Genomic DNA, 144,179 nt, shown 5'->3' on the forward strand with positions numbered 1-144,179 from the left:
CTAGAGGGATTCTCATTGGAAGAAGAGGTTAGATGGGCGGTGCCCGCGGTTGAAGCTCCCCCACCGAGGGCATGGACCCCACTCGCATTACAAGTCACAGCCCTCACCCTAAGGTTCGGACTTAGAGCCTGTAACGGGCGAATGAGATCCGACATACCCAGCAGAACCACCTACAATAGGGTGGGAAGAGAGTCTCGCTTGGATTATGTCATGGCCCAAGTAGAGAAGTGGTCAACCATTCGAGACTTTAGGGTAATGGAAAGGGTAGACAGTGATCATAATGCACTAGAGCTCGACCTAGCCCACCCTGACCCTCAGACTCCAATGATCGCTCTGGAGGGGAGCAAACCGGCGCTTCTCCTGGAAAACAGCAGGAGAAGAATCAGGTGGGAGCATTTGGCTGCAAGTGAGAAGAAACTTCCCATGCTTTATGAGGGAATGATTCCAATATTGGAAATTGTGGGGAGTTTGGAGGCGGAGGTGAATAATAAAGATGCCCAGGTTAAAATAGGTAAGGCTCACGAGAACCTCATAAAAGCAGCGGGCCCTATCCTCTTTAGTAATACACGGAAACCAACTAGGGGGCATCACTGTAAGTTCTCATGGTATAACCAAGCATGCAGAAGGGCAAAAGGGGAACTTGTCAGATCCATCAAGGAGGGTCTAGGGGGGGATATTTTAAGAGAAAGAAGACGGGCGTATAAGAAACTTGCTGCCCATGCCAAAGCTGAATGGGAGGAAAATAAGTGGGAAGAACTCACTAAGGCCCTAGCAACGAAAGATCAGCGGCTGTTCTGGAGGATAGTGAGTGGGGGGTCGGGAAATCTCCAAAGGGCAATCGAGCCAAACATTGCTCCAGAGGTCTGGCAGGCACATTTCCAGTCCTTATACAGCTCTGAACCAGGAGAACTAATCTCTGACACCGGGGCTGGTTGGCCAGACTATGAAGGGGATTTAATAACACTGGGCGAGGTTAAGGCTGCTATAGCCGGACTCTCCTCGGGAAAGGCGCCAGGACTGGATGGCCTGCCCGGAGACCTGTTTAAACAGGAACCTATTGTCTGGGCCCCCTATCTTGCTGCTCTTTTTAATGGAGTGCTCAGTGGCATGGAAATCCCTAGTACTTGGCTGGGGGCGGAGGTGGTGCCCATCTTTAAAAAGGGCTCGCCTCTCCTCCCAGCCAATTACAGACCCATTAGTTTAACTGATGTTGCGCAGAAACTGTTTGGCAGGGTTCTGCTGAACCGGCTTCAGGACTGGGCAGAGGAGGTGGGTGCCCTCAGTCCCTACCAGGCAGGATTTAGGAAGGGGGTTTCTACAGTGGACCAGGTTTTTAGACTAAACATTATCTACTGGAGGACAGCAATACTTGAGGGCGGGAGTCTCTATACCATCTTTGTGGACCTACGGGCCGCATTCGATCTGGTCCCCAGGGGGAAACTCTGGAGCGTCCTGGCAGAGATGGGCGTTCCTCCGGACATCCTATTAATCCTGCAGAGGCTGCATTACAACAATTATGCCCGAGTGAGGTGTGGAAGGTCCGGGGAGCTCACTGAAAGGTTCCCCGTTGACCGGGGGGTAAGGCAGGGTTGTGTGTTAGCTCCGACCCTGTTCTGCCTCTTCGTCAACGGGGTAATCGCCCACTTGAATGCCACTGACTATACCGACGCTCCCAAATTGAATGGCAACTGGGTGCCTGCAATAATGTTTGCAGATGACACCCTGCTGCTATCTAAAACCCCTATGGGGATACAGAGGATCCTCGACTCATTTGTGACCTTCTGCACCGACAGGGGGTTGGAAATTAACGCGACTAAAACAAAGTTCATGGTTTTGAACCCGAGCCAAAAACTGCGGCCGAACCCGATTCTAGGAGCAGTACGGCTCGAGAGAGTATCCACCTTTGAATATCTTGGTGTGACTCTTAACAAAACCATGTCCTGGGGATCCCATCAGAGTAGGGCGAACCTTAAATTGACACAAACTACCGGGGGTATTGCCCGGATGATGATTGGCTCTTCATACCGCCCGCTGGGGTCACTTATCCAGATATATAAGGCCCAGGCCAGGGGAGCGACATTGTACGGGGCTGAACTTTGGGGACACAAATCATGCCGCAGTCTGTCACTAACAGAGAACAATTTTATTAGGCAGATAGCCGCACTCCCGCCCAGTACCCCGCTCCTTCCCCTAAGGCTTGATCTAGGTCTACGACCAATAGCCGAAGAAATAGGACTGAGACCCATAGCCTTCTGGCGTAGGCTGTGGAGTAGTAACAATCTTGCTGCATACAGGGCGGAGTTGCTGGAATTATTGACCCATCCAAAAGCGCTCCGCATCCCGTGGATAAAATACATCCAAAACACTTGCATGGAACTAGGGCTATCCGATTTATGGTATGATCCACCCAGCGCCGTAACAAATATCTCCAAAAGATTTCTGGCTAATGCATACTTTGAACAAAAACGAGCGAGGGCCCTAGACAGCCAGGCCGAAGGGTCATTATCGTCGGCATTTGTACAAAGCAAGGACCTATATAGGTTTGAGGGGGTCCTGGATGCCATTTCCCCAGTGCTGGCCAGAAAGCTCTTCCTTCAATGGAGATACGGCACGCTGCCATTTCGATCATTTACTAGTTCCTGGTCATCCCCCCCTCCACCAAGCAGTGTCCGGCCTGTGATGCCACGGAGGAAAATGATCTACATGTGGCTTTTTTTTGCCCAGCCTATAAGGCTGCAAGGAAATATTGGCTGTTGCCGCTGATAAGAAATATGGGTTGCAGGGAATATGCGCCAATGTACAGGATTTTAAAATCTGATGTCTCAGGTCCTACTGTGTTTGCTTTGGCTAAATACCTTACTAATGTCTGGTACACTCGTAATCGCATTTTAAAGACCCTGGTTTCCCCCTAAATTTTAAGACTCAGAGCTTTTAACGCATTTTAGTATATTATTCTAATGTTTTATATTGTAATGTACTGATTCTTAATTTGTATATGTGTATTGTGTATCTTTTATGGCAAAATGGCCGAAATAAAGATTGGAAAGTGATACTGTACCACAAGTTTCTGTTTCGCAATCTTTATATTCAATAAACTTTTCTTTAAACTAAAGAGATAAACGTTGCTAATAGCACGTTATCTCTAAATATCGCTACTTGTTGGTAATATGCCCCAAAGTTCTTATTGTTGTTACATCAGCTCTGTTGGAAACTTCTTGGTCAGTGGTCCAGGACTATTATCAGTTTTTACACCAACGTTTCTGATTTGATTTGATTTAAATTTGTAAAGCTCTACGTATACTCTAAGGTGACTTGGCGCTGATGTCTGCACTTCCAGCTATTGCAAAATATCAAGATCAATATAGGAGTTGTTAGACCAGTAACGCAAAATGTCTCAAGTTTTAGGGTTATAAGCATTGCATTTTTTTTGTCAAATTCTTAAAATTACTTGATTAGTCTCTAAAAAAACATTTGCAATCAGTGGCCTGCGAGTGGAACTACAAGCAGAAAATGGTCCTCTATATTAAGAAAGAGAATTTCGAGACCACATCTTGAACCTTGGCTGATTCCAGGTTAATGGAATTTAATTCAGATCTTCAATAAGTTGCTTCGCATAGTATATGAAAGGAGTCAGGATACCCTGCTGGCTCTATCTGTTTCTAAGGAGCTACTCACCAACAAAGTGCTTGCCTGCCTCAGTATTGTAGAACTGGGTCAATCAATCAGGTTATTTGTAAAGCGTGACTACTCACCCGTAAGGGTCTGAATGTGCTGGGGGGTGGGGGCAGCTGGTCCGCCGGAGATGCAGTGATTCAGTTGATGAGCCAGACTACCTCCAATCAGGGATCAGCTTGCTAGCCCTGGAGAATATTTGGGAGTCAGGACTCCCATTCAAGAACGTAAAAGACCTGGTGAATAAGTCAACAAAGCTTGTCTCCACCGCAAATGATAAAGAATGTCTAAATAAGAGGGCCCATAACTGGTTCGTGATACAAAGCTATCCGAAATGCTCACCACAACCGTACTTCGGTACCAGCTTTTCCGGGCCATTAAAGGAAGGCTTCTTGGCACTGAGGATGGGGATCCTTCCTGTCAAACCACATTTGCCCCCCTGGAAACGTATATTCACATCTATACAATGTAGACTATGCGGCGAAACTAAAGAAAATATGCTGCATCTCCTATGCATATGTAAGTTCCTAGACCGGGAGAGGAGAGAACTGTTAAAACCGCATATAAATGAAATGCATATCCGGACGTGCAGACAGGCAGTGAAGGCGTGCTTCAGCGGGGCCAACGTTAAACTAACCTGCAGCTTCGTCCGCTACATGAAAACTGCCCAAATAAAGCTTCTCGCCGCAGCCTGAGCACAGTTGCGTGCACCTAGGCTCTTTTATCCGCCAACTCTCTTTGACTCCCACTACGCTCCGACCCTGAGGCAGTCGTCCACGACCACACAATAGACTATTAGATCTACGGACACTGGCGTCACCCCCAGACGGGGACTCACCCTTATTTCTTCCTTAAATTTTATACCTCCATCGCTAACAAACTGTATGTAATTTTAACCAGAAAATTGGTCGATTTTAATGCATATCCATCACGTTGTTTTTTAAGACAATATGAAATGATGTCACATATATGTATCAATTTATAAATTTTATATTGATGTGTGTACTGCTAAGATTTTAATTAATCAAGTAATAAACTTACTTACTTACTAGTTGATGAGCCAGTTCTTAAGGTCCTTCCTGAATTGAGGAAGTGACGGTGATTGCCTGAGGTGGAGAGCCAGGATGTTCCCGGTCTTTGCTGCGAGGTAGGAGAAGGATCTTCCTCCAGCCATGGTATTGCAGATACATGGGATGGTAGTCAGGGCAAGTTGGACGGAGCGGAGGTCTCTGGTGGGTGCGTGGAATGTGAGGCAGTGGTTAAGGTACCCAAGTCCTGCGTTGTGTAGTGCTTTGTAGGCGTGCATGAGGAGCTTGAAGGTGATTTTTTTTGTTGACTGGGAGCCAGTGGAGGTCTCTCATTTGGCTGGTGATGTGACTGCGGAGGGATAGGTTGAATATGAGTCTGGCGGAGGGGTTCTGAATGTTCTGCAGTTTCTTGAGGAGATTCTGTGTATTGCGGCATGGCGTGCATTGCCATAGCTGATTCTGCTGCTGAGAAGTACATGGGTGATCATCTTTCTGGACTCAGTGGGGATCCACTTTAAGATCTTTTGGAGCAGGCGTAGCATGAGGAACCAGGTTGATGAGACAGTGTTGATATAGTGGTTCATGGTGAGTGAGGAGTCCAGGATGATACATAGGTTTTGTGCGTGGTCTGTGGGGGAGGTTCCAAGTGCTGCTGTCCACCAGGAGTCATCCCAGAAAGAAGGGGTGGAGCCCATGATAAGGGCTTTGGCCTTCTCTGAGCTGAGTTTGAGGCACCTGTTCTTCATCCAGGTAGCGACAGCCTTTATCCCCTTGCGGAAGTTGGACAATGGCAGCGAGTTAGCCAATGAAATGTTGAAGAGAGTGAGGCTCAGGGAGGAGCCCTTAGGCACACCGCAGGTGATCTCTGTGGGTTCGGAGAGGAACGGTGATAGTCTGACTCTCTGTGTTCTGCAGGTGAGGTAAGAGTGTCTCCATTCCAGGCCTTTGTCGCGGATGCCAGCATCGTGGAGTCTTGCACCTTGGGTGCAGTGAGAGACGGTATTGAAGGCAGCCGAGAGGTCCAGGAAGGCGAGGGCTGAAGCTTCACCTCGGGCAAGGAGGGTGCAGACGTCGTCTGTGGTGGCAAGTAGGACGGTCTCAGTGCTATGGTTGCTTTGGAAGCCAGATTGGGAGAAGTCCAGGGTTTGATTTGATTCGATGAACTCAGAGAGTTGGGTGTTGATGGCCTTCTCGATGACCTTGGTTGTGAAGGGGAGAAGAGAGATCGGTCTGAAGTTCTTGAGGTCCATCGGGTCGGCAGAGGGTTTCTTCAGCAAGGGGTTGATCTCTGCATATTTCCAGTCTTCTGGGAAGGTGGAGGAGGGGATTGAGTACTTGATGGTGCAGCAGGGTTTGGGGGTAATGGTGGTACCGGCCCTGTTAAAGATGTGGTGCGGGCAGGGGTGCGAGGGGGCTCCGGAGTGGATGTTCTTCATGATCTTGAGGGGAGTCCATCTGAATATGGTCTGCTGGGGTCCGGTGTCGTTGGATGAGGTGGTTGCGGGTGAGGTGGGATGGTCCGGGGTATAAAGGCTGTTGAAGCTGTCATATATCTCCTTAATGTTATATAGAATTTTATAACGCGCTCAATTACTACTGGAGTATCCTGGCGCGTGGGGGCGATGCAGCAAAGCAGAGGCTACAGGAAAAGAGGCAAAGAATTAAGATGACATTTTAAACAGGTGGGTCTTAAGCGCTTTTTTAAAAAGCAGATAGTTCTGATTCGCGCGAAGGGCCAAAGGTAGAGAGTTCCAGGCCACAGCTGCTTTAACAGCAATGGATTGTCCGCCAAAACGAGAGCGTTTGAACCGTGGAACCGTCAGCCGGTATTGGGTGGCAGAGCGCAGGGGACGACTGGGAAGATAGAAAGAGAAGCGTTTCCTTAGATAGAGAGGGCCCTGATCATAGATGGCTCTGTGGGCGAAAGTGAGGGTCTTAAAGATAATCCGCTGCGACACCGGAAGCCAGTGCAGACTACACAAATGCTGTGGTGGAAGTAGGTGCCTAGGTTGTTGCAGAGGATTTGGGAGGGAGGGACATCTGCTGTCTCTGTGTTGGGTCTAGCAAATGCTTTGAGTACGGCAAAGAGTTCCGTTGAGTGCGATGGTGATGATCCTTTCTTATAGGGCTGCTTTCTTTGATGTTCTGATGAGGTGGTGGTGTGCGGTGACAGCGGCTTTGATGGCTGAGTGGTCTTCTGGGGTTTTGCTGCTGCTCCATTTCTTCTTGAGCCGTCTACAGGTACGTCTGGATTCATGAAGAGAGGGAGAGAACCAGCTGGCTTTCTTGGGGTGCTGCTTTCCTGAGGCTTTCTTCACAGGAGCCAGGGTGTCAGTGCAGTTGAAGATCCATTGGCGGAGTCTGTATGAAGAGATTTTGGCATTTGTGGATGTTGGGTGGGGGCTTTGTTGAGGCAGGTGTTAAGCTATTCTTCTGTGACCTTTTTCCAACATCTGCGAGGCTATCAGTGGGCGTGGTGGTGTATTATGGGTTTGGTGAAGGAGAAGTGGACGCAGTGGTGGTTGGTCCACAGGAGCTCAATGGTGTAGCTGAAGGTGATGTTGTTACTGGTGGAGAAGATGGAGCAGAGCATGTGTCTGGCTGAGTGGGTTGGGGAGGTGACCCGTTAATTGAGTCCGATGGTGGTGAGGTACTCCTGCAAAGACAAGGTGTTTTTGTCATTGGAGTTGTCCAGGTGGTTGTTGAGGTTGCCATGGAGGATGTAGTCTGTGGAGGCGAGAACATGGGGTTTGATGAAGTCGATGATGGAATCACTAAAGGGTGGGCAGGGTCCAGGGAGCCTGTAGATGAGGGTGCCTAAGATGGTGGTGTTCGGGTTGGTCTGGACCTGGAAGCGGAGGTGCTACATGTTGGTCGAGTGGTGTCCGCATGAGTGGTGAGGCGGAGGGTCCTTTTGTGTACGATGGCGATGCCTCCCCCTGTTTTGTTGATGCAGTCTTTGTGGATGATCTTGTAGCAGTCCGAGATGGCCATGGCAATGTCTGCAGCTGAAGTGGAGTTCATCCAGGTTTCGGTGAGGAAAACAATGTTGGGGTCGACTGCATCGAGCAGGTCTCAGATCTCTATGGCGTGTTTGTGGAGTGAGCGTGTGTTGAGCAGGATGCAGTTGAGGTGGATGGGTTTGATATCTTGCCGTTTGAGGTGAGTGGGGCTGTTGTACAGAGGCAGTCGAAGGGGAAGCTGCAGTTCTGACAGGAAAACAGGCCCTGGGTGTCTTTCAGCAATGCCTGGCAGCAGGCGATGTGGCATCTGGTGTTGAGGGTGTGGAGGGTGCTGGTGTCATAGCTGTGGATGGTCCAAGAACCAGGGTCCGTGTCGCTGGGTGGAGTCCAGGGGTGGACGGGGCACAGACAGGCTCGCCTTTGGTGGGTCCGCTGGCCATGCAGCGGCTGCCATAGGTAGTGTGAGGGGGAGGGCTGGACAGCTTGGAGGCGGGAAAGCAGGAAGCAGGAATTGGTGCTGGAGGGGGGCAGAGCCGCGGACGGCAAGCAAGGGCACTGTGAAAAAAGGGGCAAAAAAGAGGCAAGAGATGCAACAGAAGCAGAAAAAGTGAAAACGTGAAAAGTAAAAGAGAACCGGAAAAGAGAACGAAAAAGCAATCAGAAGGCAGAGAGACAGGGGGCAGAGCAGTGGCAGAGCAGAGAAGCTCCCCACTGGATCACCAGGGATGAGGCTTAGGTAGGTGCCTGCGGATGGAGGAGGGCCTTGAACTCTGACGAGCAAGGGTCAGGGGCGGCAGCTACCTCAGCGGAGGCAACCAAGTGATGACATGGAGTGCCACCTTTATTAAAAAAATACTATCCACGTACTCCAGTGAGGGAAGAGTGATGGGCAGTGGAAACAACTGGGAAAGCCCTGACAAGCCCAAGTCAGCCTTGCTATATTCAGCTGAGACCAACTCAAAAAATAGAAGGTGGTTAATGAGGCCCGAGTTCTTCCTCCACACACCCTCTTCAGAAAGAGTTACTAGTGCCACGGCCTCATACCGAAACTACCTTAGACCCCCACTGTCCAAGGTGCTAACTGCCCTGGTCTGAGAGGACACACTTTGTTTAGTTGTCGCACCAAAAGGTATTTTCCATTACATGATAACATCTGTTGACAACAGTGACTTGTGTTTCCCAGTTAATGCTTTCCATGTTAGCTAGTTTGGATGTTTGATTTGTGTCTAAAATAGAGATGAGTGTGGTGCATCTGCACGTCATGTCACACTAAAACTAATGTGTAAGGCTGCTTTAAGCGAGGCTGGAAATACTATGATGTTGGTAGCTCACAGGTTCATGGGAAGAGCAGATAAGCCATGCCAGGTTCTGTGAATAGATTGGTGTTTTGTGGTTTACTATGAGAGTTGATGCATTCCTGCAAGCAAAGGATCTAAGGGGCACATGCATCAAGGTATTCTTTTGCGAGTCCTTAATTGCGATTATTAAGGAATAGCAATTAAGGACTCGCAAAAGCCTATGCATGTAGGAATCGCTATAAAAATAGCGATTCCTAAACATTCCTTAATTGCGACTAGCAAATTGCAACTCGCAATTAAGGAATGGCTTCCCATTCATTCCTATGGGCCAATTGGCCTATAGGAATAAATGGCAAATTGCATGCGCAATTTGCAAGGACCAATTGGTACTCGCAACTTTTGCATGCAATTTCAAGGGTGCATGGGTGTCAAAAGAACACCCTGTGCACCCCTGAAACTGTGGTGTGCACCCATGTTGCGCACACACATGTCCCACGGGCATATGTGTTTAACCTGAAACATTGAAAAATGCACTTTAGTGCATTTTTCAAAGTTTTTGCAAATTACCGACCAGTTTAATTGCTCCGTAATTTGCGGCCCCAAATAGCGAAATCACTATTTCAAAGGGCTTCTTGCATTGCATTTAAGGTATCGCAAATTGACATTGTGATTACCTAAATTACATGAGCCCAACACTTTCATGCATCGCAAAATGGCCTTTTGCGATCGCAAACGGACGATTTTTGCGATTCGCACCGTTTGCGCTTGCAAAAACCTTTAATGCATGTGCCCCTAACTCTTATCTCCTCAGCTAATGTATATATGTATATGCACGTATGTGTGTGTGTGTGAGTGAAATTTCCTATTTTTTTAACCATATTTTATTGGCATTTAATCCATGTTACTACAAACAGTGCTCCATTCTGAATAATTCCTTAACATAAATGACGGATGATCTGTTAATCCTCTCAAGAGCAGAACAAGTCCCCCCTCCCCCTGGGTTGCAATTGAACAATTTATACGCGAGGGCAGCTTGCAGGTAGCTGCTTGTGTATGTGGGTCTCATCGGTCGTGTGGTGTCAGGGTTTGATTGTTTTAGAATTGGTGTCCCCCCAGTCCATTATCTAGGGCCGTGTCTGCCGTTCCAGGAGGCTACTAGTTCGTCTACTAAGGTTTCCCATTCTTTGGCCCTTACCATCTTGCCAATTCCCCGGCTGGCTTCTCTAAACAGTAGCCTGCTTTCAGCACCTCTCTAGTTCCCTTCTTCAGGTGGCGATCTCTGGACCTCTCGGGGGCTTCCAGTTTCTGGCTATCTCCCTCTTGGCTAGGACATAAGCAAGGTCCTGAAACGTCCCTGTCACTTTGTTCTTGGCTGTATGTGGAAACCACTCCAAGAGGAAGTGCTCTGGTGCTTGTGGCAGCTCTTTATCAATCAAGTCGCCTATAATCTGCCGCATGTCCCCCAGAAGGTCTGTAACAGGCCGCTGATTCCGCACCAAAGTATCTCCTAATGAGGCTCGCGTTAGATATGCTCTATGCAGTACATAGTAGTTAATTAATCTAAAACGTGCGTTCCTGGACGCCTTTGGTGTGTGTTCTAGAATTTTCTCCCAGTCCCTCTCTGGTATCTGTTTACCAAGGTCTTCTTCCCAGTGTAGTTTCAGTCCCTGTATTGGATGCTGTGCATCTTTCTGTATGGCCTTATATAGGCAGGATGAAGTTTTAATTCTTCTCGCTGAGAGCGCTACATACCTCCAATGTACCCATATCTTGCGTGTCAAGGCCCTATGCTTCAGGAAGTGACCCCCAGGGATGTCATATGCAGCCTGGAGGTCCTCGAAGTGTAAGAGTGCGGAGTCTCTGTATAGGTCTCCCATTTCTCTCAGTACTACTTCTACCCAGTCTTCTAGCCCTGCCCAGTGTTCCCCCTGTGGGAGATATCGCAACATTGTCAGTGGTATGTCAGGGGAATAGGGAGTCGCAGCGCCCACCTTCCTTAGGTATCTGGACCAACAGCGCACAATCACCTTGGTAGCAATAGTGTCCTCTGTCGTAGTGCAGCACACTCGTAAAAGGATTTTTGCTAGGTTGGCAGTATCCGATGCATCTGGACAGCGTTCCCTGTCTGGATTACGGTCTGCAGCCAGCCATTGGATCAGCCAGTATAGCTGTGCAGCTAAATAATAGCTCTCAAGGTTAGGCACCTCCAGCTCGCCCTCTGCCGTAGGGCGTTGCAGTGATGACAATGCTACTCTCCGTCTGCCTCTACCCCAAATAAAGGACGTGACCATCGAGTCCAATTTTTTCAACATCGCCCGTGGGATCCACACTGGCAGTGTCCTGAAATAATACAATAGGCGTGGCAACGTTAAGGACTGCCACTTTTCCAGCTACGTGAAGCTGGAGCGTGCTCTAGAAGTCCATTGCTGCTTTTGCCGCCCTCACCGCCTTGCCCACATTGCCTATTTTGACGGCTTATCATTGAACCCATTTTTTTGTTAACTCTACTGTAACATTATTTGCCATCAACCACTTACCACATCATACACACTAAGGCAGATGAATAAAAAACGCATTTCAATACTAGACGCCCGTCATTTTACTGAGTGATGATAAATTAACGACAGTAACATTGTACTTTCCCGCCACCACACTTCCTATATGCCTGCACTTCAAAAGGCCCCTATGGGTTTTTTTTTCTAGAGGTACATGAAAACGATGTATTCCAGTCAGTCATTGCATATGCACAAAATTGCCATATTGACATCAAATTACATATCGTGATTGGTAGACAGGATCAGCTGGTATAAATGCCTGCAGATGGCGCTTTGTACCTTGAAACAACTAAAAGTACTTTGCTTCTTGCATAGTCCTTAACTGAGCGTAGAAGGATGCCTTTGGTAAGAATGCAAACACACACATTTATGAATATTCACAGACTTTACCAATGGTTTTTCACAACAAATGTGCACACCTATTCTTTGTGCCAATGAAGGGTAGAGTTGCCGAATGTGAATCTCTAAAAGTGAAAACTATACTCAAATATTAAAAGGAATCCCACAGTCACTAGTTTTGTGATTTTGAGATAGACTGGTGAATCAGGCCCTCTGATGCCAGAAGTGCAATGAATATGAACATCTGAAAATCATTGACTGGCTTTTCGTGCAGGTTTATCCATTAATCAGTGATTGGTTTGAAAGGCTCAGTTCCTTCCGAGATCTCTCAGCTGACCAGAAACAGAGCTGCCTTTGTATGAACTGAAGCTCTTTCCATCGCTGAGTGATCACAAGATTATTTATTAATCTCCCCTCTAACATTAACTTCTCCTGAATAAAGAACACTCCTCATATTATTGCCAACGGTCGATGCTCACACACACACACACACACACACACACACACACAAAGCCTCACACAACTCCACGTGCCCGGAAAACTAGTGCAGTACTTTGAACGAGAAGTGTGGCTTGTTTTGACAGGGGTAACTCGAGTTCTTCTCAGGGTTCTCCAATGTCAGTCCCGGGGGTCCAAATCCATGCCAGGGGGCAGATTTATGAGGCCCTTGCGCCACGTTTACGCCGCTGTTGCGTCACGCAAGGCGGCGTAAACGTGGCGCATCCCTACAACCGATTTACAACGTGACGCATCTAGGCAGATGCGTCACGTTGTAAAGCCCTGCGCCGCTTGTGGGCGTTCCGGCGCAGGGTGGGCGTTCCGGGGCAGGTGCGCCTCGCAAAAGTGGCTGAGTGAAATCTATAAGATTTCACTCAGTCACTTTCAGGCCAATGCTGCGTCAAAACCCTGCGCCCGCTTGAAGCAGGCGTAGGTCTTGACGCAGCATTGCAAAGATGGGGCACCCCCGAGCCTTGCTGGAGCTGCGTCGCGCTTGCGACGCAACTCCAGCAATGCGCCACCTTAACGGCACAGATGCGTCACGCATCTGTGCCGTTTTTGCCCCATGGTGCGCCGCATTGTAAATGCGGCGCACCATGGGTGGCGGAGCAGCGGCGCAAGATAACTGGCGCATCCCTGGGGATACGCCCGTTATCATAAATCTGCCCCCTGATGTTTAGCATATTCACATTTGGATAATTCAAGTCATCTTAATATTCCTGCATGGATCTGGTCCTCCTGGACCGACATTGGAGAACCCTGTTCTAGTGCCAACTTCAAACTACACCAGGGAGAGCAAAGAGAGAAAGGAAGCAGGTGTAGGTTGAGAAGAGCAAGCACTAAAACACCAGCCGATCTGATTTTTTTTTTTATAATGAACAGTTTTTAGGTGTGAGTATTAAGGTGTATTGTGCGCATCGTTTTGGAACACAGAGGGATGATAGTGTGATAAAGTGATTAGGTTGGCCTTTACTTTTTTTTGTGTAGTCTACTAGAGAGCACACGTGTCTGGTTGCAAAAGACCTATTGTGGGCTTACCATAAATGTACAGGAGCTGTATTGCCACTATCATTTGCTTGTGTTTCATTCAATGGCGTTCTTTGTACCAATTTGCCCTTCTCGCGTTTGCCCTTCAGTGGAGTTTAATCTTTTTACCACCGTTCTGATAGGCTGGCTTCTATCCTGCTGCTTCTCACTTTCAGAGAGCTACTTTTTAGGTCTAGCTTGATAGCACAGCTCTCTCCAGACCGTATATGGTCAACATAAAAAAGAGAATCTACGAGCACTACAGAGAGGAGCGTTGGTTCTGCCCACATTTTGGTAGGCTGGGGTACATCTTTTGATTGGGCGGAAATTGTGTGCTTCCACAGAAAAAGTGCTTTCCCTTCACACAGCTGTGATTATTTTGTGTGTTTATCCAGCTGCATGAGTCAGCAACGTGGCTAAATAGAGATGGCTCACTAACATAAGCATAAAGTCTCAAGTTTACACAGGGGTGGAGCTTGAACTTTCAGAGGCATGCACATGGCACTGTTAAAGTGTCTTTGATAAGCAGATATTTTATGATGTTTGTTTTTTCTCTGGAAGAAACACATATCCCCTACATGTTCCATTATTAATGTTAGACTTCAGTGATCAGTTGCATGCATGCATTTGTAGGTCTGCCTTTATAGCACATCTGTCACCTGACCCTATGTGATCAACAAAAAAGAGATTTCAGAGTACTACTGACAGAGCTTCAGCTCCATCAGCCTGTTGCTTTCCCTTAGTAGAGGATTTGATTGGGCTGAAGTGTGTGTGCTTCTACCGAAAAAAGTATGCGTGCTTTTTAGCTTGTGGCAAAGCATATACTCAATAGAGTGGGACTGAGTTGGTTACGGTGGCAATCCAATGATCATAGCTATTGGTCTGATCTTTTTATTACGGACTATTATGAAAAAGGCAGTTAACCTGATGTATTTATTGTGAAAAGCATATGTTGAAATCAGTAGGCATTTAAGGCTAGATTGCTATTGCTCTCTGATAAAGCCTACAGATATGTATTTTCTTGCATGGATTTTCACATATTACCATATCAGGTAAGGGTTTTAGTGTTGGTTACCCATCTGACAAACTGTGGATATAAAAGATTTCCACTGTGAGAATCCTTGCTAAGCCCTTTTAGGAGAAATACTATTTTGCTTTGTCAACTGTGATTTTGTACACATTTGTAATTTACATTGTTAGCAAATTTGTTAGCAAAATGTATAAAGCGCATGGCTACCCCAGCACCGGGGCGTCCAAGCGCTGGCAGATCGAGCGGCAAAGGTAAAGTGGAAGCTAGGAATGTGAGAAGTTAGCCTGGCAGATGATGTCCACTATTCTAGCGGGCACCTTGCACCAGTCTTAACGACCCTTATTGATGGTGGTTGTAAAGTCAACCTTATAGACAAGCTATCCTAGTGGTAGCATGGACCAGCAGTCTTAGGCTAAAACTTCAGAGAGCATGTGAAGCCGGCTGTTTTACTATATATAATCCCTTGAATACCAAATGAAAGGACACCACACAAGGTAAATATCAAATATATATGTATTTATTACTAACACAACCCCTCTGCACTCTTTATGAGGTCAGAGTTTGAGATACGTTACAAGTTACTCATTAAGCATACTATAAGTTGCACAAATACAATTCTCCCTAGGAGCCTCACGAACCATATACTAAGTAAGTGGTATAAGGACCACTTCAGGAATGGTGAATAGACCTAGGGCCTAGGGAATCGCTGGGGCTACACTACAGAACCAGAGGTTAGGAAGTAGGAGACCCACGGGAGACGCTGGCAGTGTGGGAACGCAGTCGCGAGATACCATAGCGTTATAATGGGAACATAAAAGTTACAAAGTAGTTGATTAAGGACACTTCTGGATGGACTACGGTAAACCCCTTTTAAACTAGGACACTTCGAGAGTCAATACCCAGGGGAGCACCGGAGTACTCAAGTTACCTCACCCAGGGAAGCCGGGTGCATAGGTGTCTTTTCGTGTCGGGTTTTGTCGCTGTTTCCTATGGAGAGCTGCAAAGAAGTGCAGCAGGCGACCAGGAGAAAAGTATCCGGGTGGATCCAAGGGTGGATCAAATATGGGAAGAACCTGAAAGCAGAGGGGACAGAGTCTGGGTCACTAGCCAGTGACCAGGAAGGAACCAGGAAGGAACCAGGCGATGTTGAGATGCAATCAGGTGAAGAGATGAAGCTTGTCTCTGCAGCCACGAGGACCAGGAGGCGTCGACAATGACCAGGAGCTGGATTCGAGCTGACCTACAAAGGATCTAGTTGACTTCGGTGTCGGTATCCGGATTGGACCCAACAAGCCTTGGCAAACACAATCCATGCAGGAAGGGAAGATGGGCTTCAGTTCAGACCAGCAAGTTCTGGGGAGCTTCTCCTCTGCAGGAAAGCTGGAGTAAGCCTGTAGCAATTAGGCCAGTGGTGTAGATTCAAAGAAAAGTCTTCAGGGGGCTAACTAGCCAATGGGCTAGCAACCGGGAAGACTTGTCAAGCTGAAATGCAAGAGCAGGCCCCACAAGGCACTCGTGGAGTGTGGAGGGCTGAGCTTCAGTGCAAATGGTACTCTGGTCTGGGGCTTCTCAAACCCCAAAGCACAACTTCAAGGGTGCCTTGGTCGTTGCACTGTTAGCAAAGTGCAGGTAGCCCAGGGTGTCCGGTCCCACGTCTCTCGTGTCCGCCACGGGTCTCAGCTTTGCTGTGGATGTGGATCGGAGTCGGAAAAGTCTGGAAGTCCAGTTCTTGAGTCACTGAGTCTTCGGGTTCCGGCAGGAGCATCAACAAAACAAACCGGCAAGTTACTGGTGGTGCCTTTTTGCACAGGGTGGTCACTCCTTGACCACAAGGGAGATGTCTTCAGTCTTCTAGATGGTATAGAACGTCGAAGGTCCAAGAGTTCCATTTCAGAGTTTCAGTCCAGGATAATCTAATGTCTCTAGACACAGCTCCTATCTTTATACTAATCTCAGGGGCTGGATTACCTGCTAGGTCCCTCCTATGGGTGGACCCTGAGAAGGGGGTGGTTACACCCCTTTCTCTTTGTCCAGTTTCGCACCAGAGCGGGGCTGGAGTGCCCCAGCAACTGGTTTGAACTGGGCTATGCATGGAGCACCTTGTTTGCCCCAGGCAGTGTCTGGAAAAGCATCTTTCCATTCAACCCACCCTGCCCCAATACACTACAGGCTGTCTTGGGAGGTTCCAGCACCTCCCTCAACAGGAAACCTATTGTCCAGGCCTCCCTTGCCGGAGTTGCATCCACCTGCAGGAGGTCAGACTCGTGTCTGTGGCAGCAGCATCCATTTTGTGATGCTGAGGCTCTGTTTAACCTTAATCGGGTAAAGCAGTAACTACATGTCTTCTCCCTCTAGAAGGGTGGAATGCTACCCCCACCGCCAGAACTGGGGGGGGGGGGCAATGTGGGGGGGTAGTATTCCAAAGTTTTTGACACCTTACACAACATGTTTTGGTAAAGCCAAACGAAAGTTAGCATTAAACGCGAGGATTATAATGCACTTAAGAGTATATGGTATGGCAATATCATAGAACAGCTATAAGGACATGGTTCCGAAAGCTGCAGAAGGGCTCAGCTCATGCTGGAGCACCCTCTTACATAAAACCAAGCACTCTGCCTCCATGATTGTTAAGGCCCGCCATATGATTGACTTATAGGTGCATATGTGTCTATATATAAGATAGATATAGATATACTATATCTAAGTAAGGGGTGATTACACCACCTTACCCAAGCTGAGTGATCAGCCTGTGGTGTCAGTTTGGATGGCCAGCCAGGGGTGGCATAGTACATGCTGCAGCCCCTGGTAGGCCTTGGATGCACCTATGCCCTGGGTACCTATGGTACACTATACAGGGGCTTACAAAGGTGACCCAATACCCAATCAGGTATGTACCTAAAGTACATGGTATCAATTTAGAGAGAGAACAGCTGGGCTATGGGTCTGATTAGCAGGCCCACAGCCACACTAAAGTCGAAAAACCAGAGAATCACAGCAACAAGTGGGGGTGACCATAGGAAGCAGACCCTACTCTCCTACACAACCACCCCCCAAACGTAGGGACATTAAACTAACCTTGACCAGTTGAGTCTTCATGTTCTAAGTGGGAATATCTGCATTTGCATGGTCAGTCCCAGGTCTATGGTCCACTGTAAACTCCATCCCCTGTAGGGAAATGGACCACCTAAGCAGTTTGGGATTTTCACCCTTCATCTGATTTAGCCCAGGCCCAAGAAAGCTCTGACCTGTGTCTGGGTGGTTGGAGGAGCCCAGTCCTTTATGGTCTGGATCTTTCTCTCCAGTGGTTGAACCTGACCCCACCTACAAGGTGACCCAGGTACACAACATTACTCTGCCCTATCTGGCACTTGGTAGCCTTGATAGTTAGGTCTGCCTTCTGCAGGTGGATCAGGTGATCTTCCTAAGTGGAGCTAAAGACAGTAATATCATCAAGATAAACTGCACAGTAGTCATCCAGACCTGAGAGGACTTGGTTCCCAACCTTTGGAATGTGGCAGGTGCATTCTTCAGACCAAAGGGCATTACCACAAATTGATAATGTCCTCCTGGGGTTGAAAATGCTGTTTTGGCTTTTGCATCATCAGCTAGTCTGATCTGCCAGTAGCCAGCTGTCAAGTCAAATGTGCTCAAAAACTTGGCAGAAGCCAATCTGTCAATGAGCTCATCTGCCCTAGGTATTGGGTGGGCATCTGTCCTAGTGACAGCACTGAGACCTCTGTAGTCCACACAAAACCTCATCTCTCTCTTACCATCTTGGGTGTGAGGTTTAGGCACTAGGACTACAGGACTGGCCCAAGGGCTCTCTGAGGGCTCAATAACTCCCAACTCCAACATATTTTGGACCTTTGTCCTGATACAGTCCCTGACATGATCAGGTTGCCTGTAGATGTTACTCTTCACAGGCAGACTGTCACCAGTGTCCACCTCATGGGTGCACCAGCTTGTCTGACTTGGAGTCAGTGAAAACATATGTCTGTAGGACTGGAGAACGTGTCTGCAGTCCCTCTGTTGCTGATCAGTGAGGATGCCTGCCAAGACTACACAATCAACTGACCCATTGTCAGGGTTCTGAGAAAGCAGGTCTGGGAGAGGGTCACTCTCCTCCTCCTGTCCCTCATCTGTAGCCATGAGCAAGCCCATGTCTGCCCTGTCAACATATGGTTTCAATCAGTTGACAAGTAGCACCCTGTGGGGGCTCCTGGGAGTTCCAAGATCAACCAAATAGGTTACCTCTCCCTTCTGTTCAACAACAGTTTGGGGTCCAGACCATTTGTCTTGGAGTGCTGCTGGTGCCACTGGGTCCAACACCCACACTTTGTGTCCTGGCTGGTAAACAGTCAGCACATCCTTTTGGTCATGCCAGGCTTTTTGGAGTTCCTGGCTAGCCTCAAGGTTTGTGGATGCCTTTTTCATGTACTCGGCCATCCTGGAGCGGAGACCAAGTACATAGTCCACAATGTCTTGCTTAGGCTTTTTGAGAGGTAACTCCCATCCTTCCTTCACCAGACAAAGGGGTTCTCTTACAGGATGCCCAAACAGAAGTTCAAAAGGGCTGTAACCAACCCCCTTCTGTGGGACCGCTCAGTAAGCAAACAAAAGGCAGGGCAGAAGGATGTTCCATCTTCGCCTAAGCTTTTCAGGTAAACCCTTGATCATGCCCTTTAAGGTCTTGTTGAATCTCTCCACCAGACCATTGCATTGTGGATAATAGGGTGTGGTGAACTTATAGTTCACTCCACACTCCTTCCACATAGCAGTCAAATATCCAGACATAAAGTTTGCACCTCTGTCTGAGACAACCTCCTTCTGAAAGCCCACTCTTGAGAAAACTCCCAGGAGGGCTCTTGCCACAATAGGTGCTGTTGTGGTCCTTATGGGAATAGCTTCTGGGTATCTGGTGGCATGATCCACTACCACCAGAATAAACCTGTGTCCAGATGCTGTTTGGGGATCCATTGGACCAACAATGTCAATCCCAACTCTTTCAAAGGGAACCCCCACCACAGGTAGTGGTATTAGGGGGGGGCCTTTGTGGTGCCACCTGTTTTGCCACTGGCTTGGCAGGTGACACAGGAGCGACAAAACTCCTTGGTATCTTCTGACATGTGGGGCCAGTGAAAGTGAGGGACAAGCCTGTCCCAAGTCTTGTTCTGGCCAAGATGTCCTGCTAAGGGAATATCATGGGATAAGGTAAGAAGGAAGCCCCTGAATGCCAAAGGTATGACCAACCTCCTGGAAGCACCAGGCTTGGGGTCTTTAGCCTCTGAATAAAGGAGCCCTTCATCCCAATACACTCTATGGATACCTGTAGCATTCCCAGCAGCCTCAGCAGCAGCTTTCTGTCTGAGGGGTTCAGGAGAGGGGCAGTCCAACTGTGCCTGCCTCAGATCTGCCCTTGAAGGTTCCCCTGTCCCAAGAAACTCAACCTGATCAGGCCCAAGCTCTTCTAGGACAGTTCCTTCTTGGGTCTCACAGTCAGCTTCCTTGGAAGACTGATCCCCATCCAGAGGCAAAGGGGAAGGCACTGCCTTAACCCTACTGCGCTTTCTCTTGGTAGGCAACTGGTCCATAGTTTCAGGATCCAGTGCCTGTTCAGTTTTGCACTTTTTAGCCTGTCACCTAGTCACAGCAAGGACATGTGCTGATATACCTAACATCTCTGCATGAGTCCTATACTCCACTTCAGACCAGACTGAAGGTTCCAGATCATTGCCAAGCAGACATTCTACAGGGAGGTCTGAACTAACAACAACCATTTTGAGGCCAGTTACCCCTCCCCAGGAGAAATTAACAATTGCCATACTATGGGTGTTAGTGACATTGCTTGCATTGGTCACTAGGTAATTCTCACCTAGTATAAACTGTCCAGGGTCCACAAAGTTAGGTGTCACCATGGTGACACTGGCACATGTGTCCCTGTAGGCCCGAGCCACTTTATTCTTAATTAAAGGAGTCTGTCTGTACTTGCCCAATTTACTGGGGCTCACAGTAGAGGACATAGCCATGTCCACATCACAGACAAGAACAGCTTGAGTTGGTATTCTGACTAGGCCAGAATACATCTCAGCTCCCAGGGTTAACCCTACTACACCCTTCTGTTGAGAACCACCAATATTAGCTGAAATTGGGGAACAGTTGCCCTAGGGGCAATGGTGGCTGGAGCTGCCTCCTTCTTGGTGCAATCACTGGTCCAGTGAGTATTACTTTTACAAAAATTACACCATGGTTTCTTTGGACCTTCTTTCTTTTTGGATTTCTTGGAACCCCCTCATTAGAAGCTTTTTGGGGACCTGGTGAAGACTTCTGGTCTTTTGCTTTCTCCCCACCCTTTTGGTCTTGCTTCTTCTGATCACCACCTTGGTTCTGTACCTTCTGCTTCACCCTGGTTCTGACCCATTTGTCTTCATTCTTTCCTAATTCTTGGGGAGAGGTCAGATCAGAGTCACTCAGGTGTTGATACAACAACTGGTTCTGACAATTATTAAGAATTTGTTCTCTCAAAATCAAATTATACAATCCTGTATAGTCTTTGACCTTACTGCCAGCCTTTCAGAGCCTTAGTGGCACAATCTACAAAGTCAGTCCAGTCCTGAGTCTGTGTCTTCTGGGTGTCTCTGAACAGCAACCTATACTGCTCAGTGGTTAAGCCAAACCCATCTATCAGAACACTCTTCAGGACAGTGTAGTTGTTAGCATCCTCTTCACTAACTGTGAGGAACTTGTCTCTACCTTTTTCTAAAAAGGAGAGCCATAAGATTGCTGCCCACTGACTTTGGGGTACCTACTGTACTTTGCAAGCCCTCTCCAAAGCAGTTATCCACTTGTGGATGTCATCACCATTTTGGTAGGGAGGGACAATCTTATTTAGGTTTCTATTGTCATATGACCTTTCCCTATCTCTAGGGATGTTGCTGCCACCAGTGGGTGCTAACCCACTCAATTTTCTCTCTTTCTCAAGAGCCAGGGTCTCTTTCTCAAGGGCAACTTCTTGCGTCCTAATTCTAAGCTTGGTTTCTCTCATCCTTGCCTTATGTTCTCTTCTCTCAGGGGAATTCATTCTCCTGAGAGTTGAGGCATCTGACCCTATTAAGTCACCAGACTGGTTGAAGTCACTGGAAAGTGATCTCCCCCTTCTGTGCTCAGTGTTAAGCCTACTTGGGGGTCTGGTTTGGATTCTCTCCCCTCCAGTCCCATGTAGCTTGACCTGGTTCAGTTCTCCAACTCGGACCTGATCATCATCCTCTTCATCATCAGCACCTCCTTGATTGTCATCATGGGAGTCTTCTGTTGAGGGATGGCCCCGCCTCCACTACCTGTCTGATCTGGGGTTGCTGCCTTTTCTGCATCATACTGCACTAACAGATCTATTTGGTGTCTCAAGGTTGCACTCTGTCCTTGTCTCAGTCTCCTGAGTGAACATAAACTTCTAAGTTCATTAAAAGTAAATGTATCATAGTTAGAAGGTGCCCTGGGAGGGTCAACTTCTGTGGGGAGAGACACGCTAGGCTCTCCTCTTAAGGACATTTTCTAGTGAGTTGTGGTGTGTGCACCTACCTACACTAAGTGTTATCTACTAGAACCTCTCGTGGAGTTGTAGTCAGGGTGTGCTAAGCCCTTTGCTCTACAACTACTAAGTTCAGTAGAACTTAAGTATGATAAGAACTTGATTTATATGTACCTTCAGGTACCTTAATGTGATCTTTCAAATGATATCTTAAGATTATATGGTAAAACAACAGCAAGCTCTTATCCCATTCGCTGCACACCAATGTGAGAAGTTAGCCTGGCATATGATGTCCATTATTCTAGTGGGCACCTTGCACCAGTCTAAACAACCCTTATTGATCGTGGCTGTAAAGTCAACCTTATAGACAAGCTATCCTAGTGGTAGCATGGACCAGCAGTCTTAGGCTAAAAATTCAGAGAGCATGTGAAGCCGGCTGTTTTACCATATATAATCCTTTGAATACCAAATGAAAGGACACCACACAAGGTATTTATAAAAAATATATGTATTTATTACTAACACAACCCCTCTGCACTCTTTATGAGGTCAGAGTTCGAGATACGTTACAAGTTACTCATTAAGCATACTATAAGTTGCACAAATACAATTCTGCCCTAGGGGCCTCACGAACCATATACTAAGTAAGTGGTATAAGGACCACTTCAGGAATGGTGAATAGGCGTAGGGCCTAGTGAATCGCTGGGGCTACACTACAGAACCAAAGGTTAGGAAGTAGGAGACCCACGGGAGACGCTGGCAGTGTGGGAACACAGTCGCGAGTTACCATAGAGTTATAATGGGAATGTATAAGTTACAAAGTAGTTGATTAAGGACACTTCCGGATGGACTACGGTAAAACACTTTAACCTAGGACACTTCGAGAGTCAACACCCACGGGAGCACCGGAGTACTCGAGTTACCTTACCCAGGGAAGCCGGGTGCATAGGTGTCTTTTCGTGTCGGATTTCGTTGCTGTTTCCTATGGAGAGTTGCAAAGAAGTGCTGCAGGCGACCAGGAGAAATGTGTCCGGGTGGATCGAAGATGAGAAGAACCTGAAAGCAGAGGGGGCAGAGTCTGGGTCACTAGCCAGTGACCAGGAAGGAACCAGGAAGGTACCAGGCGATGTTGAGATGCAATCAGGTGAAGAGGTGAAGCTTGTCTCTGCAGCCACGAAGACCAGGAGGCATCGACGACAACCAGGAGCTGGATTCGAGCTGTCCCACAAAGGATCTATTTGACTGTGATATCGGTATCTGGATTAGACCCAACAAGCCTTGGCAAACACAATCCACGCAGGAAGGGAAGATGGGCTTCAGTTCAGACCAGGAAGGTCTAGAGAGCTTCTCCTCTGCAAGAAAGCTGGAGTAAGCCTGGAGCAATCAGGCCAGTGGTGTAGATTCAAAGAAAAGTCTTCAGGGGGCTAACTAGCCAATGGGCTAGCAACCGGGAAGACTTGTCAAGCTGAAATGCAAGAGCAGGCCCCACAAGGCACTCGTGGAGTGTGGAGGGCTGAGCTTCAGTGCAAATGGTACTCTGGTCTGGGGCTTCTCAAACCCCAAAGCACAACTTCAAGGGTGCCTTGGTCGTTGCACTGTTAGCAAAGTGCAGGCAGCCACGAAGACCAGGAGGCATCGACGACAACCAGGAGCTGGATTCGAGCTGTCCCACAAAGGATCTATTTGACTGTGGTATCGGTATCTGGATTAGACCCAACAAGCCTTGGCAAACACAATCCACGCAGGAAGGGAAGATGGGCTTCAGTTCATACCAGGAAGGTCTAGAGAGCTTCTCCTCTGCAAGAAAGCTGGAGCAAGCCTTGAGCAACCAGGCCAGCAGTGTAGTTTCAAAGAATAGTCTTCAGGGGGCTAACTAGCCAATGGGCTAGCAACCGGGAAGACACGTCAAGCTGAAATGCAAGAGCAGGCCCCACACGGCACTCATGGAGTGTGGAGGGCTGCGCTTCAGTGCAAATGGCGCTCGGATCTGGGGCTTCTCAAACCCCATTGCACAACTTTGAGGATACCTCGGTCGTTGCACTGTTAGCAAAGTGCAGGTAGTCCAGGGTGTCCGGTCCCACGTCTCTCGTGTCTGCCACGGGTCTCAGCTTTGCTGTGGATGTGGATCGGAGTCGGAGAAGTCCGGAAGTCCAGTTCCTGAGTCACTGAGTCTTTGAGTTCCGGCAGGAGCGTCGACAAAGCAAACTGGCAAGTTACTGGTGGTGCCTGTTTGCACAGGGTGGTCACTCCTTAACCACAAGGGAGATGTCTTCAGTCTTCTAGTTGGTATAGAACGTGGAAGGTCCAAGAGTTCCATTTCAGAGTTTCAGTCCAGGATAATCTAATGTCTCTAGACACAGCTCCTATCTTTATACTAATCTTAGGGGCTGGATTACCTGCTAGGTCCCTCCTATGGGTGGACCCTGAGAAGGGGGTGATTACACCCCTTTCTCTTTTTCCAGTTTCGCGCCAGAGCAGGGCTGGAGTGCCCCAGCAACTGGTTTGAACTGGGCTAAGCATGGAGCACCTTGTGTGCCCCAGGCCGTGTCTGGAAAAGCATCTTTCCATTCAACCCACCCTGCCCCAATACACTACAGGCTGTCTGCGGAGGTGCTAGCACCTCCCTCGACAGGAAACCTATTGTCCAGGCCTCCCTTGCCGGAGTTTTGTCCAGCTGCAGAAGGTCAGACTCATGTCTGTGGCAGCAGCATCCATTTTGTGATGCTGAGGCTCTGTTTAACTTTAACCGGGTAAAGCAGTAACTACATGTCTTCTCCCTCTAGAAGGGTGGAATGCTACCCCCGCCGCCAGAACTGGCGGGGGGGGGGTAGTATTCCAAAGTGTTTGACACCTTACATGACATGTTTTGATAACGCCAAACCAAATTTAGCATTAACCGCGAGGATTATAATGCACTTAAGAGTATATGGTATGGCTATATCATAGAACAGCAATAAGGATATCGTTCCGACAGCTGCAGAAGGGCTCAGCTCAGGCTACGAAAAAATCACCACTGGGTATGGGCTCCCAACAGTAAGGCCAAGCACTGACTAATGCTAAACAAAAATAATGCCAATACTGTTCTCCTTATTATTGTTCCTTTTTGTCAATACATACGAATCAAACAATATGAAAAAACACAACTTCTTGTCAGAATTAATCTTTTTTGTTTTATTCTTTTACTTGAGATTCATTATCTTGGTTAGATTTCACCAAATTTAAATTTCAAGAACATCTATACTAAAAATACAAAACATTGTTCACACATTTTTTCATAAAACATTCCCCTCTACACATTCATATTCATTCCATACTCACAGTAACTTCATCCCTCAAGCATTCTATCTCTCACATACACAACCAACACATACTATTTACACTCAGATTACAATATTCACAAAAATGCCATAGACCGTTAATTTGTTAAATTTCTAAAAGTTAGAGCATTCTTTTTAAACAAAGTTTTGATAATCTTATGGCTCAACAGATAAGGTCTACGCGTTTCGAACTCGCAATCGGTTTTGGAGTTCTCATCAGGACCAAAGCTGTGAAAGAAGGAAAAGGAAAAAACCTTTCTTTCGTACTCATTATTCTCTCTCAACAGTGAAGACCCAACTCTACCACTTAACGCTTCTCTTTTCTTACCTCTATTGAAAGAAACTTGTATGTGGGCATTATATAACACAACGCTGAACAATCTATTAAGGAAATAACAAGAAATACCAAAAGTCACCTCAGTGAAATCTCTCTACTGCACAGTCCCACTCACAGATTTTATATACAAATTTACCTGCTTTTTGCAGTCAGCAAACACACACTTTTCATACATGTGCCGTGCCCTACAGGAAAAAAGGGGAAAACGTTGTTTAGCGCTGGGCTAGAATTCGGTGGATTTAATCTTTAAAAAAACGGTACTTGAAAAACGGTACTCGAAAACAACACAGAGGCTTACTTTGTTTGTTAGACCGGCACCGTGTGGAGGGGTGATAGATGCTTCACATGCTGCCTGTGGTGAAAGAAACTCGATATTAGTGAAGGCCCTTAAACACCTCTTCTTTAAATATCTGTAACGGGTCATTTTGAAAGCATTATCTCACCTTGTAGAGGCGCTCGCCGTGTTGAAAATTGGTCCAGCCTGTCGATTTTTCGGATAGATCATCATTAAGTAGCGGACAAATCTTATGCAACGCGCGCCGCTTCCTGGTCGGCAAAGGATCATGAGAGATGTAGTTATAAGCTGCATCAAGACTTCTTCAATTCAGACTGCCGCCATATTTTAATGTCTAAGTTGCTAATTTCTTTGGAGGGCGGATAGATGTTCATGTTTCGGATATGGTTTTGAAGAAAGCAATTTCAATTTATATTTGAAAGGCTAATTCTGAAGATCCTTATCCGGCCGCGGTCCACTATTGTGGAACGAGTGATGCTTCTCAGTCGGCAGGGGATCATGGGAGAGTGGTTTATTAGGGCTTCTGCAGCCGCCATCTTTAAACGTATTACTTCATGACATGCCCGAGTGTGCGGTACCTATTTTTGTGTGGGAGGGCATGTTGAAAAAACACTCCTATCGTCTTTTTGTCCCAATTGACACTGTATGAGGTCTAAGTTGATTGTATTAGGGAGATTGATGGTCATATAGACCCTTATATAGTATTTTTTCAATTTTCACAACATGGGATATCAGTTGACTGTGTTAGGGCAAATGATGGTCATTTCTACCCCAGGGCGGGGTCTACCACCAGTGTGTTGTGAGTTATTGACCTAGCCAAATTAGTTTAGTTTGTAGATTTCTGTTAGCTCATTTAGACCGTGCACCACTGAATTAAATTTAACAATCAGCATCGCTTCTCTTCTTGATAGCTTCGCCTCCAGATCTCCACCTCTTATATCTTGTTCCACTTTTGAAATCACCGTCCACTTCAAGTCAGTTTCTAAATGATTGTTCAAGCGCCAATGGTTGACCAAAGGGGCTGTTTGCACATTTTTTTTAATTCTTGACTTGTGTTGTGAGATTCTTGTTCTCACCTCTTGGTTTGTCTTGCCAATGTATAGCATATTGCACGGGCATTTTATTCTGTACACTACAAAGCGGGACTTGCAATTAGTAAACACCTCATGTTTCCACACGATGTTGTTATGTCTTAAGACAGTGCCTTCTTCTGTAGTTGCGCAGAAAATACAAGTACCACATCGATGGTGCCCTTGTATCGGTGGTAGACCAATCAGCGTCCTTATTGTGGTCTGTTCTTTTTGAGGAAGGGCCGCCGAACCAACTGGTTAGCTATGCTGCGGTCTTTGCTAAATGCAAACAATGGCACATTGTTCAAGGATTCATTAAGGTTTTTTACCAGATGCCAATTGCTGTTGATGACTTTTTTTAGCATATTGGAATTTGGACAATATGTTGATACAAATACGATTCTGTCCAATTCTTTTTTAGTTCCCTTTTGAAGGAGACACTCCCATGGTGTCCACCACGCTCTTTTCATTGATCTCTTCAGTAATTTTTTGGGGTACCCACTTTGTAGTAAATTCTCGGTCAATTTTGTTGCATGACTCAGATATTCTTCTTTATATTGGCAATTTCGACGAATTTGAAGATATTGTCCGTAAGGTCGCAGTCTGAAAGAAAATCTACCTTACGGACAATATCTTCGAATTCGTCGCTGCCGACTGAGAAGCGTCACTCGTTCCACAATAGTGGACCGCGACTGAATAAGTATCTTCAGAATTAGCCTTTCAAATTGAAATTGAAATTGCTTTCTTCAAAACCTTATCCGAAACATATGAACATCTATCCGCCCTCCAAAGAAATTAGCAACTTAGACTTTAAAGATGGCAGCAGTCTGAATTGAAGAAGTCTCGATGCAGCTTATAACTACATCTCCTATGATCCTTTGCCGACCAGGAAGCGGCGCGCGTTACATAAGATTTGTTCGCTTCTTAATGAGGATCTATTCGAAAAATCGACAGGCTGGACCAATTTTGAACACGGCGGGCGCCTCCACAAGGTGCGATAATGCTTTCAAAACAACCCGTTACAGATATTTAAAGAAGAGGTGTTTTAGGGACTTCACTAATATCGAGTTCCTTTCACCCAGGCAGCCTGTGAAGCATCTATCAACCCTCCACACGGTGCCGGTCTAACAAACAAAGTAAGCCTCTGTGTTGATTTCGAGTACCGTTTTTCGAGTATCATTTTTTTAAAGATTAAATCCACCGAATTCTAGCCCAGCGCTAAACAACGTCTTCCCCTTTTTTCCTGTAGGGCTAGACACATGTATGAAAAGTGTGTGTTTGCTGACTGCAAAAAGCAAATAAGTTTGTATATAAAATCTGTGAGTGGGACTGCGCAGTAGAGAGATTTCATTGAGGTGACTTTTGGCATTTCTTGTTATTTCCTTGTTATTTCCTTAATAGATTGTTCAGCGTCGTGGTATATAATGCCCACATACAAGTTTCTTTCAATAGAGGTAAGAAAAGAGTAGCGTTAAGTGGTAGAGTTAGGTCTTCACTGTTGAGAGAGAATAATGAGTACTAAAGAAAGGCTTTTTCCTTTTCCTTCTTTCACAGCTTTGGTCCTGATGAGAACTCCAAAACCGATTGTGAGTTCAAAACGCGTAGACCTTATCTGTTGAGCCATAAGATTATCAAAACTTTGTTTAAAAAGAATGCTCTAACTTTTAGAAATTTAACAAATTAACGGTCTATGGCATTTTTGTGAATATTGTAATCTAAGAGTAAATAGTATGTGTTGGTTGTGTATGTGAGAGATAGAATGCTTGAGGGATGAAGTTACTGTGAGTATGGAATGAATATCAATGTGTAGAGGGGAATGTTTTATGAAAAAATGTGTGAACAATGTTTTGTATTTTTTGTATAGATGTTCTTGAAATGTAAATTTGGTGAAATCTAACCAAAATAATGAATCTGAAGTAAAAGAATAAAACAAAAAAGATTAATTCTGACAAAAAGTTGTGTTTCTACATATTGTTCAATTCCTATGTATTGACAAAAAGGAACAATAATAAGGAGAACAGTATTGGCATTATTTTTGTTTGGCCACAGCTCATGCTACAGCACCCTCTCACATAAAATCAAGCACTCTGCCTCCAGGATTGTTGAGGCCGGCCATAGGAGTGACTTATAGGTGCATATGTGTCTATATATAAGATAGATATAGATATACTATATCTAAGTAAGGGGCAATTACACCACCTTACCCAAGCTGAGTGATCAGCCTGTGGTGTCAGTTTGGATGGCCAGCCAGGGGTGGCATAAAACATGCTGCAGTCCCTGGTAGGCCTTGGATGCACCTATGCCCCGGGTACCTATGGTACACTATGCAGGGGCTCACAAAGGTGACCCAATACCCAATCAGGTATGTACCTAAAGTACATGGTATCAATTTAGAGAGAGAACAGCTGGGCTGTGGGTCTGATTAGCAGCGCCACAGACACACTAAAGTTGAAAAACCAGAGAATCACAGCAAAAAGTGGGGGTGACCCTAGGAAGCAGACCCTACTCTCCTACAAGGAAGACAGACAACCCAGAGAGACCAGTACAGGCGTGGCGGGGCAAGAAAACGCTCCAGCTAGATGGAAGCGAACAGCCAGGTTTTAATCTGTGTTCTGCAGGCCAGGTGGTCATGGGTGCATAGGGCCGCGATTGGGATAGAGTTCCAAAGGAGAGGGGCTAGAGACCTAAAAGAGCTTCCTCCCGCTCTGCTCCTGCGCACCCTGGGAGTGCAGTCCAGGTGAAGATCAGCGGAGCGCGGAGCCCGTGTGGGTACATACAATGAGCATAGGCCCTGCAGAATCTGGGGGCCTTGGCTAAACAAGATCTTGTGAAGGATGCAGAGAGTTTTAAAAAGGATTCTGCGTTCAATCGGGAGCCAGTGTAAGCGTCGCAGGAGATGGGAAGTGTGACAATATTTAGGGAGGGCAAACAGAGTACAGGCAGCAGCGTTCTGGGCCCGTTGTAATCTGTTTGTGACCATTTTAGAGGTACCCAGTAGAAGTCCATTACAGTAGTCCAGACGAGACAAGACTACTGATTGAATGATCATCTGACGGATAGGGGCAGCAAAGCATCCTAGAATGGGCTTCAACCCACGTAGGTGGCCAAAGCAGGTGCCTGACACTTTTTTGGCATGCAGTTCAAAGGACAGGGAATTATCCATTAGGACCCCTACATTTTTTACTGGGTTCTTTGGTTTGGGGAGAGGGCCCAACTCAGCGGGCCACCATTGGTGGTCCCAATTGTGCGAGTCTCTCCCAAACAAGAGCACCTCCGTTTTAGAAGAATTAAATTGGAGGTAATTGTCCGCCAGCCAATCTGAGATTGTCAGGATGTCTTCCTGGAACCTAAGTTTGTTTACGCCGGGGTCTTTGGAGAAAGTAAACAGCAACTGCGTGTCGTCAGCGTAGGATAGCATCTTAATCCCCCGGGCCTTGGCCAGAAGGGCCAGAGGGTGGATGTACACGTTAAAGAGTGTGGGGCTCAGCGCAGAGCCCTGTGGGACACCGCAGTTGAGAGGATGGATATTGGACTGATGAGGGGAGACATGTATCTGGAAGGAACGTTCACATAAAAAAGATGCAACTTGTAATTTAATAACTGTATGTCTGATGGTTGTCTTGTGGGAACGTTATGCTTTACAGTGTGTATAAGTTTTTTATAGTGACAACCTATAGACCCAATTGGTGTGCAACAAAAGTTATGCCTGATGCCATAGGTCTGGTCTGTTTGTTATGAAAAGTTATGATAAAGGCATTAGACTTGGCGTATTTATTATGAAAATCAAAAGTTAAAGCCAATAGGCCTCTAACAGTGAACTGTTTTCATAGGATGTATGACATTACAACGCGTGCTTTTACCACGCATGCCTTTACAATGCTGTTTTTACAACGCATGCCTTTACAACGCATAGTGCTTTGGGCCGCTGGATAGTGAATAGTTTAATTTACTATTCCAACTCCAGTCCCCGTGGATAGTAGGGAAGGTGTTGGATAGTAAATTAAACCTATTCCCTATCCTAGAGCGCCCCCAGCGCAATGCGTTGTAATGGTTTGCGTTGTAAAAGTTGCATCGTAAAGGCACTGCGTGGTAAAAGTTGCGTTATAAAGGATGTTTCCTGTTTTCATACTATGGTACAAGGTGGTGACAGGTATTTGGTTACGAGTACTCTCACTGATTACCATGTTAGGCAAGGGTTTTGGTGTGGACCCTGAGAGTTGAAGATTTTCACTGTGATGATTCTTGATAGGGGATATTGAGAGGGGTTGTATATTGTTTTGCCAACAGTAACTTTGTACATATTTGTCATTTTATAACTGCATGCATGATGGTTGTCATCTTATGTACACTTCAGTAGGCCTGTGATGGATATGTTGTCAAGCCAGTGATAAATGATATATGCCTTGTTGGTTCACTTGGAGAAGCTTTGTCAGATTCCTTATGAGTGACCTGTTTACAATTAAAGTTATGACACAGCAAGTAGGCCTGACTTATTGTGAAAAGCATTTATTAAAGGTAATAGATTTTTAAGATTTTTAAGCGTGGTTTGTTATTAAATTGTGCTTCAATTTATAAGCAGGTATTTGTAGGGGTGAACGAAATTTGCGAAATTTGCTTTCATGTATTTAGGAGAAATTTCAGACAACTGAAAAGAAATGCAAATCCACAAAGTAGCACTATGTATCAGTGCAAAATATGTTCTTGCCTCAATTTTTGGGCAAGGATGCCTTTCGCTAAGAAAATAATTGCACACAAATCACAAGTCCCATGAACAACATCTGCTTTTATCTGGCTGTTGCAGTTGTTCCTGTGTTATAATTTTGCTATGAAGGGCAGTGTCATTAATCAAAGTGGCGTAATGGCATAATTGCGGGAATTTCATGTAAGAAGTGTTATGCTAAATCAGCGAAAATATGCTAATTATATTGGTGTAACTTACATTTTGCATGCGCTTAGTACTTTGCTACAAGGAACTTCACAGTTAACCACAGTATACAAGGGTTTTGGTGACCTATGCGAACAAATGCCTACCATCCTACCAGTTGGCTGTTGGTAGGGGACAGGTAGGATCCAAGTGGGCATTTCTCCTTGACCAATGTGTGACTATAGGAGAGGATCCACCTCAACAGACAATGAGGCAAAACACCACCAGAAAATAAGTATCTAATCCAGATGCTTAACCTCAGAGAGGTTGGTCCTCTCTATTTTTGCTAACGACCCCCTTACTCTCACTTCCAGTTAGGGTTAGGGAGGTAGTTAATAACTCTGTTGAATGCCCAAGACCTGTTAGGCTTTTAGGAAAGGGCAGAAACATGTCGGTTGAAGCCAGGGAAATGCAAAAATCACAGTGTCTACCTCCATACCCCGCTATTACTCAGAGGTATTTTTTAATCATACCCAGGGTACCACGTAAATAAAAGGATAGTTTTGTGGAATACCCTGAGGTATTTTTAGTTAGTAACTGGACCCATTTTATCCAGAAAAAAGATAAGAATATATAAGAACTCCCTCGGGATAGCCCAACGTAAGGTTGAGTCCGCCCTGGTGGTTTCACCTTAACAGGGTGGGACAAGGTGGCCTATGATGAAGCATGTCATATTACGTGAGTGAGCTCACCTCGTCCAATTCTTGGAATTGCCATCTTCAGTAGGAGATATTAAAGCATAACTTCCTTTCCAAAAAAAGATAACAACTGAATCACCTGACCCGTATATCCCTACCATAGGTCGAAACGCCATTGAAACTATGTAACAAACAAAGGAATTGTGGAAATTGCTGTAAGGGACAATCCTATTAGCTACAAGTGGTTGTTTGTTACCTATGTATCAGTAATGTTTTACTTTCTCATTATTGTATTGGTTCTTGTTATGGCTGTAAGACTGGGGGCACACTTCACTGTATCTTTGTTTCTGTGTCCATAAGTATACATTGACTATATGTTTGAGGATAAAAACTGGTTTGCCTGGACATGAATACTGTGGTCTGTTGTGATTTACCTGATATGTGTAACTTAATGCTTGAGATTATTTAACATCTCAAATTTCCAATATTTATTTGAATGCTATTAACGAGAACCACTATTGCTAATAGTTTGTGTTGAACCCAGGTTCCCATGGGTGTAAGGGTTGTTCTTGTAGCCTGATAAAACAGTGAGATAAAAGGCCTCTACGGGCCTTATGTTGATGCATTTGAGGATGAAGATTGCTCACATCAAAGAAGAAAATGGCTCTTCTTAGGAATACACTAGGCAGAGAAGGTCTAAGACAATTTAAATTGTTACTTGCTTTGCAGAATGCTTCCAGCTTAAATTCCTTTGACTATGCCATGAAACAAGTATAACTTAGATATGACAAGAAATTAATAGAGTGATGGAATGCTATAAGTTTTATCAATGGAAACTGGAAATTGGGGCAAATATCGAGGACTATGTAGCGGTATCAAGGACATTAGGAGCAAACTGTCCTTTTGCAGCTATAAACTATGACTAGGTTTTAAGGGATCAAGTTCTGATGAGAACAAATAATAGGAACATCCGAGAGAGGTTATGGGTCACTCCAACTTTGGCTCTTGAGGCAGCTGTTGACAAGTGACGGCTGGTCAAATTATAAAGTGATAGGGTGAAATTACCTAATTGATTTTGAATGTGTGCTGTTAATGTTCCATACCCGCTTTTAGGGGATGGGGACAGTTGCTACTATATAAACATGAATAAACAAGCCCCCCCATCTCTAAACACTAACCTGTATGAAGGGGGTGAAGAGGCTGCAGTACAGCGCTGCCAGGAAGGTTTGCAGTGATATTGCACAAGCACTACTGAGAAATAGCCTACAGTGCCTGCTGCTATTGCTTCTTGCCACCAGCTGCACCCTGTGTCAGAACTGAAATAGGTAGGGTCATTAAAGCTGGTTAACTCTCGTTCACGCAGCATGACGCTATCAGCTTTGTGTGAAGAGCTAGTATACAGCAGTAGGCCTTGCAGCCAGGACCGGGAGCTCACTCTATGAGAAAGTGACTCTCTTAAGTGCACTTCATGTGGAAGGCACTCACAGAAGAAGTGAGTACTGCTAATTCTTTCTTTTGTCGAGCATCTACATACTGCCGATTGGATGTTAGGAAGGGGTACTGGTGAGTCAATCTCCTTCCTTGACTCCTTCCCACCCCCTCACAAAGCCCAACCAACAGTGAAGAGAAAGCAAAAGGACGTTGTAGCCCACGACTTTCCTCCAAGCCTGCCCCACCCATTACTCCCTTGACTATGCTTGTCTGCCCTGCCCCCAACCATTGAAACCAATGGCACGGAGTTGGCCACGCCCAGGGCCACAAACAAATCACCCTATTGCTGATCAAACCACTGGCACTAACAAGGGGCCACACCTCTTCAATGACACAAGCACTCTCACTTGTGACTCAGGGGCGAGTGAGAATCTCACTCGGCACATGCCCTGTAACGAAAAAAAACAATCATCTCAAGCCTGATGGAGCAGCCAGTCCTTTCACTGGGCTGCTTGTGTGTTTTATTCTTCTCCTCTCATCTTCTGTGTGGCAGGCCAATTCACCCACATGCACCAACTACCCCTGCTGTTGACCTAGCAAAATGAATTGAACACTCTGAAAAAAATATGGTAAAATAAGAGGTGCTTGTTCCTATGAAGTGAGTATTATTGGAAGGAAACATTATTCTGAGAAAAGTACTGTTGTGTTTTGTTTGTGTTACACAGTGTATTCTTATATGCCATATAGTTTTAATCATTTACCATATGTTTTGGTTATATAGGTTGTGCACTTTTTATAAAGTGGAAAGGTTTTTGGTGCTGGCTCTTCTGGGTGCATGTTGTTAGGCTCGGGATGAATGGAATGTTCAGAGGAAGAATGTGAGAAGTGGTTGAGTAAATAAAGGGTGGTTGAAAGACATTGGAAAGTAAAGTGCAGGAAGTGGGGCTCGACGAGCAGACAGGCTTATCTCAGAGGCAGTGTGTAAAGCATTTGCGAACACATACAGTAACCCAGTGACAACACAGATGGACACCACACCAGTTGTATATTGAAAATAAGTATTCTTTATATAGATTAAACACAAGACCACAAACGACAAAAATCCACAATACTGTACTTAAAATGATAGAATTAGCTTAGTTCCCTTTAGATGTTAAAATGCGACACTTTGAGTTCAATGTACCTTAGGATGCGTAACACTATACAACGAAAGTGTTGCAGAGATGGTGATGTGTAGGTTCCTTACACGCAGGAACGGTGATGCGTCGGTTTCTTACTGCTCCTCCGTGGCGGTGCGACCTACAATGCCGTGATGCGATGAAGCTACGGTGCAATGCAAACAAAGATGGCGTCTTCTTCTTGGTGCGACACGATATGTGCACGCCAAACGGCCGTGCGGCAACTCACGATTCTTCTGCTCCGGTGATGCGAGGCGCTTCGGCAATGCGATGCGACAGCTGCAGGGGCGACACCCTTCTTCAGTGATGCGACGACAGCAGCTGCGGCGGCGACACGCTTCTCTGGTGATGCGAGACGCTTCGACGATGCGATGTGACAGCTACCGCGGCGACACCCTTCTTCAGTGATGCAACAACATCGGCTGCGGCGGCAACACGCTTCTCCGGTGATGCGATGACTGCAGCTGTGGCGGTGACACGCTTCTTCCTCGTGAGTCGTGCTTCCAGCTCCTTGCGACACGCACTCCCTCAGAAAAGCCCAACACAACTGCAGGCACTTCCAAAGAACTCTTGGGGAGCTTGTTGGTGAAATCTGTTGTCGCTGAGAATTCAGCAGGAGGCAAGCTCTTTCTCAAGCCTTTGGAGATCCTTCACAAGTTGATGAAAGTAGACACAAAGTTCCACTCTCCTCTCTTTGGAAGTTAGGCAACCACTGCAGGCCAATCCCCCAGGCAGCACTTCAGCTTAGGGATAGCCTCTCCTCAGTCTCTAGGGTCTGACAGCTAAACGAAACCAGCTAATTATGGAATCACTAAACCATACATCAATTTACCATAGGGAGCACTTGCACTGTGACACTGAATAGCAGTGGAACAGTGCCTCCGCCTGGACCGTGGGAACTTCGGAGGCCGGTTTCCTGCGCACCCCTGCCTCTTCTCTTTAAGGCAAGCACCTGGGCCTCCCTCTCAGGCTCCAGATGCTCTTGACCACCCTTACTGGCTGCCATGGACCCTGTGGTGACACACGCCCAGTCAGGCAGACCCAACATCTCCAAATGAGCACTTCGCTCCACCTTTGCCCAAGGTGAGCTCTCCAAATCATTCCCTAACACACAGTCAACAGGGATGGCTGGCCTCACAACTACTTGAAGAGTACCAGTGACCCCCCACCCCTTCTCAAAGGGATCCTGAGCCACCTTGCAGTGGCTCTCTGTGTTGTCAGCAGCAAACACTGGGTAAAATGAATTGGGGACAATTGATACAGATTGATAATCAGGGTATATCAATATTGTTGCCACAAAAAGTGTTGTTGGATTCTTCCTTTTAGAGCGGGCCTCTAACATAACTTGAGCTGGTGCCGAGTGAGGTGAGGCTTACCCCTTGCGAAGCAATGGTAAGCCTTTGTTAATACAAACTCTCAATATAAGTTATATTGAGGTATAATGACATTAGAAAGCAATGGTATACATAGAGATGTTATGTTTATTTATTATTTTTCCTAGATGCAGTCCAGTCATCATGCTTACATCAAGGGTTAGAATCCGAATACAACAGCAGTAATACTATATGTATGACTTCTTTTTGCTCTTTGTGATTGCAGTGACAAAGGTTATTATAGGTCCTGACGAAAGCTAGGGAGAATAATCCTAGTGGCTGAAACATGTCGACCGCTGGAACAGTGATTAATTCCTAACTGTTTCGTATCTTTTTCTCACTTTCACACTGATTTTAAATAGGAAAACACATGAGAGATTGCTAGCACTAGCATCAGTAAGGGTAGGATACTATCTCAGGGGTTTATCCTTTTTAATCACTTTCTTTCATAGTTTTGTTTGCACTGCACTTTAGAGATTATCTCAAATCACCCACCCTCTAAATACAATCCCATCTGATTTTTTCATTTTGTAAGAATCTCACAGAAGGATACAACTCTTTCTTCCTGTTCGCTCTGATAATTAAGAGAGGTAGAAGAGGGTTGTTTGGGACCCCAGATGATGACACTGTGCACATGATTGTGTATTGATGGGATACCAGTTATCCTGAGGTGATTCTGAGTATTATTTCTCTGTTTGCTTTCTTTGTTCTACCGCCCACTCAACATCACAGTGAGTTGTGAGTGCCTCTATATTTGTCTCTAGAGGTATACAGTCATCTTTGGCAGTCAGGCAACCACTGCAGGCCAATCCCCCAAACAGCACTCAGCTTAGCGATAGTCTCCTCCTCAGTTTCTCTGGTTCCTCCCCTCAGCATAGGTTTCTTCTTGTTTCCCAAAAGTGATATGAAGTTCTGGGGTCTGGGTCCCTATATTTATACTAGCAAATCCTTTGTCTCTGGAGGCAGAGAGTGTCTGTGCCTAGTCCAAACCAGTTCTGTGCAGTCCTGGAGCACTTTGTTGACAAGACTCATTCTTTCCTTTGACAGGGTGGGCCAGGGACATCAGACGCACCACAGGAGGTGGAGCCAGCATTGTGGGAGGCAAGTACAGCCCTATTCAGGTCCCAGGTGCAACTCCCCCCACCCATCTGCATGCAGATCTCTCTATTCAGCCCTGTGCTGACTCTCCCTGCCTCCTGGAATCCCCCAGCTCCTGCCACTCAAACTCCAGACAAGGAATACACAACCTAGCAGAGGCAGGCTTGGATCGTTAGACAAGAAAATACCTACTGTCTAAAAGTGGTATTTTCAAACACAGAATGTTAAAACCACCTCCAGTAAAAGATGCATTTTATCATTCTGAGTTCAGGCATACTAAACTCGAGTTTCTATCTAGTTTCCCGAGTCAGTTAGGAATATAAGATGTAATAATCAAACTGCCCATTCTGGCCTATGGGGAACAGGTAGCCTTGCAATAGTGAAAAACGAAAATGGCTGTAATTCACTATTAGGACGTTGCCACACACATCAGGGCATGTCCTACCTTTTACCTACAATGCACCCTGCCCTTGGGCCTACCATGAGGTTCATTAATATGCAGAAAAGGGAAGGTTTAGGGACTGGCAAGTGGGTGCACTTGCCCAGTCAGTATGGCAGTACCAGACTGCACACAGGCTCTGCAATGGCAGACCTGAGACACACTTTTACAGGTTGCTTCTGTGGGTGGCAAAACCAGTGCTGCAAGCCCACCAGCAGCATTTGATTTACAAGCCCTGGGCACACTCAGTGCACTGTACTAGGGTCTGACAAGTAAACCAAACCAGTCAATCATGGAGTCTCTAATCCATACATCAATTTACCATAGGGAGCACTTGCACTGTGGCACTGTGCCCAAAGCATCTATAACCAGCAAAAACACATGAGGCGACAGCAAAAAATAAAAGGGAGACCCACACCAAGGTGCCAGGACAAAGAGCTACCTTTAGGTTTGAATATAACATTTATCGAAATAACTCCCACATTTTCTTCACTTTATCATCCTTATCTCCCTCAGTCCAAGCACAAGTTTAAACGTGCCTATTTACTGTGAAGAATGTCGGGGGTGGGATGCACACCATGATATTCCAGCTTCAAATTTGGGCATGACACTGAGCCTAGCTGCACGCTAAACGGGATTACAGATGGATTAAATGGTGAAAAGCTGGAATATCATGGTGTGCATCCCACCCCCGACATTTCTCTATTGAACTTAGCCCAACACTGGGATAGCACCCGTTTGTGTACATGGATTAAAAAGGAAAATAAGAGCAGAGCAAGAGTCCACACGATGACTTCAACATCTAAATTCATGAAAGAGACAGTGTTTTAAAGCTGAAATCGGGTTCACTGTTTGTATGAATAAAAGCAGAGCAGAGACATTGCAAACCAGTCACGGGGGTATACAACCATAATAGAAGCTGTCCGTAGACGATGAGTCTTTACACACACAGATATTTTCAGTAGTGCATGATGGGAATGCGAGTTCCGGTTAGTAGGTCGGAACGTCATTAGTGCAATAGGAGGCAGGTGAGGGTTGAATTGGGAGGAGCAAGAGAGAGAATGTCTGGTTAAATGTACGGAAGGGAGAGGGATTCTCATACACTTTTTTGGATACACCGAGGACGTTTCAAAATTAGCAGCGGGATGTTGCAGGTAGGAAACAGTGCTAAAACAAAGGAGGAAAAGAGTTTAGTCTAACGTTCGGTATGAAGGATAATAGATTAGAGGGAATGACAGGTATTAACTGAGGCACAATGTGGGAACTTGCTCGGTATAAATCAGGAAACGCAAACAGGAAGTGTTAATTAAAGTAACTGTGAGTTAAGGGCAAGGATTTATTAGTGGGCAACGTGCAAGTGCTAACGCGGGATTACTGGTTATTAGTTACTTTACCAGCTCCCAAACCAAGTCGACTGGATCGTTGGTACCTGTCATTGAGTAAAAGGCAATCTAACAATAGGTCAATCAATTAAGAACTTACACCACTCTAAATGACCACTGACCAAATTTAAGTTTCAAAGATTTAATATAAAGTCAAAGATAACTGAAGATACAAACTTCTCAAAATGAGATTCAAAAGATAAATTGGTATCACTATGAACATGAACTTTTGAATAGTCTGAGTCTGAAAAACAGAATAATGAGTACAAATTCAAATAACATGAGCGTTGCCAAAATGGATACAAGTTGCAACCTCAAAGTCATTACAGAAAAGAAAATTCAGGTTAGTCTGTCCCTACACTATACTAAGTGACATCTCTACTTAACAAGATCTTTACCCCTCTAGGTGTCAGCCGTGGTGACTTCCTAAGAAGATCACGCACTTCTCTTTGTCTATTCTCTGATAATGGGTCTCTCCTGATCAGCCTATCTGCCTACCCATCCGCTTCCTTAGGCTCCCAAAATCATCTGCTCTACTCTCCTCCCGGGTCGCTTTCCCTAATACCAAATCACATTTCCAATAGAAACGCCCCTTGGGACGCCCCTCACGTGGTACATCTTTGCGCGGTAAACTCCATGATGGTACTCTTCAAGACCCTCGTTATAGTTGACCTTGGTTCCCAGGCTTCTTCTCCAGTGCGCCGATACCCCCTGAAATTCCTGGAAACTCCTACAGGCCTGCGCCAAGCGCCACTGAACAAAGCCCCTTTCATTCTAGCTGATTAGGACCCTCGCACCTGCATACAGTCCGTCCTGCAGTGGGCCTCAAATTCCAGACTCCACCATATCTATAGGTCGTAAAGCACACGCGAAGCTCTGTGCTGGACACCTCTCGACTTCTCCTCTAACGAGCACATGGCACATCAAAGGAGATGACATTATCAGTACAGGCCTCCTTGATTTACATGAAGCGAGTCCCTGCACTCTAAAACATTAACTTGATTTAAACAACATTCTTAACTAGCATACGTTTCTAAAACAACACATCTATAAAGCATATATTTCAAACTTAGTTCGATAATACATTTTTGGAAGAACCATGTTAACCCCATCTCACATTATTTTAGCAGCACGTTTAGATTTGCTGTGAATTGCCCTAAGGCCTACACAATATACTGGTTTTCAGAGTTCTATTCAACTCTAACATGATTCCTTTAACATGAGAACATGAGGTTTTCATATTCATTCCAACACTTCTACATTAATCTCACACAGTTATGATTATTGTTACTCTACTTAAACATTCTATACACTTCACTACTGAATATAAGACACTCTGTGTATTTCACTTCTAAATATAAAACACTCGTGTGCAAAAGCATGTTTAAACTAACTACGTGCTTGTAAATATGGTGCACTTATACATTTTTCAGACTTGTGCTCTCTCAATCCCCCCTTTGATGACCTTCAGGGGTCATCACCATCAAGACACCATCACAAAATGTAGAACCCTTCAAAGTGAAGTCGTGGCAGTGCCACCTCTTTTCATTGTCTCTAATGCCTTTAGACTCCTGTATTGAGTGTCCTGCATCGCTGTCAACTTTTCCTCCTGTTTCCTCATAGATCTCTGCAACCTATTTGCTCTATACCACTGATACAAACGCACCAATCCCCACAAAGTGATTACGCAAATCACAATTATGATGATGGGTTTCAGTATGTACCAAACGATACCCTTTCCTAAGTTGGCAAACCAACCTCCAACTTTACCCATTCCATGACCTACTTTTTCCCACACGTTTATCTTTGTCAGATCCTCAATTTCGTAGTGTATGGCAGTGATGTTTCGTATATACTTCTCTAGAGGTTTTGAATTGTCTGGAATGTAAGTGCAACATTCCTGAACCTTCAAAGCCTTACAGACTCCTCCCTCTTTAGCTAACAGAACATCCAAAGCAAGTCGGTTCTGAAGAACCATTGCCCTAATCGATTGCATCTCACCTTCCACCAGCATCAATGATCTAGCTGTACTGGCGGAAAGCCTATCTACGACTGTAGCTAACCTCCTAATCTTAATGTCATTCAGTATCACTCCTAGGATAGGGAATGCAGCACCGAATACATCCCCAATTACTTCTGCTGCACCCAGCCCTCTCTTCCCTCTAGTTGGTATTCCTTTCTTCGTCGTTTCTAAATTCTCAACATGATATATTTTAGGGAAGACAATAGCCAGATAGCATGATCAGTACCAATTATCTGGTAGCTTTACATAGGCATTTCTTCCACATACAAAATATACATTTGGAATTTCTTGCATCTCTTTCAGGAAATCCTTGGAGTAGTACTCCAATTGGAAAGCATGTTCACAACTGACTTGACCTACATACAGATTCTCATAATAGGAGTAACTCCTGTGGATGCACAGTTTCCCCCATTTCTCCTTGTCTAAAGCAATTGGACCAAAGCTACCCTTTCTTTGATGTATCCTTTCCTCCTTGGTCCAATCTGTTTCCCATTGTCCGGAAGCCTTTAGAATCTTCTGCCTCCTGTATCTAGTATCTACCTGCCCTATAAACTTTTTCTCAATTTCTGACACTTGACAAGTCAGATTATTTCTTCGAGCATGTGAAGTATCTAACGTTTTCCATGGAATGAACCATTTGTGTAATCTGTCTTCGCTTTTGTAATAGTCCCACTTGTTCAAATGCTTGTAATTTGGGACCTCTGGCAATGTCGAGTCGAAATTCGAGAAATAATACTCAAATCCTTCTCGTCCATAAAATATGCTCAACAACAAACTGCACGTGATTCCATATGTCAATGGAAGATGATGGTATCTGATACCCTCATCCACAGAAGCTGGTAACTGCATACAAACGTAGCAATTCTTCGCCTCCATGACATCGATGTACTCATAAAGCAATTTAGCATAAGCATTTGACCTGAAATTTCCCTTTTGACTCATCTGTGTGTAACCTTTTTATTTCTGCATCTAACAACGCTTTGTCTTTATCATTGATGTTTCCCTTATCATTAACAGTAGTAGTTCTCGGTGTTGACACTCCCTTGACTTCTTTGACTGCTGTTACTTCTCTCTCGTGTCCCACTATGTATGAGACAGTAACCACTAAAACTATCAGGGAAATCACCACTCCCAACAGTGTGCCAACTATACATTTTGCCCTGCGGTTCGGGTTGCCAGCCTCCATGTTCTCAAACAGTGTAGCTCTTGACGTTCCTTCAGCATTCGCTTCTTCTTCTCTCTGAACAAAGTCTTTCTTTTACATAATGTCTCTCTTTGGAACACTTGGAAGCCGACAATTTACTCCGCAAAACAGTTTAAAGTCCTGTAGAAAACAGACAACCCTAGCCCTTCTCCATCCGCTAAAAGGAAACCCCTACCATTTTTCTTCTTCCACTCGGCGCTAGGTTATCTTGCAGTAATTTTCAAAGTCCTTTCAAAAAGTCTTTTTGCAACAAAGTGTTAGTCCAAAACAATGAGCATTCCAAGAACTTCCACTACTCGCTCAAGCATTTCTAACCGAAGGAGAGTTCCCTCCAACACTGGATATCGTGAACAGCAAACTGGAAATTCAACTGTTTCTAAAATCAATTTTCTTATTCCGCTTAGGAGAGGAGGATAGACGATGTTGAGTGTCAGCAACCTTTCAGTCTCCGCCCCCGGTAGCAGGAACAGTATTTGTACAGTGATGATTGGGTCAGTTCTGATCAGGTTCACTTCCCTGACCCTCCCGGTTCTGTGCCCCACCGACATCTGCAACGAGGTAGGTCCAATCAGGAGTAGAGTATCTTCTACTAGGCACTCGCACCCTCCTTGATCTTCTAGGGCCCTCCTCGGTTCCCTCCTGGGTATCTTCTTCCTGATCCGAGTCTTCGGATATAGGAACAAGTGTTTCTTCCTGGGCCGACCTCAAACTTAGCCTCCTGTCTCTTCCCGGCCAAGTGGCAGCCTCACACCTTGTTCTCCTATATCTCATCCTCACACTCGGTTCTTGATCACTCTGGTACTGATCTGTGTCTGTTTCGTATTCACTGCTGCTCTCTCCTTCAGTTGCGTCTTCAGTCTCACTGCCGCCCTGCCTTCGCTCTTCTTCTGAATCCGATGCGTTCCCAACTTCTTCCGACACCCCCTCAGCTGCTTCGATCCCTTCTTGCGACTCTTCTTCCACTTCTGGGCTTTCGTCTGGGATAGGAGCTGTTTCTTCTAGAGGTGCTGGAACTCTTCGAGTATGGGATGCATGGATCCAATTTGGCAGCCCTCCGTACTTCACCGCGGTGTTCGTGATCAGGATTACCTGAAAGGGCCCACGCCAGCGAACATCTAGGCAGTTCTTTCGGACGTGCTTTTTGACCAACACCCAGTCCCCTGGGTTCAGGTCATGACACAGGTTCCTCGATGCTGGAACTTCAGCCGCATGCACCTGAAGGGACACAGAATGGATGGCGTCAGACAATCCTTTACAATAATCCAAGATCAGATCATCTGTAATATTCAATAGGGCAGCAGTTGGAACTGTGGGAAGTCTCATGGCCCTCCCCATCAGAATCTCGTGTGGAGAGAGACCTGTCCTCCTGTCAGGGGTACTGCGCATGCTCATGAGCACTAAAGGAAGAGCATCTGGCCAACTCAAAGATGTGGATGCCACTACTTTAGCCAATCTATTCTTCAGAGTGCCGTTCACTTGTTCCACAATTCCTGAAGCTTCTGGTCGATAACTACAATGCAGTTTTTGATCGATATTCAGTGTGGAGCACAACATCTTCACTATTTCGCTGTTAAAATGTTTTCCTCTGTCCGATTCCAGAGAGGCAGGCACCCCGAAGCGCGGTATCAACTCCCTGAGCAACAATTTTGCCACTGTGAGTGTATCGCACCTACGTGTAGGGTACGCTTCAACCCATCTGGAAAATACGCATACAATCACCAACACATACCGAAGGCGATTAACTCTTAGCATTTCGATGAAATCTAGTTGCATTCTATTGAAAGGCCCCCCCGACCTCCCAATGTGACTCAGGGTGACTGGTGTTCGTTTGCCTACGTTCAGTTGTTGGCAGGTAACACATCGCTTACATACTGATTCTGCTGCTATTCTAAATTTAGGGCAATACCAAGTTTGCCTAAACACTCTCATCATAGCATCCCTTCCTAGATGTACTGGACCATGTATTTCTCTCGCCATGGGATTAGCTAATTCTTCAGGTAACACAGCCCTCCCATCTGCTGAAACCCAAAAATCCATTTCACTTCGCACGCAACCTGCTATTTCCCATGCCTTTTTCTCTGTTTCAGGTGCGTTCTCCTGCATCATTCTTAAATCCTCCCAAGTGTCTACAGTTTCTAACATCATACTTAATTCAGTCTTTTCTTCAGCACCATCTATTTCCACTTTTGAGAAAGAATAATTTTGTTCTGCACAATAACGTGCGACTTCATCAGCGTATCTGTTGCCTTGTGACACAAAATCTGTATTCTTAGTATGAGCTACACACTTTACTATTGCAATGTCAACTGGACCTTGTAATGCTTCTAACAACAGTCGCACAAATTCTCCATTTCGAATGGGCGAACCAGAGGAGGTCATGTAGCCTCTCTGAGACCACAACTGCCCGAAATCATGAACCACACCGAAACCATATTGGCTGTCAGTGTATATGGTGACTCTCTTTCCGTTTCCTGCTATGCAGGCACGAGTTAGGGCAATAATTTCTGCTACCTGTGCGGAATGTACTCCTTCCAGGCAAGCGGCTTCCACAACTCCAGTAATGGTACAAACAGCATAAGCTGCTCTCAACCGACCAGTATCGTCTCTTAAACATGAGCCATCAACAAAATTAATTTCATAGGGGTCAGACAACGGCTCATCCACAATATCTGGTCTGGGTTTCGTGCATAGTTCAGTCACATCAAGGCAATCGTGGTCTTCACATCCTTCGCCTTCTATTACAGTAGGTAATGGCATTAAAGTAGCAGGATTCAAGACAGAGCATCTCCTGAGGGTCACGTTCTCCGCGGCAAGAATAACTTGCTCGTAGCGCGTGAGCCTACTATTGGTCAGATGCTGCGTCTTCGTCCTGGTCATTAGCAATTCAACTGAATGTGGTACATACACCACCACTGGATGTCCCATCACAATACTCTCGCTCCTTTCAATGCTGACACCCGTTGCAGCAACGGATTTGAGACATCCGGGCAACGCTGCGGCTACTGGATCTAATGTAGCCGAAAAATATGCAACTGGTCTACGGGCATTTCCGTGGGTCTGTGCCAAGACTGACAAAGCACATCCCTCTCTCTCACAACAATAGAGTGAAAATGATTTCTCGTAATCAGGCATTCCCAGAGCCGGAGCACGACACAAATCGTCTCTCAGCTGCAAGAACGCCACCAAGCATTCTTCGTCCCATGGTACCGGATCACTCACCTCCTTGTGCGTCAGTTTCTGTAAGGGCTTTGCTTTCAGTGAAAAGTTAACTATCCACTGTCGGCAGTAACCCACCATTCCTAGGAACATTCTAACTTCTCTCTGTGTTGTAGGCGCATTCATCTTCATTATCGCCTCAATCCTCTCTGGGGACACCTTACGTTTTCCTTTCTCTAACCGGTGCCCTAGATACTGTACTTCTGTCAGACAATACTGCAACTTGCTCGGAGATACCTTATGTCCATTTTCGGCTAAATGGTTCAGTAAGGCAATTGAGTCTATTTTACAGGCTTCCTCTGTCTCTGACGCAACAAGTAGGTCATCTATGTACTGGACCAGAACCGAGTTCTGGGGCAGTACTAGATTTTCGAGATTCTTCTTCAACAACTGGTTGAAGATGGATGGGCTGTCTGTGAATCCTTGTGGGATTCGACACCATGTTAAAACGCGATCTTCCATTTTAAAAGCAAAAAGATATCTGCTCTCTTCATCCAATGGGATGGAAAAGAAAGCCTGGCAAAGATCTATCACTGTGAACCATTCTGCTTGACATGGTATTTGAAACAGTATCACTGAAGGATTCGGTACCACGGGACAACATGAAACGACTATGTTGTTAATTTTTCGTAAATCCTGCACTATCCTGAATTTCCCGCTAGGTTTCTGCAAACCCATAATCGGGGAGTTACAAGGACTACCCACAATTTCTTTCAGTATTCCCTGTTGTATCATTGACTCGATCACAGGTTTTATCCCTGCAATCGTTTCCTGGGACAATTTGTATTGAGGCGTTCTTGGAAACTCAGCATTTGGTTTTATTAGTATTTTTACCGGTTCTACCCCTTTAATCAATCCTATTTCTTCTCCTGTGAAATCCCATACCTCTGACGCCACTGCATCTCGTAAGTCTTGGGGCAGATCTTCTACTGTCAGAGTAGGATATAGTTCTACACAGGATTTTGAATTGGCCACCTTAAAGGTAGCATCATCGTCGGTAGTCTGTACCTCCACTCCTTGCGGGGTGCAGTATATGGTGCAGTTCAATTTGCACAACAAATCCCTTCCTAACAGACATACCGGACTCGAGTCACAAACCACAAACTGATGTTCGTTCATATGGTTTCCTATCTTCACAGACACTGGTTCCGTCAATGGACTACTCAGCCTTTTATTTGCGACTCCTACCACCTGAATTGTTTCCCCTGACATCGGCAAGTCTGGAACCACCGCCGACCTCAGAGTTGATCGGGTAGCCCCAGTATCCACCAAGAACGTTGTGGGACACCCTGCCACTTCTGCCTCAACAAATGGCCCTCTTTGATCCACCTCTAGGACTGCCCCGAGGGTACAGTCCTCTTCACTGCTCACACGTTGTCCTGTCAATGGATCAATGTAATAACACTTTTCTTCCTCGATGAATAGAGGCATTTGCTTAAAGACCTTTCCCCCTGTCGCTACCTTCGGTGGCTGTGGGAACTGGGCCCGTGGAGCCGAAGTCCCCCCTTTGGCCACCTTGCTTCCTGGAACTGTCACCTTTGGAGTTGGGACTTCTTGAACCTGCTCTTCTACTTCTAGCTCTCCATTTTAAGGGTTAAACGGGACACACGCGTCGCCAATGCCCCACCTGGTGACACTGATGGCACTTTGTCGTTTTCTTTAAAGTGGCAAAGTCTATCCTAGGTTTCTGCCCTTCTTCATTATCTTTGTTCTGACTGTTTGGCTTTCGTCCCATCCCCTGCTTCTGCTGGCCACCCTTCCCAGCGGACTGCATTTGCACCACCATCAATTTCTCCTTTAGATTCTTGGCTTTAGAATCTATCTCGTCACTACAGTATCTTGCATAACGTGAAATCTCATCTAGTGGTTTGTTCTGCCAACAGATTAAATGTTGCTGTATCATCAAACAAATATCAGGTCTCAACCCCAAGACAAACTTTGACACAAACTGCCCTATATCTTTGGGATCCATTACATCTAGTCCACTGTATTGCTTGAATGTTTTCAATAATCTTTCATAAAACTCGTGAACTGTCTCCTTGGGTTCCTGCCTCGTTCAGTCTATTTTCACCCAATCTATATCCTGTGGTGGTACCTTATCTTTCAACCAAGCTATTACCCTTTCATACTTTCGCATGACAATCTCGGACGGTCCATTAGTCCGAGCATCCCTCACTGGTTCAGTATTTGGCCATTCAACACTAGTCTTGCACGGGGTCCACAAATCAGATGGGACCACGATGTCAAACAACGTGTTCAAATCAATCCACAATACTTTCGAGATCTTGACAAACCTTTCTACCTGCTTATACCACTCAACTGGATTGTCCCTTAACTTCGGAAATGAGTTGGTAAATGCAGCTAAGTCTCCTCTACTCCAGGGCACATGTACATAATTTCCGTTTGATATTTCTCGCAAAGGGAATGCCTCCATATGCATTGCCCTTCCCTCTGGGGTCATCACATTTGTACTTCGTCTAACCGTGCCCTTTTTCGACCACCTTTCTTCCCATTTGTCCAATTCTCTCCACACTCTTATCCCTGATACCAGCTCTCTTATGTGTGTTTTTAATCCAGTAGTTCTCTTCTCATCTAGATCTTGGTCTGCGTACTGCAATCTGTGGTTACTCTGCAATGCCCTTGTCCTAGATAAATCCACGGCATACCTGTCTGCCAAATCAGTCAGTTTCTCATGAAACGCTCTAGCTTTCCTAGTAATATCCTTTGCCATGAACAATAACTCATCCTGTTCATACAATTCTATCCTTTCCAAAGGCAATGTTCCATCAATTATCTCATCAACATCTGATTTTAAACTAGTGACATCAAGTCTCTTTGCCTTAATTTCAGCTTTCAAGACACTAAATTTAGTTCCTCCATCCGCATCTCTCCCATCCCAGCTCCGAGATCTACGTTTAGGTACTGGTGAGTTATAGGGAGTCCTCCCCTGTTCCCATCTCTCTAGGTCCCATGCCTTTCCATCTTCTCGAGGTGGGTGGTGAAACACTCCTTCACGCCTCATGGCCCCTCTCTCCCCATCCTGGCTAGTTTCACGGGATGCATGGTAAGATATTCCATTACTCCCTCTTTCTTCACTACTTCCCTGTGATTCCTGATTATTCGAGGCGTGGCGGGACCTATCACTGTTCTCCTTTCTCCAATGTTGAACGTCTTCTCTGAGTACATGATGAAGGCACCTAAACCTATTCTGAAAAGCCTGTACCATTTGGTCTCCACCTTTCTCCCAGAGACGGGACATCTCTTCACACTCTACACTCCTACTATTTTGTTCCTGCTGCTCCCTCTCATCCGTAGGACGTGTAACTCCTCTATTCTCTTGACTTTGGCCTTCCCGCCCCTGGCTGCTTTCGCTGGCCCCACAATGAGATACAGTCCCGTTACCTCTGGTTTCCCACTCTGGTTCTGTTCTTGTCCTGTTGCTCGGGGATACTGCGGACCCGTCCCACTCCCTCAAATCAGCTCTTAATTCTGAATAGGGCCTTGGCCGCGGTCCCCTTAGGTCCATCGGTCCTCTCTGACCTCCCTGTCCTGTGTTGGGACCTACAGATGTATCTAATGGGGTGTTCCACGTTACCGAACCTGGCAATTGCTTCCATGCATTTGTCACATTATTCCTCCTTTCCATCTCAATCCTTTCTCTATCCAATTGCCTCTGTTCTTCCTCTCTATCTCTCTCTGGGTTATAGATCGATACTATAGGTCCTATGGTAACAGGCACTTGAAGAGCGTCTGGCAATCCAAAGGACTCAACCCTTTCGGTGGCTGGCGGTTTCTGCACCACAAACCTTCCCACTACACTCTGTACTGTGCTAGGTTGAGGTGTCTCCCCACCTTTAGTAGGTGTCCATTCCGATATAGGGAGTGGTGTATACCCCTCTATGGCATTCCCATCTTCCCTTGCGAGCCCCCTATCTTCTATCACCCCCACTCTCGGAGGTGGTCTATCCATTAACAATCTGTTTATCAGATTGTCTTCCGACTCGCTTTCCTCGTCTTCCTCCATGAGGTTTCCTCCTCCTGCCACCTCCCTCATCGGATACATTTTTTCCACCTCAATAGCCTGTACCCTCCACCGCTTTGCTTCCTCATCCCATTTAGAATCTCGCACTGCTCTTACCGATCGCGTCAGTCTTTGTTGACGCCTGTTCAAATTTCTGTCGTGTGCAGCCCTAATCCATGCATTAAGGGCCTCAAACTGTGTTGGTCTGGGCGAGGGTTTCAGTGAGGACATGGTTGCTTTTAGCCGATGTAACACCTCTAACTTAAACGTCCCGTACTTCGGGAACTGCATTTCTTCATTCCCTTCCGTAAGCTTATTCCAAGCCCCAATCCATAATATGGTATGCAACCCCACATTCGTTGCCATATAATGAGCTGGTGTACCCTCCGGCGGAGCCTCTTCCCCATAATAATGTTCACTTCGTTTTCATTTAAAAATCCCCTTTAAACACTTAAAACACTTCATGATTTCGCTCTTTCTCCTCGTTCGTTTACTTCCTGATGATATTCCACCAATCTCAGCCCCGTTCTCACTAACTGGCCTATCCGTACGCGACTTTCCTCCTACGTCACTCTAGCCGCCCAACCAGAGCGCGGCTCTAGCCGACGTCACACCAACCGCTCAATCACAGCGCGGCTCTAGCCGACGTCACCCGTCCCCCTTCGCAGCAGTTCCCCTCCTTTCTCAGCTCGTCTCCTCGGTCATGCACGCGTCCCATTCATACTCTGAAAAAAATGATTACTTCCGTCCAAGCGATCACCTTTCTTGACTGTACGCCCACAGTCTTTCTGTAGTTGTCACCTTAACTTGGCGAAATGTCTTTCCGTTTACTTCCAGACAATCGCCTTCTCCGATAGGTTACTCACACGCAGTAACTTTCGACCAGCGTCCGTTACTCATACACTCACTCTTACACTCCCCCTATCTTGGATCCACGGCGGTCAATGGTACCTCGTGACCTCCGTACTATGGTCGACAACTACCCTGGATGTTCGATACACCCAAAACCACTTAAGCTCTGGCCTGAACTTAAGATTTCACCAGTTCACCCGTTTACCAGGTAACCAGTTTACCAGGTTGCGCGCGCTCACAACCTTCTCTCATTCACACTACAGGCATTCAACTCCGCAAGACATTACAATACAAATACAACACAAAACACCGCAATCTGTTCACGCATGACCCTTTTTATACTCACTCTCCTCCGATACTGCTGCTTTTCTCGCACCGTCTGCACCTTTCGGCACACGATTCTTCCGCTGCTCGTCTCTCGACGTCTAGGGGCCTTGGGGTAAACTAACCTCTCTAGATTACCTTCCTCAAGAAGATAACCATCCTCACTCTGCTACCAACTGCTAACGCGGGATTACTGGTTATTAGTTACTTTACCAGCTCCCAAACCAAGTCGACTGGATCGTTGGTACCTGTCATTGAGTAAAAGGCAATCTAACAATAGGTCAATCAATTAAGAACTTACACCACTCTAAATGACCACTGACCAAATTTAAGTTTCAAAGATTTAATATAAAGTCAAAGATAACTGAAGATACAAACTTCTCAAAATGAGATTCAAAAGATAAATTGGTATCACTATGAACATGAACTTTTGAATAGTCTGAGTCTGAAAAACAGAATAATGAGTACAAATTCAAATAACATGAGCGTTGCCAAAATGGATACAAGTTGCAACCTCAAAGTCATTACAGAAAAGAAAATTCAGGTTAGTCTGTCCCTACACTATACTAAGTGACATCTCTACTTAACAAGATCTTTACCCCTCTAGGTGTCAGCCGTGGTGACTTCCTAAGAAGATCACGCACTTCTCTTTGTCTATTCTCTGATAATGGGTCTCTCCTGATCAGCCTATCTGCCTACCCATCCGCTTCCTTAGGCTCCCAAAATCATCTGCTCTACTCTCCTCCCGGGTCGCTTTCCCTAATACCAAATCACATTTCCAATAGAAACGCCCCTTGGGACGCCCCTCACGTGGTACATCTTTGCGCGGTAAACTCCATGATGGTACTCTTCAAGACCCTCGTTATAGTTGACCTTGGTTCCCAGGCTTCTTCTCCAGTGCGCCGATACCCCCTGAAATTCCTGGAAACTCCTACAGGCCTGCGCCAAGCGCCACTGAACAAAGCCCCTTTCATTCTAGCTGATTAGGACCCTCGCACCTGCATACAGTCCGTCCTGCAGTGGGCCTCAAATTCCAGACTCCACCATATCTATAGGTCGTAAAGCACACGCGAAGCTCTGTGCTGGACACCTCTCGACTTCTCCTCTAACGAGCACATGGCACATCAAAGGAGATGACATTATCAGTACAGGCCTCCTTGATTTACATGAAGCGAGTCCCTGCACTCTAAAACATTAACTTGATTTAAACAACATTCTTAACTAGCATACGTTTCTAAAACAACACATCTATAAAGCATATATTTCAAACTTAGTTCGATAATACATTTTTGGAAGAACCATGTTAACCCCATCTCACATTATTTTAGCAGCACGTTTAGATTTGCTGTGAATTGCCCTAAGGCCTACACAATATACTGGTTTTCAGAGTTCTATTCAACTCTAACATGATTCCTTTAACATGAGAACATGAGGTTTTCATATTCATTCCAACACTTCTACATTAATCTCACACAGTTATGATTATTGTTACTCTACTTAAACATTCTATACACTTCACTACTGAATATAAGACACTCTGTGTATTTCACTTCTAAATATAAAACACTCGTGTGCAAAAGCATGTTTAAACTAACTACGTGCTTGTAAATATGGTGCACTTATACATTTTTCAGACTTGTGCTCTCTCACAAGTGAAAAAATGTTTAAATACATAACTTTGGTCTACATTGTAAACATTTATGTGTACTGATTGTGGTTTTTGTGATTTTTCTAGTGACCCCTGACGAAGGGCTAATTGAGCCCGAAATGCATTGGGCAGTAACATGAATAAAAGCTGCGTTTTATGAATAGCGCTTTGGTCGTGTTCTTAATTGAGGTCTGGACGGGCACTTTGGGAACATAAGAAACTTGGAAAAAGGCGCGCATGCTCACGTGTGGACTAACATTGTAGATTGAGCAAAAAGAAATACATTTTAAAGGTCAAACATGAATAAGATAACAACTGAGCAAGGAAATGAACACGCCTGCCAAGGCAAATTGTTGCTGTGCACAGGTTTGGGGAGAAAGGTCTCCCCTTGCATCGGAGTTTTTATTTACTGTGAAGGCCTTCTTGATGTCTCAGTTTCTCACACATAATCACAAAAAATAGTAAATATTTTCCCTCGCTCCATTATCTATCCTCTTGCTCCTCTAATTTCCTTTCCTCTTTCCCATCTGCCTTTTTCTACCACAGCTCAAACCTTGGTTTTCTGTTTGACTATTCACTCATAGTTCTTCACCAAATCTCTTGCATCTCTAAAATCTGTGATTTTCATGTAAGCAGGTTTTGGAAAAAATGCTCAATTTCCTTTCTCTATTCTTGCTCTCCTTTCTTTAGTTGGTATTCCTAAATATATCACTGTTTATGTCACGATTATTCAGAGTTCTTGTGTTCATCTCTTAAGGCCTGATATAGATTTGCAGACCACTACTCCGTCACAAATGTGATGGATATCCCATCTCCCTTATTACAAGTGCATTAGGACTTGAAAGAAGGTGGTCGAGGTATTCGTAATATTTGTAACATAGTACTAGTCGGCCAAACTCTAAATTGGCCCTTGGTCTCTACCCCTTAGCATACATAGCTCACATTGCATTACTCAACTTTTGTGGCTACCTTTGTTTCTTTAATTTAGGTTTGCTTTTCTCTTTCTTGTTTTCAAATGTGTTTACAATTTGGCCAGTGGCGGCTCCTCAAAGGAGTGTTGCGGGCGGTGGGTGAGACGGGGCGGGCAGGGTGGAGGTAGTAAACTACGGTATACGGCCGAATGGAGATAAGTAAATAAATAAATAAATAAATAAAACGAATTATATTGTGCGCATTTCAACGCCAAATGGCGATGCATTTGGCTCCATCTTAGCTAGGTTCCTTCGTTTGTTTATATATTTACTCAAACTCTCCACTTAGTCACTCTCATACATGTTCATGAACCTCCTTGTGCTTTTTCTCACTTTAGCTTGTGTGTTTTCCTAGCACTTAAACTATTGGGTGAGCTTCCTGTTCACATAAGGATGAGACCAACGCTATCTGTGTATTTTCAAAGTTGCTGAAAGCCCATTTTTCTACCAACCATTGATTTTTGTGATTGATAACAGTTGTATTATCAGTGTTCCTTAAATAGTTGTACTGTTTTACCAAACATTTTGATGAATAGAGCTCTAATAAATCCAGTAAGTTCAAATACCTTTCCAGTTATGGGGACCTACAGTTCCTGGGCCCTGCACTGCATTCACTGATTCTCACCTGCACCAACAACTCTGATTAAGCGTTAGTTTCTGATTTGCCTTTAAATGTTTGCATGTCTAGAACTGTGAGTTATAGAGATAAGGTTCAAATAGTTCCAGATTCATGGTGGCAGCCATGGCACAACCCACAAGACACACTTCAATGATTTCTTGTGAATGGAAAAAAACTATGTCTCACTTCTTTACAGCAGGAAGGGTCATACATGCTCACACAATGTCAGGAGGGTCAAGCGGTAGTGCAGGATCATCAGTAAGCACCAGTCGGTTAACCGTCATTGTGCATCATCAGTCTTCAGGTGATGTAGATGATGTCAGAGCTGGTGTGGACAGGTGATCTGAAGATCATCATGGTCAAAGTCATCTTCTACACAGGTATCAGTCTTTGTCCTTCAGGACACAGCAGCTTCTTTCTTCTCTTTGGGCATATGATGGAAAATGTGTACCGCTTTGGCCGCCATAAGTGTGGCAGGGTATGCTCAGACGTGAGTCCCTTGCTCACTTTGCCACTGGATTCAAGCAAGCCGGGCTGAAGACGGCTGTAATGCCAGAAACCGGTCCTCGGAAGCTTGTTTCCGGTCCAGGGAAGGCATGGCTTGGCAGTTCGGGCTGGACTGTTCCCATGAGGCACAGAGTCAGACTGATTTGCATATAGCCATGTCTGAACTGGGATGGCAGAGTGGGCTAAAGAACGGTGATGGATCAAACCCAGATCTTTTGACTGGGTGTGAGTGTTTGATTGGCTCAGATGCTCCGTCCATCACCACCCCCTTTTGTACCGGAAAATGTGATAAGGCACTTCAACGAGGCATGGATCCACACAGATTCAAATTTACCAAACGGGTGGGTTACAAAAATGTCTTTTCTGACTCACACTAAGACAGGATGTGATCGAGGAAAAACAACTGGATTCTTGTGGGTATTCTACAAAAGCCCAGATGAAGGAATGGATTTTTCAATCATGCATAATTAATATAAGTCTGTGGCCACTCCTGTGAGGCCACCTCACACAATCATGCATTACACACAAGCAGAATTAATTGGATTTTGAGGGCTGACTCGACATCAGCATAATGTCCTTTTCCAGATCCCAAACCAATCTCCCACCTGTGGAAAAGGAGGAAACTACCTATTTTACTCTACTGTACTTTTTAGTGGGATCTGCCTGAAGATTTATCAAGGAGTAGGAGATCACAAATCCCTAAAGCAGGTTCTCTTAATGTACTTCTTACATTTTACATTCTCAACGTACCTCACCAACAGGTCACTATATCCTACTCTAGTATAGAACATAATTTAAAAATAGAATCTGCAAACCTGTCCTGAGTTCTATAGACTTCACCTCATGAATTATGCCAGGTGAGGGAACCAACAGCTCACTGTGCTGTGTCTGAGTCTTCAAAAAGTACATAAACATGCACAGGGACCTCTCTGCTTCCCAGAACTATGGGGTACCTTGGAAAACTGTTCACTGGGAAACGGATAACCCCTTCTTAGGAGAATAACTGCCGACCCCAGAGAACTCAAGAACTGCTGTCCCATCTCTCTGCTCCTCTTTCCCACCAGTGTCCTCGAAAAGGACATCAACCGCCAACTAACAGAACACCTGGAGAACAAGAATCTTCTGGACACCGCCCAATCCAGACCCCGCACCAACCACAGCACCGAAACCACCCTGATCGCTGCTACCAATGATGTCAGAACCCTCCATGACCTGGGAGAAACAGCAGCCCTGATCCTCCTCGACCTCTCAGCAGCTTTCGGCACCATATCTCACCACACACTTATGAAGAGACTTCACCATATTGGAATCCAAAGAGACGCCTTCAAATGGATCGCCTCCTTCCTCACCAGAAGAAGGTAGAGAATATGCCTACCAGCTTTCACCTCAGTACCTAAGAACATAATCGGAGGCATCCCTCAAGGCTCAGCCTTACACTGTTCAACACCTACATGACCCCCTTAGCCACCAAGGTCAGAACCCATGGACTAAACATCAGATTCTACACCGACGAAACCCAGCTCATCCTTTCGCTATAAGAAAACCCCTCCACCACAGTGGCCAACTTCAGCAGGTACACAACGAGCGTCGCCGACTGGATGAAAGACAACTGCCTAAAACTAAATTCTGACAAAACGTGCTTCAGGTACCACACCTCCCTGTGGTGCGGCGAGTGGTGGCCTTCTGAACTAGGACCCTCACCCACTCCGATGGACCATGCCTGCAACATTGACATTATGCTGGACTGCAAGCTCATCATGAAAAACCATCTCCGCCTGCTTCCTCACCCTTCGCATGCTTCGAAAGATATTCAAATGGCTCCCTGTCAACACCAGACGAACCGTCACTCAAGCCCTAGTCACCAGCAGCTGGGTTATGGCAACGCACTCTATGTAGTGATTGCCTCCAACTCCTGAAGAGGTTGCAAACCATAGAGAATTCAGCGACCAGACTCATCCTCGACCTAAAGAAACTCTACTGGCTCCCTATTCAGAAGAAATGTCAAATCAAGATGCTGATCCACACCTACAAAGCCCTACACAACCAAGGACCAGCATACATTAACCACCGCCTTAACTACCACCAACCCTCCAGACACCTGCACTACACCACCCTCTCCCTCGCTCATACTCCCCCATCCGCCGAAGCAAAAGTGGAGGACTCTCCTTCTCACTCTCATTCTCCTACCACGGTGTGAATTCATGCAACGACCTCCACCTTCACCTTCGGACCTCATCCTTTCTGTTGGAATTCAGAAAGGGACTCAAGATCTGACCGTTCAACTGAATCCTCCCAAACCAGCAGGTTCACAGTGCCCTGGATACCCGCTGGAGTGATTTTAGCTGCACTCTATAAGTCCTATTTGATTCATTGATTGAAGTTGTCTGCAACTAGGTCAGTGGCTATGGACAATTATTTTAGGAATTTGCATATGGCATGAACTCTCATCATCAACAAATTTGTTCAGAGAGTTCCATAAAACATTTTCAAATGATATTAAAACGCATTACATAGAAAACATTACATAGAAATATGTTGTCAAGCTACTATAGATATTTCGTAACAAAGAGGAGTACACTCATAGACATTTTCACAGGCATTTTCAAAAAGGCACCTCACATTTTATAGTCTATACCATGAGTTTGCACAGCCTTTGTGTTTTCATTCATTATAAAAACATACATCGTTTCTTTAATTAAAAAAATCTTGTTGTGCCTGTCTAATTAATATTAAGTTGGTCATTTTATATAAAATAAAAGTCTGTGGGAATAGGTTCTCGATAAAATGCATGTACTTCATTTATTACATGCTATCTATTTTAATAACAGTCCTAAAGAGTGTCATTCTAGACATATCGTTTACTATATTTTCGTTGAGTGTCAATGTTTTCCGAGACGTTTTAGAGACACCCGCGCTGATCTTTAGTTTTTCATAGTTTATGTTTTAAATGACCCAGATTCTGTAGAATATTTATCGAGTTAGGAGATTTATGGTGCGTTGGAAAATTAGACATTCTTTTTCTATAAAGGTTTTCATACTCTTAAATGGGATATAGACTGCGCAAAAGTTATTTTAAAAAACAGTATAAATCATTGCGTATAAGAGTTAGAATGGTATGAATAAATAAAAGCGGAACTTAAAAAAATCTTCGTCAGGACATAAAGGAAATCGTCAAACGTCTCGGCAAACAACATTAATCATGCAGCTCAGCCACCAAGGGAAGGGCTGGACACAAGGCGCCAGGCCTTCTTTGAACAGCTGCGAGACCGGTGCTAGCACAGAGAGGCAGACTCGTGCAACAATAGGCAGCCAGGAAACACCTTCAAAGCAGACAGGGAGGGTTGTAGCGGAACCGTTGACATGCAGGAAAAAGTGTGGCCCGTTTCCGAAGCAACGGGGTGATCTGATCTTCGTCAGTGTGAACATTTGCATAACCACAGATCAATCACTGACAGAAGATCTACTTATGAAAATTGAACTAAGAGAAGAAACAGAACCAAGTTATGTGGCGGTAAAATTACATTAATTTAAAGGGGAAGTGAAGTTAGCCTCGGTTACTAGTAAGCTTTCTAGTACTAATGTTTTTAGGGACGTCAGACTCCTGTATTTTATTCATCAGTACATCTTATAGGGGGCCTCATTTATGAAAAGTGTCACATCACTGCGTGTAAACAGCGATGCAACACTTTTCAGTGCGCCCTCCTTGCAACATCATGGATGCGCTGGTGCTCCATGTCGCAAGAATGTACAGGTACTTCAGGAATGGCGTATATGTAGGTGCAAAAGTGATGCATTGCTGCTGTGAGGCAGGCGTAAAGATTTGTGTTGCAGTGAGATCTCAGAGATTTCACTGCAACACTTTTACGAGCCTTTTTTAGGGGGGGAACACCCACCATACATACATTATACAAAGTGACGCAAAGTGATGAATGCCGGAACTTGATTGTCGCAAGGGCAGAAACATGTTGACCACTAGATAGGGTATATATCTATAACCCTATTTTTCACTTGCTTTTTAATTACTACCACATAGGAAGGAAGAATAAAGTTGTTGCCCCTATGTAGGTCGTTTTTAATTCACCTTTTAGTTTATTTTTTGCACTCTGCCCCTCCTTGCCATTTCGAGTTGGTAGATCCAACACATGCTCTGCACTCCTGCTCGTTCCTTCTTGGGTAAGTCATAGCCAACACGGGGTAGCTTGCGTTCCCCTTGTGTTGGAGGAACCCAATGAGGAAGCATATCACCCTCGGGTGAGTGAGGGTTTTCGTCCACAACTTTGTTGTGCCCTACTCTTTTTCGTCTTTCTTTCACATATTTTTCTCTCTCCTAATAGTGCTACCCTATATATTGTGTGAGTTGTATGATCATGGAAGGAATATAGGATAGAATCTCTACATTGTAGAATAGTCTTCCTACAAACCCCCTTGTGTGAGATACATGGAAGAATGACAGCCAGGAAGTGACTGTCCTTGAACTTCCACCCATCGCTTTTGGGCCACTACAGCAGGGTAAGCTGTAAGGCATCCCAAAACAATCCCTTCGAGGCATCCTTCACTAGCTTGGTAGTCTGCAGTGGTTGTATCCATGAAGAATGTCATTGCATTATGTTTGATACTCCCTTCATATTATTGTGTCAGATTAGTTTGTTTCAGCTGATAAGGAGGCATTAAAGCAAACCACCACACAGATGGGATACAAAACCCATACTACTCTACTCATCCACTTGTAGCAGGTGTCACATCCTATTACCTCTCCTCATCCACTCACACACAAGCCTTTCAGTTTCACCTGCTCCACTGAAAGCTGATGTGAAGTTCACCATGTTGCCAGGGCAACCTTGACTATCGCTCTAGTTGCAGGTTTATGTAGGTGCAGAGGCACCTGCATGATGTCAGGTTAGCCCATTAACTGCTGACAGACTTGTAGACTTGAGGGCTTTTACTGAGCTATAAAAGTACTTTAGTTTTAGCTTGTGGTATGTGCTACAAGGGCAATTGAAAACTCAGGAGCTGCTAGAGGTAGGATCAATATGATCATGGTAATCACGATCCATCAACAGTTGTGGCATCGAAGACAGCTGCAATAATCCATAATGTTGCAGCGAAAGAAGCCTAGTTCCTGGAGAACCTCAGTCAGAATGAGACTTCCTAGAGAAGCCTAAGGAATGGAGCCACATACTTCATTGCAGGGGAAAGTAATAGACCTCAGAGGAAAGACTAAAGGATTCAAAGAGCAGCCTGCAGTAGAGTGAATAACTGTCCTGAGTCTATGAGAACAGACATAGTTCAGAGAGGAGGCTGCATGCTTAGGAGTATATACTACAGGACAGTCAGGAACAGAGTCTGTGAAAACAGAAATACTTCAAAAAGGAGGCTGCAGGCTCCAGAACGTGAGCAGTTGGCACCCTTGAGTGAACCAGGCAGCTGCCCACCTTTGCTACCACACTTCAGCCACCGGCGTCACGTACACCAGAATCATGTGTCAAGCATTATGATGTATCTTTGTGTGTTTTTATGAAGTGGACACGTTACTTATTACAATAACACGGCAGGGTGCAGCAACCTATTGAATAAAATGGGAATCTACTAGTATTTGTCTTTATGGTGCGTACTTAGGAAAACAGGACTCTGAGTTGCTTCATTTGGTTACTGACTGTGTACTTGATTATGATGGACTGCAGAACTTGTTAGTGGGAACACAATCTCTTGTGGCAACATAATTAGCCTTGAAGATGTTTCAATGTTTTATTGATACATGCTGTACCCCTTGATGTTATATCTCAAAACAGGTCCACTGGTTGGATGAATCGGGAATGGTGTTGACCTCGATTTAATAGGGCAATGTGTCGCAGAGGCAAGGTACAAATCAGCATTTCAAAATACAGTCAAATAAGAAAAGAATTGGCTCAATAAGAGAGTTCTAGGACAGTATTAGAAAACGTATGAAGGTTTACTACAAGAATTCCAAGGTGGAATTCAGAAATAGTAAAATTCAGGTGCAGCAAATCTCATTTAAATGTGTAAAGTCATTGCATGAAAGCTGTAAGTAACATGACAATACAGAATAATAGGCAAAATAAAAAATAGACAAAGGGCCTGATTGCAAGTTTGGTGGATGAGATACTTCATCACAAACGTGATGGATATCCCGTCCACCACATTACAAGTTCTATAGGATATAATGGAATTGTAATTTTGTGGATCACATTTGTAACAGAGTAACCCTGTCCTGTCCGCTTAACTTGTAAACAGGAAATAAGTCTCACATATGCAGCAAACTTAGCAAGAAATCGGACAGTATCCCTAGTAACAAAGTTGTCTGGCTCACCCCCAAAATCGAGGGTGTAAGGAAATGCATATTTTTGTATTGCCACCTGTTGGAAATGGCCCTTTCTGCTGGGTTATCCCCAAACATTTAACTTCTTCCTCCTATTTTTTCCTGACTTGTTTTTGTTGGTTTTAGGACTCTGGGGACTTTACCACTGCTGATCAGTGCTGAAGTCTGTGTGCTCCCTGTTATCAATTGTTATTATGGATTGGTGTTTCCATGATTGGCATATTTGATTTACAAGTAAGACCCTAGTAAAGTGCACTGAGTGTAACGGGGCCTGTAGATCGAATGATACGAGTGGGCCTACAGCACTGATTGTGCCACCCACACAAGTAGCCTTTAAAAGGTAGCTCTGGCCTGCCACTGCAGTGTCTGCGTGCAGTTTGTAACTACCATGTCGACCTGGCAAGTACACCCACTTGCCAGGCTCTAATCTTCCCTTTTCTTACACATAAGTCACTGGTAAGGTAGGCCCAAGGTACCCCTGTGGGCAGGGTGCTGTGTATGTTAAAGGTAGGACATATACTGGTGTGTGTGACATGTCCTGGTGGTGAATTACAGTGTATTTCGTTTTTTACCACTGCAAGGCTATCTGCCTATAGGAAAGAATGGGAGTTTTCCTTATAACCTCTTATAACTATAACTTTCCATTGGGACAAGATAAAAAGATAGAGTTTAGTATGCCTGAACTCAGAATATAAAGATGCATCTTTTAGTAAAGATGGTTTTTATATTGTGAGTTTGAAAATACCACTTTCAGAAAGTGGATATTTTCTTGCTTATGCATCCTCTGTGCCTCTGCTGGTTTGTGCATTGACTGTCTGGCTTTGGAGTGACAGGGGCGGATGGGGATGTGCATTTTCTCAGACGGCCACTGGGGATGGTGGGTTGATGTGTGTCCTGCCTTTCCTGAATGAGTCAGGTCAGGGCTGAATAGACATGGGCTGCATTCTGAGTAGTGGGAGGAGTTTTCACTAGCACCTGAACAATCCTGGTCTGCATTCAGAGTGGTCGGAGGAGATTTCCCTTGCACCTGAATAGGCCCTGTCTGCCTAGGACAATGCTGTCTCCACCTCCTGCCAGGAAGCTGCACCAGAGAGGACAGAACTGGTTTGGACTGAGCAATGACTGAGAGAACAAAGGGATTTTGAGTATAAATATTGGGACCCAGACCCCAGAACTTTTGAACTCACTAGAATCAAGGATCCGGCAAAGAAGAAGAGCTGGAAGAGCTGCCAGGAGGAGTACTGCCGTGTTGCTGTGTTTTGCTTTGTTGGGTTAGCCTGCAGTTGCTGGACTGAACTTTCTTTACTTGTGCTGAGTATCTCCATGGGATTGAAGAAGAGCTTGCCTCCTCTTCTGAAGTCTCAGGTGCTGCAAAGACTTCACCAACTTCTTCACCGCTTCTGGGATCGCTGTTCCAGTTGCCACATGGAAGGGAAAAGGAGCCAACTCCATCGCTGGGTCTGTATCCTGATGGCACCAGAGAGAGCACCGTCCGCATCTCGCACCGCAACCCTGGTCTCACCGACGATGATGAGCAATGACGCAGCTTGCACCGTCACTGCTGCTGACTTCGACACCCGTGACCGCTTCGTGGCTTGGGGCATGACTCGTAAGTTTCACGACGCTCCGCCTTGTACCTAACAGCAGTCTGGGCCAACAGATGCAGCTCCTGCTAACCGACTTTGTAGTTTGCACCGCAACCTGCCAGCACTGCATCAAGCGGTATACACCCGTTACAACGGATCTTTTACTCCGCAGACCCATTACAACGCGACCATTACTCCGCATACCATTACAACGCATTGCGCTGGGGGGCGCTCTAGGATAGGGGATAAGTATAATTTACTATCCAACACCTTCCCTAGGGTCCACGGGGACTGGAGTTAGAATAGTAAATTATACTTACCACTATCCAGCACCCCAAGGCGCTATGCGTTGTAACGGTATGCGGAGTAAAAGTCGCGTTGTAATGGTCTGCGGAGTAAAAGTATGCGTTATAACGTCATACATCCCATCAAGCACCCCCTTGCCCTGCACCGTAAGCCTTGGTCTCACCGACGTAGTCTGGACAATCCTCACCAAGCGGCTGCCTGCAACGTATCCATTTTGCAACACAACCGCTAGGTTTGCCATGACTGTCTTACACCAACGTGCCCGCCGCAACGAGAAAGGTACTGTTCATAAGTGTGTCCATTTCTTCACTGGCCTGTGCCGACACGGTCGGCTGGAAATGTTAGACTCTGTTGTTTTCAGCATCGCGGTAGCCAAAGACGAAGCTACCGACTCATAAGAGATATTTATGCAATTATGAGGATATTTTGCAAAGTATATATTTTTAAGTACTGTACGTTGGATACTTATTGTTTTGGTGATGTTTTGGATATATAAAAATATTGGATTTTTTCTAATCTGGTGTGGTGTCCTTATGTAGTGTTTTAATTGTATTACTGTTGGTCATGTGCAAATGCTCTACCTCTCAGATAAGCCTGATTGATCATTCCAAGCGACCACGGGGGTGAGCAGGGGTTATTTTAGGAGTGTAATTCCCTTACTCTGACTAGGAAAATGGGTCTTTACTTGGACTAAGGTGCAAAACATTGCCAACTAGAGATGACCTTTTCTAACATCACCCTCAATTTTTTGGCATGATGCTGCTGGTTTTGGTTTTTCGACTTTGAAAGTGCACTGAGGCCTACTAACCAGACCTCAGTGGCAGTGCCCTGACTAAAAGGTGTATGTTGAACTAGCTTATACTCAATTGGCCTAAACTAACTTACTTGTAACTCCCTAGCACAGGCACCCAGGGTACCCAGGACATTTAAGTTAGAGCCCACCCTCCGGGGATTGCAGCACTGGTTGTGCCATCATGGGGTGACACAAGTAAAACATGTCTCCCAGTCTTTCACTGCAGACTGGGAGCGCAGTTTTGAAACTGTTAGCCCAACTTCGCCGTGTAAAGCCATGACTAAGGCCAAACATCCTGTTTTAATATGTATAAGTCACCCCTATGGCAGGCCTAACCAACCCTGGGGCAAGGTGCATTTTACATGTTACGGTAGTAAAAACGCTGTCATTTTACTGTTGTATTAGCGAGTACAGGGTTACACACTAATCTCCCAACTGTGTTAACTCCTGAATGGTGCAACCAAAGGTGGTGCTTCCAGGTATCATACAACTCATTACATTGAGCCCGACTTGATGCCCAAGTCGAAATTAATGTAACTCGTTGCAGTGTGCAACTTTTACAATGCTGCCACTTTGTTGCCGTAAATACCCAGTTCCCATCCACGGATGCACACTAGGTCTATCTTGAGACAGCTTTCTGCCCTCATGGGGAGATGTGCAAATGACTCCAAAGAAAGAAGACAATAGCAGCCTTCATGGGATAGAGGTGTTACCTCTCCCTAGCAGGAAGCCACAGGAGTGTTGACTACGCCTGTGAGGAACTTGTGGAATTTCTCTCTGTGGAATTCCAAGGAGTTACATAAAATCTCAGTGAAATTCTGCACATTGTGCTCCTATTTTTGTATTTGTGGCACAAGAGTGCGTAGCCGTAAGAGTTGCTTTGGCTGCCTCCTTGAGTAGAAAATATACTCGGGAAGCAGCCCTCTGACCGCGACCACATGCATTAGAAAATCTTGTAGTAAGTCCTCCTAATAACCAGAAATTGTGCTATGGGAAGCCAAATCTTGATTGCATTCGCCAACTCGCAGTCTGGAGCCTTGCAATATTCCCATTGTGATTGTGTTGTTCGAATGAGAAAAAAATCCTGCCACATAGAGATTAGCAAAAGTTGATGGGAACTCTGCGATTCAAGAGTAACGCGGAGTCGTCAAATTTCTCCAATTCTGCTCACCAAATTGCATTCCACCCAGGCCTAATGCTGCCCTAAAAGGTGAGCTTCAAAGTAAAAAACACCTTTGAAAAGCAAATCTGGAACACTTGGGAGAGGGTTTAGGTAAACAGGCTGGCACTTGGACAGGAGAGGGGAAACCAGTTGCCATACCAGATTCCAGGGGCATGTAGCTCCCTTGTTAGCTGCAACTCTGCATTGGGCTAGGGAGCTCTGGACGCCAAGAGAGGGGTTATGCCATGTTGGAAGTGAACAGAATGGTGCATCCTTGGATAGCCAGATACCACACTTTGCATGAAGTGATGACCAGAAGAGAGGAAGCCTGGTAGCCCAGTGGTCACCAACCACATCCTACCCTGAGGATATTTCTGGGGAGAAAAAGGGGACCCAGCACCCAGAACTCTAATCTCAATGGACTTGAGAAAAGGACTGAAGAAGGACTGTCGTACTGCACAGAGAAACAGGCAAAGAGAGGCTGCACTGGCATGGACTGCACCTGCTGAACCTGGTGGTTAGCAAAGGCGAAGGGACTGTGCCTCCTGTGTCCTGCTTGTGGAGAAGTTGTCTTCAGCTCCCCCCGCTGAAGCAAGAGACTTAAAGGGGCGTTTGGCTGACTTCCTGTTCGCAGCACAGGGCCACAACAGCTGAAGAAGCCTGCTGGGTCAAGTTGATAGCCCAGATATTCGTACTGCTGTCACTCACTGTTGTTCAGCACCAGAGACCAGAAGCCAATCCTTAAAAGTTGCACATGAGTCCACTGAGTTGTGGGAGTGCAGTTTGGTCACCCAGAAGAAGAGTTATTGTCCAGGAAAGGATTTGGCTGTAACCGTGAAACCAGGCAACTGATAGCCCAGTGGCAACTAACCTCCTACCAGGATCGAGAGGACTTCGAGTGACATCAATCCCTGTGGCAAGAACCACCTCACCAAGTTCATGAACCAAAATGTTGTAGCAGAAAGACCCCTGAAGGACTAATTCCATAGGAACCTATAGCAAAGGGATAAAAGTGCCTTTACTGGGTGACTCATAGCCAGGCTGAATAGAACTGGCTGCTTTTAGAGTAATGGGAGAAATTGTTGCTTGCACCTGAATGGACTGTGGCTGCCTCTCACAAAGCTGTCTCTCCTTTCTGGAGTGAACCTGGCCTGAGCCAGGCGGTACTGGTTTATGTATGTCAGAGGAACTTTGTTTGTGCCAACTTCAAAGGGAAATGTGGTATAAATATTGGGGCCCTGACCACAGGACTTTAGAAGTTTTTGGGATTAAGGTAGCTGCCAAAAAAAGAGCTGGAGAAGCTGTGATGAGAGGCTCCCATTTTGCTGTGTTGGCCTGCAGTGGCTGCTTCTGTCTTGGGAAGTGAAAGGATTGGACTGAACTTTCTGCAACTTCTTTTTCTGAGTATCTCCAGGGGCTTGAGGTAGAGCTTGCCGATCAAGAAGTCTCAGGTACAGCAAAGACTTCACCTTCCTCTGGGTACCTTCATCTGGAACTGTGTGTTTCAGCTGCCACAGAGGGAATAAGCAACCCGATGCCATCAACGATGCCGCTGCCTGCTCTGTGAGCTGAAGGCACTGCCGAACTTCGAACGGCAACAGTGGTCCCACCGACTACGCCATCCAATGCCGCCACCTAGCCGCTGCTTGCACCTGGACCTGTGGGAACTGCACTCTGCACCACCTTGCTTCATGCAGCCACCCTGGTCTCACCGACAACGACGCTACAAGCTGACTTCGATGCCGCTGCCTGTGCTGTGGTTTTGGGCGCCACTTGTAAGTTGCCCGAACCAACTATCTGTCCCACACTGCAGCACTGCCTGCTCCAGCACCCTCGACTCCATATCGCCAACCGACGCCACTGCTTGCATCGCGACCAGTGGGCCCCGCACACTACATTGCCCTTCTCGCACCGCAGCTTCGGGTCCATCGATGACCCCGCTTCAATAACAACAGCACCATTGCTTGCACCGTGACTTGCCAGCACGGCAACGAGCACCGCTCCACTTCACACTGCAGCCTCAACGCCTGCTGATGCTCGCGGCTTCAACCTCAGGGAGTTCGACCTGCGCGCATGTTACTTCAAGGACCCGACGACTCCTGCACTTATCTCAGGAACCAACGCCTGCTGATGCCAGCTCGTCAGAACTCATTACGAGGTCCAGACGCCCTGCATGTATTTCTAAAGGTACTGTTTTGTGGGTCTTCCCGACACCATAGCCAGCCTGAACCATTGGATTTGTTTGGTTCCGACTCCATGATAGCCCCAGACGGAGCTATCAACTTCAGGTAACTAGTCTATTTTTGCATTATTCACATCTTGATAACTGCATGTTGTATTTTTATCGTTTTGTCTTGTCTTACACAGATAAATATTGGCTATTTTCTAAAACTGGTGTGGTGTCCTTTTGTAGTGTTTCCACTGTATTATGTGTGTTTTGTGCAAATGCTTTACACTTTGCCTTTGAAATAATCCTGACTGCTTGTGCCAAGCTACCAAGTGTAATGATGTATAAATGACATAATAATGTGAGATGTAAAAGAATGTCAAAGATAAATAATGTTCAGGGAAACTAGATTTCATCCAATGCCTTTGGAAGTTACAAAAATACATGGCACAGCAATGACTGCAGAAAATTATAGTAGAACAATCACAAGAAACAAGTCTTTCTTTAGAAAAGTTGCAACAAGCAATGAACAGAGAAACATACAACCAAATGATCAACAAGATGAGTGGATACAAAGGAGATCAGAAAAGAATTTCAAAAAGACCTGAGAGACTAATTGAACAATGTTTATTTATTTATTTAATTTATTTTTCTTATTTTAGGGTGGAGGGGGGACAATATAATCTATACTACTATTATAAAGAGAGAGCCCAAACCTTTGAGGTGGGTAATCTCAGTAACCACAGCACCAATCACAACACCCAATACAGCATTGGAAAGGGCAGTTGCAGCAGAAAGACATAGGCTATGCAGACGCCCACCATATACATTTAAAAGGTAAAAGAACCGTGCCAGCAAAGTAGTCCCTTGTGGGCGTGTCTGCGTTGTGCTGTGGGCGTGTGCTGGGGGCGTGACAAGAAAATGAAAATTGGAATGTTTGTTCTATGCTGTCACTGACGCCATATCTGTGAACTGTTAACTTTACCTCACAAGTTTATCAATGCATTGGTGTACTTGCTGAAACAATAAAAATATATATTTTTTTAAAACGCTGGGGACATGTGCTATGTGGGTTGCGCATACAAAATAATCATATTGTGTGCTGTGGGCGTGTGCTGGGGGCGTGACAAACGCTGGGGGCGTGTGCAATGTTCCGCCCTTCATGCCATGTGGGTCGTCGTGTGCTGTGGGCGTGTGCTGGGGGCGTGACAAACGCTGTGGCCGGCGTGTTTGCTCCGGCGCGCTGTCACCCCCCGCTTTGCCTGTCACCCCCCGCTTTACAATGCAGCAGGCGTCTTAGAATGCACACGCCCACACACAACAACGCTGAAGGGCACGCACACCTCATGACGTGCACAAACGCTAATCCCACTGAGATGAGATTAGCGTTCGTGCACGTCGTGAGGTGTGCGTGCCCTTCAGCGTTGTTGTGTGTGGGCGTGTGCATTCTAAGACGCCTGCTGCATTGTAAAGCGGGGGGTAGCGTTTGCCGTCCTTCGGGTAAATCTTTTTTATACCCGGACAACGTCGGGACGGGCAGCTTGTGATGTATAAATTAGATCATAATGTGAGATGTAAAAGAATGTCAAAGAAAAAGAATGTTCAGGGAACATTCATTGGATGTACCAGGACAGATGTGGAAGCTGATTTACAAGCTCCAGTAAAAGGATATTAATTAATTACATTTATTGTGTCCTATGGATTTATTTACACCAAGGGGATGAGCAGGGGTTATTTTAGAAGTGTGACTCTCTTACCCTGACTAGGAAGAAATGTCCCTACTTGGACAGGGTAACAACCGGCCAACTAGAGTCCACCATTTATAACAAATGTCAAATGAATTGTAATGTAATAGTATTTTTTTCAATATTGACACGTCATATAATGCAGAGAAGATTACATCTATTTGCACCTTATAAGATTGCACCCATGTTATTGAGCAAAAATGTGAAACCATGTGATGCCCACACAATGCATTCTGGGTACACTATTTTGTAATGTATGTTGTAAAAACAATATGGCACTAGATTGTGACCAACGTTGCGGCTGGCAATCGAAAAGCATACATTGTCCTTGTGCCTTAAAATAAACTGATCATCACCTGAAAACGCAGCTGGAGTGCTGCTTTCATGTTCGTATTGGAAGATGAGACGTATGCATATGGTAGCACGACTGGACAGTGTTGTCATAGATGATGTAATTTTGGATGTCATCAGTGATGATATCAATGCTGTTATAAGCATGTCATGATTGATGTAATATGTATGGACATAGGCAATGTATCGTTAGGGCGCAAGATGCTAGTTACTTCAAAGGGCGTGTTATAGTTACTTCAGTTGACTATAACTGGTCAATTGCAGTGTTTGTTTGAAGTTTAAAATGCTATATTGTAATTGACACTTTCCTTTAAAAATAAAGTCACTTTAACCTTTGTTTATTTCAATGAATTTCTAGTTTTGTTTTTTAGCGTACTTATGTTGTCACTTTAACCTCTGCTTTTTTCAGTGAATTCCAATGTTTTTTTAAAATGTAAAATCACCACGCTATATACAAGCATTTACAATGCAATGGTCTTGCCTTTGCAAAAGTTAGAGCTATTGGCAGTGTAAATGACAAAATTTGTATCTATGTGTTGGTTTTGAAAACAGATAAATAAATGGCAATGTCATTTACAATGCCAATAGCTTAATCTCTTGCAAATGCGAGACCTATTGCATTTGCACCCACACACACAGAGAGCCACACACACACAGAGCCACACACACACAGAGCCACACACACACAGAGCCCACACACACACACACACACACACACAGAGCCACACACACACAGAGAGCCACACACACACAGAGCCACACAGACACACACAGAGCCCCACACACACACAGAGCCACACACACACACACACACAGCCACACACACAGAGCCACACACACACAGAGCCACACACACACAGAGCAACTCACACACAGAGACCCACACCCACACACAGAGACACACCCACATACAGAGCCACACACACACACAGAGCCACACCCACACACAGAGCCACACACACACACAGAGCCACACACACAGAGCCACACACAACCACACTGAGTAGTCAAAACCTGTTCACAGATACATACTGTGGTACTGTAAACCGGGAGCAAAAGGGTTTATGCTTCAGGGAAATGGAGGCCTAATTGCCCAGTGAACAAAAAACATCAGAAGGTGCTGTCCTTGACCCCAAACAGTACATCGTCGATATGAGATGGTAAGAATTCCATACCTCTAACATCCATGTTCACCTTGACCACAGATGTCCAGCATTATTCCAATCTATGCCATATTTTCAGGATAAACGCAATGAAAATGAACTCTATTATAACTAAATGTTGATACATTCATCATAAGGATATCCTGAAATTCTTGCACGAACAGTACACTTTTACGCCTACGTTAGACATTCCTTGCTCAGGCTATGCCCATGGGACGTAATGTGGCTTTCCTCCTCTGAACTTGAACCCTTTCTAACTCAACATGTTACAACTCCACCATAGGAGGGTTATGTGCAGAAGGCGACCCCCTTCACTTATAACAAATTCCCCTTCTGAACCTCACCTTTCCTCTGTCTATAACTTGTTCTCTCATTATGAATGTCTCTTCAGTTCCACCCAGAAAGCAGAACGAACAGGGACCTTATATGGGTAAGCCTAGGATGCCCATCAGATATTCAGCCATCTACAGTGGAGTCCTAGCTGCTTGACAATTAATGTATTGTTTTGCTCAGTGTGAACCTGAACAATCGGGATATTAGAGCTTTATGTCAAGCATCAAATGCATATACAAATAGAGAGATCGATAATAGAGTTCATAACAGAATAGTGTATAATTCATAGAAACATCAAAGCTTTACAATAGCCAAAGAACATGCATGGAGCAAGATTTCGTGAGGAGAGGTATAATAGGGGCCAAATGGTAAGTCAACTTTCACATGCACAATGTCAAAGGCTTTTTTGCATTCACTGATTGGTTGAACACACATTCGGTGACTAAGCAAATCCTTGCACATATATTCAGACACCTCTACAGTTATAATTGCAAAAAGAACAATTGATGGACAGAATGCTGAACACTGTCAAACATTCACCCAGTACAGAGATCTGGGTCTAAATTCGTCGTTTATTTGCTCCTCATGCCATTACAGTTTAAACCCAGCCATATGCAAATCAGTCTTGACCCCGCTTTCCATGGGAATAGTCCAGTCCAAATTGTCATCACTTGGCGTTCTACGAACATAACACAGGTTAACAGCATCCTACAGCAATACCCAGGAAGACCATTTGATACACAAACTTCCATAGTCAATCCCAGGCTACTCTACAGACAATCATTGGTTCTATAGTGAAACCCAAGCTGCCCACCAGACAGTGTTCTCTGTAACATCAAAACCAGGCTGTGAGACAGTCAGCACTCTCCAGCAAAGCACTCTCCGTGTAGCAAACAGCACGATGTTTTATCCACAGCGAAGCACCGCAGCACAGGCATCTAGAGCAAAATAAAGGCTGCCTTTGCAACATTCAGGCGTTACACAAGCAACTTCAACGAAACAAGGCTGTCTGTCACAGGCTCAGTGCTCCACACAGTAAACAGATGCTCGAGCATGTTTATAAAAACACAGACTGGTTATCGCTCTTCCACCTACAACGCAGGACTGGCGGGCACTGAGCTAGACAATAAACTGTGCACTGCAAAGGATGAAGTCAGAGATACATTGTACATTCACGAAAAGAGACAACGTGTGATGTTAAGTGTAGCACTGGAGATGCTGGTGTTAGCGGCAGGCTTTGTGCAGAGAGGCCTGCTTCCACCCGGCTCACTGGTTTTGACAGCAGAGGAGGCACCGGCTCTTCCGGGTACAGGAGCCGGGCCTCACAGCCGGGGGCAGAGACAGGGCTGGCCCTGGATGGGTGTGACTGGTCTTAGGTGACTGTTCTTAGGAGTGCCCGCAGTGCAGGGGGCAGCCTCGGGGGTCGGGGCGAAAGTGACAGCCTACAAAGGGCCTGCGGTACACCGGGCCTCTGACAGCACTGGGCGGCGCTGCGCTCTCACTGGGGCGGAGTGGGGTCGCTGTTGCTGTGTGTCTCTGCTTCCTTGGTGGTGTCTGGGCTACAGCTGTCATCGCCCCGGGTGTCCCTGCCACTCCGCCCCGCAACCGTGCTATCAGGTCTACTCTCGGCTACCTGTCTCGGCTCCTCCACGTCCCCTCTCCTTTCCATGATGGCGGCGCTTCCCCCCTGCACAGGCTGGCGCGCTTGCGCCCGGCACTCCTTGACAGGGTGGCGGTTGGCTGCAAGCCGTCGCTGGCCCTGCGGTTCAGTAGCTCCTGGCGTCCCCAGACGTCTTGAGATGCGCCGACCGTTTAGCGATCACTCGCCTGTTTCTCTGCCCTTTGGTGTCACGCGAGGAGGGCTAAACAGGAAAGAGAGTGATTGAAACCGGGACGTTGGGTGTTTTAAAAGCCTCGCACACCTTAAAGGCTGTCACAACAAGCGTTCGCCATGTCTGTAAGCCCCGTCCTTTTCAGACTGGGGGCGTGTTTTTCTTTCTCCCCTCTTCTCCATTGGCTGGAATGTAAACAACGGGCATGTTTTTGACTGTTGTTTACCATTCCAGTCAATGGAGAAGAGTGTATAAAGAAACTGAAAAACACACCCCCAATCCGAAAAAGACGGGGCATAGAGCGAGAGAATGACGTCACTGAGACCTCTTCTCCAATGGCTGGCCGCCGTTTAGGAGGCCAGCCAATGGAGAAGAGGGGCAGGGCTTAACCTCGCTACTCAGAGTCATTAAATCTCGCCAGCGAGACTGCGCATGTGCGCAGCCTACGCTAGCCGAGACCTAAAAAGGCAGGCCTACTGACTTTGTTAAGGGTTGAGTACATCAACATACAAGACAAGCCAATTGGCTTTGTCAAAGAGTCAGGACATCAATGCAATATATGTCAATTCTTTTTTTTTTTATTAAGGAAGCGTTTGTTATCAAAACAACATTAAACATGTGTTGGATTCTTTGTTTAACACCCTCAAGCCATATAACATAGCCATAAGACAAAGCACAATGGATTCCTGCGTTCCCATGCTAAAGAGCAAAAACTCCAGCTCTGGGAATGTTTAAAGATGTTATCAACTTTTCCTGGGATCATGCTATGAAGGCCCCAGGAGACATAGGGTTAATTGTTTAACACTCCATGCAGCCCTCCACAGCAGTTAAATAACATGCTGGTTGTGCCCCTGCCAGATTGGGGCATCACCACGAATGGCAATATATGTTAATAAACCCCTAAGACCATATGAAACACTCCTTGTCAGAAGCAGTGAATAATAAATGAGCGGCTCTGGCTGCTCTTCCTTCTTGTGTTCTTTTTTTATGGTTTTTTGTGTGTGTGTCCCACACAGGACACCCACAACTCCTTTTTTTTGGGAGGGCGGCCACAGGGGGAGAAACAGGTCCATGCAGCCCGCCAACTTCCCAACCAGCACCCATGCCAGGTTTAGCTGGAGTTGGCATTTTTTAATCTTCTTTGGGTGCCGCATTCCATCTCGGGGGACTCACAACATTTAACTTGCTAGGAGCTGCAGAGAAAGGTACATGGCCCAGTATCCCTGCCCGCTCCCCAGCCAACACTTATTCCAGGTGCAGTGGAGCCAGCTTGAGGAGAGAGAGAGAGTAATTTTGTGTTCTCTGCCTGCAAGAGTACAGGCAGGGAGATTTTAGTGCTCCCTGCCCATGAACTCACAGGAAGGGAACGACAGTGTCCCCGGAGATGTGATCCCTATACAATGTTATGCTACGGACCCAGATAATGGGGTGATTGGGGCCAATTATTGGCTCTATGGGGAACCATACCCCCTCCCCCAAAATATATGATGGTGGGGCCCCAGGGGATGGGGCCCTAGGGCCTAATGGCAGCTGAGGGTGTGAGGGTCACCATGTCCTCCTCCCCAAATGTATGTGTTGCTGGACCCTGGAGGTTGGGGTTCCCAGGGGCCATTAGATGGCTTTGGTAAGATAAATAAATATATAAATACAGAGATCCTGGGGATGAGGTCCCTAGGGTCGTTAAATGGCTCAGGCAGAGAGCATTACGCCCATCCCCTTTTATTTACAGCGCATAAACCGCCTGGGCCCAAGCCTATCCGGGTTACATAAACATAAAAAAGGAAGGAGACACCTTTATTTTCTTTTTGAAATGGTATAACAGATCCACGGATCCTCCGCATATCCGTGGTACTGTTTGAATAAAATATGTTTTTGGCCCAGGGCTTTCTGACAAGTTTGGTATAGGCCCTTCTTGCCATTTTAGCTATAACTGTGTCTACTTTTCCTATGAAAAATACATGGGGTAAATGTCAAACAGGCAGAACGGGTTATGTTGTGTGCTTTAGAAACCATTACTGGTGAATTTCAGTAGTTTAAGTGTTCCGCCACACCATAATTTTGTTTTTTCTGTATTTCTTTCAGTGAATGTCACTGTTTTTCTATGGTGTATTTTTCAACCCCACTATGCAAGGCAAAAGGCCATTCACAACAGGTCAGGCCCTGTGCCTAACCTGTGGCTGTAGGCCAACTTCTGCTGCACATGACCTTTCGCTGTACGCAGAGAGTGCTGGCTGCAGAGTGCTGGCTGCAGCACTTGGCTGCAACCTCCATTGTGCATGGCCTTTTGCGATACACGTGTGAGTTAGCTGCAAAACCTGGCTTTTGGCCAGGCCCTGCAACCCTCCTGCCAGTGACTGCCAACACGGATATGCACGGCCTTTGGTTCTGCGCAAGGTAGTCCGGCCAATGGGAATGACTGTTCTATAGGCCAGAACTTTCTTTTAAAACATTTTTTCAGGTTCACGGATCCTAAGTAGGATTCAGAAATGTAAGGCAAGCTTTACACCTGTAGCTTTCCACAGAATTACAAGTCCAATTTTAAACTTGTGAATCACCAACACCTAAAATGGTGGCCAAGGACTGTGGTACCAATGCTGACATTGTAGATGTCAGGAATTCATGAGTCAGAAAATAGAAGCGCAAATCACATAACTTTTTGAGCATTTTCTTTAATGTTAAACTAAAGGGAGCTATTGGGGGCCCCCTCAGTGTGCCCTATGGGTCAGGGTGTGCCTACCCTGCCCCTTATAAGCCTTTTTTGCAACCTGCAGGACTCTGCTCAAGTCCTGTAATGGCTGCCACTAGAGAAATGTTGTTCCTGTGGAAGTCAATTCAATCTCGTGGAATCGCAATTCCCAATTTGGAATCCCAGATCCAAAAAGAAAGATGGGAGGAGAGGTTACCTCGTCCAATGAGATGCTTTTTCTTTTAAATAACTAAATTTGCGAATAGTGAATCCCCAATCTCAGAAAAAAACCAAAAGTTTTAATCCTTTAAAGATTGCTTTTTTAAACGTTCCAATCTCAAAAACTATGGAATGGATTTTCACTAAACCAATAAATACGTGCTTTCTGGGTGAAGTTTTACTTTCTTGCCAATGCTCTATTACTTACCGGTAATCTTCATTACTCCGGGTCTCATTGTCCTCGTCCCTTTCATTACAAAGTGGAGATGACCATCTCCCGACAGAAAAAAACAAGAGGAATGCTGGGACACTAATACTGCCCCTCCCACTGGGAGTACGTAAGCAGTACTTACCCAGCAGCCCTCCTGTACTAACAAGCCCAGACAGGAAGGCCGGCCGTCCAGGAGGGAGGAAGGGGCGTATGAATGGGACGAGGACAACGGGACCCGGAGTAATGAAGATTACCGGTAAGTAATAGAGCATTACCCCCAAGTCCCTTATGTCCTCGTCCCATTCATTACATAGTGGAGAATACCAAAGCAGAAAACGGCCTTCCGCACGCACAAGCACACCCAGGAAACCACAACAAAAGCAGCAACCAAAGGGAGCACCGAGAAGGAGGAAAGGAAGACCGCAGGAAACAACCGTCCCGCAACCCAGAACAGGACAGCAGGGATAAGGACCGGAGACAAAGAAAAGGCCAGGGCTCCAAAAGAAAAGGAGGCCGCCAACCCGAGAAACCGGCAACCAGGACCGGGACCAGGAAACAAAGGACCCACCAAAACCACCCACCAGAGAAGGCCTCCAAGGCCAGAACCAGCAGGAAGGCACACAGGACTCGGTAGACCCACAAGGAAACCGAGACATCCTGGAAGAAAGCCAAAGAAGAAACGGCCAACAGAGAGCAGGCACACCAAAAAGAAAGGAGAAAGCACAGGCCCGAAAACCAAAGGACTCGGCCCCAAGAGACCAGAGGCGGAAACCCGACCGAGGAGGACCAGAAAGCAACAAGAATCCAGGAGCCGAACAGGAGCAAGAACCCGCCCCAAAAGGCAGGGAGGGGGAATAACCACAAAACCCCAGAAACCAGCCGAAAGCCCACCAAGAAAGGAGAGGCGAACAATACAGGAAACCAACCAAAGAAAACCCAACAAGGGCGGGGACAGAGACATCGACCACAACCCCAGAAAACCCCAACCCAAAAGGGAGGGAACACAAGGCAGGAGGGGAGTACAGAGCAACCGGGAAACCCCAGCATCCGCCCAACGAGGCATAGAGGGCAGCACAAAAAGAAGGTGCCCACACGGCACAGGACTGACCAGGAACCCCACACCCAGGCCTGGCAAGCAGCAAGGGCAGGAGCAGCGGAAAAGAAAGTCCCAGGGAGCACAGCACCCAGACCACAACCACAAGGCCCGAACCCAGCAACACCAGAGAAGAGCCAAACAAACAGCAAAAAAACAGGGTAACAAACGCAAACAGAACCAGGAAGCCAGGACCAGAGCCAACCAACCCGACCACGCAGGAGGAACAGCAGGACCAAGCAAACCCCAGAAGGAGTCCACACAGCGCCCAGACCAAAACAAAAGGGCAGGAGGAAACAGGAACCATCAGCACAAAACCGCCGGACCACACAGAAGGCTAAAGCGGAAGCAGGATGAAGCAGAAAAAGCAGAGGACCAAGCAGCAGGAAAACCACAGACAACCCGCAGCCAGGAGGGAGGGACCCGCAGAGGCAAGAGCACCACAGAACCGCACCCCAACCAGAGAGTGAGGGGGGCGGGGCACCCAAACAGACCCACGCCGGGAACAAAGCCCGGGGAAGCAAGGGGGGATGAAGCGAGCCAGGACCCCAATACCAGGAAAGAACCAGGAAACGTCCGGCAACTCCCAGAGCAGGCCGAAAAGGACAGCACAGCCTGAAAACCCAGGAGGCACGGCCCGAGGCCACACAGAACCAGCTAGAAGCCGGCAGAACCGGAGCCACAGAACCCCACACAGGCCCACAACACTGGGGAAACAAGCCCGGGAAGAGAACCAACAGCAGGAGAAGGCCCAGAAGGAACCACCAGGACGCAAAGAGAGACCAGCAAGGAAGCAGAGCCCAAAAAGGAGCCCAACACGCAGGAGCATCAAGCCCCTGCCGAAACCTCAGCCAGGTACCCACCAAAGGAACCAGACGAGACCAGAACAACCCAAGGAGCAAACACCCCTGATTGCAGACGGACCAAGAAGCCAACAGCACCAAGCAGCCCCAGGAGGCCAGGCAGGCACCAACCAGGCCCCACCAAGCACAACCACCGAGCAGACAGCGGAGCACGGGGAAAGCACACCAATCCGGAGAACAGGAGGTACGACAGGTCACGGCAGTATCAAGGAGGCCCCAGTCAGGAACAAACCAGGCAGGCACCACGGCAGAAACAGGAGAGTCGGCCAGGAAAGTCCAGAAGTAAGCCAAAGGCAAGCACAGGGAGAGCCAGTGCAGAAGCATCCAGGCCAAGCACACAGAAGGCCCCGAGACAACACCAGAAGCCCCAGGACCGAGCAAAGGGAAGCCCACAGTACCAGGAAGACCCAGACGGGCGCCCAACCAAGCACCTACCAGGCCCGACCCAGCAAAACCGCAGAGAACAGACGAGAACAGGTGCAGGCAGGGAGGAACAGAACAGAACAGCCGCACCCAAGGCAGCACAAGCCACCCAAGCGCAGGTCAGAGGGAACAGAGCACCCCAGAGAGCCCCCGGCACGACACCGGCAAGCATCCAAGGAGAGGAACCAGGTGCAGCCCAAGGGACCGGAGGAACAGGGCCAGGAACCAGGAGCCCCAAACTCCTACCAACCCCACAGAAGCCAGGAAGCGGAGGCAAAAGAACCAGGACACACAACCGGAGGAAGGCCACAACAGCCAGCCCGCAGCGGAGTCAAGGCCACCCACTGAGAAGCGAGAAGCGACCCAGACAGAAGAGCAGCAGAGGGCAAGGCGCAAGCAAGCAGGCAGGGAGATCCCAACAACACAGAGAAAATCCCAGGAGCAAGCAAAAAAGGCAGAGCCAATGAAAAAAAGGAACCAGCCCCCACAGAGGCGACAGGAACCCATGCCAACCCCGGAAAGGAAAACCCCCAAGCTCGAGCGGCCAAGAGCAGGGGCACCACCCGAAGAAGGAAACCAAAGGGAGAAGCCCTGCGACACGCCCGCCCCGAGAGAACAGACAAGAGCTGGGGCGGGCAGGCGGCAAGGCTGCAGGCCAGGAACAGAAACGTGACCACGCAGACCAAAAAGAGGAGCACAGGAACCACAGCGCCCGACCGACCAGCACCCACCAGACACCCACGCATTGAGGTGGGGGGAGCATCAGAGAACACCAGCGCGCTTGAATAACAACAAGCACACCGAAGCACCCGCCACTGAGCACACACAGGAAGCAAGCAGAACGGGCACCAGTGGCAGCAGCAGGACAACCTAAAAAAGAAGAGGGGATGAAGCACAGCACCCAATGCATGCACCCCAAGTAGGAGGCCCTGGCACAACCCTCGGCACCCCCAGGAGACCCCGACGCCAGTACACGGCACAACCAGAAGGACAGCCAGCCACCACTTCCAGGACCAGCCCACGAGACACCTAGAAGAAGAAAGGGGGCGAAACAGCCAGAGCGGGGGCCAACAGCACAACAAGGCCCCCCCAGCACAGGGAAAAAAAATCACAGTCCCAGAGAAGGGAGCAAGTGACGCCACAGCCACGTTCGAGCAGCCAAAGAGATCCCAGGACTCCGCCATGCCAGCGAGGGACAGACATCACATCCGATAAGACTTGCAAAGGAACACGGCACCCCAGCGCCCAAGACCATTAGTCATAACTCCAACCAGCAGCACGCCAAAAAAGAAAGGCATCCCAGGGACGCCAACCCCCCGAAACCCAACCAGCCGAGTGCGGAAATGCCAGGGCCAAAGGACGAGACTCACAGGCACCCCTGAAGAAAGTACCGGGCGGGCTCCAGCCACATGAGAGCCCAGCATAACCAACTCCGAAACCCCCACCTACACAGCAACCATGCCCAGGAAGGAGCAGGGGGCCTGCCCGGAGGGCGGAGGGTCCACAGGAAAGGAAGTGCATACAGAGGACCCAAGAAAACATGCACAGTCCATGATCCTGAAGCCCGGTACCCAAAATGGCAGCCCCAGCGAGAACAGGACACCCCATACACAGAGCCAAGCAACCAAAGCCCCGGGCGTGCCACAAACAGAGGGGCAAAACCTGTGTCCAAAGACGGGACAGAGAACACCCAGCAAAAGCTGCTGCTGCTGCCGCCAATGGGCAGCGCCGGCCCCGATTCCGAGGCAGACCGGGAGCAGGGCGGGGGCTGCAGAGGCACAGAGCCGGGCCGGAGACTGGAATGTAAATTGCTCCGTGTCAACCCGGGGACTCAAACCCCAGTAGTGTATTTACATTCATGGCGCAGTAGCATGCAGCGCAATTCCATCACATATAACAAGCAAATGCAAGCACTGTTTGAAGTATCAGTGCGCCACACAAAACCCCAGGCGCATCACGGGAAGACACAGCAATCATAAGCCAGGCACGGGGAGAACAAGTGATCTCAGAAACACATTACGTCCAGCGCCATCGCCAAGACTCGAACACTGCACCCCAAATCGAAGTCAGCAGACGCATGCCAGAAGGAAAGAAAAACCCCGCAAGCGGGACTCACCCAGAGTGGGTGCCAACTCCAGGAACAAGGACCCCACTCCACCTTCTCCTCTGCCAGGAACAGCAGGAGCCCATCCATCAAGGCACGTCTCCCCAGCCAACCTAAGGAAGACGAGCCTGTGACCCGGAAGCAACTTCCCGAGAACTCCAGCCCCAGCCGCAAAGGACCGGTAGGTGCACGGAGTGCACAGCAGAACACCGGCCCCAAGAGAGACTGACTTCCAGCAAGCCCGGCAGGCCAGGAGGCAGACCAGGGAACCCCGCGCCCGCACAGCCAGGCAGTCGGGTGGGGGGAAGAAGAGAAGCAATGCCACTCCAGCCCAGCAGGAGCAGCACCAGCACACCATCCAATCTGTCGACAGGAGGGCTGCTGGGTAAGTACTGCTTATGTACTCCCGGGGGGAGGGGCAGTATTAGTGTCCCAGCATTCCTCTTGTTTTTTTCTGTCGGCAGATGGTCATCTCCACTTTGTAATGAATGGGACGAGGACATAAGGGACCTGGGGGTAATTTTGATATGAGTTTGTTCCATCGTTCGGGCTGTAGGCATATGCAAAATTTCCTATCGAAGCTAAAATGGAAAAATACTTTTATCACCCTCCATTAACTTTTTCCTCAGAACAAAAATAGGCAATCTAGACCTTAGTCGACCTTCCAAAAAGATTTGACAAAGTTCAAGCAAATCCATGCAAGAGGTCAAAAGTAATAGGTAAATTAATAAAAGCATTTTATATGAAATATGTGTCTGAACCATAACAACACATTAGCACCAACACTGTCTAATGTATGTATGTATTTATGTATGTTGACTTCCGCCTGTTGGAAGGAGGAGTCTCCACTTCACCGGTAATATATTAATGAGTAAGGATTAGTGCTGCTTCACAGAAACACAGTCAACATGTTTCAACTGTAAAATAATTTAGCTGGAAGGCCAGACCTTAGTACTACTTCCTTAAAAACTGCTCTACATAATCAAAAAACAAGCCCATTTTCTGTTTCATTTCAAAAGAACTATAGCGTTCAAAGTGAGTTTGTTTGTCCCAGGAGCCCCTTTTAAACTTTCATTTTGAGGTGTACCCATCCCAAGGACATGTTGTACAAAGACTCAAGTAGCAATCTTTATTTCAAATGCCCTATTTTCTTTTTATCGGCATTTGATATAATATCAGTTAGACAAAAACAATTGCGGCATTGCACATGTCACCATTTTGAAAATAACTTAGTACACCAATAAGAGACACATTCAAGTCTATTTGTATATATACATTCTTTCTAACACCCATTGATCTACAGCAAACACAATGCATGGGGTAAAAGCAGCGCTCATTGTCTGTTGTGCCACCATTGGGAATTGTGTCAATGCAATGCGTTATCTAGTCTTTATGTATTTTTGATTTTAAGATAATCTAACCTAGTTTGGGAAGGAGCTTCTGAGGGGATGCCTCCTATATAATACATAACAAAGTCACCTGTCAACTAACCTGTGCAGGGTGGTCTAAGGAATTCAATAATCTAGGAATGGTCTGGGTAAACTCGGTGTACGGGGCGGGCGAGGGTCCAGGGTCCCTCTCCATCAAGCCATTGGCCAAGCGATGTCCCATCTTGATCATGTTTGAGCGTGGGTGGGCTAGAGGGGCGGATGCTACTGTCACCCCACGCAGATGTAGAGGCACGCCAAGTGACTTCTGCAGTATCTTCCCTGCTCTCAGGCTTCTCAGCAGGGGTCATCCCTCACACTAGTCTCCCCGGATGCAGGTGTGTGCTCCCCATCTGACTGGGTTCCAACCTGACTACCCTCAACGACACTATGATCATGATCCGGGTGTTCCCAGGCATCCAGGACTTCCTTCCACTGTTCCACGATGGAGCGCTGTCTGAGCCCCTCAATTCCTCTCTAGCTAGGACTAGTCCCTCCGCCCCAACCCAGTGAGTCAAATCTTGCATCCAGATCCCCGCCATGGGGCCACCAACGGACTTCAAGGCCATTGCTGTCCTCCTCCTGGCCAGGACCAACATGAGATCAATAAACCTGTTTCCAACCTTCCGTTTGGGCGGTCAATCAATCAATCAATCAAACACATTTGTATAGTGCACTACTCACCCGCTAGGGTCTCAAGGCGCTGGGAGGAGGGGGAGTCGCTACTGCTCGAACAGCCAGGTCTTGAGTTGTTTCCTGAAGGAGAGATGGTCCAGGGTCAGCCGTAGGTGGGTGGGGAGGGAGTTCCATGTCTTGGCCGCCAGGTAGAAGAAGGATCTTCCTCCGGCAGTGGTTTTTCGAATTCGTGTGACGGTGGCGAGGGGGCGAGGCTGGCGGATTGGAGCTGGCGGGTGGGTGTGTAGAATGTGAGGCGGCTGTTAAGGTATTTGGGGCCCATGTCGTGGAGAGCCTTGTGTGCGTGGGTGAGGAGTCTGAACGTGATCCTCTTGCTGACGGGGAGCCAGTGCAGGTCTTTCAGATGGGCAGAGATGTGGCTGTGACGGGGGATGTCCAGGATGAGTTGTGCAGAAGCGTTCTGTATGCACTGGAGTCTTTTCTGGAGTTTGGCTGTGCTTCCAGCAGAGAGGGTGTTCCCGTAGTCCAGTCGGCTGGTGACGAGGGCCTGGGTGACCGTCTTCCTGGTTTCGGTGGGGATCCACCGGAAGATCTTTCGGAGCATGCGCAGGGTGTTGAAACAGGATGACGAGACGGCGTTGACTTGCTTGGTCATCGTGAGGGAGTAGTCCAGGATGAAGCCCAGGTTGCAGGCATGGTCCATTGGCTTGGGGGCGGTGCCCAGGGCAGGGGGCCACCAGGAGTCCTTCCAGGCAGACGGGGATGGTCCCAGGATGAGGAATTCCGTCTTGTCTGAGTTCAGTTTCAGACGGCTGAGCCTCATCCATTCCGCAACATCTTTCATTCCTTCCTGGAGCTGGCTCTGGCGGTGGCAGGGTCGTTGGTGAGGGAGAGGATCAGCTGGGTGTCGTCAGCGTAGGAGATGATGTTTAGGTTGTGTTGGCGTGCGATGGCTGCAAGGGGGCTCATGTAGACGTTGAAGAGGGTGGGGCTGAGCGAGGATCCTTGCGGAACGCCGCAGATGACTTTGGTGGCCGTGGATCGGAACGGGATGAGGCGGACTCTCTGGGTTCTTCCGGCGAGGAACGGGATGATGCACTCCAAGGTCGTTCCTTGGGTTCCGGTGTTGCTAAGGGTCAGATTTTCAATTACCGGCGCATCCCTGCAAAGTAGCAGGGATGCGCCAGTAATTGTGCGCCACGCCACCACCACCCATGGTGCGCCGTATTTACAATGCGGCGCACCATGGGCCCAAAACGTCACCGAAGCATTACGCATCTGTGCCATAAAGGCGGCGCATTGCTGGAGTTGCGTTGCAACGATGGCGCAGCTCCAGCAATGCTCTGGGGTGCCCTATCTCCCCAATGCTGCGTCAAGCCGTACGTCTGCTTCAAGCAGGCGCAGGGTTTGAGTCACGCATCATTGTCCTAAAAGTGACTGATTGAAATCTTGTAGATTTCCCTCAGCCACTTTTAGGATGCGTTCCTGCGCAGGAACGCCCTCCCTTGCGCCGGAACGCCCCCTGATGGCGCAGGGCTTTACAACGTGATGCATCTCCTATATGCGTCACGTTGTTAATATACACCGCACCATGGCGCCTCTTTTGTTCTGCCGCTGCGTCACAAAAGTCACGCAACAATGGAGCAAAAGAGCCGCAAGGGGCTTGTAAATCTGCCCCTACAGACTCAAGTCCAGTCCTTCCTTTGTACACCAGGCAATAAGAAGAAATAGTGGTGGTGGATTGATAGTTTGAGTACTTTAATGACTGGTTAATGTAGTAGGAAACGTTTTAGTGTTGTCGCTGATCTGCAATCACAATGGAGTTTGTCTGTCACTTCGCGTGCTGAGGACTGCTGCCTGCCAGTCCTAGGCGAACCTTTTTAGTAGTTTGTTTAGTGAGTTACATAACTTTCCAAGTTGACGGTCCGCAAATCAAGCAATACTAATATCGTAGTAGACCACATGAGATAGGTCAATATATCCCGTGGAATAGTTGTCTATTTGCTATTTCGCCAAAATATTTTGTTATTGTTCTTTTGAAATGTTTGATTTGGTTGACAACAATCATCCATGTTTTCGGGTCTTTCTTTCTTTCATGTTGTACATCAGCTCCCCCCAGGGGCAAGAGGACAGAGAAGGAGGGGTTATCGGCTGCTGCTGCTGTTCAAGACCAGGATCGGTCAGGCGAGGGCTCCTTTGCTGGCCCCGGTAAGTTTTAATTTTAATATAGAGTACCTATTTTTTCCTATCGTTCCTCATTCGATATTTTCTAAATCGTCTTTGATCTTCTTGTAGACTGTATCTAAATTCTTATCCTGCCTCTACTATGACTCCCTGTGGTATTACTAGATTATTCTTATTAGTCTTTCTGTGTAGCTAACTAAGATTGCACATTTGGCAAAAGGTGTTAAACGAAACTCCCATTCTAGTCAGCAATAGCTCTATGCACTGAGTGCAGTCCTCTGGGATTGTTCATAATGTCTTTTCAAGTCTTCTAAATGTTTATACTTTGACAATTACCAACAATAAAAAGGTGAATGACCACCAAGAAAGAATGAGATACTACTTTACTTTTGGTTTGGATAGGAGGACAATCCATACTACTACTGTTGCAGGGACAAATCTGCACAAACAGAACTATGGACACTAAATAGTGCATTGTTTATCAATTATAATAGGCGCAGGTAGACTTTCCACATACCTCAGTGATATCAGACTTTGAAGAACCCCCAATCTCCTTACTGACTAGATAGTGTGGCAAAGTCATTTAGCTCCCAAAGTCATCGATGATTGATCCCCAATGATGATTATCCAACGCAGGACAAGAGTACGGAGTCAGAGTCCAGAAGTGTCAGAGGCACGGACTCATGCTTGCAAATTGCAAAACCTTTTGCTCATTCACTCTTGACCAAAAACCACAGAGTCTATTTAAGTTTTAAAGCTTTATTAAAAGTAAAAATATTTATTAAAATCAAGCTTGTCATAAAACATAAACGGTTGATTAAAAATGGAAAAGTGCTTAGTGATTTATTTCACACATTTATTGTGGGCGAGCCGAGCCCTCACCTAGGTTTGAACTTTAATTTTTCTTTTTGGTGCTGAATCGTTGGTCACTCCGTCCTAGTGATGATGATTTGTTCTTAGAAGTGAAGCTTCTGTCTGTTATGAGAAAAATGGTGCGTGTTAAAAAGCAAGCATTCATCAGTTGTGCCAAAAAGTGCAGCAAGACAACACCCTTCCCTGGAAAAAGGGACATTTTTACTTTAGAGTAGACAGTCACAAATTATTAGATTGGTTTCTGTATTCACATTTCTTCATTCCTAGGCAAAATACTAGTGAGTGGTGTATGTCTATGACATCTAACATTCTTAAATGTACTTTGAAGGTGGAACATCTGGTGCTGGGCCCAGCGTGGAGGTGGAGGAGGACACTTCTGGGGAGGAGGCGGTGCAAGTGCCGGACGAAACTGCTGTGCGGGTTGCCACGGTAGTAGCGGGCAGTGGTAAGCTCTTATATTCCTTACTTATTGAGATTGCAGACTGCATAGTGTGCTCTCTGCACGGGTGTAGTATATATGTTCTACAGTTAAGTTACTATACTGTTAAGCAGACTTTCAAATTTAGAACAAAGTTTTTATCAACCAGGTAGTAGCCTCCTCTAAATTTACTTCAACTCAGCGGTGATTTTTTTTTCGAGAATCCAAATCAGATCTGAGATGAACTTGATGGATGGGATGAACGAAAAGCGAAAGAAGGGTGTAAGTAAGTGTGGAAGGACGAGCAAGTTAAAAGTAATGATGACTGACAAAGAAGAATGATACATGTTTGATTGGTGCCCGAGGTGGCTGGGAAGGAATATGATGCATGGCTGGGTGAAGGATGAAGCAAGGATGGGTGGAAGGAGAACAGCCTGGGTGGGTGAAACAGAAACTGTATGTGTGCGCAATATATGCTTTGGTTGAAATTCAAATGCAAGTCAAGCACGGATGTATGGCTTGCGGTTTCCCAAATAAAATGAAAAGGTTGTTTTCCGTGAAAAAACGTAAGGTTTGTCCAGATGAGAGACATGAAGAAGAATGGTTGACATATAGTTTGAATGGATGGATGCCTGGATCATGGTACTATCTGACTCTTAGATAGCATATGTGTATCTAGAGAGAGTAAACGGTCACTAGATGAACTAAGTGTTACTTTGAAGAGCATGTAACACCGCACCCGCACGTCTGTCCCAGTATAGGAAAGGCAAGGAAAAGAAGTTGTAATTTTGTCCGAATACTACCATGAATAGTAGCAGTAGTTTGTATTGCAAGCACAGCATATCCGGTTATTATGATGGCCACTCACTACCTCTGTTAATAAGTTTAGTAGAACTCGGTCATTCATATGTGGATGTATCACTGTTGACTCAATAAAAAGCAAAGCACCTAAAGTCATCCCATATGTAAGCAAATACATACCATGTGCAGTGATAGATAATCAGATTATTTATCTTCTTCATTTTCCTTTTCTAGTATTCATTGGCACTGTAGGGTGAAAGTTAAATTAATTAAGCAGTAGCCCTTGTAACAGAGTATTCTCAGTGCCACCCGTAATAGAAAAGTAAGAGCATCACCACCTGCATGTACTGGACTGGTACAGTAACGCAAGTCTGTCTCACTCATCATGGCGGGTGTCTGTTTTTCTCGGGTGCAAGTTGCGCTGGCATTATGCCGGCTTGCAGAAGTTAACGTACCAATTTTGCTAAACAAGAGAGAAGAAGAAGAATAAGACTGGTGTACTGTCATAGTCGACTCTAATGGAGTGAGTCCATAGTGCTCGTAGAATTGATTCCTTAAACTCCCACTAATGTTAGAGCAAGGATGAAGAAGTGGGAGGTTAGATAGATACTGGCCACAATAGTTATGTACTGCGCTTGCAAGTTGCTAGTTCTACTGTGACACAACTTTCTGCTGAATCATTTTGTATTAATCTTAAAGAGCATTGGTTACAGACTATGTCTTTCTTTCTTCATATAGATGCTCCTTCCAAACCAACACGGAAGGAGCTGGCTAAAAGGGCCCGGCAACGGGGGCTGGAGGCCACTGTCGCCGAATATCGGCGGCTGGTGGCCCAGGAGGAGGGGGACACGCAGAGTATGTCGACAACATCCACGGCGATACCTGCATCCTCCTCCGCGCTCCCTGGGTCAGCCAGTCAGCGCAGCAGGTCTCCAGCGGTACGGAGCCGGGGTACCGCAGCCACCCGCCACCGCCGAGCAGCAAAGAAATCAGCTGCCCCCCCAAAGCAGGTGCAAGGCACGCGTGCACCGCCTTTCACTTAGGGTGTCCTACCTCGAGCAGGAGCTCCTCAACACCAAAACCCTGCTCGAGACCCTCCACAAGGAGCATGCCGACCTGGCCCGAAAAGTCAACAGCAGCCAGCAGTAGGAGGAGACTGTCCCTTGCCCCGTTTTTAAAGACTTCTGGGGGGTGGGAATTGGGAGTTGGGTTTTCTACTTTTTTGGACTTAGTTTTCACGGACATTCGTTGGGGTTCGGGAGGGGGGTGGGTTGGGTCTTGCGGGAGATTATTTATGTTAGGGATATATAAATATACTTTAAACTTTTTCTTAGCATACGTGTTTTTTACTGCTTTTGAGGCTGGTGGGTGGGGGTTTAACAGTAAGTTTGTTTTCCTGAAACTTAAGTGGCATCTTGATTCAAGTTGTGTAAGTACTAGTAATTGCCCAAATGTTTTCAAAACTAAGTGCCTGTCACAGAGTAAGTGAATTCAAAGTCCTAGGACCGTCAGTCTCTCGTCTCTCCTAATACTCCATTATACTACCTCCTCCCAGACGCTTATCTTACCTGTAATTTGTGTTTGGAAATAGGGCTAGGCACAGGGCTGGCTGCACAGGAAATGGCGATTAAGGTTGGCAATCCTGGGCGGATGAAATGTCATCATTGTGGTGGTACTTCTGGTGTTACACAGTGGTAGTTGCAGCATCTGAAAAAAAAGAAAATGAAACCTTGTTTGTCCTTACCGCACCATTAGAACGGTACGATAGAGAATATAGCAGGTGACAGTACACTAGAACAGTGCCACAATGTAGCCTAACAAATGGTAAAGTATTGAAAGTATAACTAGTACTTGCGTTGAATTTCTTTGACATTGGCTACTACTACAAGAAATAGTACTGAAGGTGAAGGATACAGCAGCGTAATAATTTGCCACGTCTAGGAGGAGGATGTTCTTGATGACCAATCAAGTTGATGGCGCACATGAAAATCTGCTTTCATTTGCCAATAGTGACTCAGTGTCAAACTGAGTAAGAATATATCCTCGGATTCCTTCACCAGCCTGTTGCTATGACCTTATCCTCCCCAGCAAGTGTGTGGAATTATTGCTGTCATTTAGTCACACATCAATCAAAACCACACAGCCCGGGGGAAGAGGGTTAGGGTTTTGAAAATGGATGGGAATGGGGGTTTTTGGGAAAGTTTTGTTGAGAGAAGAAAAAAAAAGCACAGCATGGACAAACAATAATTGAAGATAAACAAATCTTTGGGTACAAAGCTATCCATAAATCTTTTAAGTGACATAAAGGAAGTGCATGCACTACTGCATGCATGGTTACTGAAAAGTAAGTAGTACTTTCGACAACCGTGAATGAAAGAATGCGACAGTACAGGGCTGCAGTAATAATTATGCGTTTTCACTTGCCTATCTCTGCACTCAGAGAAACACTTCTTACATTAAATTAGGTTTAAAAAATAGCAGAAGTAAAACCTATAGAATGGCTGTAGGGATGAATTTAGAAGCAGAGATCAAAGAAATGCAGAGTCACACTCATAGAAGTTCACAGCAATAACATTACTTAAAAGATAATTAGAAAAGAACGGATACTGTATCTGTATGTTGTTGTAGTTGTCCTGTTGAATTTGGTAAGTTGCATGCATCCAACCATTCCTCTTATTAGCGGGACTCCTCCATTCCATCTGACGCTCCGTCCATCAATGTTGGTGACCAGAAGACACCCTGTCCACTGCCTGCCTGGCGGATGCTGAATTGCGGCTCGCTAATGTGAAGCCTGACTTCATCCTTTTTTCCCATTGCACAGGCTGAAACCCGGCCTGTAATTATTGATGGAAAAACAGGAAGTGATATTAGAACACCACTGACAAATAAATATAAGGTATGTACGCTGTGTAGTGCAAAAAGTCACACTTTGAGTTTCCTAATAGACAGTACAATATTTTTGAAAGTGCGTACTCTGTCTGAGTCTCCTTTTGAAGGATAAATAAGTATGGGCAAATTAATTTAGCGGATCTTTTCCCTCAAGCTAGGTGTACTGTAAACTGTGTTTTAGAACAAAACTAGACCTTCCCAGCAGTGCTCCCAGACCCTTACTAAGCCCAGTCGCAAAAATGTAGAAGACCCCAATCAGATCTCAAAAATGTGCGATACTGCTACCTGTCAGAGGCCTAGTAGAAAATGGTGACCAAACGTACTTTGAAAGTAAAGTAGGCCCAAATCCCCCCTTACCCACCATGGATTGTATTCAAACCACTTGCAAGCAAGCCAAAGTATCCATACCCAGCATTGCTCCAAGACTCGCAAACCCCCCCACAAACACCAGGAACCCCCACAAACAGCCCCCCCAAAAACGGTAGAGTCAGCGAAATCTCAGAAAATGCTAAAACTTTTCCCCCAGGGATTGTCTCCAAAACACTCTCTTTCGGGTATTAGACCTTCCCAGCAATGGCCCCAGAACTGTCAACCCGGGCGAAAACAAGTTTAACACCCCCAACAAGCCAAAAGGCAAAACCCGGGAAAAGCCACACTTAGAAAACTTTCAGCCTACCTGGATTCAGGCCAAATGCGCTCTGCAGCTAGGACCTAACTCCCCTTTTCCACCATGGATTTCCTGTAAAACAAATGCAATCAACATTAGAATGTGCCAGCAGTGTCACAGACCCCAAAACCCACCCCCAACAACCTAAAAGCCCCCCAAACAGCACCCCAAAGACAGGAAAGTGATCAAAAGCGCAAAACCTTTTTCTGCTCCGATTTTCTCCAAACCACTTTTAGCCGGTATTACACCTTCCAAGCCAGGCCCCCAGACCCGTGAACCCAGGCAAAAACAAGTTTCACCCCCCCAAAAAGCCGAAAAGCAAAATCGGGAAAAGCCACACTTAGGAAACTGTGGGCCTACCTGGAATGCAGTCCAAATGAGCTCTGCAGCTACGCCCTAACTCCCCTTTTCCACCATGGATTTCCTGTAAAACAAATGCTATCAACATTAAAATGTGCCAGCAGTGCTCACAGACCCCAAAACCCACCCCCAACAACCTAAAAGCCCCCCAAACAGCACCAAAAAAGACAGGCAAGTGATCAAAAGCGCAAAAACTTTTTCTGCTCCGATTTTCTCCAAACCACTTTTAGCCGGTGTTACACCTTCCAAGCAAGGCCCCCAGACCCGTGAACCCGGGCAAAAACAAGTTTCACCCCCCCCCCAAAAAAAGCCAAAAAGCAAATACGGCAAAAGCCACACTTAGGAAACTGTGGGCCTACCTGGAAGGCAGTCCAAATGAGCTCTGCAGCTAGAACCTAACTCCCCTTTTCCACCATGGATTTCCTGTAAAACAAATGCAATCAACATTAGAATGTGCCAGCAGTGCTCACAGACCCCAAAACCCACCCCAACAACCTAAAAGCCCCCCAAACAGCACCCCAAAGACAGGCAAGTGATCAAAAGCGCAAAAACTTTTTCTGCTCCGATTTTCTCCAAACCACTTTTAGCCGGTATTAGACCTTCACAGCAATGCCCCAGACCCGTCAACTCACCCGCAAAGAAGTAGAACACCCCCACAAGTGCAGAGTCTTTCTTCATTGGGCGTAATCCAGCCATCTGCTTTGAGGGAAATAGGAGTCTGGAGGAGGAGGATAGAGGAGCATGTTCCTGTGAACTTGTGAACCTGAGGAATGCAGACTGCGGCACCTTCAAATCAATAAGCAAATAAGTGAAGACAGTTCTGCTGATGGGCTTGTTTTTGTGATTAGGTGATTAAAGTTTTTTTATATAGATTTTGCAAAACAAAGAAAGACAGACACACAGGAATAAAAGTGAATAAGGACGAAAAAGAAAGTTAGTGATTCATTGACTCATTTTCAGGGCTCGGTGTCAGGGAAGAAGAGCTCGTCCTCAAACTCTGCTAATTCAGACGGGAGTAGGTCCGTTAACAGGGAAGAACTTCCCTCATCTAAGTTGGTATCCTCCTCGTCTTCTTCCTGCGTGCATTCTCGTATTTTGTAATCTGGTGGTATGAAGTGCTGATTCATCTTGATCATTGTTAACCTCTCCACATTTTTGGGCGAGAGGCGGGTCCTTTTGGAAGTTACAATGCCACCAGCAGCACTGAAAACACGTTCAGAAGACACGCTTGCGAGTGGGCAAGACAAGTAATTTATAGCCAGGTTGGTGATCTCTGGCCACACATCTGTTTTCCCATGCCAATACGCCAATGGGTCATGAGAAAGATGGACCTCTGTTGAGTCATTCAGATAGGCCTGCACCATCGACTCAAGGTTCTCCAGGGTTCCTACACTTTGCTTACTTTTTTCTGGGACCATTTTAGAAGCAAACCCAAGCTCAGTTAGCCAATCCTCTTCTTCACACAATATTACTGTTGTGTCTGGTGCAGATGATACGGTTGCTGGTGTCGTTAATGGCTGAGAGGAAAAATCACTCACTTCTGCCACAGCCACAGATGCAGAAGTGGATTTTTTTGACTGCGGATGGCCTGCTGATGTACTGCCTTTTCCTTCAATTTCCTGCCATTCTCTTTCAAACCGAGTGGCTGACACAGCTAGACAATGTTTGTACTTTGTAACATCTGCGTCATCAAAAGGAAAGAATACTCTGCCTGCCACTGCCTTTTTGTACCGTGGATCCAGAATAGTAGCAGAAATGTAATGCTGTTCTGTCTGGATCTTTTCAAGACGTTCATCGCGAAGTAGGCGCTGTAATAACTTCCCCGCCAACTCAAGTGCTTCTTCCTTTCCATCTTTTTCAAACCTAGAAGACACCGCCTTCAATTGGTGCTCTAGCATGCGCAACAATGGGATAGCTTTTCCCAAATTACAGTCCTCCCTGCTGACTGCACGCGTGAAGACCTCAAAAGGACGAAGCATGTCTGTCAGGCTTTTAACTAGCTCCCATTGCTCCACCTGTATCCTCATGTCTATCATAGGTGTACCCAGTTTAAAGAAATACTGATCGACTACCGCATACTGCTCATACAGATGCTCAAGCATGTAGAAGGTTGAGTTCCAACGTGTTGCCACCTCCTGGATGAGTGCTTTCACTGGCACTTTACGTTCATGTTGCAGGAACCTCAGCTGCTTCCGGGCCTTAAAAGAATGGTCGAAATGTGTACACATTCTTTGGCAGGTGGTCAGTAACTCGGAGACTGGACTTTCTTCACTCAAGAATTTTTTAACAACCAGGTTTATACAGTGCGCCCAACACGGCACTCTGAAATAGTTACCCTTATTCATGGCCTTAACTACATTGGCGCCATTATCCGTGGAAACATAACCAATCATGCGTTTTCTTGGGGACAGCCATTCAAAGACCTTTGTATTAAACTCATGCAAAATGTTTTCTCCTGTATGAGTTTTCTCCATGGCAAACATGGCTATTGTTGCATGTTTCCGAGCAGCTTTATAAACGTTGTCCGTGTCAACACCTGCGTTTAGCTTTGCTTTAACCCCTGAAAAAGAGACCCAGTGTGCAGTGATGCACATGTAATCAGTGGCTGCGCAACTGGTCCACATGTCTGTTGTCAGATGTATAGTGTGAACAGCACTCTTCTGCAAAGCTGCCCCAATCACCTCCAGCACATCTTCATGTAGTGCTGGAACCGCAACTCTGGCAAAATAGAACCGGCTAGGAACCTTCCATTTAGGGCAGAGCTTTGCCACCATTTCAAGAAAACCCACCCCTTCCACAAAAGAAAAAGGGAGAAGGTCCAGCGCTAGCATTTTAGCCAGCTTAGTGTTATACAGACGCGCCGTTGGGTGGTTGCGTTCAAATGGCGCATCTGAAAACAACATGCTTCTAATGGTGGGCTGGACCATTTTACGGGATGATGATGACTTCTTCGACCTAGTTACGCTCAGTGATGATCAACTTTTTCGCATTGGTGTCTCACTCTCTCCCACACACTTATTTTGGCTCATATATCTTCCAGGGGGTGTGCTGCTGACAGGGGTACTGGGTATAACTTAAGAAATGTTTGACGCTTCTTCCTCCTCGTCATCAGCAGATGAAACATCAACGGATACAATTTGTTGACTTGCAATTTGGCTGCCTTGATCTCCCTTAGGTGCGCATGCCATTTGACAGTGTGCTGTCTCTCAAGATGACCTCTCTGGCCTCCGGTACCATAGTTGGTACCAAGCTTACCACGACTAACTCGAACCTTACAAATGGTACAAATGGCTATGTTTTCCCTTGTTGGGCTAACACTAAAGAAGTCCCAAACTGCGGACTTCAAATGTCTGTGGGGGGCAGAGGAGGCGATACTGGGAATGATGCTAATGCCAGATGAAGTGGAGGATGTGTGTTGCCGAAATTTAGTACGTTGTGCACTTACAGCACCACTAATTGAGGAAATGGAGGTCGAGGTGGATAGAGGTCCCTTCTGGCGAGAAAATATGGAAGCTGTTGGTGGTGGTGTACTAGTTAACTGCATTGGTGGTGGTCCCATTGACACGTCGCCAGCATCACGCTCAGCAGCATTTCGGGATAGGGTAAAAATGTCTGTTTGCTGCATGCCCGCTGAGGCTGGAGTGACATCTATGATGACTGCGTCGTTGTCGTGAGAGACTTCATCAGCACATTCAGTAGGACTATACGCCACTTCTTGTTCAGCGTCATCATCACACTCCATAACTCTGAGACTTTCGGGGACCTTCCTTTTACGCTTAGCTACCTTTGTCAGATCATGGTGTGCCTCACTCTCAGACAGCACTGGTGGTTCCCAATTTTCATCCATATCATCAGAAGGAAGGGGTCTTGAAGAAGATGTAGACACCATCCTTGATCTTTTCCTTGCTGGGGATCTAGTAGACAATGAATCATCAGGAGGAGTGGCTTCCTCATATGATACCTCGGCTTGAATGTCGATTTCCTGATGTGCCCCTACTTCGGGAGGAACAACTATTGTGGGCACTTGTGCCGCTCCATGCACCTCTGCTTGCGCCTCTCCTTGCGCCGCCTCTCCTTCCACATGTACTTGGGCTTGTACTTGCACATGTGGTTGTTGTTGCGTCTGTGGTTGTTGAACACTCGTCAGATGAGTTACAACAACCTGTGTTGATTGAGGGATGCTGCTACTTTCTTGCGATGAGCCAACATCACTGTTCGATGGTGATTGACCAACTATACTGGCTGCCTCTGCAGCACTCAAGGGCTTGGACCTAAGTTGGCGTGGTGGTGGCGGCACTGAGCCCAATGGAGCGGAGGTGCTGCTCCCAGCTTGGTCCCCAGCAGACCCCGCTGCTGCTGCAGGCGTACTTTTTTTTTTCCCAAAAAATGCGGCGGTCGGCACACCAGTCTCCTTGGTAAGTGGCGCAACTTGCTTCTTCTGCTCCTTACTGGCAACTTTCTTGCTAGAGGAGCTACGGGCAACTTTTTTTGGGGCCATCTTCTTCAGATGTCAGAACAGCAGGCCGCAGTTGCACAAGTTGCAGAGTTGTCTGTGGCCACACGTGACGTTGTGCTGCACACACCGCAGCAGGACTTCTTCCTGGCACTGATGAGGAACGATGAGGCTGATGATTCGTCTTTCTGCACCTAAGAGCAAACGAAGCCAGAGGAACATCAGTTAAATAAATGTTGCATATGTAGCGCTTCAATTAATAGTTTGCAAGTAAGCATTTTTATTATACCCACCCCCCAAAATGGAAAGACCAATAAAATGCACCACTGACAGAGTACCCCTGGGCATAATGGATGAAAGCATGGCAGACTGGGTGCAGGCCTATGGCACAACAAAGCATACTGCCTGGCTTCAAAATGGCCCAAAGACCCCCACCCACATGGCCAGGCCCTGCCTGTACCAGTCCTCAAAATAGCCCCCACCCACATGGCCATGCCTCATCAACACCCCAAAAAATCGAAAAACACACAAAAATCACCACAATCCAATGCCAACCATGCCCTCCATGATGTTTACATTAAAGAGACCCCACAGAAAGACTAGGCCCATGCACCACTGGGTACCCCTGGGCATAATGGATGAAAGCAAGGCACATTGGATGCAGGCCTATGGCACAAAGCACACTGCCTGGATTCAAAATGGCCCCTTGACCCCCACCACATGGCCAGGCCCTGCCTGTACCAGTCCTCAAAATGGCCCCCACCCACATGGCCATGCCCCATCAACACCACAAAAAATCGAAAAACACACAAAAATCACCACAATCCAATGCCATCCATGCCCTCCATGATGTTTACATTAAAGAGACCCCACAGAAAGACTCAGTCCATGCACCACTGAGTACCCCTGGGCAAAAGGCCCAACAACAGCCAAAAAATCGAAAAACACATAAAAATCACCACAATCCAATGCCATCCATGCCCTCAATCATGTTGAAATTCAAGACACCCCACAGAAAGACTCGGTCCATGCACCACCGAGTACCCCTGGGCATAATGGATGAAAGCATGCAGACTGGGTGCAGGCCTATGGCACAACAAAGCACACTGCCTGGCTTCAAAATGGCCCCTAGACCCCCACCCACATGGCCAGGCCCTGCCTGTACAAGTCCTCAAAATGGTCCCCGCCCACATGGCCATGCCCCATCAACACCCCAAAAAATCGAAAAACACACAAAAATCACCACAATCCAATGCCATCCATGCTCTCCATGATGTTTACATTAAAGAGACCCCACAGAAAGACTCAGTCCATGTACCACTGAGTACCCCTCAGCAAAAGGCCCCATCAACACCCCAAAAAATAAAAAAACACACAAAAATCACCACAATCCAATGCCATCCATGCCCTCCATGATGTTTACATTAAAGAGACCCCACAGAAAGACTCAGTCCATGCACCACTGAGTACCCCTGGGCAAAAGGCCCCAACAACAGCCCAAAAATCGAAAAACACACAAAAATCACCACAATCCAATGCCATCCATGCCCTCAATGATGTTTACATTCAAGAGACCCCACAGAAAGACTAGGCCCATGCACCACTGAGTACCCCTGGGCAAAAGGCCCGAACAACAGCCCAAAAATCGAAAAACACACAAAAATCACCACAATCCAATGCCATCCATGCCCTCAATGATGTTTACATTCAAGACACCCCACAGAAAGACTAGGCCCATGCACCACTGAGTAACCCTGGGCATAATGGATGAAAGCAAGGCACATTGGATGCAGGTCTATGGCACAAAGCACACTGCCTGGATTCAAAATGGCCCCTTGACCCCCACCACATGGCCAGGCCCTGCCTGTACCAGTCCTCAAAATGGCCCCCCACCCACATGGCCATGCCCCATCAACACCACAAAAAAACGAAAAACACACAAAAATCACCACAATCCAATGCCATCCATGCCCTCCATGATGTTTACATTCAAGACACCCCACAGAAAGACTAGGCCCATGCACCATTGAGTGAGTACCACTAGGCAAAAGGCCCCAAAAACAGCCAAAAAATCGAAAAACACATAAAAATCACCACAATCCAATGCCATCCATGCCCTCCATGATGTTTACATTAAAGAGACCCCACAGAAAGACTAGGCCCATGCACCACTGGGTACCCCTGGGCATAATGGATGAAAGCATGCAGACTGGGTGCAGGCCTATGGCACAACAAAGCACACTGTCTGGCTTCAAAATGGCCCCTAGACCCCCACCACATGGCCAGGCCCTGCCTGTACCAGTCCTCAAAATGGCCACCACCCACATGGCCATGCCCCATCAAAACCACAAGAAATCGAAAAACACACAAAAATCACCACAATCCAATGCCATCCATGCCCTCCATGATGTTTACATTAAAGAGGCCCCACAGAAAGACTCAGTCCATGCACCACTGAGTACCCCTGGGCAAAAGGCCCAACAACAGCCAAAAAAATCGAAAAACACACAAAAAGCACTGGGAGGAACCTGCTGGACAGGAACAGGAAGTTGGAGACTGTGGGGCACTTTCTTCCTCCCACCCCCCCCCAAAATGGACTCCTTGCAAAAAAAAGTGCAGGCAAATGTCAACCTGAGGAGTTATTCTGATAAAAATCATCATTTTCAAGGTTTATGCTGCCTGCTGGTGGATTTCTTGTGCGAAATTGCAAATTTTGCAATCTCGCAATTGCGAGATTGTTGGTGCCCGCCGCATCTACGTGTTCGCAAGTGTTTACTCCCGCGATGCGTGATCACGGGCCTTTATGACGTACTCGCGTTGACAAACCCTCGATGTGCAAGGTGGCATGCCGCGATGACGTAATGGCGGTTGACAAACTCCCGCCGGATCCCGCAGCAAGATCCAAAAAGGCGCAGCACACGCAAACATGGAGAAAAACAACTCTTCAAACGCTGAATGACGGTAAGTGAACGCCGCGCGCCGCAAAATTGTATAATATAGTATTTGTCAAGCGCAACCAAGCAAAAAAATCTGCTTCGCGTGAATTTGCGAATTTTCTGCAAATTCGCGAGAATTCGCGGATTGCAAATTTGCCGAAAATCCGCGAATTCCGCAAGCGGAACAGATTTTACGCCCACGCTTACAATTTAGCCAACAATAAGGCGGAGTGCACCCCCGCCTCCACAAAGCCTGTTTCCTCCAACCTCAAACCATGCAGCCACTGTGCAACCCACTGTATCTGGGAGGCCAGAAAGTATAACTTGAAGTTTTGCATTCCCAGGCTGCCCTCCATCATGGGGTGTTGCAGTGTTTCTAAGGACACCCTCCGCCGTCCCTTAACGCATATGAGATCCCGTAGCAAATATTCTAATTGACAAAACTAGCCGGCAGGTACTGTAGTCGGGAGATTAATAAAAAAAAATACAGTAGATCCTGCAGCATAACCATTTTAAACAAGGAAATTCAGCGCATAATCGGCAGCCGTAAAGAACACCAGAAAGGGACTCAGGAACTAAGAGATCTGAGGGTCCTCCCGAGGTTACCTTCCTGCAGATCCTAGAGGGTGTGAAAAATATGTATCCCCAAGTATCTAAAGGTGGACTGTGCTAAGTTAAGATCGGCAGGAAGGACTGAGGGGGCGAAGAAGTGTCGGGTATACAAGGAATAAGTAGGTCTTATTTCTATTAACGGTCAAATCTCCAAAGAGGTCCAGGACCATAGCGGAAACCCACCACAGCGTCTGTCAAATAAATCAGGAGGTCATCGGCGTATAGGGAGATAATATGTTCATGCCCTCCCACAATCAGTCCCATACCCTCACCTCCCTGTCTAAACAACCCAGCCAGAGGCTTGATTGCTAAAGCAAAAAAGAGCTGTGATAAAGGACAGCCCTGAAGGGTGCCACGCAAAATACCATATAGTGAAGACACCATTTTATCAGTCTTCAAGCGCACTTTAGGGCTCTCATAAAGCAGTTTCACCCACTTCACCCAACCACCTCCAAGACCCATGGTTTCCATGACCTCATACAGGTAGTCCCACCGTATTGTGTCGAAAGCCTTCTCCGGATCTATCTATAAAATGGCCACCAGCGGAAGAACCCGCACCCACAGGTGGAACTCTACAAAGTATAATCTGCGCAGATTAAATGAGATGTTCTGGGATGGGATAAACCCCTTCTGATCAGTATGAATTAGGGTAGGCATGTGCAGAAGCAAGCAAAGTGCAATGATCTTACTAATCAGTTTAAAATCCATGTTGATTATGGAGAGTGGGTGGAGGTGCACAGCATGAGCCCCTCGAGCGCTTGTCTTGGGTAACAGGATTACGACAGCATCTCGCAAAGACTCAGGAAGGCCCCCAAGTATCGAAGACTCGCATGCAGAGTCTCCAACTGGGTGGGGGCAACTTCGAGGCATACACAGATTAGAATTCTGCAGGGAGGCTGCCTGGGTCTGGAGTTTTACCCGTGGCCATACTTTTAATAGCCGCACGAATCTCCTGTACCATCACCGGTCCTCAAAGGAACCTCCCTTACCTGACGATCCAGCACCGTAAGCTGTAGTGTACTCAAAAAACTCAAAAAATTCCCTCTGATTTCAAATGCTCTCTTTATATACGTTTTACAAACCTTGGTCTAGAAACAGAAACCCATTACCTGGTCTGAAGGAGGATTTATTTTTACCTACAGACGTTCTGTTGTAGTGTAGTTCCTATTATCCCAAAAGGCTCTGCGCATTGGAATAATACCTCCAATAGTATAGACCTAGACCAGACGTTAACTAGGTCTTCTACTGTCGATATTAGACTTAAAGTTTTGGGTTTGCCAGCTAGCTCAGAGTTCACTAGAAACTTTCTCGAATAGGCAAGGAGGAGTTGAACCTCCCTGGATAGACAAGAAGGGATTTAGTTTCTGACAACCATAGAACATGACAACTTTGCTCTCCCCTAATCAAGAGTGTATCTCTAGAGTCATGTGAAAACAAAAGACAACTTATTTTACTCAGTCGGTACGTGCATTCTTAGTTTCACCAGATTGTAGAGAAAAGGAAGAGACGGGCGTGTTCAATAAAAGATGTTATTTATTGATCAGTCTCTTTTCTCGTACAAGAGAAATGGATCGATATTATCGCAATACTTATGGTTAAGTAAAGTGCATACAATAAAAGCAGAATTATAAAATAATACTGTAAAAACATTGATATGGTTTCTAAGCCATACGTTATTTAAAATGGACAGAATAGATACATACATATAAACATTTGACTAATCGTACTCAACTGGTGCTTCTAACTACGCCTACCCCAGTGTACCTGACCTAAGCCTAATACGTGGGCGGGGATAGAAAGTAGCAGTTTAAGTTAAGTTTGTTTTGCCAAGTGACTGACTCAGGAATTCTCTGCAAGGGGTTATTCAGTTCCGTACCTTGAATCTAGGATGATTGAGGGATGGTATCTCTCATCTTTGGTCTCGATATTCCAGGCTGCCTGCAAGGGCTGCTCGGAAGCGCCGGAGCTGGATTTCTCGGCAGGAGAAAGGCAGCGTCTCGTTCTCAGTGCGTCAGGAAGGCGGGGCAGCGTCAGTGGGCTTCGCTCTCTGCTGAGCTTCGGCAAGTCTCGCTGCTCCGATCTCGTCACCACCGCGTGTGTTTGCTTAAGGCAATATCGGTAATATTTATACCTGTAAGGTGCCGAGATTGACGTAAGGATGGACATAGATACGTCAATAAGGATGTCATACGAGCTGGTCGTTAGCACATTCTTTTACTGAAGTTCTTTGAGAAATCAAAACAATGGCCGCAGGGATTTTCCCAGGTTGTCATAGGTTTGATTTGTTTTGAGAACTCCGTATGCCTTATCAGGGGCTGGAGGAATATTGCTTGCCTAATTAGATGGCAAGCGTTATCAGATAACGCGCTCCTGTGCCGTGGTCTGGCGTAATCAGATAACGGTTTCTGCATCATGGGATGGCTGCTAGTTAATTTGTTAACCAGAATAGGGTCAGGAATAGGGGGATCGATACAGAACCTATAGGAATACATCACACCCACTCCACGCTAACTATGGCCATATTTATGAATCTAGGCATAGTAAAACATACTGTAGAGTATCGTGTATACCTTACCACCCCAAAATACACATAATGCATTTTGAAATTATGTAACATACGGGAAAAAAATAGTCATATGTACTATATGCACTCAAGCAGTAGAATAATGCTAAAATAATCACGCATATGTATACATTATTAGTAATTGAATATTAGAATTACACATGAAATGGCTCTTAATACAGAAGAAAAGTTCGAGACCACTTCATCACAGCTCAAAAATATTTATGAATATACCAGCGGGCAGCTAATGTCTATGAAGTTTCTAAAAATAGAAATTAGTTCTCTAAGAATAGTTCTTACTTTAAGCAGAAGAAAAGTGTCCTGTAAAAATTCAAAAAAAAATGTTGGGGCTGCTAAAAAAATTGCTGTCCGTGGACTGGAGGAAAAGTTGATCTTGCTACTTTATTATTAAAGTTGAAGGCCAAATTCAAGGTGTCGGGAACGCCGTGTGCTAGCTTGTTCAAGAGTCATTTTTTCTGCTCTGGTGAGAACATCATATCATTGAGACTGCTGAAAAAGCTGTCAACAGCTTCCTGTGAGAGTTCCACTAACTCGGAAAAGGATGTAACCATGCATTCATGTGCATGATTGTCTCCATTGACGTTTTGAGTAGTATTGCTGACAGAAGGTTGTACCTGATCGATGCTGCTTTCATCTTGATCTTCACTACCCCTTAATCGTAGTGGTGAAGTTTCCACGAATGCCGTCATCAGGATTGGCAGCCGTTGAGGGCAGCACAATGCATGAGCCTTTACCGGACCCAACAATGTTTCTGCATCCATTGGCGCATCCGATTGTAGCATCAGACAGGTGTCCAACACGCATTCTTCTCCGCACAGCATGCACCTTAGTACAGGTAAAACACATCTTTGCCATATCGGCCGAAATGAAAGAAACCAAGTCATGTTCAGGTCTCTAAGCCGGGTTAGTCCCAGGATTTTTGATATCCGGTCCCGGTATCCAATGGCTCGGATTGTTTCTTCCCTTATCGCGGGTGTTTTGTCTGTGACATGGTTTGCCATAACGAAATATAAGGACTAAGAATAGGATTCCTGCAATTAGTCCCAAAATGAGGGGAACTCCTCCAAAAATCGAATGGACGAAGTCTGGAAAAATACCCAGTATGGCTTTGTTTTTTTTTTTGTTTTTTTATTTATTGAAAGTTCGTAGCAGCATAGTGTACATTAAAACAGCAATATGTAATAAATGAGTATACATATAGATAAATACATAAATACACATAGTACATACAGTAGAAACAACCAATAGCAGGAGGCAGTATTTACAAGCAGAGACAATTAAAAGAAGAGAAGGGCGGGGTTGAATGAGCCATTAGGATCATAGTCAGAGCCAACCCGCGGTATAAACTATAGGGTGCCACACCTGGACTTCCTCCACCTAGCCACTGGTGCCCATATCCGTAGGCCCATTTCTCTGGATTTAATTCCTTTGAGGGCATACAGTTCTGACTCAATATTGTGAATCCCTAACAGCCTACAGATCCACATTTGAAAGGTTGGGGGTTCAACATCCTTCCAAGCTGCAGCAACTAATATCCTGAAAACGGCTGTCGATATAAAAACCAGCGCCTCTGTCTCTATACTCAGGCCCAACTTTGCGTCACAACCAAGTATTAAAAGAGATGGAGATAGGTCTATTCTGACAGCTAGCAGCCCCTCTAAAAACTTTTCAATTTCCTTTTTAATGGGTACCAGCTTTCCACAATTACAAAACATATGCAATACATCCGCTGGCCCATTACCACACCTGGGACAGTTATGATCTGATCTCTTACCCCATTCAAACAGTTTAGCAGGTGTGTAATATAAGTTAAAAAGGGTCTTAAAATGCTGTGCTCTTAGATTTGATGATCGCAGAAACCTCTTATCCATTGCAAGTATGGCTTTGAATGGTGTTAATGCCATCGAAAATACTGTCTTAAATACATTTGAGACTCCACTGGTATCAGAAATATTTAAGATTTCATTCAGGATTTCTGCGAAATGTATGGGGGAATTAGTTGATAATAATGAGTGAATCTCTGCAGTCGTTCTTGCGACTAGGAGATCATACGTTTCTTTTGATGACGTGAGCCTGGTCGGCGTCTGAAGAAGCACTGTTTTCATTCTGCTTAAAGTATCAACTCGAATAGAAGTAATTTTCAAGTTAGGCCATGCCCTTGCCTCCCTGTCTGGAAAGGAGCTGGGGAACAATAAGCGTCCACAGCACATGACCTTCGCAGTCGTACTAACGAGATAAGGAACCCCGGGCAGTAGACTACAACATCTGCGATCCACAATTATAATGTAACTCCCGTTATAGAGTCTTTTAAAGAATGGTTCTGTCTCTGTTGCAGGTGTGCCTAGCTGGTGACATGAAAGGTTATTTGAATTCCCTTCACAGGCTCCATGCAAACTAATTCCATTACACAGAAGTGTACGGCTTAGTGACCTCGCACAATTATTGCCACTAAGAAACACTTTCTGTCCTTTATTACTGACACATGCATGTGAATAGGGCAAGTTCCATGTTGTCTTAATGTACCCTTTACCCAATTTTTCGTACATGCCAGCCTGTATATATTTTTGGCAGTATTGAAACCTGAAAGTAGATATCGGAATATTAATTATCCCATGTATTATCCATTCAATGACAGGTCGTTCTGACATTGTCAATGGTAATCTCTCGAGTTTCTCAATGCTCAGGATTGTATAATCAGCACCCTTTTGTGCCATACTGATTTGTTTATCAGTAAGGTTAAAGATATTGAATAGTGACGTTGTGTTGATTAAACGCCAAGGCACATAGCCTGAACGCAGATTTTGTAACGTCCAGCCAAGCTGTGCAATAGAACGCAATTGAGACTGACCGTGTTGTAACAACAGTAAGTCTTGCGATATTATGTCGATTGCTGATGACACAATGCTGTCCAATGAAAAGATTCTGGAGGACAGAGTTATTAACCCATTGTCCACTACAGAAAGCGATTTTTCCAAATTAATACGGTCAATTTCTGTATACTTTCTGCTGTCTCAAATTGAGTTATCTTCCAGGCCTCGTTGTAAGCTGCATATATAGAGGCTGCTATGAAGCGTTTTTGACGCTGTTTGCGCGGTCCCATAATGAAATCACGCAAGTCAGCACCATCAGTAAGTAAAGTTAGGTGTTGCTTAATTTCTGTCAGTGTGGAAGTTTGTAGCCATTGAAGGCAGAGTTTGCCCACACTGTAGGTGGTGATTATCCCTGGGTGTTGTCTTTGGGAATATCTAGGGTCTGGCCTGGTCAATGTGAACCCCTGTGTTTTGTTCAGGAATCTGTCTTGACAGTTATTAGTATCTGTGGGCCAGATCAACCATTGTTTCCAATCAGGATTTGTTCTGTTTTGGTTTAATACAAAGTTTACGTCTATCTCTTCATCTGCAGAGTTATTGCTGTTCATTGTTGGTTTTGGAATAGACGGTTTATTTAAGTCTTTGATTTTGGCTAATCCAAGACAGGTAGTTTGTTGAATAGTTTCATTCAAGAATATAATTTGTTCTGGGATCATGCAGGCTCTAAACAATGATTCTATACCTTGTACTTGCCATTCTTTTGTACCCCAAACACTTTTTACTTCAACATTTTTGTCCCAATAATCAAAACAAAATGTATTCATTTGTTCAAAAAATGAGTCCGAATATATCAATTTCGTGTTTGTAAGCATGGTTTTTGTTCCTGTCTTATTTGACAATTTGAAATAAAATGTTTCAGCATTACTTGTGTTGAACCCTGAAAAGTATGAATATTTGTCATAAAAGGTTCTTGAGCTTCCTTTTGGAGGGGTTGCACAATGTTCCCATTGATTATAATTTAAAACATTTCTAGGTTGTGCTGATTTATGTAAAAAATGGTTACCATAGTGGTTGTAGCAGTACATACTGTCATAATTAGATGAACCCTGCAAATAATCATGTTTGGTAAATTCAGCAGACATCACTAGGTCAGACATCATGTCATTAATACTTTCAAAGTCCCAATCATCAGCAAATGAGTTTGGTTTTACAAAGTCACTCAACGAGATCTTGATTTGGTGTGGATATTTGAGGATTTCAACCGGACCATAGATTTCATAGTCAGTATTGTCCCATGCTACCCCACCCGGTATAGGATTGGCTGTGAAGTTGACTGAAGAAAGTTCTCTTTTCTCGACGTGTGAAGACGTGTGTGGCTTGAGGATCAAGTTGATTTTCTGGCTTGCTGTGTCCATTTTTGCATATTTTCCTTCAATGAAGCGTCCCAAACATAGTATCATGATGAGCCAAAGTATCAGGATAAATACACCAAAGGACACCCAAAATTCAATCCATGGAGAAATCAGATAGGTTTCTTTCAGCTGTTTCAAAAGTTCCTTAGCTTTGTCTTTAAAAGTTTTTGTTGATGGCTGTGTCTTTGATTCACTTAGATCTTCAGAAGAATCATCAAAGTTGATGAAGTAGCCGGATGCCGTTCTGTCTATTGTTCCAATTGCTTCAGGATTACTGTTTCTTGCAGCTTCAGCATATTCATTTGTTACTTCATTGTAGGTTGGTGTGTCTCTACTAAATGTTTTTATTTGGGTTTTCAGAGGTGTGAGTTCCATTGCATTGTTGCATATTCCTTGTTGTTGTTCTGTAGGCGTTTCGAATGTGATTAGCCTTTTAGTTAGCACCTCTGTACTTGTAGCAAACCTCGGTGTTCTACTACTTATCGGGAGTCCACTTGGCCTACTGTTTGTTATCGGCCACATGATTGTGGTTTTACCAGGTCGATGGATACAACTCGGTTCTCCTTTTTACCAGCAAGTGGCGGTAGTACAACTGATCTCGTCCCGTTGATGGACAAGACAGGAACTGCTTTTCTGTAAGAAGGCCCAAATTCCTTCTTTACCTCGATCTTTTCTCTGACTAGATCCCCGATTTTTGGAATCCAGACAGGTCTTGCTGGGACAGGTGGTGGTTCTTCAGTGGTTGTTGGCTGCTGTTTCAACTTTATGTTGCTCAGGTCTTTTCTTGTTTCGTTTAAGTCCTGTAAAATAGCCAAACGATCTTTGATATCAAAGCTTTTTTCTTTCACCACTGAAGTCTGACTGTCAAGATCTAAGACTAGCATCCTAGTCCCAAACAGTAATTCGTACGGACTGAATCCCCTCAGAGAATTTCTTGGCAAGTTGTTTAGACTACGTTGGACACTTATTAGATGTTTGACCCACCCAGCTCCCGAACCTAATACCTTTGCTGTTATAGATTGCTTTATGCCTTGGTTTTTTCTTTACACCATCCCGTATCCCTCAGGAAGGAAGTGAGAAGAATCCCGCTTCGCTATGCTCATTTGGCCGTGCTTTCCCACAAGCTTGAGAGCTAAAGTGAAAACATTGGTCAAACGTAGCATGCTCCTAGCGTATATGCCATTTAGACTCGCAAATCTTTGTATAACAGTCCCGACGTCAGCCGAGTGCTGGGGTCTACATTTATAAGTGGAAACTAGTCTTTATTTGTTAATGGGACGCATTATTTACACTTGTTTCACTGATTACTGTTTAGCCCTTATTGAGTGAAACGCCATGGTATTACCCTGTTCCTCTCGCCGCTGCGATCTCTGTTGCAGCCCGGGCATTTTTTTACAAAAATTTGATGATGCAGGCTCATGCCTGGCCACCAGTACACTGATTGTAGTTCTTCCAGAGAATCTTTTAGTTTGAGGTGTCTGAGACCCTCGCCCATATGTGCGTCTGCTATTAACAAAGTTCTCCTGTCCTTGTTTGGAATTACTCTATCCCCCACTCCAGGGATTCGAGCAAAAGGAACGGAGTTCGCATCGATTATGTATGTATATTCGAGTGGGTAACTGATCGGTAACGCTGAGCAGTCGCCTTTTGATGACGTTTTCACCGCCAGCATTGTTTCACCGTCAATGTATTTTACTGCACGCTTTTTCCTAGCTACGGAAGCCGATTTAGTTGCTACCGCTGTGGCTTTCTCAGCCAATGAATTCCCTGCAACGTGAACGCCATCACGCTGATGACTCAGTGAGTGTATCACGTGAGTCTTTGGTATTTCTTTTTTTAACAGAACTATTTGTTCCCAAAGCAGTTTTTGCTTTATTGTTGCACCTGTGTCATCTTTGTAACCGTTTTGAATCCATTTCTGTAAATCGCTGTTATATGATTTGACGCAGTAATACGAATCGGACACTATGAGTGTCGGGAATTCGCGATCTGCATTAACTAGCGCCATTTTCAATGCTATTATTTCAGTCTGTTGTTCTGAATTAGTTTCTACTGAGTGTGTTTTTGTTAATAGAGGTCTTAGTATACCTCCGCGCCACACTTCTTTTGTAATCTCACATGTGGGGTTGTATGCTTGTTCTCCCCAAACGGATGGTTGAGCATGTCCGTCTGTATAGATTACACAGGCGTACTGTCGTAATGGCAGAATGTCGATTGGCAGAGGGAATATTCTTTCATATTCTAGATATTTTAGTTCCTCTAGTTCTGGATCAAAGTAGTATTTTACTTTGTCCATTGTAATGGAATTCACCCATTGTATCCATTCCGGATTCAATGCTGTTGTTGGTAAATTACACGGGGTTGTTAATGCCTCAAAGGCTGATTCTGCTGTTCTGACTGTGATGTGTCTACCGTCAGCTTTATCTTTTTCTCTAGCTATTGCGGTTTGAACTGCATGAACAATGTTTTCTTTAATGCTGAATTTCTTTTCAGCTTTAGTGTACAAGTGTGATTTGAATGCAATTGGTACCTTTTCTCCCTCATTAGAGGTCAGGTATGTGAATCCGCATCTTCCTGGGATGACTCGAATCACAAGGTTGCGTGTGTTATCACGTGTTTCTAGTTTTGTTTTAATTAACATATCTGTTTGTAAGGATCTCAGAATTTCTGTGTGTATTTGAGTCCAATTGGTTTTTTTTAAATCTGGTTTTATTAGATCATAAAGGGGTTTGAGCCTTTCTGCGTAATTTGCAATGTATGTTCTTCCGAATTTTAGGAAGCCTAGAATTGACTGTAGGTTTTTTAGTGTTCTAGGTGCTTGGAGTACGGCACATTTCTCTAGGAAATTGTCAGCCAGGCTTTTGCCTTCACTTGATAATTCATATCCTAAGAACAGGACTGTTAGATGGGCAATTCTAGATTTTTTAAAGTTGAATTTGTAACCCTCTGCCGCGAACCCAAGTATTATGGTGTTCACTCTCTTCAAGTGAGTATCCAAGTCATCGTCTGTTAGGTATATGTCGTCGACATACGATAATGCTTCGTCATCATATGTTTGTAGTAACTCTGTTACTCTCGCTGAGAATAATCCTGGGCTGTTCTTGTACCCCTGGGGTAACCGACAGAATTCTTTTTGAGCGCCATTTATTGAGAACGCTGACAAGTATCTGCTCTCTGGTGCTATATTTTGACAAAAGAATCCATTAGAGATGTCTAATGTTGTTTTATATTTTTTGCGCACTATGTTATTCATTAGTGCAGCACTATGCGAGGTTTGTACTGCAAAAGTTTTGCAACATGAGTTAAGGTGTCTGTAATCCAAAACTAGACGATATGAATTGTCTGGTTTGGAGACAGGAAACAAAGGGTTGTTCATTTGTGAGGTGCAAGTTTCAATCACCCCCTGGTATTCTAGTTGATCTAGAATTTCTTTTACCTGTTTTTTAGCTTCTTGCTTGATTGGATACTGCCTTTGTGCAGTAGGTTGTGATTTTAACTGGATTTTGTGAGGAGGAGACTCCTCATCCCATCCTACATGATTTTTATATAAAGCAGGAGCTTGAGCTACTGCCCACTTTCTTGCAAGTGTATATTTTTTATGAATTGGAATATGATTTGAGAAGGCAGGCATAATTATTTCTTCGCCATGTGGGCACTCCCTGACGAACTCTGGTGGCCAAACTTTTTCAGCTAGAAGGATGTCATAGCCCTTGGAGAGATTATCCCAAAAAAGGCCCCTTATTTTCCTAGTCTTATCCCCTTCTATACGTAAAGTTATTTCATATATTTTGTGAGGTTTGCTAACTCTGGTGTCTGCAGTTTCCACCTGAATGTATTCATTCGTGTCCACTGTCTCCAGATGATTCATAAGGACTTTGCGTGCTATGCTCACTTCTGCTGCGCTGTCTAGCATTGTCTGAGCCCACTCTCCGTTTTTCAGCTGTGTCCTCAGTATTCTCGGCATTGTTGAATACTTTAATACTGTCTACCTTCTTTTTTGGAAACTGTAATTTTTTATTTGGATGAGCAGGTTCCTTGTCTTTGGACTTGACGTGCCCTTCCCTGGGTTCCGATTGTCCTCTTCTTTCCGATTTCTGCGAGGAAGTCTGAAAAGATTGAGAGGGACGTGTATCAAAATCTTGATATCTATCCGGTTTCTTTATGTTATCCCTATTTCTAAGGTTGTATTTTTTCACAGATGGCTCCCTTTGGGGATACTTGGGTCCTTGGTCCGGAGATCTTTCTCTCCGCCGAGGAGACCTTCCTCTGGACTGGAATCTCTTTTCTTTTGGATTGGATTGTTTGTTTCCATCCCAGTTCTTCTTTTGACTGTTTAGATTATTTTTAATAAATATTTTTCAGGACTTTCAATTAGTTGGGGCTTTACTGGTATTCCACCCAAACTATCTCTACCTAGTTCTTCATAGGATTTTTCTATAATTCTGGCAATTTCAGCTGGTTGGTCTGCTATATCTGTCTCTTTTAACCTCTGGCGGATCGCCACATTCGCTGCTTCTCCTTTTATGTTGGCTAGTAATATTGCCGAGACCTGCTTGAAGTCTTTTAGTAATTTCATACCGAGAGTTAAAGCGGGTTCTGGACCGTATTCGTCTTGAATTTGTTTTAGCACATCTGGTATTACCGACATGGATGGTACACCATGTGTTTTTGTGTAAATGGAAGCAAAGACTGTACCCCAAGTGTCACAGTCCTCCACGTGTGGTGCGATTCCCATTGGAAGACAGATAGTCAGAATCCTGTGTTTATCCACAGGGGTGGTGTCTGGAAACACCGCCTCTATTTGGGTGATTTTTTGTGCTAACCAGAATGGTATTTGTTCCCGTTTAGCTGGTACTTTACCTAGGCAGGACTGTATGTTCTGTGGTGTAATTTTATTTGCGTTCCCCTGATGAGGGGTCAGCTGTGGATTTTTAATTGCTGGTTGGATTGTTGAAGTCCGCATTACATATTGGACTAGTTGTCTATATATTTTAATTAATTGTTTTAGTTGTACTAAAACATCTGCTGCAGACATTCTTTCGATGTCTGGATGTGGTGTGTATCCGGCTAGGACCGGCCACGTCGCTCCTGGTCTACCTAGTGGACCGAGCCTGGTGATGTGTTTGTTGTGTTTTAGGGCGCCATTAAACAAGAGCAGGTGCTCTTGGAATTTAAGTGGTACTTCTACTTCCTCGAAAGGAGTGTACTCATTAGGAGGTTCCTCTATTTTATAATAGTGGAACTCCTTCGTTACAGCATTTGCTGCTGGAAAGTTTATCCATGAATAGAATACTTCTGTCTGCCGATATTCGTGTGCCTCAATTACGAATATGACTGTACCACCTCTTGGTGTCAGTCCATTTTCTATAAGTTTTAACGTTATAGAACTTCTTATGTTGACCGGGATGAGTTTTATATCCGGGTCCGCTTCTTGCATAGTATTATCAGCTTCTATTAGTTCAGCTGCTACTCTAGCTCTCTCTCTTTCATCATCACTTTCTGGCATTTTACTGTCAGGAAGGTTATTCTGTTTGTTTGCAGATCAGGTTTCTTGTGGAAACAAAGATTAGATGCACAATATTTTGGAACAGTGTATCCTTCAACGTTGATTGAACCAAGAACCATACATAGGAGTTCCCTCCTGCGAGGTTTGGCGGATTTTACCTCTCACCCACTCCAGACGTCTTTGGAGTATTATGGGAAAAAGGGGTCTGAGTGAAAGAGCACGACTAAGTTACTCTAAAGTCTTGCGTTAGTTTTATCGCCTATCCAAACACGTTGGGCGCCATGTAGTTAGTTCCTATTATCCCAATAGGCTCTGCGCATTGGAATAATACCTCCAATAGTATAGACCTAGACCAGACGTTAACTAGGTCTTCTACTGTCGATATTAGACTTAAAGTTTTGGGTTTGCCAGCTAGCTCAGAGTTCACTAGAAACTTTCTCGAATAGGCAAGGAGGAGTTGAACCTCCCTGGATAGACAAGAAGGGATTTAGTTTCTGACAACCATAGAACATGACAACTTTGCTCTCCCCTAATCAAGAGTGTATCTCTAGAGTCGTGTGAAAACAAAAGACAACTTATTTTACTCAGTCGGTACGTGCATTCTTAGTTTCACCAGATTGTAGAGAAAAGGAAGAGACGGGCGTGTTCAATAAAAGATGTTATTTATTGATCAGTCTCTTTTCTCGTACAAGAGAAATGGATCGATATTATCGCAATACTTATGGTTAAGTAAAGTGCATACAATAAAAGCAGAATTATAAAATAATACTGTAAAAACATTGATATGGTTTCTAAGCCATACGTTATTTAAAATGGACAGAATAGATACATACATATAAACATTTGACTAATCGTACTCAACTGGTGCTTCTAACTACGCCTACCCCAGTGTACCTGACCTAAGCCTAATACGTGGGCGGGGATAGAAAGTAGCAGTTTAAGTTAAGTTTGTTTTGCCAAGTGACTGACTCAAGAATTCTCTGCAAGGGGTTATTCAGTTCCGTACCTTGAATCTAGGATGATTGAGGGATGGTATCTCTCATCTTTGGTCTCGATATTCCAGGCTGCCTGCAAGGGCTGATCGGAAGCGCCAGAGCTGGATTTCGCAGCAGGAGAAAGGCAGCGTCTCGTTCTCAGCGCGTCAGGAAGGCGGGGCAGCGTCAGTGGGCTTCGCTCTCTGCTGAGCTTCGGCAAGTCTCGCTGCTCCGATCTCGTCACCACCGCGTGTGTTTGCTTAAGGCAATATCGGTAATATTTATACCTGTAAGGTGCCGAGATTGACGTAAGGATGGACATAGATACGTCAATAAGGATGTCATACGAGCTGGTCGTTAGCACATTCTTTTACTGAAGTTCTTTGAGAAATCAAAACAATGGCCGCAGGGATTTTCCCAGGTTGTCATAGGTTTGATTTGTTTTGAGAACTCCGTATGCCTTATCAGGGGCTGGAGGAATATTGCTTGCCTAATTAGATGGCAAGCGTTATGACCTAATCAGATAACGCGCTCCTGTGCCGTGGTCTGGCGTAATCAGATAACGGTTTCTGCATCATGGGATGGCTGCTAGTTAATTTGTTAACCAGAATAGGGTCAGGAATAGGGGGATCGACACAGAACCTATAGGAATACATCACACTGTAGTCAGGTAGGCCCAGGCCACCTTCCTCATATTTCATATTCCCCACCTCCCTATTCAACCCGTTTTTGAAAATTGATCCACACCATTTTCTCAACAAACCATGTAGCCTTGTATTTGCATCTTCAGGATAAGTGGTCAGACAGCCATTAAATATGTACAAACAGGAGGGAAGCATGACCACCTTGCATATTTATTGTGGTTAGGGGCACCTGGGGAAGTGCCCAATAGCTATCAAAGTTAATTATTTCAGATGTATGGTGATATCTGTGAGTACCAAAAAGGAGGTGGGAATCGAGATAACATTTCTCACCAATGTGCTAGGATGGTGTAGAACTATTGCAGAGACCTACGAAACAAAGCGGATAAAGTAGGGAGCCAAATCTTAAAGTGCATTGATATATGGTATTGTCATCCAGGCTTAAATGTGTCTTTAGCACATAATCGTGTATTCACCATTGCGATAACAGATATGGTTTCGTTATGTGATCTTATTTTACCCCCATGCCGTACAATATGCCATTTCATTATAAAGTTGACTCTTCAAGATTTACATCTAAAAGAAAGGCAATGTTTATTTTTCATAAGAGCTCTCTGTCCTGAGAAAGACAGCAAAAATTGTAAATGCAACCAAAACGTTCCATCAATATTTAAAATCCGCTATTTATGATTGTAGAGGACATAATGGATAAGGGGTCTATTTCTTATTCTTTGTGATCAAGTTCCATGCATTGTCATCAAGTTTTGTTTATGTATTACAGATGTCTTTATTAAAGTGTTATGCATGTAGAAAGCTGAGAAAGAGTGTATGAATGGCAGTGAAGAGGGAAACATGCATTATGTCCAGGAAATTACTGTGTGACTTTAATAGATGATTTTAACGAATAACTGTTTCATATTTATGTAATAAAACGTAGTGTTGTTGTGCTTCAGTTCGATATTTTTTCTGTAAATATAGCAGCATATTTATTCATGCAGGCGCAGAGACTGACGTTGCGATCATTAAGATCATTATTTATTGGGAAATTGCAATATCGGTGACAATAATAAGAGTAAAGGTTAATACCAAATTACAGAGCAGGGCAGGGCTAGTGGTGTTATAGTAATTCACGTGCAGTGCAACATTTCGTTTTAAATCACAAACCCACCAAGTCTGGTCTTCTCTTGTACACCATGCACTGGACTACAGTGGTGTTTGGCGAGGCTGGAACCTGGGAGATTGAAACACACTGGGAAAAGGGTGAGACAAACTGGTACTTAGACACACACGCATGCACTCGTGCACGCGCACACACACACGTGTTACAGACAGTGTACGTAATGAATTGAAGAACTACGTTCCAAAATTGAAGCCTAACACTACTTTCCAGATGAAATTCCTAAAGTGGAACGAACACAAATGCATTTTGAGAAAGTATTTTAATAGCAGCTGTAATAATTCCGTCTGGTGCCAAAATTCGACTTCTTGGCAGGGTGGCCTATACTCAGCAGACAGAACATCTGGAATGTACATCACACGGAACGGAAATAACCGAAGGGCGTGCTCCAAAACATATCACATTTCTGTGCAGTGAGCGGAGCATGATTTTTTTTCTAGAGTTCCACATTACAGGGTATACTGTGGTTTAGCTTTCTACGATACATTTGCTATTCCTCTTTTTGTGCATTAATCAGTCGTTTCAATATCTTAGGCAGTGCGTTGTTTTAAATATCATGTTATTTGTAGGAGAATGTTTGTAGACGGCAAGAATTTTTCTTTTTCTCTAATGAGCAAGAAGATTTCAGTAGAATCTGGTGGCCGGATTAAGGAAGAATCTATAAAGCGCTTGTGTGTTGTGCACGAGAATGTGCCATGCAATAGTAAAGTGTGCATACTGGTGCAATGAAAATTGAAAAGTTCATGCGGTCCCCTGCGCAAGCTCACACAGACCCTGCGAGCTGCTGCACGGATTTACCCATCTCACTGCGTCCTTCTGTGCTGTAGGTCCACTAGGGTGGGTTCAGTTACAGACTTTACCACTCTTCTCCCGATCGAGGGATTGGATGTTGTATGCATGTTGCTTGCTCTACAGGTGAAAACCCCCAGTTGCACTGGAGGGCGTAAACATTCACCCTCAGGATAGGCTTTGAAAAAGAACCAGGGCGTCCGTGACAGCACTTCTTGGGGTGGGGAGGCCCGGAAGTTTCTCTTCCCGCAACCTCCCAAACCCTCCTCTGGTGAATGTACTGATTTCCTTCCATCTCTTGGGACATTAACAATGTCTCTAGGCAGAGGCGCATCTAGGGGGAGGGGAGGGGGGGGGGCGGGTGGAGACATAGGGCGGGAGGGGGAGGGCTACAAAAAATTTCGGGGGGAGCTGATTCTACCAGCAATAGCCAGAGTGGGGATGCAGGGACTCTAAGAAGGAGTGAAAAACAACATAGCCTCGTTGACAAGTAAATGGTCTTTTAAAGACCTGTGAAGTAATCGGGTGCTACTGCAATAGATGGACGCCTGACCAGCCAGCCCACAGCAGCTCAAAAACTGTCTGCGTGTGCCCGGGAAGCTGTCTCAGCCCGGGCTGACGCACAGGACGAGGGGGTCGTGAAGCCCTTTGAGCCCAATGGGCATTGCGCGCCTGTGTCCAGGCGACATGTTCAGCCACGTGTATTTGTCTGTAAATGAGGTTTGCATGTGGGCAAAAGCAATTCACTCATTAGCAAGATGGCCCTATGTTTAAAGCACCACCTCTGCAGTGGTGGCAGCACATAAATAACGGTGATGGATCAAGCCCTGATCTTTGGACTGGGTAAGAGTGGTCTGCTTAATTCAGACACTCTGTTCATCACCACCCCCTTTTCTGTATCGTTTTTGGCCACTATAGGTGTGGCAGGGTATACTCAGACATGAGTCCCTTTCTCACTGCTCCATCAGGATTCAAGCAAGCCGGGCCGAAGAGGCTGAAATGCCAGAAACCGGTCCCCGGTAGCTTGTCTCCTTTCTGGTGAAGAATTGGCTTGGTAGTTTGGTCTGCCCTGTTCCCATGATGCACTGGGCCAGGAACAGACTAATTTGCATATAGCCAGGTTCTGAGCTGGGATGGGGCAATGAGATAAATAACGGTGATGGATCAAGCCCTGATCTTTGGACTGGGTAAGAGTGGTCTGCTTAATTCAGACACTCTGTTCATCACCACCCCCTTTTCTGTATCGTTTTTGGCCACTATAGGTGTGGCAGGGTATACTCAGACATGAGTCCCTTTCTCACTGCTCCATCAGGATTCAAGCAAGCCGGGCCGAAGAGGCTGAAATGCCAGAAACCGGTCCCCGGTAGCTTGTCTCCTTTCTGGTGAAGAATTGGCTTGGTAGTTTGGTCTGCCCTGTTCCCATGATGCACTGGGCCAGGGACAGACTAATTTGCATATAGCCAGGTTCTGAGCTGGGTGATGGATCAAGCCCTGATCTTTGGACTGGGTAAGAGTGGTCTGCTTAATTCAGACACTCTGTTCATCACCACCCCCTTTTCTGTATCGTTTTTGGCCACTATAGGTGTGGCAGGGTATACTCAGACATGAGTCCCTTTCTCACTGCTCCATCAGGATTCAAGCAAGCCGGGCCGAAGAGGCTGAAATGCCAGAAACCGGTCCCCGGTAGCTTGTCTCCTTTCTGGTGAAGAATTGGCTTGGTAGTTTGGTCTGCCCTGTTCCCATGATGCACTGGGCCAGGGACAGACTAATTTGCATATAGCCAGGTTCTGAGCTGGGATGGGGCAGTGAGATAAATAACGGTGATGGATCAAGCCCTGATCTTTGGACTGGGTAAGAGTGGTCTGCTTAATTCAGACACTCTGTTCATCACCACCCCCTTTTCTGTATCGTTTTTGGCCACTATAGGTGTGGCAGGGTATACTCAGACATGAGTCCCTTTCTCACTGCTCCATCAGGATTCAAGCAAGCCGGGCCGAAGAGGCTGAAATGCCAGAGACCGGTCCCCGGTAGCTTGTCTCCTTTCTGGTGAAGAATTGGCTTGGTAGTTTGGTCTGCCCTGTTCCCATGATGCACTGGGCCAGGGACAGACTAATTTGCATATAGCCAGGTTCTGAGCTGGGATGGGGCAGTGAGATAAATAACGGTGATGGATCAAGCCCTGATCTTTGGACTGGGTAAGAGTGGTCTGCTTAATTCAGAAACTCTGTTCATCACCACCCCCTTTTCTGTATCGTTTTTGGCCACTATAGGTGTGGCAGGGTATACTCAGACATGAGTCCCTTTCTCACTGCTCCATCAGGATTCAAGCAAGCCGGGCCGAAGAGGCTGAAATGCCAGAAACCGGTCCCCGGTAGCTTGTCTCCTTTCTGGTGAAGAATTGGCTTGGTAGTTTGGTCTGCCCTGTTCCCATGATGCACTGGGCCAGGGACAGACTAATTTGCATATAGCCAGGTTCTGAGCTGGGATGGGGCAGTGAGATAAATAACGGTGATGGATCAAGCCCTGATCTTTGCACTGGGTAAGAGTGGTCTGCTTAATTCAGACACTCTGTTCATCACCACCCCCTTTTCTGTATCGTTTTTGGCCACTATAGGTGTGGCAGGGTATACTCAGACATGAGTCCCTTTCTCACTGCTCCATCAGGATTCAAGCAAGCCGGGCCGAAGAGGCTGAAATGCCAGAAACCGGTCCCCGGTAGCTTGTCTCCTTTCTGGTGAAGAATTGGCTTGGTAGTTTGGTCTGCCCTGTTCCCATGATGCACTGGGCCAGGGACAGACTAATTTGCATATAGCCAGGTTCTGAGCTGGGATGGGGCAGTGAGATAAATAACGGTGATGGATCAAGCCCTGATCTTTGGACTGGGTAAGAGTGGTCTGCTTAATTCAGACACTCTGTTCATCACCACCCCCTTTTCTGTATCGTTTTTGGCCACTATAGGTGTGGCAGGGTATACTCAGACATGAGTCCCTTCCTCACTGCTCCATCAGGATTCAAGCAAGCCGGGCCGAAGAGGCTGAAATGCCAGAAACCGGTCCCCGGTAGCTTGTCTCCTTTCTGGTGAAGAATTGGCTTGGTAGTTTGGTCTGCCCTGTTCCCATGATGCACTGGGCCAGGGACAGACTAATTTGCATATAGCCAGGTTCTGAGCTGGGATGGGGCAGTGAGATAAATAACGGTGATGGATCAAGCCCTGATCTTTGGACTGGGTAAGAGTGGTCTGCTTAATTCAGACACTCTGTTCATCACCACCCCCTTTTCTGTATCGTTTTTGGCCACTATAGGTGTGGCAGGGTATACTCAGACATGAGTCCCTTTCTCACTGCTCCATCAGGATTCAAGCAAGCCGGGCCGAATAGTCTGAAATGCCAGAAACCGGTCCCCGGTAGCTTGTCTCCTTTCTGGTGAAGAATTGGCTTGGTAGTTTGGTCTGCCCTGTTCCCATGATGCACTGGGCCAGGGACAGACTAATTTGCATATAGCCAGGTTCTGAGCTGGGATGGGGCAGTGAGATAAATAACGGTGATGGATCAAGCCCTGATCTTTGGACTGGGTAAGAGTGGTCTGCTTAATTCAGACACTCTGTTCATCACCACCCCCTTTTCTGTATCGTTTTTGGCCACTATAGGTGTGGCAGGGTATACTCAGACATGAGTCCCTTTCTCACTGCTCCATCAGGATTCAAGCAAGCCGGGCCGAAGAGGCTGAAATGCCAGAAACCGGTCCCCGGTAGCTTGTCTCCTTTCTGGTGAAGAATTGGCTTGGTAGTTTGGTCTGCCCTGTTCCCATGATGCACTGGGCCAGGGACAGACTAATTTGCATATAGCCAGGTTCTGAGCTGGGATGGGGCAGTGAGATAAATAACGGTGATGGATCAAGCCCTGATCTTTGGACTGGGTAAGAGTGGTCTGCTTAATTCAGACACTCTGTTCATCACCACCCCCTTTTCTGTATCGCACCTCTGCAGTGGTGGCAGCACATTATATATTTTAGACAGTGCTTGAATAGTAAACTAAAAATAAGTGTGGGGGGTTTAAATGTTTCTCTTCGAAGCCAGCTTTCCAGCACTGCTGAACACAGGGGTTGAGGAATAACAAAGCTGCCTAGTCTTGACTCCACCTTATGCCTCTTTCTTCCAACACCCTACAATTCCTGTTTCCTTATTTCACAATTGAGTTTTTCACCCCAACTTTATCTATTTCTCACTATTTTCCTAACTCCACTTCCTTCTTTTTCATGTTCCCATCTTGATGGTAAAAAGTAAGTCCTGGCCTTCAAAAATGCGGCTGCCCGTGGCCCACGCAGGAGGCCACTCAAGAGGGCGGCCCTCTAGTACCATCTAGGCACTAACCCACCCCCTTCTCTAGTTGCGGGGACTCAGGGGGGAGTCCCCCCAGACTGGCCTGTGGCGCGCTAGGTGCGTCACTTCCCGCATGCTGAGGTTGGGGGAGGGTATATGGGCCTCCCCTGCCATTTTGTCATCCTCTTTGCACGCTGGTCACTCCGCTGGTCACTCCGTCTTGTTGGTCATATTGTGGGATTGCTGCCGAATCCCTACACGTGCGGGTGGTCCGCGTTGTTGTGGTCTCCTTTGCCCCAGCGGGACACACTGTGTTGGCAGCACGCCTCGGGCGTCGTTGTCATGCTTTGTTAGCCCTTTTACTGTAATGTTTTCTTTTAATCTTCTTACTTCTTCGAGCGTTCTCTGCAAGGTTCTTATTCTTGCTGAGGAAGAAGACCTGTGCAGGCTGCGCCCTGACTTGCTCCTGTGTTCCTTTACTACAATAAACTTCTTAACTTCATTTTTCTTGTGTATTGGACTTTACAATTGGCGACGTGGTGACAGGAACACCAGGAAACAACCGAACCCTCTTCATTGAATTTTTACATATTTTTTTCGTGATATCTGCATGGCTTCTTTGGAACTTACGTATTACGGAATCATTTCCTGAGGCATCTTTTTCTACTGAGCCTACTGAGTGCCATTCCTTTGGGCATCTTTTTCTACAGAGGGACAATTGATTTTCATGAGCGTTGGAGGCATCGTTGGAATGAGTGTCCGTTAACCTTCTGAGAGGAGAGAGGGAGAATTTCATTTGTTTCCTGTTAATCTTTTAGGAGGAGTCAGGTAGACTTTCACTTTTCCAGCTTGCCAAAAAAAACTATTTTGTGAGACCTTTGTCTACTAATTTGGATAATCCCTTATAATTTTTTCCGTTTACTTTGAGATTCAAGGAGCGCATTCTTAGCAGTGCGCGCAGAACTTTAATAGTAAATACCTTCATGATGCAGCGGAGCGTGAAGAGCAGAACCGGTGAAATCTGACGCAGGATTCCAGATTGACGGTCTCGCTTACGACGCTCATTTCTTTGAGGCGCTAACACGTAATGCAAGTACTCTACGTAATGAAATTAAGTGTTACGTGGCGTGACAGCCATCTTGAAACATTTTGTTTCCATAGATACATAGAAGAATTTGTCTCTACCGGTGAAAAAGACAGCGTTTATTTTATTTTTTGATGTGAAGCCTTCAAGTAAGTGTTACTTACTAATTATTTATCCTCACAGCGTATACTTTTGTGTGAAAAGCGGATCTTCCACAAAGTTTTGTTTCACATAATTTAGGTTCTGTGAATTTTTTTCACTTGGTAACCATCATCTTTCTGCAACTCGAAGTATCTCGGTGAATACAATTTTTTTTAAGAACTCCGTCGTTTATCTAAGCATTCTATTCCTTCAGAACTTAGTGTACTGGTTACATTTTTCTCCTTTCTTTTCCCATTTTTCTTGTGTTTTCTCTTCATTACCTTGTTTATCAGTTTACTTCAATGGCAACCCAAATTACACCATCCAACCTCCACAAGCCTTTTGGCCAACGGGTACTGAACCATGTATGAAATGGTTACAATGGAAAGCCTATTTTTGCAAATGCGGGCTGAGGACAAAGTGCGATATATTGCATATAGTGGTAGATTGCCTTATGACGGTAGAAGCAAGAAAACTATTTCTACGACCATTATTTATAAAATATGGAATAAGGTCTCGAGATCAAGGCATTACATTACTGATAGAAATGGAAAACCTGGATACGGCAATTGCAATAGGAAATTATATGAGAGTGGTAAGTGTTTTGCTAGGGAAAAACTTAAGCAATGTTAGGGATGAAATTAACTATAAATGCCCCCTACTTATTAGCTAAAGGCTTAAGACCGAAGAAATGTTACTACAAACTGTCTAATCTATCGTTGTTAATGAAGATCGATAAATGTAAAGAACTTTTAATCTTAGGAGTTTTTGTTACTTATGTTTTACTAACGTTTTATGAAATTTGTATCTTTTTAATTGATTTTATGGAAAATTAGAAATTTAGAGGTTGCAAGGGGCGACGGCAGCTACTGTTCTACTATAGAAATACTAAGCAGAGCGGTCTGGAAAGAAATGGTGTGATTTTAAAACGTTATTTGTGTACACGTTTGTTTTAATAAGTATGTACAGTGTGTATTTTACAAGATCTCGGTGTTTAAAGACTACTGTCTAAATAAACAGAGTTTCTCTCTCTCTCTCTATTTTTTAAACTTTATTGAAACAATTGATGAAGAAGGCAAAATGAAACCGGAAAGTAAGAAAAAATTATTATTATTACATTCGATTGGCGCAGGGGGTTTAAAGATTTATGAAGAAATGACGAAAACAAACAGTGGGGGTGAATCTAATGTATTTTCTGATGTTTTAAATGACTTTAATAACCACTTTCCCCCTAAAGTGTGTATAGGCATAACGAGGTATACGTTTTTCCATAGAAAACAGGAACCTGGTGAGTCTATTGATGTTTATGTTGCTGCTCTTAAAAAAATTGCAGAAGATTGTAAATTTGATCATCTTCAAGAGCAATTTATTAGGGACCAAGTTGTAATACACACTCGTGATCCAGGAATCCAAGATAGACTTTGGATTAATGGAGATGTAGATCTTAAAGATGTTTTAGCTATTGTTAGAAAGGCTGAACTTTCTAGCAGTTGTGCTAAAGCAATTAAGCATGAGTGTAAAGAGGTAAATGAACAAGTTGTTTCTAAAAATCCAAAATAAGCCTAATTTTAAACAAAAATCTCAACCCAAAACCAAAACATCATATTTTAAAAAGAATGAAGAACTTAAATGTTACCGTTGTGGCAGTGATTCTCATTTAGCTGATAACAAACTTTGTCCTGCCCTTAAGGAAACATGTTCTAATTGTGGTCTAATTGGTCATTACTCTAGAGCATGTAATATGAAGAAAAGTAAGAAAGTCAAAGTTTTTTGTGAGTCTACTTCAAGTGATGAGGAAACCATAGTTAAGAAAATTATGCATTGTTCTGTTAAAGATGGTTGTAGTGATATCCACATGGATTTTTAATTTTTTTTTAATATTAAGGATCTTACTGACAAAGGAGTTAAAAAGAAACCTATTTCTAACATGTCAATTGGGGGTGTTTCTATTGGTATTAATGCAGATTCAGGCTCCCCCTACACCATTATTAGTGAAAATGTGTGGAAATCTAAGTTTTTGCATTTTTTAGGTGATAAGCTATATACCCCTGATATTTCACCTGAAGGTTATTCTGGAGAAAAGATTGACATGATTGGCTTCAGACCCTCAAATTCAGATATAAAGGATACCTGTCTGTGTGTGTGTGTATCCTCCTGAGGCGGAAGCCGGGAGGTCGTGCATGTTGTAGAGACGATTTTAACTGAAAAACGAACGCTTTTTAAAAACTGATGTAAGATTTATTAAATCTATTCTCAAGGGCTCAGGCTTGATTGCAAAGCCTTTTTCTTCCCTTACTCTCCTCCCTGCTGACCGGGCCACTCGCAGCCGAGTGTTGACGCTGTCGAGGCGGTCCCGGCCAGGATCAGCACGGCAGACATCTTGGGTGGGCTGGAGTGCTTGTGACGCGCTCTAGTCGCGTACTTAAGGGTCCCCCTTTGAGTCTAACACCTGATACCTGTCTGTGTGTGTGTGTATCCTCCTGAGGCGGAAGCCGGGAGGTCGTGCATGTTGTAGAGACGATTTTAACTGAAAAACGAACGCTTTTTAAAAATTGATGTAAGATTTATTAAATCTATTCTCAAGGGTTCAGGCTTGATTGCAAAGCCTTTTTCTTCCCTTACTCTCCTCCCTGCTGACCGGGCCACTCGCAGCCGAGTGTTGACGCTGTCGAGGCGGTCCCGGCCAGGATCAGCACGGCAGACATCTTGGGTGGGCTGGAGTGCTCGTGACGCGCTCTAGTCGCGTACTTAAGGGTCCCCCTTTGAGTCTAACACCTGATACCTGTCTGTGTGTGTGTGTATCCTCCTGAGACGGAAGCCGGGAGGTCGTGCATGTTGTAGAGACGATTTTAACTGAAAAACGAACGCTTTTTAAAAATTGATGTAAGATTTATTAAATCTATTCTCAAGGGCTCAGGCTTGATTGCAAAGCCTTTTTCTTCCCTTACTCTCCTCCCTGCTGACCGGGCCACTCGCAGCCGAGTGTTGACGCTGTCGAGGCGGTCCCGGCCAGGATCAGCACGGCAGACATCTTGGGTGGGCTGGAGTGCTTGTGACGCGCTCTAGTCGCGTACTTAAGGGTCCCCCTTTGAGTCTAACACCTGATACCTGTCTGTGTGTGTGTGTATCCTCCTGAGGCGGAAGCCGGGAGGTCGTGCATGTTGTAGAGACGATTTTAACTGAAAAACGAACGCTTTTTAAAAATTGATGTAAGATTTATTAAATCTATTCTCAAGGGTTCAGGCTTGATTGCAAAGCCTTTTTCTTCCCTTACTCTCCTCCCTGCTGACCGGGCCACTCGCAGCCGAGTGTTGACGCTGTCGAGGCGGTCCCGGCCAGGATCAGCACGGCAGACATCTTGGGTGGGCTGGAGTGCTCGTGACGCGCTCTAGTCGCGTACTTAAGGGTCCCCCTTTGAGTCTAACACCTGATACCTGTCTGTGTGTGTGTGTATCCTCCTGAGACGGAAGCCGGGAGGTCGTGCATGTTGTAGAGACGATTTTAACTGAAAAACGAACGCTTTTTAAAAATTGATGTAAGATTTATTAAATCTATTCTCAAGGGCTCAGGCTTGATTGCAAAGCCTTTTTCTTCCCTTACTCTCCTCCCTGCTGACCGGGCCACTCGCAGCCGAGTGTTGACGCTGTCGAGGCGGTCCCGGCCAGGATCAGCACGGCAGACATCTTGGGTGGGCTGGAGTGCTCGTGATGCGCTCTAGTCGCGTACTTAAAGGGACGGGCATGCCTCCGCGTAGCGGACGCGACCAGCGGACGCGCCGGACCTGCGCCGGAGTCGTGCCAGAGTCCTGCCCGTCTGCACCCGTCCGCGCTTGGTCGGGATCAGGGGCCAGACATGTTAGTCGACGACAGGTATTCTCCTTTAAGGATTTGCGAGATTTTGATACGGGCAGGCAGAGTCTGGATCCGGTTATTGTGTCCAGATTAAATGATTTGAAAATTCTCCGATCTGATAAGGGTCCTCCCGGAATAGCTCCTCTCTCTCTGAAACTAACCTGTTTAAATACTAGATCCCTTCAAAAGCACCATCTTGAGGTTTTCAATCTTCTCCAGGATGATGCAATTGACATTTTGACACTTACGGAGACATGGTTGGGTGATAATTCCCTGCCAGACATCATAGTTGCCCTTCCCAGCAACTATGACGCGGTATGGCATAACCGAGCGGGAAACACACGGGGAGGGGGGGTAGCAATTCTGTTTAAGAAAAATCTAAAAGTTGTTAAAATAATTGCTGAAACTATAGAGTTAGCTGAAACACTTGGAGTTAAGATCATGCTGAATAATGCATGTTTAGTGATTCTCACTGTGTATCGTCCCCCAAACTCTACGTCAGCCTTTAATGATCTGTTTGCCCCGATTATTTCTGATCTATGTACTAGATATCAAAGAATCGTGGTGACTGGAGATTTCAATTTGCATTGGGACAAAGTTCATAAAGACCTGTCATTGAGACATCTAGAGAATACCATGTACTCTTTAGGGATTAGACAGCTGGTGGATGCCCCTACTCACATCAAGGGGCATATTTTAGATCTTATTTGGACATCAGACCCAAGGGTAAACCTTGTGGATATTGTACCTTGCATTTGGTCGGACCACTATTTGGTGAATTGTGAGATCCCGATCGAATGCTATATGTCACAAAAACCCACCAAACTGAAAAAAGTCCGTCATTGGACAAAAGTAGATTCTTAAACTTTGACCGACAGCCTTCCCAACCGTGCCCAATCATTAGTCTTAAAAGGAGATTTGGACCAAGACTACAAGGATTTAATGCAGAATTTGAGTCAGGCAATAGACCAGATAGCCCCTGAGAAACTACAAATAGTAAAAGGAGTAGCAAAAGGTGCCCCATGGTTTACTCCACTTTTGAGAGACCATAAAAAGAAGCTTCGGTGCATAGAAAGGACCTGGCGAAGAACTAAAGACTGGACAGATAGGGAACGATATAGAACCTCACTTAAGACTTATAAGAAACTGATTATAGCAACAAAAGCAGATTTCTACGAATCCCGTATAAGTCAAACGGACAACATTCATAAGGAAACATTTAAAATCTTAAAGGAGCTAAGTAAAAAATCAGAAACGTCGGAAATATTAATAACGGCCGATAGCTTTCAAAATTTCTTCCTTGAGAAGGTGGAAATTATCCTCTCTGAAATTAAGAATAGTGCCCTGAAGGGCCCATGTCTGTTACAGGAAACTCAGTCTCCCCCCGAAGCATATCTTTTTAAGTTTCCTGAACTAGACGCCCTAAGCCTCGAACAGATCATGAATAACATTAGATCAGGCTCCCCAGCAGATCCATGCCCCCCTAGGGTCTTTCGTTTAGCGCGCCCCATTCTGGAAAGTCACAGCATCTCTATCCTTAATAACTCATTGGAGACCGGCCAACTACCTTCAAGTCTTAAGGAGGCACTGGTGAGGCCTCTGTTGAAGAAGCCTGGAGCCGACCCGGCCATGTTGAAAAACTATAGACCGATCTCCCAACTGCCCTTTCTGTCCAAGATTTTAGAGCAACCTGTGCTGAGGTCCCTGTCCTCATTCCTGGAATTACACCATCTTCTCCAGGAGCGTCAGGCGGGATTTCGTGCACATCACAGCACCGAGTTGGTGATGCTCTCGGTGCTGGATGAGCTGAGAGGTATGGCTGACAGTAAAAAACCGAGCGCCCTGATAATTTTAGATCTATCGGCGGCGTTCGATACTGTCAGCCACTCCCTGCTATTGGACAGACTGGAGGCTTTTGGGATAAGGGGTCAGGTACATCAATGGCTCCAATCTTTTTTGCCTGGTAGGACCCAGAGAATCCAATTGGGGGATGCCATCTCTAAAGCGGGTACTCTGGAGTGCGGAGTCCCTCAGGGCTCCGCACTATCCCCATTGCTCTTCAACCTGTACCTCCAGCCGCTGATTGACTCCCTAGCCAACATGGGTTGTCGTGTATTCAATTACGCTGACGACACCCAGTTATTGCTGAGTATTGATAATACGACTCAGGCACAAACTAATGCCCAGAATATCCTCAGACATACAGTTGGCTGGATGACAGCCAATCTGTTAAAAATAAACCCGGAAAAAACGGAGGTACTGGTGGTCTCTACCCAAGCCTCGCCCTGGAGCGATCTTTACTGGCCCCAGGAATTAGGGCCCTCACCAATACCGAGGGAAAATGTAAAAAGTCTTGGAATTAAAATCGACAATGAGTTGTCTATGGCCAGTCAGATCTCCTCAGTAGTAGGGATGTGTACTGGTCTGATTAGGCAGCTACGAAAGTTGGCCCCACTCCTTTCCTTTTCTGCTCTCCGTATGGTAGTTTCTGCTACCATTTTTTCGAGGCTAGATTATGGGAACGCTCTTTATCTTGGTCTACCTAAACTCCTGATTAACAGACTGCAGGTAGTTTTGAATCACGCGGCGCGTTTGATCTTCAAACTACCCAGAAGATCTCATGACTCTGATCTATTACGCATGCTACATTGGCTCCCCATTAAACAGAGGGTGGAGTTCAAGAGCCTGTGTACAGCCCATAAGGCCATCTATGGGCAAGCACCTGCATATATTAAAGAGCGTGTGGAGCTATATACCCCTAAGCGAGTACTACGGTCCGCAGAATCCCAGCTTCTGGTCTGTCCCCGCTATAAGCTAAAAACGAAAGGCGGCCGGTCCTGTTCGGTTCTGGTTCCACAGATTTGGAACAACTTACCAGAATCACTTAGGAAAGAAACGAATCTCTTGCGTTTTAGGAAGATGTTAAAAACTTCTTTATTTAGGGAGGCACTTGATTCAGCTAAATAAATTTAATTACAGGCTCCGTCTACCTCTCCTTCATGCACTGTTTTGTTGTTTGTTTTAAGCGCCTAGAGACCTGTTGATGATTTGGCGCTATAAAAGACCAAGTTAACAATAACAATGAAGGAAGAGAATCATTGGGGAAATTATATGTGGCTAAACATGGACCTTCTGTACTAGGATGGAAGGATCAAGGAAACATTATAGAGCCAATAGAATCATCCAAATGGATTTCTCCTATTGTCGTTGCCAGACGGTCTAACTGCAAAATTCACCTCTGTATTGACCTTCGCCATGTCAATGAGAATATTGTAATAGATAAGTTTCCCTTACCCAAAATTTCAGAAATGTTGTCTTTAGTGAATGGTGCCATGTTTTTTTCCAAGATTGATTTATCATCGGCATATCACCAAATTTTCCTTGATGAGGAGAGTAAACAGCTTACCACATTTATCACATCTATGGGATGCTTCCAATAAAAAAGAATGCCGTTTGGTTTGGCATCCGCTGCGGCTATTTTTCAACGACTAATGCATCATCTTTTTGGCAAGCATCCCAAGGTGAGATTTTTCGAAGATGATATCCTTATTTTTGGTAAGGATAATATTGAACATGACTCAGTTCTGGAAGAAGTGTTGAGTACTTTAGAAGAAAAGGGTCTGACAGTAGAATACTCGAAATGTAAATTTGCTGTGAAGTCTGTAACCTACCTTGGTTATGTTTTATGTGCTGATGGTGTTGCTACAAAACCTACATTAGTAGACGTTGTAAGAGATGCTCCTCCACCTTCCAACAAAGATGAAATAATTTCTAGGGATGGTGGAATTTTATGCCAAGTTTGTAGAAGGTTGTAGAGGGTTTTTCCAATAAGGTTTTTAACATCAGACAACTCCCAAAAAACAACACTAGGTTTGTTTGGTCCAATATATGCAAGGATGAATTCAATACCTTCAAGGAAGCCATCATTCATGCTCCTGTGTTATGCCCTTTTAATGTGGACAATAATTCCATAGTCACAGTTGACGCTAGCAATAAAGGGTTAGGAGGTGTTCTTTCTCAAATCGATGAACATGGTAAAGAATGAGTATTAGTTCTGTTAGTTCTGAAGCGTCTAGAGCACTTTCTTCTCATGAATGCAAATTTTCTGTCATTGAAAGAGAAACCTTAGCAGTAGTTTGGGCTTTAGAACACTTCTGGAATTTTGTTTGGGGTAAAGAACGTATAGTTAAATCAGATCATAAGCCTTTAGTCAAACTTCTTACTATTGAAGGGTTATTTAAAGCCTCAGCAAGGATAGCCAGGATGTCCATGCGTCTACAAGATTTTATTTACTAGATAGAGTATGTCCCGGGTAAGAGTAATGTTTTAGGGGATTTCCTTTCTTGCATGCCTTTAGATTTACAACAATGTAATGTGAATGAATGGGATTCTTTACAAGTTGCTTTTATCCATGATGAGAGTCAATTTTGTGTTGAAAAGGAAAAATGGATTGAGGAATACCTAAATGAAAATGATTTAGTTTCTATTATTTCTCTTATTCGCAAAGGATGGCCAGAAAAATCCAAGGTAACCCCTAATCTTAAACCATTCTGGGAGGTAAGAAACAAATTGTCTGTTAATGATGGTACCATTTTTCGTGGTGATAAAGCATTCCACCCACGTCATTAAGAAATTTGATTTTAGAATTATGTCATGAAGATCATTGTGGCATAGTAAAAACAAATAGAATTTTAAAAATGGTACTGGTGGCCAGGAGTTGATATCAATGCCGAACTAATTGTGTGTGATTGTGTTCTTTGTTCTAACTCTGATAAAGTGCTTAAAACTTTGAGACCGGACATCTGTGAACCCATCATTCCTGAGGGTCCTTGGCACACAGTTGCCATAGACATCATGGGTCCCATTGGTTCCAACCCAAAATACATTATTTCTATGATTGATACTTTTTCAGGATGGCCTACTATCACTATTGTAGAGAAAATTGACTCTACAGCGGTTTTACAATTTATTGACAAAGTTTTTATGGAAGAAGGTTTTCCTGTTCAAATCATTAGTGATAATGGTGTACAATTCGTATCCAAATTAGCTAAAACATATTTTGAAAGAGTAGGTGTGAAACACAAGACCACTTCCTTATATAATCCTAGTGGGAATGGTATGTGTGAGAGATTCAACAAAGTTTTAAAAAATGCCATCCAAATTGTTGTCATGAAAGGAGTTGATTGGGAACTTCAAGTACTTTAGGCTGTTTGGACTTACAGAACTAATACTCATGAAGTGTTAAAAATGTCTCCTTTTGAAATTATGAGAGGTCGCACAGCAAGAACTAAATGTAATCCTGAATGGTTACACAAGTGCTAGTCTTGATATTTGCATGAATTCTGTTAAAAATACCATACTTGAAAAACATTTACAATACAAACGCACTTTTGATGATAAATTTGGTGCAGGTTTGGTAGACATTAAAGCTGGAATGTGAGTCAAAGTTAAAAAACCTTGGAAAGTTCGCAAAGGTGAATCTCAATTCTCTAGTCCTATGTTGGTTAAAAAACTTCTACAGAATGCTGTCCTTTTAAGTGGTGGTAAGGTTCGGAATATCAGAAGAATTGCTATCTTCAAAGGAAAAAATGATGTAGCTGTTCCAACATCTTCATTTCCTGGTAGGACTTTTGATGATATTGAGAGTCAAACCATTCTGTCAGATTCCAGTTTTGATCAAATTGTTGAGAAGGAACATGGTATTGTTGTGTCGTCTGAAAATCTCATGTTGAGAAGGAATATGGTGATATTGTGTCGGAAACTTAAAATCCTAATTAACACCTGCAAATGAAAATGCTGGATCATCAGATGAGAATTTTGATGTTGTTGAACCTGTTACCATTGATAATGCTGTTAGGAAAAGAGTACACTGTAAACCCAAGTGGTTAGAAGATTTTGTATGCTAATCTATTGTGTAATTTTTTTATTATTATTATTATTTATTTATTTTATTTTCCTGCTATTAAGGAGGAAGATGTGTCATGTTTTGTTAGCCCTTTTACTGTAATGTTTTCTTTTAATCTTCTTACTTCCTCGAGCGTTCTCTGCAAGGTTCTTATTCTTGCTGAGAACGTTATATGCCAGTTTCTGAGGAAGAATACCTGTGCAGGCTGCGCACTGCCTTGATCCTGTGTTCCTTTCTACAATAAACTTCTTAAATTCATTTTTCTTGTTTTAGTTCGACTTTACAGTCGTGTACCTGGTACCAGGCGGAGGTCATCGTGCACGGGGAGTTTGGGGGCAGGGAAGACCCTGGGGGCCTTTTTCTTTGCCGCTGAGCATCTGGGCCAGGGGTGAGAGTCATGCCAGTCATGCAGTGTACTCTGAGCATCGGGCTTGCACTGCCAGAGAAGGGGGTTTGAGATTTGGCGGCAAGTGGAGTGTGCATCGAGTTCTAGCACTGCTCACGTGTCAGGCCCGTGGTTGCCATCGGCGCGTTTGGAGTTGTGTCCTCTGAACCCCCCCTCCCCGCCCCCCACCTTGTGGGTGCCATTGTCCGCGGGATACACTGGCCTGCTGTGCTACAGCGCGGCTCCAGAAATCATTTCTAATTAACACTCACCATTACCCTGAAACCTTAAAACACACAAATCATGCATCAGTGGGGCCCATAACACTGCACATTTACCCTGTTCACTTACACTCGGCTTCAAGGCTCTGGTGAATCGCAACAGAGAAACGCTGTAACATTTAGGTGGAGCGTCTAAACCTATTTAACTATTCATTATTTACACCTGCAGATTTAAAACATTTTACCATGGTTTTATTCAGACTTAAATTATTCAGACACACCACCATAGTGGCAATGGATCTACTAGAATGAAAATTAGGCGTAGGAAGAATTCAAAGACCAGCTCTTACTTCTTCATTTATCTAATTTTTATTCAAAGCAAAACTTTATCATGTCTGACATTTAGGCATTAGTAAATCTTTATTCAGTAAAATCTTAGGGGCAGATTTATGAAGGCCTTGCGCCGCCGGTGCGTCATTTTTAACATGGGAAAAAGTGACGCACCGGCGGCGCAAGGCCTTCATAAATCTGCCCCTAAAACTTTATTTCAAAATGATCCTTTTATTTAGAGCTCAAGAAAATCGCTTTATTTTAGAAAACAGTTAAAGATTAGCAAAGAACAGATAGTTCCAATTTCATTCTCTCCTAACATCCCTAACTAATGCCCTCATCTTATCCTTCAGTCCTGCAAAGCAAACAAATAAAAAACATTAAAGTTCTTACCTCCAGGAATCGGTCAGCAATCTGGCAGCATCTCCGATAGAAATTGGAAAGGCGACCCCAACTAGACAAAACCAGGGGTTTTTATACCCTATTTCTCCAACTTAATCTATCTAAATTGTATCTAACATCTCTTATTCAAAATGTCATTGGACAAATTCGGGGTGGGTGAGCATCATCTCAACCTTACGACATAATTTTCTCGATGGTTCAGTAAGGAATAAAGGGTCTTTGTTTAGGACAGTCTTTGGCCTAGCCATTTCCTTGAGTGGCAACATCAAGCAAAATTCTCATGATCTCAACGTTCAGTCGCCCAGGTTTGGCACCCATCCTAGCTTCCGGGCCACAGCAGCCTTGAACCTCTTCGAGCATCTGACTTGCAGGTTTTGGCGCACCTGCGCAGTTCAGCTCTTGTTCACAGTTTACCCCAGAAGCCATCTTTGCACAGGCCTCAGAGGCCACTTTTGAAACTATACTGAAAACAAACACAGATTTATGTTAATTATTGAATTTAAACCCATTCTGTTTACCTCCCACCTATCTAATGTTTCCCAGTTAGTTGTTACCTAGCAAATAAGCCACATAAATGCATTTTATACTTACATTTCGACCTCTCCACCACATAAATGAATACAATAAACACATTTAAATTGCGTTTTGATTATTTTCCAAGCGGTGCATTAATTCACAACACAATAACAATACATATTAGCTGGGTTTATTTGCATCATGCAAGCAAGTTAGTTCTCCCCGTGTGTAATAATAAAAATAATGTGTGCACTTTACTTTATGGTTGGTTAATTTCGTAAAACATGCAATCAGTAAATATTAATGTTATGGGACATTAACTTTACGAGGGGTACACAAAATTTTGCGTTTGCCACCTCGCCCTATCAATTCCCTCATCTGGTGATTCCATCACCAAATAACCTTCAAAATTTTGAAAAATTTAGCAGAACATATTTCAACTTCTTTTTGTTAATGTCATCTATACTTTTGTCTCTTTCTCTTTTGAATTTTTGAAAACATTTTCTTTTATTTCTTCCATTTCTATCTCATTCTTTTCTCTCATTCTTGCCAATCGTTCGTCATTCCTTTTCTTCATCAAATTTCTGAAATGTCTTCTACCTTTATATATACAGCATAACCTTATCATAAGAACTACTACCACTAAGACTGTTATTGGTATTAGTATTTTACCTATAATTGAACTACCTATTTCTTGAAACCAATGCTTACTTGCTGAGAAACTTTTACCCAGTCTTTCAACGACACCTTCAACCTCCAGTGGTTCAATTTCTTTATGCAAATCTGTAATATTTGTAATATACTTTTCAATGTTTTGACTTTTATCTGGAATATAAGTACAACAATGTTGAACTTTCAATATTCCACAGACTCCTCCCTCTTTTGCTAAAATTATATCAAGGGCAAGTCTGTTTTGCATAACCATAGCTCTCATAGCAACCATTTCAGTATCTACCATTAGGAATCCTCCTGCTGTATCTGTTGATAATTTATCAACTATTGTGGACAATTTTCTGATTCTATTTGCATTAAACGAAATTCCCACTGCTGGTATCAGTGCTCCAAATACATCACCTATTATTTCTAACACAGTCTCCCTTCTTTTTCTACTTAAAACTTTACCTATCTCATGTTTTCCATTAGTACTTCTATCTACATGGAAAATTTTAGGAAAGACCAAACCCACATAACATGTCCCATACCAATGGTCTGCCAGTCTATAATAGGCTCTATTCCCACATATGAAATAAATTCCAGGGAAAACAGGATCATTTCCTCCTTTAAATCCCCAACCCCCTATAATTCTATAGGTATCTTCACATTGACTTGCACCCACAAAATAATTGTCATACATTGAATTGTCTCTCCTAATACAATATTTTCCCAACATTGGTGCGTCTATATTGATTGCCACATTCACATTTTAATCCTCAATGTTCTCATCATCAAATGTGTAATATTTTGACTTTGCATGCTTCATTTTCTCCTTTCGTTTGTAAACAACTCTCCTTTCCTCAACCATGTTTAAGAATATCTTTTCTTCAACTCTCATTTTACATGTCAAATTATTATTAAATGCATACTCGTGTGTTAACTCATCTACTTCTAGAAAATATTCTCCCATCACTTCCGAATGTTTTCTTTTATTTAGTGTGTTGTCAATCTTTAATTTTGCAAATATTTCATCTACATTGGAGTAATGATACTCCAGTTTCCCAGTCTTATAAAACAAACTTGCAATTACACTACAAGTTACTCCATATGTAAGAGGAAGGTGATGATAGGTCACCCCTTCTGACACTGATGCTGGCAACTTTACACAAACATAACAGTCATCAACATTCATCATTTTGATGTACTCCAGCAATAACTTTGAAAAGGTATTTTTAGTGTAGTCACTAATAGACCTATCTTGATGCAACTCTGGCTTGTACACATAAGTCTCATGCACTTTCTCTTTCTCATTTGGCTTACTTGAACTCACATTCGGTTTTAATTTTGTTAAATTAGTTTGGAATCACAATAGCTAAAACTATCCATAATATAGTCATTAACCCCATACATATAGTAAACCACCTGCACCATTTTCTAAAAAAAGAACATTTCGTTTTTTGCCATTTTCTCTAACAGTTTCTTCGACCTTATGTCACCTATAATTTTCTATACCACACAACACTCTAACACGTTTTCTTCGACCGTGTGTCAATTTCTATTCTAAATAATGCTATAATTAGATTTTCTAACAAGTTTTCTTCGACCTTGTGTCAACTCCGACCTCTTCTATATTTTCAAAAAATGTCTCACAGGACTTCAGACTTTTTACTTTAATATCATATACTTTGAACACCTATCTTTTCTCTTAGATGACATTTTTATTCACTTTTCAAAAATGATTTTGGGTCATACAGATTTTCTTGACTGCTATTTATTTCACCAATTGGTGGAAGAACAATATATGTCCACTCAGGTGACTTGTACCTCTGGTTTGGACGTCTTACTCTTTTAGGCCTTTGGATAGTCTCTATTTTCTTTCCCAATGTTTCTTTCTGGCTAGAGATCTCATTCACTTGGTCTTCTTGCTATTTTGCTTTGTTTACTATTTTGAATTTTAATCCTCCAGCTCCTTTAGGCCAATTGTCTCCTTTGCAGACTTTCTTAGTCTTCGGCTCTACAGTGTTATGCTCCACTCTCCAAGCTATTTTTCTTGTGCTTTTTCTTAATGGAGTCTCATCTGTACTGTCATCAGTTTCACTTTCAGTGTCTTCTACTGTATCATTTATTATGATTTTCACAATGTCTTTTTCTTCATCAGTTTTAGTTTTCTCTACTGTTACTCTGTCAGGAACTCTTTCATAACTGGTACTTGGAGTCTCATCCTTGTCGTGAGTTACTTCCTCTTCCCCAGTTTCAGGATTTCCATTCCTACTTCCAGAGTTTTCAGTTTGCGTTTCAGTTTTCTCCTTTCAACAGCTCTCGCTTCACTTTCTTTTGCGTCTTACTGGTGCTTGTCTTTACCGATTCTCGATCTTCAGATTGATCTTCTGAATCTGGTATTTCAACAATCTCCCTTTCACCTTCACCTTCAGACGCAGAACTGGCTTCTGATACTTCCAGATGTTGACGTTCTTGTCGATCTTCAGTATCTGGATCCTTTTCTGGTTCACCTTCAGAATCAGAGTCAGTTGTACTTTCACCGTCGTATGGGTATTCAGGTTCAGGCACACGGATGGTGTGACTAGCATGAACCCACCTTTTCAGTCCAGCACACTTAACTGCAGTAGTACTGACCAAGATCACTTGACGTGGTTTTTGTCACCTTGGTACCAAACAATTCCTTCTGCGATGAACTTTCACTCGTACCCAGTCCCCAGAAACTAGATCATGAGCTGGAATTTTCTCTTTGGTATTTGATTCAGTTCCCACCTGGTGGAGCACAGAAGTTACTACATCAGATAGATTCTTGCAGTAATCCAGAATGATGTCATCATTTATAGTTAGTAACTTATTAACTGGTACATAAGCCTGCCTCATCACCCTTCCCATCAAGATTTCGTGAGGACTTAATCCAGTTTTTCTGTCAGGTATGCTTCTTAATGTCATTAACACAAGTGACAAAGCATCTGGCCACTTCATTCCTGTTGCCAAACACATCTTTGCAATTCTATTATTAATTGTTCCATTCACCTGTTCAACTACTCCTGAAGCCTCAGGTCTATATGCACTATGTACTCTCTGGCAAATGTCCAGAGCTTCACAAATCATCTGCATTAAATCATTTTGGAAATGCGGGCCTCTGTCCGATTCAATCGTGACCGGGAACCCGAAACGTGGTATTATCTCACGCAAGAACATTTTAGCAACAGTTATTCCATCATTTCTTCTCGTGGGGAAAGCTTCTACCCATCGAGAGAACAAACAGATTATCACAAGAACATATCTGAGTCTGTTGCATGGAGGTAATTCAACAAAATCCATCTGAACTCTTGTAAATGGGCTACCCTCCCGTCCTATGGTTCCCAAACTTACAACAGTTTTTCTGTTTGGATTAAATTGCTGGCAGACCAAACATCTTTGACACAAACTTTCAGCAATCATTCTAAATTTAGGATTATACCAAGTCTGCTAAAGAGACAAATCATAGCGTCTCTGCCAATATGTGCTTGACCATGGTACATTGGGGCCATATCTGAAATCATGCTATCGGGCATTACTGGTCTTTCATCTTTGTAAACCCAAATTTCATGTTCCTCCCTTTGTCTGCAACCTGATTTTAACCAAATATCTTTTTCTTCTGTTCCTGTCTCTTCCTGCATCTGCTTCACTTCCTGCCAAGTTTCTACTACAGTGGTTAGCATTAAAGGACTTGGAACATGTTCTTCAGTTTCTCTCGATTGATTGAAATTTGATTTTTGCCACAATGTGTTGCAATTGCATCAGCATAACTGTTTCCTCTGGTGATATAATCCTCACCTTTCTTGTGGGCAGAACATTTTACCACAGCCAATTTTTCAGGCAACTGTATCACATTAATCAAGGTTTTCACAAACTCTGCATTCCGAATGGGTGTTCCTGCAGAGGTCAAATAACGTCTTTGGGACCAAAGCTGTCCATAATCATGAACAACTCCATAACCATATTGACTATCAGTCACTATGGTTACTTTCATCTCTTTTCCCAACTCACAAGCTCGTATCAAAGCAATCAACTCCGCTATTTGAGCAGAATTAATTCCTTTCAGACAAGATGCTTCCAGAACTTCTGCCACGGTACAAACAGCATATGCAGCACTTAGAACACCACTCTCTGTTCTCAAGCATGATCCATCCACAAACATTACAAAATCTGATTCGAGCAAAGGGTCATCTTTAATGTCTGGACGATATTCCAGAACATCCAAACACTTGTGATCAAGCTCACCTTTCACTTCTGCTTCAACTGTATCAGGTAACAGTGTTGATGGGTTGATATTCACACATCTTGCAATTGTCACATTCTCAGCTCCCAAAATTATTTTCTCATAACGTGTCATTCTGCTGTTAGTCATGTATTGAGTTTTCGCTCTTGTGAGGAGAATCTCCACTGAATGAGGTACATAGACTCTCACAGGAAATCCCATCACAATTCCTTTACTTTGCTCCAGACTTACACTGGTTGCTGCTACTGCTTTCAGACAACCTGGCAAAGCCTTTGCAACAGGGTCCAAAACAGCTGAGAAATATGCAATTGGTTTTCTCATTCTTCCATGCCTCTGAATTAATACTGACAGAGCACATCCTTCTCGCTCACTGCAGTACAGTTCAAATTCTTTCTCATAATCAGGCATTTCCCAAAGCTGGTGCTTCACACAATTTAGTTTTGAGCTGTTCAAATGCTTCCATCTATGTTTTGGTCAAAACAATTGGGTCTCTGATGTCTGCCTTTGTCAGTCTCTGCAATGGTTTTGCAATCAATGAAAATCCACTTTTCCGCTGTCTGCAGTAACCCACCACTCCTAGGAACATTCTTACCTGTCTTTGAGTTTTAGGGAGCTGCATTCCTTGTATCATTTTGATTCTCTCAATTGTGACCTGTCTGATTCCCTTTGCAATCTTGTGGCCTAAATACTGTACTTCTTTCTGGCAAAACTGCAATTTTGATGGAGACACTTTATGTCCCTCCTCAGCCAAATGATTCAATAATGCCACTGTATCAGCTATACAGGCATCTTTTGTTTTTGATGCTACCAAAAGATCATCAATATACTGTACTAACACTGATTCTCCAGGCATGCTCAAATTTTCCAACGATTTCTTTAGCAGCTGATTAAAAATCGATGGACCCTCAGTGTACCCTTGTGGAATTCTACACCATGCTAAGATACGATTTTGGAAACGAAAAGCAAAAATTGGTTGGCTTTCTAGATGCAATGGAACAGTAAAGAACGCATTGCACAAATCAATCACTGTGTACCATTCTGCATCATGTGGTATTTGGTACAAAATCACTGCTGAATTGGACAACATGGGACAACAATTTTATTGACTTTTCTCAGGTCCTGCACATTCTAAATGTTCTGTTTGGCTTCTTCAATCCCATAATTGGCAAATTACAAGGACTACTCTCAATTTCTCTTAAAATTCCTTGCTCAATCATTTTGTCAATCACTGGAGTCATTCCTTCAATTACTTCTGCAGTCATTTTATACTGGGGTATATTCGGATAATTTGCACCTTCTTTTATGGATACTTTCACAGGATCAGTTCCTTTCATCAAACCTATATCTTTTCCAGTGAAATCCCATACACTTTCTTTCACTGCCTCTTTCAGTTCAACAGGAATTTACTCTTTATAAAAAACAGGAAACAGTTTGTTTTGTTCTGTCTCAATCATGAGCATTGTCAGTTTGTATAAACTATCTTCATCTGGAGTCTGCAATTCTATGCCATCTGGTGAACAGTATATGGCACAGTTCATTTTACACAATATATCCCTGCCTAACAAATTAACAGGACTACTGTCACACACCACAAACCGATGCATATCTTTATATTTCCCAATCTCAATTTCAACTGGTTTTGTCAAAGGAGCATTGATTTGTCTGTTAGCTACACCTACAACCTGCATTGTCTCACCCGAGAGAGGAAGATTTTGAATTTCCACTGATCTAACAGTAGAACGGGTAGCACCAGTGTCCACTAGAAAAGTTATTTCCACATCATTCACCTTTCCGCTCACAAATGGACCTGACTGATCTACCTCAAGAGTGGCTCCAAGCACACACTCTTCTTCCTCCCTCAGGCACCGTCAGAAACTTTCATCCGACTCACTGCCATTCTCTTCTTGAAACCAATATTGAGGACACGCATTTACTCTTTGCGGTCTTTTTACCTGCTCACCACCGCTGAATCCTGTCTCTGCACTGTATCTCTGCTGATTCCCACTGTATGGCAGTGGCAGCTGTGGCACCTGACTTTGCTGATTTGCTATCTGCGGTTGCTGCTGATTTACCTCAAACTGCACCTGCGGATTCAATGATGTATGTTCCCCATTAATTCTAGGTGGAAATTTACACTCTCGTTTCCAATGCCCAATCTGGCCGCAGTTGAAACATGGCATTTTCTTTTTCAATTCATCAATACTCCCCACCAATTTAGGTTTACCTTTAATCCCACCTTGATTCCCTGCATTCTTATTCTCCATCTGTGCTACTTGTTGTTCAGCTACTTTTACTTGTGCCCACATGGCTTTCTCTTTCAGCTTCTTTTGTTTTGCATCAATCTCCTCACTACAATATTTTGCTTGTCTCAGAACCTTATCAACTGAAATCGACTGCCAATCCATCATGCTATGTCTAATCATGTCTGAAATTTCTGGTCTTAATCCATATACGAATCTATAAACAAAGTGACTCATGTCTTTCTCATTTAATTCCTCATAACCACTGTACTGTTTGAAAACTAACAACAACCTTTCATAAAATGAATGCACAGTTTCTTTCGGCTCTTGTGTTGTTCTGTCTATCTTTACCCAATCAGTTTCTTTTGGAGGTATTTTGTTTTTCAACCATACTATCACTTGCTCGTATTTCCTCATCACGTCTGGTGAAGGAGCTCCCGTTTTCTCATCTCTGGGATACTCCTCCCTTGGCCAATCCAGGGATATTTTACATTCTGTCCATAAATCTGTTGGTACCACTATGTCAAATAATCCATCTAAATCAATCCACAGTACTTTTGACACCTTTACAAATCTGTCAACTTGTCGATACCATTCTACTGGCTTCTCTCTCAATCTGGGGATGTAGTGTAGTTCCTATTATCCCAATAGGCTCTGCGCATTGGAATAATACCTTCAATAGTATAGACCTAGGACGGAGGTTAACTAGGTCTTCTACTGACGATATTAGACTTAAAGTTTTTGGTTTTGCCAGCTAGCTCAGAGTTCACTAGAAACTTTCTCGAATAGGCAAGGAGGAGTTTAACCTCCCTGGATAGACAAGAAGGGATTTAGTTTCTGACAACCATAGAACATGACAACTTTGCTCTCCCCTAATCAAGAGTGTATCTCTAGAGTCGTGTGAAAACAAAAGACAACTTATTTTACTCAGTCAGTTCAGTGCATTCTTAGTTTCACCAGATTGTAGAGAAAAGGAAGAGACGGGCGTGTTCAATAAAAGATGTTATTTATTGATCAGTCTCTTTTCTCGTACAAGAGAAATGAATCGATATTATTGCGATACTTATGGTTAAGTAAAGTGCATACAATAAAAGCAGGAGTATAAAATAATACTGCAGAAGCATTGATATGGTTTCTAAGCCATATGATATTTAAAACTGATAAAATAGATACATACATATATACATTTGACTAATCGTACTCAACTGGTGCTTCTAACCACGCCTACCCCAGTGTACCTGACCTAAGCCTAATACGTGGGCGGGAGTAGATAAGTAGCAGTTTAAGTTAAGTTTGTTTTGCCAAGTGACTGACTCAAGAGTTCTCTGCAAGGGGTTATTCAGTTCTGTACCTGGGATCTAGAATGGTTGAGGGCTGGTATCTCTAGTCTCTGGTCTTGATATTCCAGCTGCCTGCGAGGGCTGCTTGGAAGCGCCGGAGCTGGATTTCTCGGCAGGAGAAAAGCAGCGTCTCGTTCTCAGCGCGTCAGGAAGGCGGGGCAGCGCCAGTGGGGTCCGCTCTGTGCTGGCCTCTTCGGCAAGTCTCGCTGCTCCGATCTCGTCACCACCGCGTGTGTTTGCTTAAGGCAATGTCGGTAATATTTATACCTGTAAGGTGCCGAGATTGACGTAAGGATGGACATGGATACGTCAATAAGGATGTCATATGAACGGGCTCGTTCGCACATTCTTTTGCTGAAGTTCTCGGTGAAATCAAAACAATGGCCGCAGGGATTTTCCCAGGTTGTCATAGGTTTGATTTGTTTTGAGAACTCCGTATGCCTTATCAGGGGCTGGAGGAATAGTGCTTGCCTAATTAGATGGCAAGCGTTACGACCTAATCAGATAACGCGTTCCTGTGCTGTGGTGTGGCTTTAATCAGATAACGGTTTTTTGTACCGTGGGATGGCTGCTAGTTAATTATTAACCAGAACAGGGTCAGGAATAGGGGGATCGATACAGAACCTATAGGAATACATCACACCCACTCCACGCAGACTATGTCCATATTTACAAATCTAGGCATAGTAAATATACTAGTAGAGCACGTGTATACCGTACCACCCCAAAATACATCCATATGCATTTTGAAACCATGAAATATACGAAAAGATAAATATATGCATTATATGCACTCAAGCAGTAAAATAATGCTAAATCAATTACGCATATTCATACATCATTATTAATAAAATATGAAAATAACACATGAAATGGCTCTTAAGACAGAAGAAAAAAAAAATGCGAGACCATTTCATCACAAAATAAAAATATATATGAACATGCCAGAGGGCAGCTAATGTCTCTAAAGTTCCTAAAATAGAAATTTAGTTCTCTAAGAATAGTTTCTACTTTAAGCAGAAGATAAGTGTCCCGAAAAATTGCAACATATTTTAGGGCCGTTGAAAAAATTATTATGTTCCGCTGTCCGTAACTGGAGAAAAATTGTTCACAATACTTTATTATCAAAGTTGAAGGCCAAATTCAGGGTGTTGGGAACGCCGTGTGCTAGCTTGCTCAAAAGCCATTATTTCTGCTCTGGTGAGAACATCATATCATTTAGACTCTCGAAAAAGCTGTCAACAGCTTCCTGTGAAAGTTCCATTAACTCGGAAAAAGATGTTACCATGCATTCATGAGCATGATTGCCTTCATTGATGTTTCGATCAGCATAGCTGACAGAAGGTCGTACCTGATCGATGCTGCTTTCATCTTGAACCTCACTACCCCTCAATCGTAGTGGTGAAGTCTCCACGAATGCCGTCATCAGGATTGGTAGCCGCTGGGGACAGCACAATGCATGAGCCGTGACCGGACCCAACAAAGTTTCTGCATCCATTGGCGCATCCGATTGTAGCGTCAGACAGGTGTCCAACACGCATTCTTCTCCGCATAGCAAGCACCTTAATACAGGTAAAACACAGCTTTTCCACATTGGTCTAAATGAAAGAAACCAAGTCATGTTCAGGTCTCTAAGCCGGGACAGTCCAAGGATTTTAGATATCCGGTCCCGGTATCCAATGGCTAGGATTGTTTCTTCCCTTGTCGCAGGTGTTTTGTCTGTGACACGGTTTGCCATAGCAAAATAACAGAATCAAAAATAGGATTCCTGCCACTAGTCCCAAAAGGAGAGGAAGTCCACCAAAGATGGAATGGACAAAGTCCAGAAAAATACCCAGAATGGCTTTAAATGGTGTTAAAGCCCCCGAAAACACTGTCTTAAATACTTTTGAGACTCCACTGGTATCAGAAATATTTAAGATTTCGTTCAGGATTTCTGCGAAATGTATGGGGGAATTAGTTGATAACAATGAATGAATGTCTGCCGTTGTCCTTGCAACTTGGAGATCATACGTTTCTTTTGATGACGTGAGCCTGGTCGGCGTCTGAAGGAGCACTGTTTTCATTCTGCTTAAAGTATCAACTCGAATGGAAGCAATTTTCAAATTCGGCCATAACTTTGCCTCCCTGTCTGGCATTGCGCTGGGGAACAATACTCGTTCACAGCACATGACCTTCGCAGTCGTACTTATGAGATAAGGTATTCCGGGCACCAAGCTACAACATCTGCGGTCTACAATTATAATGTAACTCCCGTTCGATAGTCTCCTAAAGAATGGTTCTATTTGTGTCGCAGGTGTGCCTAGCTGGTGACATGAAAGGTTATTTGAGGACCCTTCACAGGCTCCGTGTAAACTAATACCATTACACAGAAGTGTACCGCTTAGTGACATGGCACAATTATTGCCACTAAGAAACACTTTCCGGCCTTTATTACTGACACAAGCATGTGAATAGGGCAAGTTCCATGTTGACTTAATGTACCCTTTACCCAATTTTTCGTACATGCCAGCCTGTATATATTTTTGGCAGTATTGAAACCTGAAAGTAGATATTTGGAATATTAATTATTCCATGTATTATCCATTCACTGACAAGTCGTTCTGACATTGTCAATGGTAATCTCTCGAGTTTCTCAATGCTCAGGATTGTATAATCAGCACCCTTCTGTGCCATACTGATTTGTTTATCAGTGAGGTTAAAGATATTGAATAGTGACGTTGTGTTGATTAAACGCCAAGGCACATAGCCTGAACGCAGATTTTGTAACGTCCAGCCAAGTTGTACAATAGAACGCAATTGGGACTGACCGTGTTGTAACAACATTAAGTCTTGCGATATTATGTCGATTGCTGAAGACACAATGCTGTCCAAAGAGTATATTCTGGAGGACAGAGTCATTAACCCATTGTCCACTACAGAAAGTGATTTTTCCAAATTAATACGGTAAATTTCCCGTATTCTCTCTGACGTTTCAATTTGAGTGTTTTTCCAGGCTTCGTTATAAGCTGCATATATAGAGGTTGCTATGAAGCGTTTTTGACGCTGTTTGCGCGGTCCCATAATGAAATCACGCAAGTCAGCACCATCAGTAAGTAAAGTTAGGTGTTGCTTAATTTCTGCCAGTGTGGATGTTTGTAGCCATTGAAGGCAGAGCATGCCCACACTGTACGTGGTAATTATCCCTGGATGTTGTCTTTGGGAATATCTAGGGTCTGGCCTTGTCAATTTGAACCCCTGGATTTTGTTCAGGAATCTGTCTTGACAGTTATTAGTATCTGTGGGCCAGATCAACCACTGTTTCCAATCAGGATGTGTTCTGTTTTGGCTTAATATATGGTTTACGTCTATCTCCTCATCTAAAGATATATTACCGTTCATTGATGGCTTTGGAATAGACGGTTTGTTTAAGTCTTTGATTTTGGCTAGGCCAAGACAGGTAGTTTGTTGAACAGTGTCATTCAAAAATATAATTTGTTCTGGGATCATGCAGGCTCTAAACAATGATTCTATACCTTGTACTTGCCATTCCTTTGTACCCCAAACACTTTTTAGTTCAACATTTTTGTCCCAGTATTCAAAACCAAATGTACTCATTTGCTCAAAAAATGAGTCTGAATATATCAATTTAGTGTTTGTAAGCATGGTCTTTGTACCTGTCTTATTTGTTAATTTGAAATAAAATGTTTCTGCATTACTTGTGTTGAACCCTGAAAAATATGAATATTTGTCATAAAAAGTTCTTGAGCTACCTTTTGGAGGGGTTGCACAGTGTTCCCATTGATTATAATTTAAAACATTTCTAGGCTGTGCAGATTTATGCAGATAATGATTACTATAGTGATTATAGCAGAACATTTTATCATAATTAGACGAACCCTGCAAATAATCATGTTTTGTAAATTTAGCAGACATCACTAGGTCGGACATCATATTATTAATGCTTTCAACGTCCCAATCATCAGCAACTGAGCTTGGTTTTACAAAGTCACTCAATGAGATCTTGATTTGATATGGATACTTCAGGATTTCAACCGGACCATAGATTTCATAATCAGTATTGTCCCATGCTACCCCACCGGGTATAGGATTGGCTGTGAAGTTGACTGAAGAAAGTTCTCTTTTTTTGACGTGTGAAGACGTGTGTGGTTTGAGGACCAAGTTGATTTTCTGGCTTGCTGTGTCCATTTTAGCATATTTTCCCTCA

This window comes from Lissotriton helveticus, chromosome 6, assembly GCF_964261635.1.
Source record: "Lissotriton helveticus chromosome 6, aLisHel1.1, whole genome shotgun sequence".
NCBI lineage: Eukaryota > Metazoa > Chordata > Amphibia > Caudata > Salamandridae > Lissotriton > Lissotriton helveticus.